At 39.2% G+C, this 142,767-nt stretch overlaps 8 protein-coding genes and 2 long non-coding RNA genes across 16 annotated transcripts; 5 read left to right on the top strand and 5 right to left on the bottom strand.

Moving 5' to 3' along the window:
- Positions 1–36,813: 36,813 nt before the first annotated feature.
- Positions 36,814–56,168, bottom strand: trip10a (thyroid hormone receptor interactor 10a). 7 transcript variants are annotated; one of them, XM_026164613.1, is made up of 16 exons: positions 55,769–56,165; positions 49,999–50,114; positions 49,337–49,393; positions 48,763–48,910; positions 48,013–48,075; positions 46,040–46,144; positions 45,810–45,938; positions 45,327–45,473; positions 44,996–45,181; positions 42,591–42,752; positions 42,274–42,297; positions 41,444–41,553; positions 41,066–41,198; positions 40,784–40,872; positions 40,562–40,695; positions 36,814–38,290 (listed from the first exon to the last, which is right to left on the bottom strand). In XM_026164613.1, exons 1-16 carry the CDS (start codon positions 55,790–55,792, stop codon positions 38,139–38,141), a joined length of 1,779 nt encoding a protein of 592 aa, XP_026020398.1. In that variant the 5' UTR covers positions 55,793–56,165; the 3' UTR covers positions 36,814–38,138. The 7 variants fall into 7 exon arrangements, with proteins under 7 accessions (XP_026020398.1, XP_026020402.1, XP_026020403.1 ...); XM_026164612.1 differs by lacking the exon at positions 36,814–38,290 and adding an exon at positions 39,767–39,990 and having other exon boundaries at positions 55,769–56,168; XM_026164617.1 differs by lacking the exon at positions 42,274–42,297.
- Positions 56,169–56,295: 127 nt separating this feature from the next.
- On the top strand, positions 56,296–60,040 carry LOC113020556 (uncharacterized). The gene is made up of 3 exons (XR_003272208.1): positions 56,296–56,350; positions 56,447–56,542; positions 58,653–60,040. It is a non-coding gene; the product is annotated as an uncharacterized LOC113020556 (long non-coding RNA).
- A 4,953-nt stretch (positions 60,041–64,993) lies between these two features.
- On the bottom strand, positions 64,994–94,936 carry LOC113021526 (hemicentin-1-like). The gene is made up of 24 exons (XM_026166283.1): positions 94,653–94,936; positions 87,707–87,991; positions 87,293–87,613; positions 86,901–87,155; positions 86,529–86,783; positions 86,096–86,422; positions 85,759–85,998; positions 85,403–85,630; positions 85,004–85,267; positions 84,675–84,870; positions 82,976–83,160; positions 77,904–77,960; positions 76,486–76,743; positions 75,904–76,230; positions 75,567–75,806; positions 75,205–75,432; positions 74,813–75,076; positions 74,533–74,681; positions 70,670–70,739; positions 66,851–67,105; positions 66,487–66,741; positions 65,866–66,192; positions 65,426–65,689; positions 64,994–65,293 (listed from the first exon to the last, which is right to left on the bottom strand). The coding sequence occupies exons 1-24, from the start codon at positions 94,702–94,704 to the stop codon at positions 65,127–65,129; spliced, it is 5,469 nt and encodes a 1,822-aa protein (XP_026022068.1). The 5' UTR covers positions 94,705–94,936; the 3' UTR covers positions 64,994–65,126.
- On the top strand, positions 88,931–93,286 carry LOC113020555 (uncharacterized). Its single transcript, XR_003272207.1, has 3 exons — positions 88,931–89,145; positions 90,842–90,977; positions 92,261–93,286. It is a non-coding gene; the product is annotated as an uncharacterized LOC113020555 (long non-coding RNA).
- Positions 94,937–103,900: 8,964 nt separating the features above from the next.
- On the bottom strand, positions 103,901–109,958 carry LOC113020552 (hemicentin-1). The gene is made up of 11 exons (XM_026164610.1): positions 109,902–109,958; positions 108,188–108,463; positions 107,778–108,098; positions 107,386–107,640; positions 107,014–107,268; positions 106,313–106,672; positions 105,930–106,181; positions 105,524–105,778; positions 104,838–105,182; positions 104,444–104,695; positions 103,901–104,287 (listed from the first exon to the last, which is right to left on the bottom strand). Exons 1-11 carry the CDS (start codon positions 109,951–109,953, stop codon positions 104,115–104,117), a joined length of 2,796 nt encoding a protein of 931 aa, XP_026020395.1. The 5' UTR covers positions 109,954–109,958; the 3' UTR covers positions 103,901–104,114.
- Positions 109,959–110,450: 492 nt separating this feature from the next.
- angptl6 (angiopoietin-like 6) lies at positions 110,451–115,354 on the bottom strand. The gene is made up of 7 exons (XM_026164619.1): positions 115,129–115,354; positions 114,113–114,592; positions 113,893–114,030; positions 113,579–113,786; positions 112,042–112,235; positions 110,855–111,125; positions 110,451–110,762 (listed from the first exon to the last, which is right to left on the bottom strand). The coding sequence occupies exons 2-7, from the start codon at positions 114,575–114,577 to the stop codon at positions 110,578–110,580; spliced, it is 1,461 nt and encodes a 486-aa protein (XP_026020404.1). The 5' UTR covers positions 114,578–114,592; positions 115,129–115,354; the 3' UTR covers positions 110,451–110,577.
- A 3,269-nt stretch (positions 115,355–118,623) lies between these two features.
- On the top strand, positions 118,624–122,654 carry ppan (peter pan homolog). Its single transcript, XM_026164608.1, has 12 exons — positions 118,624–118,845; positions 119,140–119,310; positions 119,421–119,522; positions 119,796–119,846; positions 120,046–120,216; positions 120,435–120,511; positions 120,848–120,955; positions 121,074–121,197; positions 121,292–121,370; positions 121,576–121,705; positions 121,800–121,957; positions 122,034–122,654. The coding sequence occupies exons 1-12, from the start codon at positions 118,831–118,833 to the stop codon at positions 122,417–122,419; spliced, it is 1,572 nt and encodes a 523-aa protein (XP_026020393.1). The 5' UTR covers positions 118,624–118,830; the 3' UTR covers positions 122,420–122,654.
- A 949-nt stretch (positions 122,655–123,603) lies between these two features.
- Positions 123,604–125,010, top strand: p2ry11 (purinergic receptor P2Y11). Its single transcript, XM_026164609.1, has 2 exons — positions 123,604–123,683; positions 123,882–125,010. The coding sequence occupies exon 2, from the start codon at positions 123,926–123,928 to the stop codon at positions 124,841–124,843; it is 918 nt and encodes a 305-aa protein (XP_026020394.1). The 5' UTR covers positions 123,604–123,683; positions 123,882–123,925; the 3' UTR covers positions 124,844–125,010.
- A 1,334-nt stretch (positions 125,011–126,344) lies between these two features.
- Positions 126,345–130,471, top strand: eif3g (eukaryotic translation initiation factor 3, subunit G). The gene is made up of 10 exons (XM_026164607.1): positions 126,345–126,461; positions 126,544–126,590; positions 127,163–127,251; positions 128,377–128,436; positions 128,534–128,638; positions 128,757–128,952; positions 129,065–129,175; positions 129,733–129,869; positions 130,179–130,285; positions 130,371–130,471. Exons 1-10 carry the CDS (start codon positions 126,439–126,441, stop codon positions 130,384–130,386), a joined length of 891 nt encoding a protein of 296 aa, XP_026020392.1. The 5' UTR covers positions 126,345–126,438; the 3' UTR covers positions 130,387–130,471.
- Positions 130,472–130,514: 43 nt separating this feature from the next.
- On the bottom strand, positions 130,515–140,803 carry LOC113020548 (intercellular adhesion molecule 1-like). Its single transcript, XM_026164606.1, has 5 exons — positions 140,675–140,803; positions 132,226–132,501; positions 131,813–132,130; positions 131,449–131,709; positions 130,515–131,368 (listed from the first exon to the last, which is right to left on the bottom strand). Exons 1-5 carry the CDS (start codon positions 140,703–140,705, stop codon positions 131,271–131,273), a joined length of 984 nt encoding a protein of 327 aa, XP_026020391.1. The 5' UTR covers positions 140,706–140,803; the 3' UTR covers positions 130,515–131,270.
- Positions 140,804–142,767: the final 1,964 nt, after the last annotated feature.

The raw sequence follows: 142,767 nt of genomic DNA, 5'->3' as shown, positions 1-142,767 counted from the left end.
TCACGTTTCTGGAGGCACAACGTAGATAAGCCACCTTCACAGGACAAGACTCGGCTGCCATCTGCATCTAAAAGACAAAGGTCACTCTTTCGAGAATGCCAACGTTTGCATTTTGGACAGAGAAGATAGATGGTTTGAAAGAGGAGTGAAAGAAGCCATCAATGTCCACTGAGAATGACCTTTGAAAAGAGGCGGTGGTTTACGACACCAAGTGTCGGCCATCTACAGTATAACCCAGTTTTGAGATCCCTTCCCAGACACCATAACAGCCACTCACACCCTGGGCCATTTGACCTCAGTATATCACATGATAAGGTGGGGCTAGGTTTCACAATGGGTTCCCCCGAAACTTTGGCTGATTGTGACCCACACCCGTTTTCACACCTTGCCTTGTGTGATTAGGTAGGGGATCAATAGGAGGATCTTGGGGTCACTCCCATAGGGACTCTTCACCAATTGCTCATAGAACTGAAGAAGCTTCATGAGAATTGAAACATCTTCAAGGAAACTTGGGCTTGTTCTTGTTAGCATCCATGAGCTGGACATTCTTGGAGTAGCCAGTGATGTTCCACACTCCCCTCACACCTCTCTGCTGTTATTCTTCTACAGCTCACACTCCATTTTAGCCTGCATCAGACTCTCACTAAGTTCCTGTTGCATACACCTGAGGTTCTACTTGTCCCACTCCTTGAATGGTTGATATTTCTGTTTAAGCAGTTCCTTAATGTTACTGGTGACCAGGGTTTATTATTGGTCACTAGTAACACAGACTAACTCTACAGACTGGATCCAGAGAGTCTCTGTAGAGCTACAATAGTTTGTCACATCCAGGCTCAAAGGATTTGACAAGGAGGAGGGAGACCACACAGACACTTGGGAGGCTAGGAGATATTTTAATGGAATAAAGAAAAGAAACCCAAAAACAGATCGAGTGGTATGACTGCCATGGCTGAATGCACCATACCAGGACAAATGCTTGATCAGTCAAGCAGTAGGGGAGACCGGGGATAGTTGTAACATTTTTGACATTTCTGTCTGTAAATTGGAGCTCGTTTAAGGTAGTGGATTCAAAATGTAATGCAAAGTATTTACATGTCTCGGCTATTAAATAGTGCAGCTATTTTCTCTGCAGCACAATTACCCATTGCATGGTATGGCCCTAAACACAAAGAGTGAAATGTTACAATTAACCCCATAGTCTGGGTTAGGTGTAACATATCCTGGGGTGAAATGTAACACAATGAAATAAGGGTACTAACAAAATATTAACATGTAATCTTTGTTTATTCAACACATGAATGCACTTAGAGCCATTTATGTAGCTATGTGTGTGTGTGACAGAATGCAGAAATCTAGCTTTTGAACATATTCCAACCCCCCAAAAAAGACAAATTATGGAATTTTCTGCAACTGAATATTTCATTAATTTTGGTTGGTCTTCCTTGAGTTTGGCCTCATTGGCTCAGTGGGCATTATAACCTACAACTCTTGCACCAATTTTGAACATAACAACGAAGCTGAAATAATGTAGTTGTTCACCAGCATCGCAATTCCATTACTTTTTATCATGGCTTACCTTGGTGTGGTTTGCAAAGTGCTTCAGAAAGACGAGGAAATCTGTTTCTCACACCCATCCTGATTTATTTCCACTACCAGTACTTCCTACTGGTCCATCTCTGACACAGAGGTCTGCATAATTTATGTGTGGGAACACAAACAGTGGAGGAATTGTGTTGCCAATGGCATTAACCGCATATACAAAAGCGACCAGTGAACCTCTCTCTGCTGATGTCGTTGCCCCAACTTGTTTAATATAAGTTAAAGTAATAGTGTGGTAAGTTGTAACATCTGCATTATTGTTACAACTAACCCAGACTGTTGCTGTTACAACTGACCCAGACTCCTATAGCCATGAACTAGCTAACATTACAACCAACGGCTAAAACATTAGCACTAAAGACTTACACAGAATATATCCCCATAGACATACAAATAACACAATTTCAGTTTGATGAGTTTAACTGCAAAGCAGATAATGCTATTAAACATTGAAATAAAGTAGAAAAACTTACTTTTTGGCATACAAATTACTTTTTTTCGTGTTAAATTGTCTGTGTTTGACAAAATGTGCTGATTTTTCACATGTGATAGCAGAACTGACTTGAAACTTAGCCCTGATTGGAGAAATTGGAAGTGTTACAACTGACCCACGTTACAACTATCCCCGGTCTCCCCTATACACAAGAGTAAGGAGCAACTAAAGGAGCCAGCAGAGATTCATTCAGGCCTGGCCTGCTCAGGTGTGCTGCATCTGAAATTGGGTCAGCTCCACCTACTAGACACCTGAAACAGAGACAACAAAGTCAGCCCTATCATCACCCCCCCAAACTCATAGAACAGCGTTCTTACCCTGAGCCAAAGCGAAGTTAATTTAGTCCATGATAGTGTTCACCCAGCTATCAGTGTCGACATTTATGTTTTCATCCTGTGGCTCCAGCAGTCTGTGCACTTGAAACAGTCCCTGAGAGACTTGCTGGTCTCAGGAGATCATTTCCTGAATGAGCGGGTGATAACAGGAACCTCATTACACAGGGTTTATATGTGGGCTGGAAAAAAATCAGACTGTGATCTGATCTGCCAAGTGGTGGTAAAGCAGAGGCACAGTAAGCATCCTTCACATTAGCATAAAAAAACATCAAATGTCTTAATTTCTCTTGTGACATACTGTGCAAATACAGTCAGATGGCAGATGAGAGTGGTGTTATGGTGGTCTGGACTCTTGCAACGGTTTAATTTCACATTGAATTACATCATGTCCTATACTTTACTAGTCCCTAAGAACCCCAAAGCGCTTTACACATCCAGTCATCCACCCATTCACACACTGGTGATGGCAAGCTACATTGGAGCCACAGCCACCCTGGGGCGCACACCTTTTCACACCTTGCCTTGTATTATTAGGTAGGGGATCAATAGGAGGATCTTGGGGTCACTGACAGAGGCAAGGCTGCCAGACACTGGCGCCACCGGGCCCTCTGACCACCACCAGCAGACAACGGGTGAAGTGTCTTGCCCAAGGACACAACGACCAAAACTGTCCAAGGCGGGGCTCAAACCAGCAACCTTCTGATTACAAGGCAAACTCCCAACTCTTGAGCCACGATCGATCATATCCCACCACATATCTGGTCTTTTACTGAGACAGAAGATCATCCCATATGCACACTAAGCTTTGCACATCATAATACTTGAAAATTGCACTCCAAAGCTGCGCACTGTCTCAGGAGCTATTTGGACCTCTCAGTACAGCACAATCTAATTCTCACAGACGGGATTCTCAGCCTGCTTTGTTGGTTGGCTTTTCCCATGCTGTGTCACAAATCTTACACATTTTTCTTTCTGTCTTCTCCAGATTAATAATGTTTCTAATATTGAACAGGAGAAGTCACTTAAATTTTTATTATCCTATATTACATATAGCCTTTGCAGTAAACTTCTGTGGAAGTACCTGCATTTTTTATTTCATCCATATATTCTTTTGCCCCTGTTAATTTGTATAAATACTGTATATAGTGGGAATGTGTCACATCTACATCAAAGAGGAAATACAAGCAATCTGTGTGATGCTGACAGCTAAATGTGAATGGGGAGCTATCATGATGAGTGAGAGATTGAGGTCATCCTGCATCCTGCATCCTGATCTTTGTTGAGGTCTTTCCAAAGGCTGTCACTTCATAAAGTGAAACAAGCTATTTAATCACCACTCTCCCACGCACATTTAAAAAAGAGGTGACATTACTGGGACAGACATCATAGAAAACAAAAATGTTCTTGACTACTCCCATAAAGCACAATGAGGTGAAAAAAAACAATCTTGTATTTGACCTCTGAACATCATTTGTCGTTAAGAGAGAAGATTGTACACTCTATGCATTTACAATTTAAATCTGACTAGGCAAAGAAAATCTCATTCAGTATGACAGGACTACTGGGGATTTTTCATTTGCTTTTTGCAGTATTTTCCAGCTAAAAACAGCACTACACACTTCACATAACAATTCGCCACACTATACCAACAAAAACTTTATGAGTGTACCACTACTGTCTCAGATTTCCAATTATAGACTGTGCTTTTGATTAACACCAACACTTTAAATAGGTTTTGCCCTACTTTCTCTACATATAACAGTGTTGCTTACATATATATGCAAGAACACACTGATCCTGACAAAACAGCATCCCCACTAACAAGGGATAAAGGTATTCCGTGCTACTGCAGGTAATGTTTATATCCAATAAAACACAATCTTTGTCGAGAATCTGTATGACTTTGTTAAGATAATACTAATAAAAATTCTATTTCTTTGACACTTACCTAAAAAAAGAGTAGAAGAAAGAATAAGTGGCCAAAAGAGTTGAAGTCACATCATGACAAAATGGCTTTTTACAAATTATTTGGGCTTTACTTTTAAAAATCCACTTTTGTGTGGTATTGAATGCAGTTAAAGTGAATGAAAATAATGGAGAAAGTTAAAATAAGGAATTCTACACCTGTCAAGACAGGTTGCACCTAATCTTACATTTTCCACAAACCCTGCCCATGTACTGAGATATATAAAAAAGGTATACTATCTCTGCAAATGTAAAATAAGAGCTACAAAGAATATTCTTGGCAATGAAGCAGAACACAGACCACTTACCCAGCTTTCGGGGCATTTTGTTAAAAATTAAACTAGACATATATATCTATAATTGGGCTCTAGATCCCTTTTTGTTTGAAAGTACTATACTGCCAGACTCTCACTGAGTCAATTTGGGTGGGTATCAGCTGTGGTGTCAACAGGGAATAAAATGATAATGAAGCAAAAATACACCTGTTCAAACAAGAACCTCCAGGCAGCTAATATGGATATGTGATGTTAAGCTTCCATTTTATCTCATCTTAGCTTTTATAACGCCTGCTTCAACAGTGTCTACAAGATAATTTGGCAGACAAATATTGTTTGCTGTCGTTCCACGGAGGCTCATTTAAATTTCAATTTGGTGGCAACAGGAAGGAGGGAGAGAAGGATAAATGTAAGGTAGCAAGGGGCGAGGCAGCAAACGGTCCAATCACTCATAGATTACAGTCATTTGTCTCAGTCAGATGGGCATCGGTTCAATTGTTCTCTAACTGTTTCCTTTGACGCAGAGCAAGTATCGATTTATTTCTGTTTACACAATAAAAAAAGTTCTCCCACAAATGAATTCTATATATACATATATGTTCTGACTCTGTCAGAACTGATAAATGTGATGAACTGATAAATGTGATTCTTGAAGAGTTACAAAAACCGGCAAGCACAAAGACACAGATCTGGCCTCAAATAGTTCAAGATTGCAACGCTCACCCTGTCACACTGAAATGACAGCATTTGACAAGTGGTCATGTCAAAACGCACCGACCTCTTGGGTTTTACAGAAGCTGTCAAAGTCATTCAAAAAGAAAAAAAAAAAACCCAACAACAAAAACACAGCTTTTCCCATTTCAGTAGGTATTGTGGGAACAAATAAAAGGTAAACAAAGGATGAAAAAGCAACAAAAAGGATTTGGGCTCCCTGGAGCTGGCTAAGCGCTGCTGCTACAAGGATTGTCGTAGAGTAGGGCGAAGAGGGAGGCTGCTTTTTTTGTTTTGTTTTGGGGTTTTTTATTATGCATACTAACAAAAGAAAGAACAAGGAAAGCAGAGTTTATAAAAGAGTTGTGTAACTGCGTGCTGCAATTGTGCACAAAGTTTGTATTTGTTTGCGTGAAACATTGTGTGTACATGTGAGTATGCATTAGCATGAGGTGTGTATATATGCACCTAAATGGGTACGGGAATGAATGAGGAATCAGAGCAGAGGGAGAAAGCCAGGAGAAAAGAATTGCTGTAAATTAACTGTGAGAGCCAGCTAAATTGCTGACTCATATGGTGCCCAATTACACTGCAGGAAGGCTTGGTAACTGCCTTGGTCTGGGCTGCTGGTTAGGCTTTTCACAGAAATTTGTTATTTTGAGGATATTTGATGTCCTCTTCCCTAAAACAGCTACTGCAAATACAGAGCATGCTTATTGTGATACTGTGTAACAAAAACAAAACAAAACAAAACAAAAAAACTGATAACAGAAGTACAACAAATGGACTTAAGTAAAACAATATATTATATTTTTACCATATATAGTTATATATACTAGTGCTATAAACAAGCACATTTTTTGAGATTGGCAAGTCTGATACAAAACAGCCAACACTACAGAAACTAATTGAAAATAAACTGAATTAAAAAGCAAAAAAAGTTAAACAAAAGATTTTCTAACTCATTTTCTGACTAATTTCAAAAGTTTTGCTCATGCTTGCCTGCTATGTTTGTCTACAATCCTGTTTTGTTGTTTGGACTTGTCATATAGTATGAAAGTAAAAAAAAACAAAAACAAAAACAAAGCTATTAATGCAGCAATCTATACGGAAATGTTAAAGAATCCTTTTTTCATTGTAAAGAAAGGTCTGGCGTTCTCTCCAGAGACATCTGTACAGCTGAACAAATAGGTGTTCACACCTGTAGGGAAATGCAAGCATTTCTGGTTTTCTTCTATAATGATACTATAACTCCAGGGGAATCAGGAGGGGGTGTGCATACATATAAATATATAAATCACTGTTATGTTTGAAATTGTAAATAGCACTTCAAAATTCTCAATTAGTGCCAGCTCCAAGCAACATATAATTGGGTTTTGGAAGAGAACATAAAATACAAATATGGGGATTAGGTGTTATCAAAATAATAGATTGTATTGAAGCACAGAAATTCTATTTCAAGGTTTGGGGTTGACTGGATAAAAATATGGATATAATATGAACACACTATGGTCCAGGCAACAAAATAACATCGAGCGCAAAAGCTGAGTTGGAGTAAATTGCCATGGTAATAATGCTGCATTATAAGTCAAGCTGTAAAATTGGGCAACAGCCTCCACATATTGTCAGTGCAGTCAGATAACCGGGCTGTGTGCAGCCACCTAAGATGGAGACGAGTGTAATCTGTTGAATGAGACAAAGCTTTAAAATAAAACTCATTTCTTTCCCCTTGGCATTCTGCTTTGTCTGCAAAAATGAGGATTTGCAGTGACTTCTCCGACACTCAGGGCCACTGGTGAATGAAAAGAGTTATTATTCACATCAGAGAATAGTCTACACACACACACACACACACACACACACACACACACACACACACACACACACACACACACACACACACACACACACACACAGAGGCATACACAGGAAGACACATTCACCATCGTAGAGGGGTCCTTTTGCTGTTCTTGCTTATCCCTTTCTATTCTCCTTATTGGTCCTTTATGACTCCCTGGGCTGTGTGCTTGCAAGGGGTACAGCTCCACTTAACAGCCCCTGTATTTTCAGAAGACCCATAATGACAATTTTAAAAAGAAAACAAACCAAAACCAAAAAAGAAAAAAAAAAAGCAATAACTCCAGACATGACGGAAGCAGGAATGAAATGAACACAATGAATAACAAAATGAGGTCACAGTAATTCGAATTTAAAAGTAGGTTGGCCAAATAAACTGCTGCTTAGTGTCTGCTCACTCAGGTTATAAAAAATATTACCAAAGTGTAAAGACCAAGTGTTTTTCCAATAATTATGTCTAAAATTACTTTAGGATGTTCATTATTATACTCAGATTGTATCTGGGAAAGATGATTTCAGGACAATTTTATATATAAGTCATTTATAAAATGTACTGTGAACTTTTAAATTCATCAGTTACTTACTTATAAATTTCACTCAATTAAGATGAGAAATATAGTGAAAAGCTATGCGGTGCTTTCTTTTGAAATTCACAAGCCAAAGAGATTTACCAGCGCAATCCAATACATTTTCCAAAATAACAAGTGCACTTCATTTGTGCAGCATAATTACAGAGTGTAGAATCCATTAATATTCTATACAGATTATTCACTAATCACCAGTCACCAGTTACCTAAATCATCTAAAGCTATATGGGATTTAAACTAAATTAGAGAAGGCCTATTACATGTAATTAACTTGAAATATGCTCAGTTATTTCTAGACATTACCACATATTTTCCGACACTGAAAACAATTGTAATGACCTCTATAGGTTTTTTTTGTATTTAAGATGTGAAATTATGCTTTTTGCAGACATTTTCTCATTTTCTCATGTCTACCTCTGCCAGTACGTGTCTTCTTCAACTGAAGAGGATAAAAAGAAAATGCTTATAACCTCAAAAAATGAAAAGAATAAAAACATGTTCTCTGTTTCAAGAAAAAGCCGCTCGCATGCATGTGTGGGTGCGTGTCTGTTCACGCACGTGTATGTATCTGGGGGAAAAGATGAGAATAATAGAAGAAAATATGGACTTTGAACGAAGAGAGCATGAAAAAGAGGGAATTTTGATCACCAACTGATATGATCTGGCTTATGCATTATGAATGATGCAGAAGAGGGTGACTGGCTCTCCAAACCATCTGCAAAAGTAGCAACAGTTAAGAAACTGGGGGGATGAAGAGATGAATTTGCATATGGGTTTATGGATTAATTCAAGGGATAGGCAGCAGTTACTTTCAGTAGGGGGTTGTTTAATTAATGTCAAGAGGTTTTTCAGATGTGCTACAATGATTCACATAATTTCAGTTGGACCATTAAGACAGCAGTCCAAACTCTCCGGGGAGTCAGACCACCCCCTACTCCATATCATGGATATTTCTGAGTGAGAACAGGGAAAAGTAGCATCACCACGGAAACCACAGATAGCGCAGATGAAACATATTACCATGGGAACTGAAAACTATGTAATTATGCAAAAATGTAGCAGATTAAACATATGATCAGTTTAAGAAAGTAAAGTTTTAATATGGCACAATTTCTAGACATGTTTTAGGGTATCTTTCCCCCTCCTTGCATTACCATTGTTATCGCAATGCATCCTGTTTGACATCCATAAGGTGCAAATGCGGGAGATAAAATGATGTATGTGGTATGGAACGGCAAGCAACTGCAGCGAAGCAGAAACTAGAATGTGTGCGTGTGCGTGTGTGTGTGTGTTTGTGTGTCTGCAATAAAAGAGAGAGAGTGGAAGGAAAAGTATGGGAGAGAAAAATACTGCACCCTCTTTGTCATAACATGATGGACCTTGCTGGAAACACAAACTGACAGCAGTGTTTAATTTCCTTGCAATATCGGAAAATTGAATGCAGTAGATAAACACTGACACGGCTTTACATCAACACTAAATGCTTATGATTAACCATCAGATCCTGCAAAAATATTCAATCATAATTCAAGCAAAACTTTTTAAAAACTAGAACACGATGTATATTATTCTATATTTGAATGAATAGGAATAAATAATAAATAATGAATGAATGACAAAAAATGGTCTGCTAATGTTTGTTTCATTTCTTTGTTGCCATCCACATGGCAATAAAGAAATGACAATAATTAATAGATAAATAATAATCATACATGGATAGACTGTTCAATTAGTTGCCTCTGAACACTAAATTATAACATTAAGAAAGTGACTCCCTGAATGGAGACCTTCAAGCATTGGTCCTCCATCAATGCTAATTTTATTATACTAATTTCTCACCTTAAGGCAAACAGGTTTTGTTGCATTAATATCCTGCACAATCAACCAGCCGAAAAGCGGCCACAAACTAGTATACGCTTAATACCATTCCCAAGCTAATGGAGAGAGTTGTGTGAGGAAGAGTGTCCACCGTAAAATCATTGCCAAATAAAATATGCTGCTGATCAAGCATGTGATTCAGGACCTGGGTTAACAGCAACCCCCTACGGTGATGATGAGCATCATGTTGGGTGGAAGCTGTGCCGAAGCTGACTCAAGACAACGGTAGAGAAAAGGGTGTTTGGTTCAGGTCAGGACTGGGACAAAAAAAAATCAACCCTGGCACTTTTGGTCTCGATGGCCCAGATGAAAAAAAAAACAAAACAGAGATGGTTCATTCATATAAGTCCAGATATTTGTTTAATTCCTCAAAGTAATGGTAAGGTTAAATAAAAAATAAATTAAAATCATAAATGTATTATTCAGGAAGAGGTCCGAGGAGGCGTGGAGGAGGGGCGAGTAAGACAGTGGAGCTCAGGCGAAAGGGGGCATGGACAAAGTGGGAGAACATCTTACAGCGGAAAGTAAACTGGACAAACATCATTGAGGCAAATTTCCATCATGTCCATTTCCTTGCTCAGGTTGTATATGATGCCTTACCAAGCCCAGCCAACATCCATGTGTGGGGCAAGAGTGACACACCAGCATGTCCGTTATGCTCTGGAAGGGGATCCTTACAACACTTGCTGAGTAGCTGTCCAAAGTCCCTTGCAGAAGGTCGCTAATGCTGGCGCCATGACCAGGTGGTGAAGGAGGTTGCAGAAGGTATAGGTAACCTATATGTAACGCATGCTTTGCACACTCTTGGGTTTCTCTTGATGAGCTTCATGGGGTACTCACATGAAATGGTTTTCCAACAGTCTTGAAGGAGTTCCCAGAGATGCTGAGCACTTCTTGGCCCTTTTGCCTTCCTTCTGCGCTCCATCTCATCCTAAAACATCTCGACATCTCGATGGGATGGCATGTTGCTGCAGGATGCTGTGGTAGCTGGTTCAGTGGGCCTTCAATTTTGAAAAAATCCCCAACAGTGTCACCAGCAAAGCATCCCCACACCCCACATCACACCTCCTCCAAAGCTTTACAGTAGGAACCATGCTTTTAGAGACCATCCGTTCACCTTTTCTGCGCTGCACAAAGACATGGCGGTGGAACCAAAAGATCTCAAATTTGCACTCATCGGACCAAAGCACAGATTTCCATTGGTCTAATGACCATTCCTTGCATTTCTTGGCGCAAACAAATATCTTCTGCTTGTTGTTTTTCCTAAGTAGTGGTTTCTTAACAGATATTTGACCAAAAAGGCCTGATTTGCCCAGTTTCCTCTGAACAGTTGATGTAGACACGTGTCTGCTAATGGAACTCTGTGTGGCATTTATCTGGCTGTAATCTGAGGTGCTGTTAACTTGGGATTTCTGAGGCTGGTGAGTCAGATGAAGTTATCCTCAGCAGCAGAGGTGACTCTTGGTCTTCCTTTCCTGGGACGGTCCTCATGTGGCCCAGTTTCATTGTAGCACTTGATCATTTTTGAGACTGGACTTGGGGACACATCCCGAGTTTTAGCAATTTTTGACTGACTGACCTTCAGTTCTTAAAGTAATGATGGACTGTCATTTCTCTTTACTTAGTTGATTGGTTCTTGCCATAATATGAATTCTAAAAATTGTCACATAGGGCTGTCAGCTGTGTAACAACCAGACTTCTACACAATACAACTGACTGAAGTTATACTCTGTTGAACAGAGTGTAACTATAAGTACACTTTTGAAGGACTTACTCAGCACAATTCAAACTGGAACCGGAAAAATTGTATTCGGTGATGTACTCCTACACGGGACACCTTAAGCAGCTAATCAAGTTAGCCTGGATATGCTAGGGAGCTAAACGTAGTTTCTCATGGGAAGAAAGCAATAATGAGTTTGGACTGGCTGGTTGGCCGTGTTAGAATGAGGGGGCGGAGCCCTGAGCACAGCTCGACAGGTCTGCCATAGACAGACGTGGTGTCTTTGGAGCTTCCGTAGTTGGTCATGCCAAGGCGATTCCCATAGTAAAACACTGAGTGAAGTTAGAAAAAGAACTTTAATGCCAAAGTTGTCCAGAAACACAAAAAATACAGACGGTAAGAATGCAAACACTAAAATGAAGTGAGAAACCACAGAGTAAGGAAGCATGCAACCAAGAGGGAAAAGAGGGACTGTGGAAAACAAGGTGCACAGTAGCACACAGTACTGAGGACATTGCACAGGGTAAGAGAAGAACTGAGGTATAACTACACAAAAAGTAATGAGGGAAGCAGAACCAGGTGGGAGCACAGCTGGAAATTATAGACATAACTAGGCAAGGGAAGTAAACACAAAGAAAAAGCAGAAAACAACAGTGTGAATAATTCAGACCCTACACAGCGTTTGATAGTTAATAGATAATTTTATTTGCATTACACACAGATGCACTTTGCTTTAGCACCAGTGTCCCAGCACGGTCAGCTTTCAAGCTGTTTTCACACGCACGTCCTCCCTTCTGGTCTCCGATGTCACTATAAAGAAGGGAAGACCTTGTTAAATGAATCACCTCACCCTCCCTGGCACTGCCCCTTGAGCTCACTGCACCATGCCTCCCCTGCAGCTGAGCCAGGGACCACACGTCCACCACAAACAGTTAAAATAGGAAGACAGCAATTGAAGGAGGAATAAGGGTTAACTTGACTTGGGGAGAAAATAAGATCTAAACAGAAGCACATGGAAAGACAAAGGAAAACACCGATGAGACTCGAACTCTGAGGGCCACAACAAAAAGGGAACTAACTACGAGCAACCTGCATATCAACAGTAACCACAAAAATAGACACAATTTCTAAACACAGGGGATTAAACTAAAATAATCACTTGAGAATTAGCAAGTAAATACTAACTAGAACAAGTTAGTTGTGAGACATTATTGACAAGCTAAATATATACCACAAGATCACAAGGGAGGCAATACAGAATAACCAAAGCAAGCAATTTTATGAAAGAAGAAAAAACCCAAACATATGTCCTTCTCAAGATGCAGAAGAAACATTAACTCACAAAACTCAAACCCCAAAAAGAATAAATCAATGAAAAAACAGAAAGCTCTAGGTCAACGACCCTGGGACCATAACAGTCAGAGCATGTACCCCAAGATAAGAGATAAGATAAGATAAAACTTTATTAATCCCTCGGTTGGGTTCCTCTGGGAAATTTGGTTTCCAAAAGCACAGCACCGACAGAAGTTACAGAGCGTGAGCAGAATATTATATATATACACATATATAAATACAGAGACATATATAAATAAAATACCGGTATATGAAAGCGATAAATAGAATAAACAGGAATAAGAATACAAGGAAATTGCACATTTCAAGAATTGAAGTCTATTGCACCGTTGACTATTAACAAAAGGTATTGCACAAAAAGTATTGCACAGTGAAGTGAAGAGAAGAGGCAGTACAGCTTAGTTGTTCCCCCCTCCTTTGTCCTCCTGTTTCCCCTCCCTCTCCCAGTTTGATGGTGTGTGGGACAAAGGAGTTTTTAAGTCTGTTGGTTCTTGTCTTTGGGAGAAGCAACCTGTCACTGAACAGACTCCTCTGGTTGTTTATGGCCATGTGCAGAGGATGCCCAGCATTGTCCATAATGTCCAGCAATTTTTTTTAGTGTCTTTTTCTCTGCCACTGATACCAGAGTGTCCAGCTTCATGCCGACCACAGAGCCAGCCAGCATAGAAAGTACTCCTGCGACCACTGACTGGTAAAACATCCTCAGGAGCTTCCTGCAGATGTTAAAAGACCTCAGCCTCCTGAGGAAGTACAGTCGGCTTTGGGCTTTTTTATACAGGTGCTCTGTGTTGCATGACCAGTCCAGTTTGTTGTCCACCCACAGCCCGAGGTACTTGTACTTGTTGACCACCCCCACCTCCTCCCCCTCTATCTGAACCGGCAGTGGACCTTCCCTGGACCCCCGGAAGTCCACAACCAGTTCCTTGGTTTTTGAGGTGTTGAGTTGCAGGTGGTTTGTGTGACTCCATGTGACGAAGTTCCTCACCAGACTTCTCCTCTTCCTGATTATCCCAGATACACCCCATGATGGCTGGGTCATCTGCAAACTTCTGAATAAGGCATAATTCAGACAGCACAGTTCCCTGTCGTGCTCCTGTGCTGCTGACCACAGTGTCAGACATGATGTCCTTCAGCCTGACGTACTGTGGTCTGTCAGTGAGGTAGTCTGAGATCCAAGCGACCAGGAAAAACTGCATCCGAATTAAAGGCACTGGAAAAGTCAAGAAACATGATCCTGACCGTGCCTTTTCCCCCGTCCAGGTGTGAGTGGGCTGTATGTAGGAGGTACAGGTGGGATCCTCCACTCCGACATCCGCCTTGTATGTGAACTGTAGTGGGTCCTGGGCATGTTGTACCTGTGGTTGGAGGAGGTTGAGGAAGAGCCGCTCTAGAGTCTTCATGAGTTGCTGGGTGTCAGAAGAGAAAGCTAAGACCAAGAAGAGACCCAATTTCTCTTCTGAAGTTGGGTGTCAAACGAGAAAGATGAGTACGTTGGATGAAGTGCTAAAGAGTATCCCCAGGAGGGAGAGACAGAGGAAAGAGAGGAGGAAGAGGAAGAAGGGAAGAAAAAGTAGGATAGTCAGGGAGATTGAAGAAAAGACAGTAGTATTGGGAAGCTAGAAAAATAGCAAAGATAGAGGTGGCAAAGGAAAAGGCTTATAGTAAGTTGTATGCGAAGCTGGACACCAAGGGAGGAGGAATGGACTATCAACTGCCTGGGCAGAGAGATTGAACTGGAAAGGATATGCAACAGGTCATGATGGTTAAGGATAGGCATGGAAGTACACTTCCATAATTTTGAAGTCTGAGAGCCTGAGGAATCGAGGTGTACTGGTACCAGTTGTTAAGAACCAGCCTGATATGCAGGCTACACTAGCTACAGACAAAGTTGATGAGCCATATGATCTGATGTGGGCAAGAATTACTGAAGCTATTTTAAGAACGGAGATGACAGCATTGTCAGGGTTTATAGACTAATAGTACTTTTTATAGTACTAAATTATGATTAGTGCTAATGTCATAAAGAAAAAAATATCTGAAATAAAAAGTCTGTCATCATTACATTAATCAGTTGCCATCTGTTTAGCTGCTATAAATATTAAAATATATAAATAATCTCTTCAGAGTTGACTTTACTGTTAATGCTACGGTTTGTCACAACAGTGATCTACTTTCTAAAACTACAAATGCAGGGAATTGTTCCAGCTGTTGATCCAAAATACTGAGGAAAATGGGTCTTTATACAGAGGTGCATATGGAAACACTTCAGTGATGCAGCTGAATGCCAAAATTTTCTCAGCCCAAACAGCCTTTCAGTAAGTTCTCTGATAAAAACCCAAACACACCCGTTTCTTCTTTTGCTGTGTGGACATTGTGAGTCCTACTCACACATCAGAAGTAAAGAATCCACTCATATTCACTCTGCTTTGAAAACACTCAAAAGCCCAACCCTTCCATGACTGTGTGTGAGTAATAGAGAGTCCATGTGATGAGAGGAAATTCACAGCTTGCCATTTATCCTCAGACAAAAGCTCTGGGAAGAATAAAAGCAAAATTGGAGTGCCTACTGAAGCTGTTGAGAGGGCCCCTAGCCGAGACACAAATTGCTTTCCTCCTTTGCTCTACACAGCCCTAACATGGTCGAGGCCTCGTACATCAATTACCAGCCACCTCAATGGAACATCTCTGCCACTGTAGTACCTTTTCTGGTTTAATGCCAAATGAGTGCTGCGCCTGCTGCACATCACAGAAGTCAAGCAGCCAATACGGAAAAGGCAGGTGCATTATAAATCAGCTGCCCATCCAGAGGAACTAAGTAGCTGTTGACAGGTGCCGGTAGTAGTAACAGAGAAAGCTGACAGCGGTTTGCGAACTGGAGTGTGGTGCAGCTTGCTGATTTTACATAATGCCTTCGGGCACTAATGATTACGTTTTGAAGGATTTTCAGCACCCAGCTTGCCAAGCAGTTTGTGTTTTATGATTTCTCTCTGTGTTCATTAGAATGTGAAGCCTCACTGCCCCCCTGCTTTGAACAAGCGTTGTGGTCTTACTCCAAATCCCCCATTCCCAGAGACATCTTTGTCCTGGCCAGTAGTCCATCAGAGTCCAACACAAGTGAGAAGGAGTGAGGAAGAGAGAGACTAAACTGAGACGAGGGAGCACAGCCATTTTGTCCAGCTTGCTACATCCCAAGCTTTCATCTCTTGCCTGGTTTCCTGCCAGATAAACCAGCAATCCCAAGACACAAGCTGGTCTGTCCTCGGCAGCTATTAAAAAAAACCTGATATGTGCTTGCTCTCTGCACTGGCATTTTTTCCTACAGCCATTTACTGAGTCCAGGTTCGGCCAAAAAAAGAGAGGTTAAAGATATTAAAAATGTCTAATGTATAAGGCAGTTGGAAGTGCGTTGGGAGGTAATGATTGATGCCTCAGTGCTCTAACATTTATGCTAAGTCGGTTTCTATGTTTTTTGAAGAAAGCAGTAATGGTTCTTTGGGCCTCTGGGCAGCTACATCTCATGCCTGTATGTATCATAGATCCCTGCATGCCCACGTAAGAGCAAGATAATGGAAGGCCAGCCGGTCTGGTGGGATGACCAGAGGTGGGAGAACATACTGTAGCATAGACACTAACAGAGAAGCCAATTAGTAATTTCAGCATTTGCTTGTTTAACAAGCATGGTGCAGAGGTCTCTGTTAAATTAATATACAAATCTGAACTTGCCAAAAGCAGGTCGTTGTTGTTGTTATGAATCACATCACAGCCACTTTAAACATTCAGCCAGAAGACAAGGCACAAGGAAACATTTAAAAAGCTTAAAGGGACAGGAAGATGGAAGACTTCCTCAAGAGATACCTATAGTGCAAGCTTTAAAAAAAAAAAAAAAAAAAAAGCACAGTTTAGGGATTTACGTTGTGGGATTTGATTTTATTCCTACACTAGAGACTTTTGTTTAATTGCTGTTCACATAGGAAATCACTCAGCCGTTGGGCAAATCAACAGTGCTCTCAAAATTCTGCAGACACACATACAGACTTTTACTCTCACACTATTGAGTTATACGGCTCTCATTCAGCTTTCTGATTCGGCTGAAACATAGCCCAAGGGGAAATGAATTTCTAAAATCCAAACAGTGTTCAATCTAATTGCCCTTTATTTTCTGAAAGCCACTACTGCACTGTTGTTCCTGCTAGTGTAGGGACATGATGGAGATATAATGAGAAAGAGCAAGATTACTATGCTGGACATGTTGCAAGAAAGACATTTAGCTAAAGGCAACGATGTAGGCCAAGACCGGGCCTAGCAGGAGGGAAAACATGCTGCTGACTCTAGTGGTCTAAACTGTTATTCCCACGCTAAATGCTAAATGTCACTGATGTTATTACACTCTCTGGAGCAGCATATATCTTTGTGCTGAAATAGGCAAATTCTCAAGTGGGACTGTGTTTGTAAATTGCGAGTTTGGTACCATTTTAAAGACAGTGTGGCATCTATTTAAGGGCTCTCACAATCAGTCATATTTCCCAAATGATCTGTAGCCACTGAAAAAGCATGACATGGTGTAAAATTTCAGCTGTAGAGCTGGTCGGATAGAGCCAGTACCTTTTTGTATGGACCTTCATATCTGACTTCTGGTTCTGTCAGTCTCTCTTTAACTGTCTTCCCATGCAAAAAACATTGTGTTTTACTGATAATAGTGCCTGCACTCATTTGTCTGACCTGTTGTTATACGTTGTAAACTCTGGTTCGTTAATCTTAAGATTTAGGCGTTCAAATTGATTGCCTTTTAAAAAGGGTGTATGTGTTACATGTACTGGTGTGACTCAAGTGAATAAATTGCAGATTATTCTCTTTAAATACTCACACATATACAGTTAGATATAATAAATCAAGATAAACACACAGTTCAAAGTCTGTAATATGCACATTTTGTGTTTCCCCTTTCTAAAACAAGTAACACTGCTCATGTGAATCTTTACCACAGTAGCGGTATCACTAAGAGGACAGTATGTCAGTTAAGTGTGACATTTTTTGGTACCATCATTTGTGGATGAGGTTCAAATGACAGAAAACTGACTTTTTCTGCTGAGTTGGCATTGCTTCCATATAAAAACTGACAAATCATCATGGTATCGTAGTAGTTACATGTGATTACTGAAAACAATATATGCAGTGGTAGTCCAAGTATAAAGCATCAACACCAAAGTACTTCATGTTGGTTCTTGAGAACACCTATTAAAATATCTCTCTTAGAAACAAACATCAGTAGATTCTGGATCAAAATAGAGAGGATTTGGACAGATGGGTACAGCTTTATTGGGAACAGTCAGCATCCCTAGCAGACCCAAGGCATTATCAGTGTCAGAAGCCTGTTCAAGCAACAGATAATCAATTTTTAACTGACTGTTTAAAAAAATCAAAAATAAATGACTACGACTTACTTATTTTACAAAAATACAGATATTGCTCATGCATGCAGAAATGCACGAGGTAAAATATCACTGTATATGTTAGTTAATTAATTGACTCATTTACTTTATGAGGGTGAGTTTAATACTTTTTGGTAATCTTATTTTGAAAAGCCTTTAGTCCCCAGAAGCATCCATCTTCAGAGTAGCCTGTAGGGGAAGAGCTGGTTCTGTCCCTCTCATTAAATATACTGGCTTAGGAGTGGAACAGTGGCTGTGTTTTTTTCTAAATTAGTTAATGCCCTTCCCTATTCAGGGGTTCAACATTTCTGGAGGCATCACTGGGATGTATGCAACATGTATGCCAAGAGCTAACCAAATTGACAGTCATCCTCCAAAATTATCCCAAGTGTGGAGGAAGGAGAAAATTCACGGCAAATCTTGGGGAGGAGCTGGAGCATGGGCTGCCTGTACTCTGAGGTGAAGCTAACTTACCATTAGAGCTAAAGCTAATATTAAAAGCTACCAGCACACCTGCTGTGACCTACTTTTTTTCTCTGGTGACAAAACAGGAAAATGGAGTCATCTAAACAAGAGAATTTGCAGTTGGAGGTGACAGAGGCACTATGCATGTTGTCCAGGGAGTGCCTTTTGGATTTGTGTGACTTTAACCATAGCCGGTCCAGAGCTTGAGCTGGTGGTTGAGAAAAAATAGGACAGCACTCATATCAATGATAAGCAGCCACCTTGAGTGGGAGAATTTAAAGGAATTGGAGGACAAAGGTACGTCTGAACTTCTTTGTCTTCAGGATAAGATTAATGAGTATTGCAAAATGCCAGACCCACTGGTTGCTGAGATTGTGCTCCAAACTACTGACCGAGCTAAAGAATTACAAAATGGACCGGTGCAGCACGAGCCTGTTCTTCACTTCAATAGAGAAGTGAAGAACAGGCTAAACTTTGTAAGGAAACTGAAGCTTTGCAGTTAAACTTGCAACTGTGAGCTTAGATAAACATTGCTGAAAGATGGCCGGCAGCCACTTAAACCTCTTCTTTATGGCATAAAGATTAAAATATCTGGCCAAATAGGGGAGCAAGGGCAGAGGGATTGCCTTACATTCTCTAGTTTGGCACACGAATTTAAAAATGGCTTGGTCAAAAGCTTTCCAGAAGTGGATATTGTAGATGCTGTGATAAGAGCGATGGCCCCTGGCATCTAGTTCTGTAGCTATCTTGAGGCAAAAATCTTCCCACATTAAGAAGAATTTGATGTCACAATCAGGAGAAGAGTGATACAGATCTGTACAAACAGCTGAGCTCTGAGGTCCAAGTTGTGAAAGAGATGATTTAAAATATTTATCCAAGCCCTTAACTTGAGGCAAAAGAGCTCATTTGCTTTATAAGACTTAAGTACAATTCTGAGCTGGTCCAAAACATGTTTTTTTTTTCATGCTGTGTTGTCAGGCTTGCAAAATGACAATATAAAGCGTGATCTACAGCTATATCTTGAACTGACCAATGTCTCAGGTGTACTGTCACTGGAGAAATTTAATATTCCCTGTGCATGAAAGTGTGAGAAGCAGGACAAAAAGAAGATAATAATGCCAGCTCGTACTGCAGCCATCCATTCTGCACAGACCGACAGTACCACACCAAAGAATGAAAAATCCATTCAGCCAAATCACAGTAAGTATTGAGTGTTTAAGTAAGTATGTGTGGTAGCATTGAACACTGCTTGGCGGGCTGGTGTATGAGGGGAGGAAGACAAATGAGGCATAGCCCTTTAAATGAACAGGAGTCACTCCAGCAGGAAAGGGAGTCCCAATACAGTTCCTACTGTTGCATGGAAGGAGGTAAAGTAAAACTGTGCAAAAGTATGCTTTACTGCTCCAAATCATGTCAGGCAGAACACTAAACTCATCACAAAGATTATCATGCATAGGCGTTATGCAAGAAAACTCAAAACATCCCACCAAAACAAGAGAACTGTAAAGCCAAAGTAGAAGCCTAAACAGAACAATTATTGGCTCAAATGAGATCGGACTTATTGTTGAAACAATAAGTCCGACCTCTGTGCTGCACTAGATCAACAACAAGGATGAAAAATGCATGTCATAGCATACGCCTCCCACATGCTCACAGAGTCTTAGAAGAACTACCACCTACATTCCAGAAAACTGGAATTTCTGGGTTAAATGGGTTGTGACAGAGAGATTCAAGTATTATCCGATTGACTCATCTTGTACGGTCTACACCAACAATAATCCAGTCACTTATGTCTTATCATCAGCCAAGCTCAATGCAACATGCCACCTGGCTGAGTTGGTGGATTTTCACCTTACCATGAAATATTATCCAGGAAGATAAAATAGTAAAGCAGACAGATTGTCAAGAATGTCGGTTGATATTGGGACCATGATTAGGTAATGCATGGAGAAGAACGCACTAACATGATATGGTTCGTGCGTCTTGTAGCTCAATATGTACAAGTTGATGACCCAACACTTTTGACCATTTCAGCTGAAGGAATTTGTGCTGCCCAAAAAGAAGATCAATGCATTGGTAATGGTCCTTGACCTGCAGTCTGGCACAAAACCCAGAGGTCAGCAGCTGAGGTCTCTGACCAGGGAGACAAAATGACTGATACATGTATGGGATAGACTAAGACTGGACAGTGGTGGAGTTTTGAAATGCAAAACAGCAGTCAAAATTCAGCTGGTCCTGCCTGTGAAGTATAAAGAAACAGTATTGACAGCATCACATGATGAGATGGGACATCAGGGGATGGACCAGACATCCTCACTTATAGGAGACTGATTTTTCTGGCCACAGTGCAAAGGATATTGAGCATTCTTTCCCTGAGCTGCTCTTGCATAAAAAACAAAAAACCCAGGAAACAGACAGGAGCCTACTCACTAGCATAGTTACAACCCAACCCTTGGAACTAGTGTCTATTGATTTTGTACAGGTTGATAGATGCTTTGGGGGCTAAGAATACATATTGATTGTAATAGACCATTTCACACGGTTTGCTTGCCCTTATATAACAACATCTAAAACAGGCAACACAGTTGCTGACAAGCTTTTTAATGACTATGTTCTGAAGTCTGGCTTTCTACTGAGGATCCTGCATGATCCAGGAAGAGAATTTGAAAACTGGTTGTTTGCCCAGCTGTAAAAGAACTGTAGCATTGCAAGCTCCAGAACAGCACCATACAGTATCATGGTGAATGGAAATGGTCAGAGCATTTTAACAGGACACCCCTGCAGATGTTGAAAACATTCACTGAGAGGAAAGATTAAACTGGAAGGCGTAATTAAATAAGCTCATTTATGAATACAACAGCACAAGAAGTGACGTGACGGTTTTCACCCTTTTACTAGACCATGTTTTGATCAGAAATTTGACCCCTCATGGGGGAACAGGCAAGCTTCGTAGTCACTGGGATGACTGCATCTACAAAGTTGTGGTGAACAGAGATCTCCCAACTTAAGGGACAGCAGAATTTTGCACCGTAACCTTTTGCTTCTATGTAACCACTTACCTCTGGGGGTCCCACTCAAGGTGGTTTAGCCAAAAGAAAAGGACAGAAGAAAAGCTGGAAAAGATGCAGGTACTGTACTACAGTCTGAAAGCAGTAGCAACAACAAAGATGACTGGTACTGTTACATACCTTCACATGCTTCTCCAGCAGTACAGCCCCAGGAAAATGGAAACAGCAAGCAATCGTACATGTTCTGATGGCGTTCCACATCCTGAGCTGAAAAAAAAGTTTGAGAAGGATACAGATAAGGGTGAACCTGTGTTGATATTATGATCTAATGTTGGCAGTGTTTGCTTTATGTGTGACTCCTCCCACCAGAGGATGGCTGTGGTTTTTTTCCCTTTCTCTCTTAGGAGGTGGACACCTGGGCGTGCCTGCTGAGTAGCTGGGTGGAGTCTCTTCCTGTCCTGGGATTGGATATTGGTTGATCACCTCCAGTACTTAACTACCTGGGCCCTATTTCAGGAAGCCGGTTTAGTGCAAACTCTGAGTAAGTATACCCTGAGTTAACGAAAACTCTGGGTTTTCGGTTTCACAAAGCGAGTTTAGATTAATTCTGAGTGAGTTAGTATGACGACACACTCTGTGAAGCTAACCTGCCCCCTAGCAGGTTTACTTCAACTAACCCTGACCTTCTCCGCCTCTTTGTCAGAAACCTGACTGTAGGAAGTGTCAGACATGGCATGCCCCTTCCTTGAAGAGCCAGTAGATGTTGAAGCCCAAATTCTCCGCAGAGCTCTCCGCCGGGAGAGAGTGATTAGAGCGCGTTCGGACATTTTATCATTTCCTGATGATTTTCTGTGTGAACGTTACCGTTTTTCAGCACAATCTATAATTCATTTGAATAACATCCTCAGGCCTAATATTGCTTATGTGACACATCGCGGACATTCTCTCAGTTCTGTACATATTATTTGTATCGCACTTCGGTTTTTTGCAAACGGGAGCTTTCTGTATAATATTGGTGACGCTGAGCACGTTTCCAAGGCTACCGTCTGTCGGGCAGTCAGGAATGTTACAGTTGCACTGAAACGTCTCCTGTACTCATTTGTGGTGTTCCCCGGTCATAGACCCACAAGATTTATCAAAGAGGGATGCCACAAAATTGCAGGTATCAGGATGAACGAAACTTAATCCATGATGTGGTGATATTTGAACTACTACTTAAATTTTACATTTATTCTCACGGTTCCCAGGCGTGATTGGCTGTACAGATGGCACTCACATTCCAATCATTGCTCCTTCAGTAAATGAAGGAGACTATGTGAACAGGAAGTCTTTCCACAGCATTAATGTACAGATACATAGTTCCCTGTAGCATTTCAAACTAACAAATTATTTCATTATAGTAATGGATGCTAATTTGTGTTCTCTGCACTGTGAAGATCATATGTGATGCTGCCAACATTATCACAAATGTGGAAGCCAACTGCTCAGCCTCTGTGAGTGGTGGTGGTGGAGGACCCCCACCTGTTTTTCGGGCCTCCGCTTTTTTTTCTGTTGGCTATAATGGGTCACATTTGAGCATACAGAGTAAGCAAATATGTACTTGTAATGTGCTCAGATAATTTCAATAAGTGCTTACAGAGGGGAAATTAATGTAGCCTCTAACTGCAATTGAGTTACATCGGACAAACAGACCAAGCACTATGGCTCATAATACAATTACACCTTACCTGTTTGGACTATATTTTTATATTTCATTTTTACTTGCTGCCAGGAACGTTTGGGGCCTGTTGGGTTGCACCTGCGCTCACATCACGTCACAAAATAAAATGTATAAAATACAAAATAAAATAAAATATAATAAAATAACGTGTTAAATGGGTGGAAATCCCTAGATCAATGTTTAAATTAACACTCACGCATTGACTCTGTCGGCTATGTTTTGCCATGCATGCTCCCTTTCTTTTGCAGCTGAGGCTGTGTTACCTTTTTTCCGCGGAATTTGCATGTTATCGGCATATGCTGCCATCAGAATTTCGGCCTCAAGCGCTGTAAAATACATTGACCGCGCCTTCTTTCCCTCCGTCTCCATGGTGACTCGCTTAATCTGTGCTCCACTAATCAGGACTTTATGTATCCTCGTGCGCGCGCTTAACTTGGGGTTAAAGCAACTCCACGTTGACTGAACTAATTGTTATCAGCCTTTCTGAAACCGAATATTCCGAGTTCGACAGTTCGGGGTTACTCAACCCTGAGTATCGTTTTTCACTCTGAGTTTTCTAAACCGGCTTCTTGAAATAGGGCCCTGGCCTCCTCTCTCTTAACCTCCACCATCCAACAAAGAACCTGTGTTTTTGAGTCGTTGCTGTGTAGAGTGTCTTTGCCAAATTGATTTGCAAGTATAACCTTGTGTGTGTGTCTGGCGTTAGTACCTCAATTTTGTAAATAGCTGTAAATAGTTTTGTCAAGTAGCAATCGTGTATTTTGTTCACCTTGTATATATTGGATGCAAACTGCATTTCGTTGCTCTGTACCTGTGCATGTGCAATGACAATAAAGTTGAATTCTATTCTATTCTATTCTATTCTTATTCTATTCTATTCTATATTCTTCACTGCAGCAGCCTAGTAGGCGTGAGAAGCCATTTTTGTTGATTGAGTTTTCTCCTGTTTTTCATTTAGAAAGTTAGGTAAGTGAATTGTCTTTTGTTTGGTTTTCATTTGTGTAGTAAAGCATAGGGACCATTAGGGAGTTTTGTTTGTTATTTTTGGCACTGCTCACTGCTGAAGCAAATAAATGGCTGTTTAGCATTTTAAAAGATACTATTGTTTGTGTTCTTGCTTTGGTGGAGCGGGAGTGGGCCAATTTCTTGTTGCGTTCAATACACGCCTAGACAAAGAACGTAACAGTTGGATAGTAAGGAAGGTTACACTAAACCCAGTCACCTGCACCAAGAACACACATGTACCCAGGAGGACATCATATTACAGATTAAGGCAGTCTTGGAGTGAGGGATGCAATCACCTGACTAGTTGGGAATGAATCAAGTGGCACTAAACAACCCCTTAGTTATGCTGAAATCGGCTTAGACTGCTGGGGGCTGGACTGCTAGGTGCATTTCTTCTTCACTTTCCATATATATCACTATTGCATTTTAACAATAATAATTCATTTTAAACTCTGGCTCTCTCCTGTATGTGTCTTTTGTCCTATTTCACTCTGCTCCCTTATCGTTCTCCTCATCCCCAAACTGTCACTGCAGATTACTGCACCACCCTGAGCCTGATTCTGCCAGAGGTTTCCTCCTGTTCAAAGGGAGTTTTTCTTTTCCACCGTCTCCAAGTACTTGCTCATAGGGGATGTTTGATTATTGAGGTTTATCTCTAACATTGCAAGCTCTTTACCCTACTATATAGATCGCCTTGAGCCGACAGCTTTTTGGGATTTATTGTTTAAAAAAAAAAGAAATTTAATTAAACTGAACTGAATTAAAATTTAAAGTGGGCTATTGGTAGAATAATGTCATTTTTTGTTGTGTTTACTTAATGCTTTAGATTAACATTAAACACAAAATCAGGGAGTATACATTTATTTTCACAGCATAATTAACAGTAACTTATTAAAAATTAGTAAAATGTGTATATTATTCACCTCCTGACTGACTTCATTTAGTAAGTTAAGAAAGTTATTGGAATTTACAGTGTATGAAGAGATTCAGTGTAGCTTCAGTGAGTGTTATTACGCTTCAGTCTTGACATTTAATCCATGCCAATTTATCACTACAGCAGCCCACCCCAGCAGTAGTATCTGCTGGGGTCGGTGGGTGGTTTATTGCTTCATAGTGAACCTCTGGCACAGACACAGCAAGTGACAGGTTTTTCCTTTTATGCCTTTCCGTGTATGTACATGGAGGTGCATGTGTTGCCATGGGGTAAGGGGTGTATAAAAAATAAAGAATTGTCATAAAAGAAGCCATTGTCTAAACCATTTATAGCTGCCGGCCAAGTTTGCTGTTGTAAAGAGATACAGTAATGAATTTCTCCAGTGGTCTAGGGAACAAAAGAGCATTACAAAGATTCTTGAGAGGTTCATTAACATATTTGCTGCATTGAGGGACTAGTTGATGATCATATGTATAACCCCAATGTACACGTATTCATTACTTGCTTATAAAAGAAGCTTGCATCAAAAAGCCACACCTAGAAGCTGAATACATTCTGGGGTAAATCTGTCGTAAATAATATTTCCTCCGAATCATCGCCAGCTCTCAGGAGCATCTTCTGCATCTCCTTCGATAACAAAAAACAGATTATTTTATTTCATACCAGTTTTTCTCAAATGCCTGTGCATCACCGTGATTGATTTTCAGGTAATTCACTGAAGGAGGATGATCAAATGAGTGTCCCGTAACATGGTGCACCAACAGATTATAAAGGTGACAGTCTGTCTACAAACTTCCCTAGCTGTCACAAAAAGCATGCACTTCTTTAATAATGTGAATATTCCTAGAGAGAATTTAACTAATCCTTGCAAAGACAAATAACTGTGTCACTTCAGAGAAAGCTTTCCCTGAAAGACTGAAGTCAGATACGTAACTCTAGCATAAAAAAGAAAAACTTTTTTCCAATTGGTTTACAACTGAATGTAGAAGAAACCACACACTGTTAGAACTTCACAGTGATTTCCCTGCAGCTAATCTTGAGGATGGGAGTAAAAGTCAGTTATGTTGTATTTGAAGGCATTTTTTCCTTTACATATACTTTGTTTCAGCTTCCTTAGTCTTCCCTCGCTATTCTGTCTTCCTGCTCCCACACCCTGCTCTGGGCTCTCTGAGGCCCATGACCCATCACTTCTGCTAAGACCTCTAAGGGGCCATCCATCACTAGAGCAGCGTTGTAACCTGGGGATAGATTTCCTCTTCCCTTGCCCACTCATCAATCACAACAGGCTACTGTGCATACCCAAGCAGCTTGCGAAAGGTGGGAAAGGCCAAGCAATGTCATTCACTAAGCCAAAAAGGAACCTGCAATATAGAACAAAAAAGCATATATGCATCAAACCACTTTTTTTACATGTCAAAAATAAATAGACTAATCTTTCGATGAGGAAAAACTTGATCATACTTCTTAAGTATGCAAGTAAGCAACAGGCTATCTCTGTGTGTTTATGCATGATTAATTGTGAACATTAACTTCAATAAAAAGCTGAAGTTTAAACAGTAAATTCACCTAAAAGAGAGAATGTGCTGGAAAGTTTCTGGTCAGTAATCAGCAACTCTGTGTCAACCGGCTTAAACAAAATAGTATCTTCACAGGTGCATCACTTACAGTTCACAAGAAGGTCACTCAAACATACAAGCAGTTTTTGAATCATACATCACTTACCTGAAGATGTTATCATGGGGGAAAACGAGAAACCATTGATCAATTGTGAATGAAGGTACTGGAGGGGGGGGGGGGTCACAGTGATGCAAAACAATGCAAGGAACAATTAAAGACTCCCATGAGAGCTTAGACGAAAGGGGAGCACTGATGTCTCACAATACACAGGAAAGAAGTGGTGATGCAACAGAGTAGAAAGAGCAAAAAAAAAGGGGGGGGGAGGGAAATAGGAGAAAAGCAAAGTGCAGGCACCTACAAGAAGCCATGTTCCTTGTCACTGACACCTACACAAAGAGGATGCAGTGGTGGTTAAAGCTTTTGTAATGTCGATATAGCAAAGGCTGAGTACACTGGATGATGGGGTTGAGTCAGACAGTGCCAGGTGTCCTTTTGACATGGGCACCACTCCCCTAAATGAGTGGCTGAGAGAGCGAGTGCGGCTGTCACCAACACCCTTCCAATTAAAACCTCTAATTAATCAGAGCTATTTAAAGCAGCCCATTCATCCCCAATGGCGGGAAGCACACTGATGAGAGGAAAGACAAACCGCACATCTTTGCTCTGATTTACCTTTTTTCTAAGCTGCCCGTTGGCATTATTGCTTTCTTTCCACAGCTATGATATGCAGCTGCTATGCACAGTTACAAATGTAAGAATAACTGCATCTGGAGCAGGATATGTATTTTCTTTACCTTTTTCTTTTGAGGAATAATAGGTTGCTGTATTGTATGCTTGTACTGTTGACGATCATTAATATAAGTGAAGTAAATTATGTCTTTTCCCTGCAGTATACTGACAAACAAACAGGTGATGTGTGATTAAATGTCAGCATTGAGACATCATTAAAGATTTTTGATTAAAAATAAAAATCATAAAAACTGTTTTCATATTAGGATTATACATACTGATGTTCAGTGTTTGGTAAAGGTTGGAGCTTCTAAAAATTTACAGTGGAAGTTAAACTATAGGTTCAAGCTACTTAAGGGAAAAATATAGTTTGGACAAATAAAAATGCATCAAATTGTTAATCTACATATGTTTCAAATATAAAATTTTAAAAGTAACAAAAAATAGCACATCAGTGAGTTTACAATAAAGGTTTTCCACTTTTTCACATGCTGTTTATATAGTGCCCATGGTGATTCTTACTGAGACTGAGATCCTTATCCATGATGACGTCGCAGTGTGAGCGCTGAGCAATACCCCCCTTTGCACATACACTACACAAAGGTCAGATGTGTGGTTTAATGAATGCTTTGTCTTCATAATAGTTAGGGCGGAAGAAGAAGGTGATGGAGCAGGTGAAAGGGGGTTAAATTCAGTAGAAAATGATAAACATATATTTGTTTTCTGTTTATGACTCTAAAATGATCATAGTTCCTGTGGTTAATGACATGACAACGTAGCAAAAAGGTAAATTAACTACTTGAATCACAATTATACAATCAAATGGAAAATTCAGAAGATTCCCATGAAACACCCTTACTGCTTCTTTAGAAAATAAGAGGGTAAGAAGTAAGTGGTGCTAATCAAATGCACTTGATTAAAGCATCATCTGCATGTAGGACAGCCTCTATAAAAAGAGTTTTTGTGGGGGTTTTGGACTGGAACATTTGGGTGTGTTAACTTAATGTCACAGTCTTACCAAGAGTGGAGACCCACTCTGAAATTGGGTCATGCAAACAGGACAATGATGTCAAGCACAGGAGCAAATCTATAACAGAAAGGCTGAAAAAGGAAAAGATTTTGCAATGTCAAACTCCAAACCTCAAAGTCAAAGACCAGACCTCAACCTGATTGAAATGCTGTGGCGGGTCCTTAAGAGAGCTGCGCATAAATGAAAGCCTGTAAACCTCAATGAGCCAAAGCAATGTTGTAAAGAGTAGCGGGCCAAAATTCTTCCACAATGATGTGAGAGACTGATATAGTCATACAGAAAATGATTACGTAAAGTTGCTGTTGCTAAAGTTGGTTCTACAAGCTACTAAAATCTATGTTTTGCACATGACTGCAAATGTAGCTAAATTACCAGAAAGCTACTGCAAAGGTAATTCTCCACTACAGATAGTGAAAATACATCACATGAGCATTTGAGAAAATAGCCCACTATTGTTTAAAATGTTCAGTATTTTCTGGTAACTAATAAATACGTATGAGTGCAAGTGACTGACAAGAAGAAAGAAGCGTGAAGCGTGGTAATTGGTTGTATAAAAGTAAGATGTCATTATGGTCTGTATGGTAGAATTAGAGATGCTAGGTTTTTTTGGGGGGGGGGGGGGGGTTAAAGTTGGATTTCAATGTGGAACGAGGATGCTTTTTTCATTTCTAACCATTTGGGGGTTTTTTCTTATGCATAACACATTTTCCCACCAAATCAAAATTTCGAGCCTTATCAGTCAACATTTTAGTTCTCAGTATCATCTCAGCATCCATCTCAGTTATTCAATTTACAATAGATAAACTTGGAAAGCAAATTATTACAACGACAGTTCTCTAGTGGCATTAGGAAAGTGGAACTTAAGCCCATTTTTCACCATATGCTTGTAGCGCTGTGCCATAGTATCAAGTGTGATTGTGTACTTTGGTTTTTCGTTTTACATTTGATTCAATTAGTTTGTTTTACTACAGTTTTTAATTGTATGTACCTTCACATAGGTTGTATTTTCCTTAATGTTTAAGCTTTTCCCTATTTACATGCTTCTTTTTTTTTTGTAGCATTTCTAATTTTGCTTGTGCTTTCACGTACTACATGCGCTTTCCCCAAAGCGTCAGCCACAGCAAAGTCCTTCTGGAGGGTCAGATCCAGACTGCTTTGTGTCACGTTGGAGATAATGGACAAATTTTGCATTCAGTTGGCACTTCAAGTAAAGAGGTTGACAATAGTTAGTGCCAAGGTGAAGAAACAGCAGAAAATGATCATGAAACATGTGGATAGAAATGGCTGGAGTCACATATACACACATGAGATGCAGAATTTCCTCAAGCTGAAACAATCATTTAATCACACTCAAAACTTTCTAGAAAATAAAAGGAAGCAACATATTGACACCCTTTATTTTCTCCCTGAAAAGAGCTCATTAGCTTCTCGTGCCGTCAATTGAGCTTCCCAGACAGAACTTCCTCTCACATTGAATACAGATCTCATCTCCTTGTCTTAGATTGAGACACTCAAACCCTAACCATAGCCATAACCCTCAGAATGTCAAACAAATTTAACCAAAAATATCTCATAATTAGATGAATTTTTAGTGAGCACTGAATGACCTGCAGGCATGATGCCTACCTGAAGGGATCAGTTCAGGGTGGAAGCATTGTCTCTAAATGAAAAGATTTCTATTTCCTACACCTGTACTATTTACTTTTTTTTACTGTTTGCATATTTATTTTTGAAAAAAAAACATACATGTGTCAACTGCTTAGTCAAATGTCTCTCCAGACAAATTGCCTCCCTCAGTTAATCACCCCTATTTACATGTAAAATCTGAACTCTGCCTATTACCCATTAAGTACCTGTCAGTTTGACTGAGGAGCAATTAAACTGAATCACCCCATTACACAAATAAGTAGTAAGTAAGTGTTGGCCTCTGTTGTGTGTCCTCTAATTCAATTTAAAACAGTAATTCATACAACTTGGTATTAAGAACTCAAACACTTATTGAGTCTGGAAGCACATTAAATAATATGAAATGTAAATGGCTGAATCCTTTTCAGTCTGAAGATCTAAAATATATTCAGGGGAAGACAAAACTAGTGTGAGTAATTCAGGAGGTGAGGCAGAACTTGCATAACCATTTTATCATAAAAGAAGAAGAAGTGAGTTTTACTATTACCCCAAACCAAGTTTTCACTAATCTTGTGATTGATTTTGAAAACTAGAGATGGAAATAAGTAAGGCAGACCTGTTCCAGAGGAGTGGTTTTCAAATAAAACAGTGGGTAAGCACATGTTAGTGTTGACATAAATTAAGGTTCTCTGCTATTAGATATAGAGTCTTAATAAATTTGAGTAACACTCAGGTTACCCTACCGCTGCATGTCAGTGAAAAGTTCTATTAAAGTAAAAATGAAATGCTTAAGTGAGTCAGGGCGAGTGTAATGTCTGAAAAAAAAAACATGTAAATGTAATTGTAAAAGCAAATTGAACCTTTCAGTAAATAAATAATAAAATTAATCAGATCCTACTGTTGAGATTTTTTTCTGGTGAGATCAGCAGAGGTGACGGTCAACATGAAGGTGGAAGTTAGAAAAATAAAAATGAAAGTACACAAATCAAAAACGCACCATCCACGTTTTAATCAAACATAAAAACTTATTTTACGTTTTGGAATGGAAAAAAAACCGCAGGCCATCATCCTGTGATTATGAACAACAGTAGCTGGAGATGGCGGAAGGTAGGTAACACAAACTGTTACCTATTTTTTATCCAAGACCCACAGTCATACAACAGTGTGGAAACAAGGGTTTTTGTTACATGATTGACACTGGAACCCAGGAATGTGCAGAATTATTTTCACAAACACAGCCATATCCACACTCTACAGAGAAGTGAAGCTTACAGCTGAGCGTAGTTTGAATACAGTAAATAGAGTTGTATTGAAAAAAGGTCCATCCATTCATCCATCTTCTTCTGCTTGTCTGGGCCCGAGTCACGGAGGCAGCAGTTTAAACAGAGAAGCCCAGGTATCCCTCTCTCCGGCCACCACCTCCAGCTTGTCTGAAGGAGGCGTTCCAAGGCCAGCTGAGAGATATAATCTTTCCAGCATGTCCTGGGTCTGCCCTGGGACCTCCTCCTGGTGGGACATGCCCGGAACACCTCACCCAGGATGCACCTTTATCAGGTGCCCAAACCACCTCAAATGACTCCTTTCGATGTGGAGGAGCAGCGGCTCTACTCTGAGCCCCTCCCAGATGGCTGAATCCTCACCCTATCTCTAAGGGAGAGGCCAGCCACCCTTCGGAGAAAGCCCATTCCTCGAAAATGATTTATCACTGAGATTGATCACCTTGAAAAAAGGTGATAAATCACAATATACGTTACTGCAATACTTTGCCAACCTGAGAATTCAAAATCAATCTGATATCATAGTAAAGTATCTTAATGATATGGTACCCTGGGGTCTCGTGGTGATTCACACGTGTAATTTTGACCACAAATCAGATTCAGAAGGTTGCTAGGGTCATTGTTCATTCTTTGTTACTTTTCTTAAAAGTAATGCAATATGTTACTTAATTACTTGCTTAATTACCAGCACACATACAATCTTTCTTGCCTTTGTTTTGAAACAACTTTAATCTCCACTTTTCAACTTCTCAAAATAGTATTCCGAGTTTAATCTTGAATTTTCAACTTTATTCTCAAAATAAACAAGAATATTTTTTAATGCTGCCTTAATGCTTTGTAAAATACAAACAAAGAATCGCAGTGAACAAAACAAAAAAACATGTTTTGTTTTTTTTTAAAAAGTGTTATAACCTAAAATTGTGACAGCAACATTCAAACCAAACAGGTAACGGTGCAGAGGAACAATGATGATCTGACTGAGGGAGGACAACTTTTAGTACACAGGGGCTGTCTGGGAATGAGTCATACATGGATTCAAGGCACCGGTGTTAGAGTAACTTTTTTTTTTAAAGTTACACATTGCATTTGTAGCACACTACTCCATAAAGTACTTTTGCATTACTTCATTATATGGCCTGGTGATTCTCAATTATCTGGTAATGATAAAAACCTTGAGTCAGAGTCCCACACATGTTCCTGTCGTCTGAGGACAGAGGCAGACTGTTCTTTTAGTGTTTAGGCATCAACACAAAGCCAGTATTCAGGCTAGAAACCCAAACAGCACTTAACAGCTACTGCCACAGCAATTCTACAGTATAAACAAGCACCGGCAGAAATGACGTTAGAAGCAGCATCACTGCTTTGTTAACTGTTTAAAATCACACTCTGATTGTCCTGCTGGGGCCTGCATACTCTCAGCTAAATTCTCTCTAGCTTTTGTATGCATCCCATCAGCAGACACCTGAAAAAAGTCAATGTTGTGTTAGCAACAGTTCCTTCTAACCTCGGTGCAGTTTTCACTTTATGTTCTTGTTATTTCATGAAAAAAGGACTAATATTCATGTCTCCATCCCTCAAAAGACCTCCAGCATTCACATTCGGTTAGCCTTTGAAACTCAAGTGGAGATAATTGGAAGTGTAACATGATTAATGATTTGAGTACAGTAATGTGTTGCAGCAAACATTCAATATGATTACACAAAACACTGCAAGACACAAGTAGAAACAATTAAGGAAAGACAAACACTGTGGGGGAAGGAACAAAAGCATGAAGTAAAACCAACAATAAGATCCATGACAACTAACTTACAAAATAAAGTGAGAATGAAAAAACAGAGAGGGACGCCACAAACACGACAAAGACACCTAAAATAACAACCGTGATATGTCTCTTGTATTAAATTATTATAAAATGTCATCTGTTAAAGGGAACTGACAGCTTGTAAGGAACTCTATGACTCATCATGTTTGGGTTTTATATTTTTTCTTTGTTGTGAACAGACTGCAGGAAGAAAAATGGGACGAGTATCTTTTAAAAAGACTGTGGTATACAGTCTGTTGAGATTTCAGGGGCTTTAAAAAATATATATATATATATATATTTTTTTTTTTTTTCTTTCAACACTGTGGTGGGGAAGTCGTATTGGAAGTCAGCTGGCATTTTGTGTTTCTGTGAAAGTAGGTGGGTCTGCTTGAACTCCTCACAGTGTCCTCTGCATACAGAATGAGTAAATTAGTATGTTGGGCTTGAACCATCTTAGAGTGAAGTTGTTTTATTTTTTGTTGTATCTCCAAAATCTCCAAAATGAACCTTTAACCAGGTAACAGGTGCCATAGCCACCTTTGCCCTTGACCTAGACTCATTTCAGTAAATACATCCACTATCAGCCAAATTCCTTGGATATGAGTACATGTGTCAGAACCTGCGGCACTCTTTGTTTAAATCATGTTCTTTGTCTATTGAGAATAAAAATGAAAACACTGAAAAAGAAAATTCCTTTTGTTTTCCACAGAAAAAAAAAGTGAATGGCATTTTTACACCCTGACCAACCTGAGAAGCTGAGCAGCGTTGTGGTTGTGAAGGCCGGAGGCGCTTCTGTTTAAAATGAAACTTAAAAAGAAAGTTATTCACTTCTGTTGGGATTTTAAAAAAAATTGACGATGATATTAAAATTAGATTCGTTTTGGGGTCTTGTGGAGCCTCAGAGAGAATTACATGCCTCGGTATTACACTGATCAATATTTACTGGTTATACTCAAACAGGGTTTAGTCTAATGTTTAATAATTTATGTCTTAGTAATGAAGCTGACAACTTAGTCGAGGCAGTTTTGTGTTACTCCTAGCTCTGCTGGCTTGATGGTAGTGTTAAAATACTTTTGATTGGTGGAGCTTATTAAAAGCTCTTTGGGTCCACATATGCAGAAAAACAGTTACAGGGGGGACAAGCTTCAACAGAATGGCTGTGAGAAGACAGAAGTTGTAAGCAGACAGAAACTTGGCCTCAAGCTGTGCCGCAGGAATGAACATGAGGCAGTGATTAATCTGAGGGACATTTATTTATTTATCTACAGCAAAGCTACAATTACAAAGCAGTTGACTCTGACTCTGTTGTTTATTTGTGGATTTTTGTACATGTCACTTGAGTGAACCGGAAACGTTATTTACTTAGAGATTGTCCTGCTTATCTTGTAAATTGCCTTTTCAAATTTCTTAATGATGTAGTTTGATCATTCTCTCGTTGACCATGCGGAGCTGATGAAAAGCTTAAAGGTTATCCTGCATATTTGTCTTTATTTTCTCTAGTGACTCCTGAAAGATCTGTTTCTTAAATCTTTAATCACCTGTGGTGCAGAAGGGTAGAGAAATAATTGCTTATTTTGTAAACCACCGCAGTAAAATGGAACTGGTGTTTCACTTAGAGTGACACATAATGCAGTTACTGAATTCCTGCCAGGCAATGCTTGTTTGGAGCATTTATGCCAATAATCAGCCAAATAAAAGCATTGCTAATGGTGACCAGGTTGTTGTCGATTTGTTGATCACCACTAGAGCGTTAAAATGATGTCTGAGCGCTATTCATTTTCTACAATCTCTGATTCTGCAAGAACAAAAACAAATATTAGTTAAACACAGGCAATTCAAAAAACCATGGCACCACATAACTAGCGTTTGAAGTCCAACAGCTAGATTCATCTTTCCTGCTGGACATGTGTCAAAAGCAGCATTAATACACCAGGCACTGTTTATCAAGACAACATGTTTTTATGAGTCATTTTTTTCCCTCACATTTTTATAGTGAAATCCTTTGCAGTAGATTCTGATCTATTTTAATGTAAGGTTAAAGAAACATAGTTGATTTTAAAAAATGAAATGTGAGTATCCATATCCAATTGTGGGTATCGATAATGGATGCTCTTGGTCAGTCCCACATAGGAATAAAAGTGTTGTGTAAAAATGTTAAACTTGATGTGAAACGATTATAGACACATGAAATCAAAGATTACACTGAGTGAATATATTGAATAAGACTTGCCAGAGATCTCTTAGGAACTGCAATCTTGTACTGTGGTACATAACTTCCAGACAAAGTATCATCCTAGATTTTTTTTGGAATATGGATGTTCCAAAAACAGGAACAGCTTTGGTTATCAGGTTTCCCAACACATCAATAAATTATACAAAATTAGGTTGTGCCTGATATCTGCTTAAATAAATAAGTCTTTAAAGATTCAAATAAAATGAAACACATGAAAGCCACTGCCCAACTCTAACTCGGTTCATCCTTCAGGTAAGTTTGTTTTTCTGTCCAGAGAAACCGTTTAAATGTCTTCTCTTGTGTATCCTCCCCATTAACATCGCCACTGGGGTGAGACGAGAGGTACCAGGATGCAGTGTTGTCCCCACCGAGCTGTAGGTAGACGGAGAATGTTGGCTGGTTCCTGTTAGCCTTATTTAAAAGCTGACCTTTAATGCATCTTGAGAATAAAGGCTTTGCATACAAATAATGATCTTATTCCTCAGTCAGTCAGTCTCTCAGTTTGGCCACACCAAACTGATGCACTACCATTTCTGCCAGTGATTTTTTTTCCCCATTTCTATCAAAATATAATGTATTATTCATTTAAACCTTGTTTTTAACTAAATTCACATTCATTGCATTTCACTTCACTTGTGTGGTATTGTGGATGAGGTGATACGAAAGTGGGGCACATGCCAATTTTGGGTTATTTAATTAGTCATTATAAACATTATGGTTTTTGAAGCCAGTGCAATTTAATCAGGTATGCAAATGCATGGCCTATATTGAAAACATAATTATGCAGAAGAAAGTAGATGGCAGGTCTATGACACAAGTTGCATCACTTAAGAAATGATGCAACAATGCCACCTACTGAGAATGAGCTGCATGTAATCAGTTAAGAGTGTGAGACATATCAATGCATTCCGGGCCTTATTTCTTAAAGCAGGTATTGGGATTTTGTCTTTTGTAGTTTGTTGCAACACCATCTCAATTTTTATTCCTAAGAAAATGCAGCTAAATTCCTATAATTGTTACATTATATATAATTCAGATTTTTCTAGGTCATCCATGTAGATGGATTGCCTTGTTATTAGATAAAAAAGAAAAATATTATCTTATATGACCAGATATCATGTTTTATTTTTTTCTCCAACTTCAGAAATGACATAACCACTTCAAACTCTGAAATGTGCTTAACATTTATTAAATCTTGAAAAAAAGAGAGAGAGAGAAAATACTTTATATGCAAAAATGGTATATACACATTGCTTTTAACCAGAAAGGCACCAAAGACACATAAGCAGTTACTTGGATAAGTAATGCTGCTAGCTGGCTTCATGACAACATAAAAAAGACATTGTATGACAAATTAAAGTGTGAAAAAGCAACATTATCGGCCATAAAATTAGCTTTCAGTTTTCTCTCTAAAAAGTACGATTTTTTTATTTTTTTTTATTTGAATGGTTAAAATCGCTAATAAGACAATAGTGGTGTTGCAATAGCTAAAAATATATATTACTTATTACATAAATACAATAGTCTTAATGAAATACATTTTATTTACTCCCTTTTGTGGCTACAAACTGTCCACTATGTGTGCAAGCAAAAAAGAAGAACATGAAAACATCCTTAATACAAAGTACAACTTCTTTCAAACATGAACGTTTGCGCATCTGCAATAAATTATTTTTCTCTATAATTTCAGGATGTAACCATGAGAAAAGAATAGGTCCTGCATATCCTTATTACTGCTAAAGGTCTGAAATTAACTTAAGTGAGAATGATATGACTGTGATTGTCTGAACATTAAAGTGTTTGTATGGTTGTTTGAATCTGCTATGATGGGAGAGCCGTTCTCAACTTCTGGTGCTACACACAGCTAAAAACTAAAAGTAAGTATTCTCCCACAAATGAAATTCACCACCCGGTGACACTCAAGCACTATCGAGGGTAGAGAGTGACATGCTTGAAGCAAATAAAAACTCGCAGTGGAGCAGACTGCAATGAGCCATAGGAGGTCAGGTTTTTAACTGAAAAGGTAAACAGGAGAAGTAACTTCCTCCTAAATATTAATGGTGTTAACACCCAGTGTAAAGATGGCAGCAGCACTCCTCCTCCTTCCTCTCACACTCAGAAACTAATGCCTCACTAGTCTGTGGAATGAGACAAGCACTTGTACTATTAATGGTGCCTGAAAATGACTTTTAAAAAACAACAACAACAAAAATGACAACTGTATATTGTGATGCAAGACTAGAAAATAAAATGTCTTAGTGGTTCAGGTGGCTTAGGTAACTGGGATGGGGAAAAAATGTCATTGAAGCCATGATGAGCACACTGGTAGCACCATTCTTCTTCTTCTTCTTATATGGTGCACCTCTTTCAGTCAAAACACGTCATCTGCATATTTCTGGTAGTCTTGTCCATTAGTGCTGTCTTCTTTACGATCAGTCCAATAGGAAGAATTGCATACAGTTTTTTTTTTTTTTAAATGTTAAGTGTTTCACTTATTTAGAGTGATGGTAACATAAGATGTAGGTATGTAGCCTTCATCTCCATTGTTCCTACGGACACGGGTCCAACCATCCCCTTTGTCCTCCTCTACCACAGCCAGCACCTCCCCTTCCTGCATAGCGATGGTCCCTTCACTGGCACCTGAAAAAGAAAAACAGGCTAGAGATAATTTCATATACCGATGTGCTGACACAAACCTTGCTCAGTCAAATCAGAGGGGAAAAAAATGGATTCATAATTTTATGACTGACTTCTTATTTTGTGGTATAATTATGCTACAACCTACAGGTAGAATTTCAAAAGCCAAGCCAGCACTATAATTTTACTGTCATATAACATTCTGTAGCCATAATGAAAACTTAGAATAAAATTGTCATTGTACATGTACAACAAAATTGTGGGTGTGCCACACCAACTGTGCTGGAATGAAATATAAACAGTAGACAGCAGGAATAAATAGCAAACAGGAGAAATATATTCGAAAAAAATAAGAGAAATGCACACATTGGAAAACAAAATAGTTGCAAAGTGCTTGGAAGTAGTGCAAAGAAAAGACTAAAAGCCAGAGTGATGGGGGTTACTCTGACCATGGCTGAGATTGGTGAGGTGGGTGGGCAGGGGTGGGGGCAATATTGTTTATTGACAGTCTGAATGGCCCAGGGGAAGAAGCCGTTCGTGACTCTGGAGGTGTGGGACCTGATTGACCTGAGGCGCTGACCAGAGGGCAGTAGGGTGCAAAGGGTCACCTGTGATGACAAAGGTTTTTCTGAGATAGACGGATCTGGCGATGGCCTCCAGTGTTGGCAGAGGGCAGTCAATTATTTTTTTGGGCCAGTGTTAATTATCCTCGGTGCAGCCTTCCTGTTCTCAGTAGTGGCCCCTGCGTACCAAACACCCAGGCAGTAGGAGAGCATGCTCTCCACTGAGGAGCGGTAGAAGGCCAGTACCAGCTTCTGGTCCAGGTTATTCTTTCTCAGGACATGGAGGAAGTGCAACTACTGTCGGGCCTTCTTTACCAGGCCGTTGGTGTTGTGGGTCCAGGTGAGATCAGCGGAGATGTGGGTGACCAGAAACCTGAAGGTGGAGTCCAATTCCACCCGTTCTCTATTTATAAAGAGAGGGAAGTGGACCTGTCTGTGTCTCATTATAAGTTCTTTTGTATTGAGGACGTTCAGCTTCAGGTTATTTTCCAGTGTTGACTGACTATGGGTGGGTAGGGTGGGCAGATCAGCTGACAGCTCACCTGATACCCTTCACACATGCAGTTAGATTTACAAAAAAAAAAAAAAAAAAAAAAAAAAAAAAAAAAAGAAAGAACAAAAAACACTTTGCAAACCACATCCACCTCATATTCTTCTTTCATGTCGTTTCTGACTTAATCGGTGTCATGTCTGCTGTCATTAAGGCTCGCTTTCTTCACTAAGCGAGCCTTTCTGCTGTTCTTGTTGCCTCCAATTTTCCATATATGAACATGGAAGTCTGGAGACATCTCAGAACAGAGCACAAATATTACAACCAAATTCTAAAAATAAAAAAATAAAAACTTAGGATGCTGTGTTAAATGTAAAAACAAACAGAATGCAAGGTTTTGAAAATCTCACAGATCCATATTTTATTCACAAGACAGAGGGAGCAAAAAAGGGTGTAAAGTCATATTTAAAAAGAACATTTGGTAACTGATTAGGTTATTTGGCAAAAGGTCACTAACATGATTGAGTATTTAATAAAAAATAAATAAAAAAAAAGACATCCTTGCGAGATGATGCAAGACAATTTTAAAGGACATCTACTACAACGGCGTAACTTTGTAGTAGAAGAGTCTGGATGTTCAACTGTGATGCCTACAGTCGGAAAAATATGAGCAAGACAACCCGTGATTATTGAACAGCAGACAATAACAGGAGACAAAAGTCCAGCAACTACACTCTCGAGTTCCCCGATTCTTACAGACACTGTTGTTAAAAGAAGATGTGACGCTACACAGTGCTAAACTTAGCTCAGCTCCAACGTTTAGGTGCCATCAAATTCAAAATAACTTTTTAAAATGATAATTTTCTCAGTTTAAACATATTATATGCTTTCTCTATTCTGTTGTGAATAAAATATGGGTTTATGAGATTTGCAAACCACTGCATTTTGTTTTATTTGCGTTTTACAAAACATCCCAACATTTATTGAAAATGGGTTGTAAAGTACACCTCGCAGGAGAATAAAAATCTTAGACTGTAGTGGTTCTTACTAAACAGTGAGAAATAATATTTCCATAACTCAGCTTTTTAGGAATGCAACTCTTGTAATCACACATCCTAGCATACAGCATCGACTCACTATGCCTCATTTTGAACAACAACAACAAGTCAATGAGTCCATTAGTTAAAAAAAAAAAATAATAATAATGAGTGTATTACATACCAGGGAAGTTGTACATGGCTGTGCATTTCCCGATAGGAGCAGCTAGGTCTTCATCCTCAAAGTCATCATCAAACTCAGCATAAATGGCTTGGGAAGGATCAGGAGTGCTTTCATCGGAGTAAGCTCCATCAGGGCTGGAAAGAAAATAGACAGGCTTCCTGTACAGAGTAGACAACAAGCCTGTGTTTTAAAGTAATGTCTACAAGCAAAATGTAATCCTACCTGTGTACATCATTAGCTCCATTATTGTTAAATGAGTGGGCTTTATAGCGCAGCGTGTCTCCTCGACCTCCAGCTTCAGCAAGCCATGTCTACTCAAGAGAACGGTCCCCCCAAAAAAAGCAGAAATTTCCATCAATCCATTATTCTGCCATTTGTGTGACTACATGCTTTAAAAACTTTTAATTGGTTAGAAGAAAAGGCTGGAAACCTATTGACCTAATAGTTTATTAGAAATAACATATATGGGTCACATCATTTGACAGCAGCAGAGAGCTAGATTACCTCATATTTGCTCTGCTCTCCTCTGAGCCGCTCTATATTCTGGGATGTCTGGTTGATTTGGGATGCCAGGCTGGCGGGGTCTCCCATTTGAGGATTTTTCTCATAAACATCTTTCATCTTTCCCAGCGCTTCACTGAAAAGAGAGGAAAAAAAAGAGAGCGATAGACAGAGAGAGGGGAACAAAGGAAGAAGAGGGAAAGTGACTTTCAGTAGAAATCAGTTCCCTGCAGACCTCAGGAGTGGATAAACACACAGAGACACGGCACAGTTGTGTACTCTGCATGGATATTATATCCACTTTCCCAGTGGAGAAGTTCTAACAGAGATGGTTATTAATACACAGAAGGATCCGCACATGTCTGTCTAATAGACACACACCTCTGATCAACTTCCTTTTGCAACTCTTTGCAGATTTCATCCAGTTTCTGTTGTAACCTTTTTCTGCGCTGCTCCGGAGGGAGGTGGGCAAAGTCCTCTGTCACTGTAGGCTGCAAGAGGGTACAGGAAGGGGGGGGGGGTGTTAGCACTGAATGTCTTCTTACACTTTCATAATGACAGTTACCGTGGTGTGAGAACTGGACAACTGCAGAGGAAGCCTGTGGTTTGTGTTCAGCTCAGGAGACGTCAAACTAAAAACCATTTCAGCTCTTTGAGTTTCATGTTTGTTTGGTTTTGAACTGGCATAAAGCCAATGAAGTACAGAACATCAGTGAGCTGAACACAAAACCATCACCCATGGACCAATAACCGCATTCCAATAACTTCGTACAGTCCCATCTCTTATCATCTTCACATTAAAAAAAAATATAGTCTTGATTTACATGTGTGACACAGAAAAGTGCACGATTGGGGCTATTTGGAAAACAGGGTTACTGATTGCTCAGTGTTTCTATGTGTCACCAAGCATTCCTCCCTTCCTCCACCACCAGGTGGCCACCTCTTCAATACAGGCTTAAGAGGACAAGTCCTAGACCACATTACCTTATGCAGGATGCGGCATATTGAGGCCGTTTAGGGCAAAAACCAGCAGAAACTCATGAAGTTCCTGCTGGAAACTTCATAACTTTCTGCTGGTTGAGAAGGGAAACTACAGAGAATTTACAATGAATGTGAAGGGAAATTACAATGAAATGAGCCATTGTAAAGAAAAGGTGGCTACTTTTTACGAGTCAAACACCTCCACACCCCAGCTTTGTTTCCTGTATTACCATTATCCTCTCTGGAGTAAACTTCTGAGGGGGAAAAAAGAAAGAGCATGTGTACATAAAAATGGTGAAATAACCTTAAAGTGGGTTTCTTGCTTTTCACTTTTTACCTTGAAATGAATTTTAATTACATTTTTATATACATAAACATTAAAAATCAGACTAAGTTTAATACAGCATGTTCATGTCCTAAAAATATAAATCAAATTATTCATTACAGGAATTCAGTGACTCTTGCAGAGGCATGAACACAGGATGATGTGTAAGCCCTTATGAGTGAACGTCTCCTGGCACCCGAACCGTCTTCTGTGGTGACTCACCGATCTCCTGAGTGTCCGGAAGGAAGAGATTCTGGGTTTGACTGTCTTATTGATCTCCTTCAAACAGTACGACAGGGGGTCCCGGCCAAACTTGGGGGAAGGGGGTCCGTTAGGTGAAGGGGCAGGGGGAGTGGAGAAAGGAGCGAGCACTGGAGAGGACAGCTGGTGTGGGAAATGAGCAAAGTACCAGCACCCAAGATAAGATAAGGTATACAGACATAGATTGGTGTATTGGGGAAGGAGGAGGGAAGAATAATTGAAAAGAAGAAGGGGAAGACAAGAACAACAAGATGACAAGGGAAAGAAAAAGACACCGTCAACACCTTAAAGCACACCACAAAGCAAGGAAGACAACACTGAAGCCAACCCAGCACATGAGCCCAATAAGCATGAAAGCAAAAAACACTCTCATAAACACAAACATCAAGTAATAATTACAAAAAAATAAATAAATCCCAAAACACTAAGATTACACAGCAAAACAACCAACCACAGCTCCCACATTGGTGCCACAGCAACCCTGCAGCCAAGTTCAAGCCCAGCTGATGGGCAGCCTGAGCTCCAGTGAGGAACTGGCTGAAGAAAGCCTGCGAGGTTAAATTACTTTGCATTTTTTACAGCTTTAATTGTTTATTAGTAATAGCAGTAATATAATCATTCATAATAACAACATATTTACTACCCAGTTTCAATGCTAACAATAACAAGACCGAGGTTTCTAACTATGGACTGGATATGATCTCTCTCAATACACCCAATAGGCTATGGTTACTGGCTTGCTGAGTATCTATAGACAGTGGTCAATGTGTTTTTCCAATTTGGCTGTAATTCAGTTACACTGAAAATAGAATTTCGTCTCATCACAAAATAACTAAGAAAAATGTTTGATTCGCAACTAAATATGTTTAAAGTTTAACCAGCACTATTAGAAGTCTGACCTATATAGACAGAAAATATCAACTCACATACCAGAACAGTAGCTATAAATAGCCTGCTTAATTACCGCAGTGGGATTCTGCACATAGATTTTTTTTTTGGGGGGGGGGGGGGCGCCTAATGAGTGCCCTCTGTGACCTATTAGAAAGAGGTTAAACTGCAAACATGTCTGGGTGAACTAGACGCTGAGGTGTACATAAATGTAGTAAGGTGGGTGGGGGTCTATTAGCTAAATTACACAGGAGGCTGATGGCTTCTAGTCTCCAATAATGAACGTCTAAGAGAACCACACACAGTTTCTTGTGTAAATACGGTGAGCTAGAAGTACATTGTTATTATATGAACATCTACTGAGTAGGTGCCGCTTTTCTTCAGGGTTACGGGGGCCTAAATACAGGAGAGGAGTTAAGAACGGGAATGTTTAGGAGCTAGACATAAACCAAGAGCTCACTCAAGCCGATATATTCAGCCTCCTATTCACACGGCCGAGTCCTAATTGGGAGAGCATGACTGATGATACAGAGCACTGTGCCACACACATACACAGAGCGGGAAAAGTGCACAGCCAGTAAGACATGCAGAGAGTAGAGGGGTGCTGAACAAGCAAACACTGCAGGGAAGAAAGAAGGGATCATTTAGAGCTAGGACTGGAGGTGGGGGACCATTAGCTTGTTAGTGGTCAGCCACTCATATCGCCGGCTTAATTTTGGACCACAGCAAAAGTGCTCCATTGAGATAAGATTTACAATGTAGCGCAGCTCTCTTGCTCCAAACACAAAGTCATACGCAAGAACATAAATGTCAATGAAAACATTCAGGTCATAAACGTGCGACTGTAACTGGTCGGGGTTTTTTTTTAACCTACAAAATGTGGTATCATTCTGAAGTTGGCACAAAGATTTTATTGTGATGCAACACATAATGGCAGGTTCTGCACAGTATAATAGAAGCAGTGTGTTTGTGGATGCCTATAGAGAAAAATTCAATGTTGTTTGGGTCCCGTGCTGATGAAAGCACAAGCACAGCAGAATGCTGCCTGCTAGTTGACCTATTGGAAACCAGGGATAGGGAGGGTGTGCGTGGACGAGGTTTATACGCTGACAGCCAGTCATAGAGTCATGCAAAAGACCTTTTCCAGAAGTGTTGGGGTGTGTGAGAGTTCCCATATAACTCAGTGGCAGAGGGTCATGCAATATTATTCTGAGCATTAAAGGTAAGAAGGGTGTGTATGTGTGTGTTGCAAGTGTGTGCAGCTGCAACCACAGGTCCACCAGGGGTGCTCTCTGTAGGGGATTTCCTGGCTCTGCCATGCAAGGAGTCACACACTAATCTGCCTGATTGCCAACCTGAAGACTCACTGATTCATTGAAAAATTTCAAAAAGTACAATAAAGGACATCTGTGTGAGTGTGAGTCCATGTCATTAGGCTAAATTAGCCTAATGTTGCACTCTATAGTAAAATCTCCTACCTTACTTCGCTTGCTGAAAAGCCAAAAGTTATTGGTCTTCTTCTTCCATGGGTCAACGGAGACTTTAGGTGTACCGAGGCTACTGTCCGAAGAGGCTCGATTGATCCCCTGACTGTAGTCCTCAAACTCCAAATCTCCCGGACGCTCAAAGCCCGACTTATTCTGCTCTATTACAATCATGGAGTCCTGCATTAAATGCAATTATGGATAAGAGCAATTAAGAGCTATCGTCAAGCAGATTTAAGGCTAAAACGAATTAGCTGTACAAAGCCATGCTTCACATTAATATCCGTTCTTTTCTCCTTTTTTTTTTTTTCCGAGATCCACTCACATTCTTCTCATTAACATTAGTTCCGGCTTTAGTAATGCCTTCCAGGCACTTGCCAATGATGGGCATCACATGCTTCTCTGTGTCTGAGAACAAGACGTAGCCTTGTGCCAACTTCTGTATTCGCCTCTCATCCAAATCCTGCAATTTCTAGTGAATACAAATTAACAGTTATTTACAAACAATGCCATTATTAGAGATAAAACAAAGCACAATAGATAGCAGCTAAAAATGTGTATTTTAAAAAGGAAAGATCAGGTTTATACTAAAATATTGAAATCATATACATATTTATCTGAAACAAAATAAACAAGCTGTAGCTGTTTATGATTTTCAAATAGCTTTAAAGCATAACTTTGACATACATCATTTTTTAAATTTCTGATTCATTCATAATAACTAATACGCGTTACCAGTAGAATTTCTACTAAAACCGAAAATAATGATGGTGGTAGGTGGTCATTTTGCAATAGATAATTGACTTACATTGAAAATGAGAGGCATGTCACTAAAATAGAATTGGTTCTGTTCTTTGTTGTATTTCTGGAGCTGAGCAGCATAGTCGTTCTTACACTCGTCTGCTACGTGTGCTCTCATGTGAGCTTGCTGTTTGGCCTGAAATCATGCACAAATAAAAACAGGTTAACAAAGCGCATCTAGTATTACTTTGGACGATGTCAAATAGGATATGGATATTCAACATGTTTCCTGTTTACTTTTTCAACATCAGCTTTTGTGGCATTGATGTCTTGATCTGTCTTTTCTGCATACTGTGCTGCACGCTCTGCTTCTCTCCACTCTCTCTCAAAGCGCTTCTTACTCTGGTGTGGATGGAGGAAAGAAACAGAAAGAAAAGCAAGAACATTACATTCAGTTCATTTAGTAAAGAATTAACTCTTAAGAGGTTACACAACTTTAAGCAAAGGACATGGCAGGTTTGACGGAAAACAGGTCTTGTAGTGCGAGGCGGTATTACCAAAAAATTGTATCTCTGTAATACTTAAGATTCTGGCCCTCTGACCTACTTTAACACATTACTTCAATTTTATTTTGTATTACACAAGTGCGCCTTTATATTGGTTTACAGCTACAAGTAAAATGTAAATAAAGGTACACACATTTAACTGCTCTTTAACACAATTATCAGTTGGTCACATGGCAGCAATTCAGTGCATTCAGGCATGATCGTGATGGCCTGGTGAAGGTCAAAGCACAATGGGGAAGAGAGGTGATTTAAGTGACTTTGAACGTGGCGTGGTTGTTGGTGCCAAATAGACTGGTTTGAGTATTTCAGAAAATGCTGATCTACTGGGGTTTTCCCCTCACACAAGTATCTCTGGTGTTTACAAAGAAAGATCCAAAAAAAGAAAGAAAAAGAGAAAAATAGCCAGTGAGCAGTAGTTCCCTGGGCCAAAATGCCTTGTTGATGCCAGAGGTCAGAGTAGAATGGCCAGACTGCTTCGGGTTGATAGGCAGGCAAGTAACTGAAATGATCACCAAAGCACAGAGAAAAGCTTCCCGGAATGCACAGCATGTCAAAGCTTGGAGCTGACGGAGTACAGAAATAGAAAACCACACCGGTTATCACTCTTGTCAGCTACAAACAGGAAACTGAGACTGCTATTCAGCACCCTTAGTACCAACTGAGTACAATTAGCACTATGGCACCATTCAAACACCACAGCCTACCTGAGTATTGTAACTGACCACAGTGTGCCCATGTCGAGATGGCTGCTTCTAGTAGGGTGACTCGCTATCTCACAAAGCCTCAATTATCTCAATCACAGACACCAGGATGTCAATCCAACGGAGCATTTTGGGATGTGGTGAAATGGGAGATTTGTATTATGATTGCGCAGCTGACAAATCAACTATGTGATGCTATCATGTCAATAAGGACCATAATTTCTTAAGAATGTCTCCAGCTCCTTGTTTAATCTATTCCCAAAAGACTTCTGAGGGGAAGTCCGTTCCGAGGGGAAAGATTAATCCAAACTAGAAAAGGGGAACTAATAAAGTGGTCAGTGAGTGTATCACGAAAAAGAAATAAAACACAAAAAACCAAAAACAAAACAATGAATTCATCTGCAATAAAGATCTGTTTGGTACAGGAAGTCCTCAACAGGCTGCTTGGTAACCTTTCGCAATATGCCACTGCTAGGCCTCACATGCATTAATTCAAGTCACTGAACTGGACCTCGCTGCCCTGAATGTGCTGCTGGTAGTTTTGGACCATTCAGTGTTGGTTTACATGGGTTCCCTCTCAATGCCAGCACAGCTTGTCCAGTGACCAATGTAATAATAGTACACAGTTTCTTGAAATGCCACAGTAGCGTGTTTTTACTTTTCACCTTTATAGTGGTACTTGAAAAAAATAAGCTTTAATTTATGATGTCAGTGCTGCATACCAGTTTGTCCAGTATGCAGCACAGCAGTGGAGATTCAAAAGGAGGCTTGCTTTCCACTCTGTTCATCTGATTTTACTATAGACAAATGTAGTCACCTGACTGAGCACACAGAATCTAGAACCATTCACTTTATCTTTCATTTTTTGCACTCAAGTCAAACATTCCAGTTTTGGTTATAGAGAAATCTTTTTTTTTTGGTGGTACTTTAAATGTTAACATGCATTGTAGAAATGACTTGTGTGCTGTGTTCATCAACCTTTAAATTCTAAGAGTAAACTTACACTGTCAAGCTGCTTGTAGGTGCTCTCCAAACTCTGCTGGGCCTTCTTGGCATCCATCAGATACTGCAGACATCCATAAAAATAGAGTGAGAGGAGGGTCAGATGACAAAAAGAGAGACAGCCATGTGCAGGGGCAGACAAAATAAACAATGACTGCCTAAAGCCACACAGCACAACAGACAAGAAAACAAATACCAGTGTGTCTGTTTGAGACATCACGTCTTCAGTAGAACCCTGTACATGGCTGCTCTGTTCTATCAGGAAAAAGCCAAAGCATTCCTCAGAGAAATGGCACACCACCACTCAGACCATGCCTCCCTCAGGAGACTCTAAGTGAGGCTTCTTTCCTGCCACAGCAGTAAGATCTCTGCATCTCCACTCCTCCTTATCACTGTTTGTTGTATATTCTAAAGAAAAACCCCATTTGGCATGTTGTCAGAATGTTGACGACTATGGTGTAATAGGCACATACACAGTGAGTTCTAGGTGTTTTCATTTACATAACGGGGGCTTCCAGTGTCACACAGTATGACTCAAACCAGGAAGTAAACAACAAAACTGTTAAAACAGCATGGAAGTGAAACAAAAGTGGCCTAGTACAAGACAGTTAACCATCTGCAGGTAAAGAGTGGTATGAATGGGACTGTGGGAAACGAGACCAACTAAAATGAAAACATCACAGATTCTCTTTGTTGCCACAGATTAGAACTTTAAAGACTCTAACCCTCATCCATTTCATATCGAGCTCACCGTCTTTCGTTCCTGCTTAAAATCTTGCAGGTACTTGGTAAGATCGATGCAAATGTTCATCATCAAGTTCTCTGCAATTAGCTCTCTCTGCCCCGCATAATCGTTCATCTCTGTCAGGATGTCCAAAAATGCCTGGTAGCTGGACAACCTATTATTTAAAGAGGTGGAGAAAGGAAAGGGTGGAGAAAGAATGACACTGTGATGAGGCAGCTGATAAGATGACAAACAGACAGGTTAAAAGAGAAGTTTGCAGTGGACCACGGCACGATAAGAAGTTTATAGCTTCCTTATTCCTGCTTCCTTCTAAAGGCATTTAAATGGCAACGAAAACAGCAATGCACTACTGCGTGGATAACAACACCAACTAACTGCTTGGATAACAGGGGGAAATGAAGGGAAAACCTTTAGTTTCAGATAGCAAATGAACTTAGGGGCTGCACCAAAGTCCAGGATTATTTTTAACTATAGATAATGCAAAGATATCCTAGTAGATACCACAAATAAAAACATATAAATATAAATAAGGGAGCTCTTCTATAAGAACAATCCTGCAACATAACCAACAACAACTCACCTGCATTCAGGCTCATCTTTGCTGCTTCGTTTTTGGTTATACTTCTTTGAAAGGTTCCTGTGAACAGTGACAGATCATTAACAATCTGAAATGGGGAAAGGGCTGAAACGGCAGATGGCAATAGAAGACAACTCGCTGACTTAAAATGTTCTTATGTAACCATTTGATTTGTTTCCACACCATAGGATCAACAACAGCAGTCCACTATGAACATATTTAAATAGCTGTTCTTCCTCCTTTCACTCTCCTTCTGACCACTTCCTGTCTATCATGCGCCAGTCTGCTCCCGCTTCCTCTCCTTTCCAGCAAAGCTCAGCACTACAACAGATGGGGGCCTACAAACTGGGAAACAACCGGGAGAGGAAGGACTATGTAAGAAAGGCCACAGGAGAGAGAGAGAGGAGAAAGATACAGGGACAACAAGCTACAGCTGGAGAATCGAGCTAGTGTTTCACACACAAGTTAGATTCAGTCCCGCAGTGGTCATAAGACCAACAAGCATTTCATAAACAGCCTTTTAACAGGCACCCATGCAAACACAAAAGGACACATATGCTGCAAGCTGCTTTGAGCAACACACTTGTACACAATTCTTTGTGGCAGTTGGGCAACAACAACGTGAAAAACAGAGGAGGAGAGAGAAAAAACAAAAACAGGCCTACCTCAGTTGTTTGGCATAGTTTTGCTCAATCTCTGTCCTCTCCTTCGCAAATTTCACATACTTCTCTACCAGCTCCAGGCCAGACTGTGTGTGCTTTTCAATGATGTCATATTGGTCCTGGTGGAAGGAGCACAACACAAATAAGGAAAAGACAAAACACAGTGAAATACCAAACATGTGTTGAATTCTAGGTAATGACCGGGATGTTGCACTGGTGGACTTTGAGGTCACCAAATTACATCTTAAGCAGGGGGGAATAAACCAAAAACACATCAAGGTTTGTTCTCGCATGCTAGGTCCCAAGAATGCTCGCCACATGTGCACAAGATATTGGCAACCGTTTCTTAACTTCCGCTAGGCTTTAAATCATGGGGGACCTGCGTTTTTCTTACGAGGGGGAGAGAACTGTCAGAAGGACACAGAGGTCATGCTTCTCAGGCATTAAAGAAGGAGGTGCTTTTCTCTTCCTTATGTGGTCAGACTGTGTGGAGTGAATAGCAACGTGACGCCCGATTCCTTAGAAAAAATTTTTTTCATGCCAGTTCCATTTACAGCCGAATTTGCTGACTTCTCCTCATCATTATGCAGTATGACTGAGGCATATATGGTTTCTGTTCCTCTTTCACTGCTTTCTTTAAAACACCTTCAAGCTCTGACAAGCCTACTAAGAGTGAGAAACAATGCTGAAGACTTGAAGCGGAGGCATGTTGAAAGGGGATTCCTGACGTGTTGAGCCACGTTATTCTACACCCTTCCCGCTCTTCAGGTGAAACAAAAGAGTTAAAGTCCACATAAATGAGATGGCATTTAACCTAACTACAGTACACAGTTCAAAGTTAAGAGTAAGGCCTGCAATCCAGCGCTACAATAATGCCTAGCCAGTAGGCACTTTGGGGGGTTTTAATTAAGGGTCAATAATTGTGTAACTGTAGTAGAGAAAAGGAGTGAAGTAGGCAGGATTAGTGTATTGCTGAAAATGTTTCCCACTTAAAGGTAAGCGATGACAATTTCTGCATGATTTAAAATGAAAGATTATTGATGTGGAGTAGAGTGCAGTAATAATAATTCTTTTACTATATGAATACATTTGGATTTGCAGCATATTATGATTTACCACACAGTTTTTGGATAACAGTAAACTAGCCTCACATGATTCCTGGATCACAAAGTTAGCGCATGTGACAATTTCTCCTAAATTACTCGTACCAGCCACTTAAAACCAAATCGCCCTAAATGAGTGATTCCTCCATCAGGCCCCAGTTAGATTCATAACTGGAGATGTGTCAAAGTGCAAACCAAATACCAGGAATACACCAATTACAAAATTCAACTCATGTTTAAAATAGCATTTTTCTTTTTAGTTTTTGCTGACATTTCCTCCCCATTTTGGGAACTGAAGTAAAATAGACCTCATTACACCATCTCTGAACATTTACCAAGCACCAAGTTTTTATGACACAAGAGATAAAAGTCAGCCACTGCCACTTATAAATGTCACGCCCAAGACACTTATTTGGTAAATATATTAGCTCACGTCTATCAAAATCTGTTTACACGTGAAGTAACCAAGAAGCTAGAGGCAACAGGAATAATAACACAACTGAAAGCCATATTATTCAGTCGGGAACTTGTAGGAATAACTACATGTGTACGAACTAAAAAGCACAGTAAGTTATGAGCTTACAATACCTGTTAGCACCCATTCAACTTAGTCCTGAGGCCTGACCTAATGCTGTTTTCAAACTCATAAGCTTGATTTAGTCTTCTGCAGGAAGCATCCTAACTTACGATGTAACTGGAAACCCCTCTTATCCACAACATTCCACGCCACTTAAGTCACTGCAGGCTGTGTCAACCCGACGTGCAATGACATTTCTCAAGAGGTGCAAATCAGGTTACGGCATAGGGTTAAAAGGGGTTTCCAGTTACGATGTAGACTTCCCAATGAAGCATAAATCAGGCATTGGTAGCCCCCAAGAGAGATGATCAGAGGCTTTAAATAATGTCCAAGACTGGACAACAGCTGGTTAGTCAAAGTGCATTAATGCAGTCCCTTCGACTTGTAGGCAGGTTACTTCCGACATATTACAATTACAAATTAATCACTCTGATTGGTTTATTTTTTAGATTGTTAGTTTCACCACTAAGACAGATGTACTCATCATATTATGAAGACTTGGAAAGTTGTAGTCTGCCTCTGTAGTCTGGAACAGGTCATTTGAATAGATAAGCCCTTTATTTGCATATTCAGTTTGTGGACTGCCGACCAGCCTGTGGCACAGTGTGCAAAAAGCTTACTGCTTACTGTGGAGATTTAAGGGGAGGTTAGAAACTACAAGCTGTGCTAGGTGTAACCTCTTTGTGTGGGTTTGTCCTTAATCCAGTATTTATGGTCAAATTTCAAAATACTATACTTGAAGTATTCCTGTCAATACTGAGTACCATTCCAACATCCAGACACTTCCATTGAAAATACAACTGCAGATACTTATTAATGTTGGAAAATATTATCGATCCAGGAAATGTCACCATTTCTATATCAAGATAAAGCAATGCAGAGCAAAAGGTTTAAAGGTCTGACAATCCTTTAATGGTTATTTAATAGTTGAGGTATACCAGGTATATTTTAATAAGGTGAATGGATATTTATCTGGTAAAGCTGTATGATCTCAGTTATGTCATCTGGATGTTGGATGTTCAAGTGTGATGCTAAAAATAATTGTGATTAAGCCCTTTTTTTGGTCAACATTTTTCACACTGATGAAGAAAACCCTTTAGTGAACTGGCTGTTTTATAGATCCAACAGGAAAATTGAACTTATATCAGAAATCTGTTTCAATTAAAAAAAATAAAATAAATAAAAAAAAAGATGTTTGGTTTATTTGTTATCAATAAGAGTATACCGGTATTACCAGAAAGTCTTCACATACACACTACCCCATCTGTCCCGCAATATCACCCCTAAAAAAAAAGCATCTACATCAGTTTAAGCAATTATGAATAAATGACATGACCGAAGAAGAGTGGGAGGGGTTTCCACGCTAAAAAAATAAAAATAAAAAAAAAATAAAAAAATGGATGTGAGAAATCTCAGTGCCAACTCCATCAGGCACACTCTAAAACACAACGTTAGGAATAATTTCAAATAAATGATTGAAACCATTTCTGGGTAAATATTCAGTTTCTATAAGTTCCAAAAATTACATTCTGTTTTTTCTTTAACATTTTAAACCACTTTTTCTGGAAATGAGGTTGGATAACAGAGCTCATAGAGCTCATCTAAAGAGTTCTTCAAACTTTTCACCTGAGGAAAGTGAATTAGAAAACATTTTTTTACTTTTTAATGGGTGTTGGTAACATAAAATTCAAAAGTTCAGTGTTGAAATAATCCAAATGTTTCAACCTTTGCTCTGTGGTCTTTGGACTATTAACACAAAAATACAAATATTTAAATTGTGACCTCCTTTTAGTCAACATTCTACACAACAACCCATCTCCCCTGTGATGGACTGGTAACCTATCCAGTGTATACTCCATCTACTGCCTTGGGCTCCAGCACCTCCTGCAACCTTGAACCAGCAAGTGGCTAAGAAGATGGATGGACAGAGAGTATGCCAGATTTCTTGTAAGCAGTTTCGTAAAATACTGAAAAAGTCACATTTGGTTATCTATAAACCTCAAGATAACAACTTAAATCTGAACAAGAACGCCCCACTTAAAAAGCAAAACCATTAAAACTATCTTAAAATAAATCAAAACAACTTGAAAAGATATAATCAGTGTCTTCTCAAACACCATTCAAAGCCACAGTCAAAGTTATGTATACAAGTCCCCGCAGAGTTTGTACTGAACTGATTTTCATAAGACTAAAACAACTTTAAAATGAGCATGTTTTTGTTTTAAATAACAAATGTTATGTTGGTGGCTTGCACGACTGCTTTTTATTTGTTCTTTTAACTTGCCTTTACCTATAGTTATTTTTTTATGGAGTAATCGCTCCTTTCCTCAGGAATACTTAGAGCCATGACTAGAATCTTTATCCTCCTCTTATTTCATCGTTTTGAAGGATAGTCTAAATATTCTAGTTCTGCCCTGGTAATTATACAACTTCCAAATATAGAGAGCCATAACCTATTTTGTACTGCACAGATTTATGTATGTGGGGTGCGTTAAAAGTATGACAGTTTACTTTGTTCTTCAACTCCCAGGTCTCATCTAAACCTCTGTCCTCAAAATAATGTCAAAAGAGAACTGGCATCAAGTAAAAGCCACACAATTTCTAAAGGAGGCACCCTGAAAGTCACCAACCTACAATGCTTGGCTGGATATTTCAGCCTTGAGTCACCCTGTCATCTTCAAAATGAGGGGCCAGGCCTGGCCAGACCAGCCTTACTGCAGTTCTGAGGAGTGCCCTGGTAACACTCACTATCACAGTTAATGCCCAGACAATGATCTTGTACTCTGTAAACTAGTGCCTTAAAATAGCCATTGGATTAACGACAATCAGGGGACAGATGTCATAGAGCTGATTTGGCCCGAGGAACTAGCCAAACATTAAAAAAGCCAATTATGCCTGCAGGGCTTTGTCCAAGCAGGCAGGTGAAGACATAGCCTACAATGAGATTTTTTAATGAAATCTATATTGACTGAAAGCAGAACAGTTCGCTTTCCTGTGAGAGATTTCCTAAAAACTAGTGAAACAACTATATGCACTAAAACAGGAAAGCCTTACAAAGAGACAAAGCCTCTGATTAATCCTGGGGTACCACATTTCTCTGAGTCAATCAAAGTAGGGCAAAACTAATTAGGCTGTGTTGCACCAGCACATAGGATGGAAAAGGGACTGGGGAAGAGGCCTAGGGGGAGATTGTAATGAGGTCACAACCTCACTATGCTCATCTTTGCAGTGCTCCATTTTACATATTCAGGTTTGTTGAAAATGTGCATGAGCAACAACAGGCTTTGTCTGGATTCTGGATAATGTCATTGCCTTTACAGCTGCATCCAGGAAGTGGCTTACAGCTGGCTACCTAGCAGTCTGTAAAACACAATTCATACAAATCTAGTATTTTACCAAATCATCGCAGCACATGGGAATAAAAATCTCTCTCAATATGCACTCTTTGTTGAATAAAAAAAGAATCATGGCACTGAGATGGACACATTAAGGGATTTACTCATGAAACTTGTTCGCAAGGCAAATCACAGCATCTGATTTCATCTCTATGGAAGCAAGGTGTGCCAGACTGTACACAATGAACCATCCCACGGGGCACAACCCACCTCTGCACTGTTTAAAGGACTTTCTAGATGTGAAATAGTGTTTTTAGGCTGATATCAGACAACTTTTAAGAGTCATCTGGGTCATAAATAGTCACTTGATCCAATTAATTAATTAATACTTAGATTTGGAGGAAAGAGAGGGACTAAATGATAAAACAAAAGGTGTAAAAATATATATAATATGCAAAACGTGGATCCTTCATTTTCCAAAAGTGCTTGTATGGTTTTGTATGTAAACTTAATCCTTTTTTACGTACTAAAAGTTGAAGAAATGGCTGGAAACATGTTAGTATAATCCTGAATGCACAGCTGTGCACACAGGCGAGTTACTCCGCTTCTGGATACATGTAGGCTTCCTCGCCGGAGGTCGTGTAGCGTTTTTCACTTTCTCATCCCGCAATGCTTAAAAAACTGCACTGCAAACCTGACACCCAGACAACCTATTAAAATATCAAAGGAGACAGAAGCGAGGCAGATGATAGACTCACCCAAAGCTCTGTGCCCCAATCCATGTTCAGCTTGTTGGCCAAGCTGTCTGACTACCCCGAATACAAAGAACTTCTCCAAAGTTATCCCAACAGCTCGGAGGACGGCCCTGGCAAGTATAATCCCAACGTGATAGATCGGTCGTAAACACTACCTTCTCCGGCTTATTCTCTCTTCAGCACACACAATACATCAACATTATGATCCTGCAATTAATTAGGTGTGCCAGTCGTTAGTCTGATTCTTCTAAATATTTTACATAGCGAGGGAAACAGGGACAAACTAGCTTTCGTATCCGCGTCACTCCCAAATCCTAAGCCTTAAAGGGGCAGTAGCCTGAAGCACACACGCTACCAGCCAGGAGACTGTGCTGCATCCTGACAGTCCGCACTGGTTAAAATTACTTCTGTTCAAGACGTGTTCTTATCTAAGACGGTTATTGTAAAAAAAAAAGTCCTCTATAGGCTACAAGCTCCGGGAATTCTGTGCTTCCCTGATAGAGAGCGTCCCCCGGACTTTCCCACATGAATCATAGCATTATGTTCATCATCGATCAACAAGCAACAGGCTGACTGGTTCTGGCAGTGAGTGCTTCACCGTCTGATTCAAATCATTAATGACTCACAATTAAGTTTTCATGCAAGAAAATAGGCTACTCTGTTTAATTTGCTTATGTGCAGTGACGCCTAATAAGGTCTACAATGAACACATCCACTACTTCCAGACTGAAAAACAGCCAGACTGTAATGGGGGAACGAAAGACGGAAACTATAAATGTAAGAAGATTTAAATTCAATCTTTTGAGAGATATGAAGCTACGAATACTTCATACAAAGGGAAATTGAAAATGTTTTTTTTTTCATAGGAAAGAACAAATAATTAGGTTACCCGTGCAGTTAAGTTTTCACTTCAGTTTTCAGAATCCTGTAAAAACCCCTAGCACTTAACACTGGTTGATGACATAAGGACATCTATGTCATTTGGAATTTTGTATCTCTCTATCTTTTGTCTTCTGAGAGTTGTGAAAAGGGACCAGGAGGATGAGAAACGATGAAACAAGCAACACCCAACAGACTGGAAAGTGTGTGTGTGGGGGGTTACCTGTTTAGTTTTACCTGTGAGATAAGCAAAACAAAACATAACATTTCTTCTCACCTCTTGACCTTTTCTTTATTCATTTCCCATATCTGTTCTGCACAGTCAGCAACCATATCTTTTATCACAAGTGTGGCAAATCTTGTCTTTCTTCCAACTTTATTCTCTCCAACACAAATGTAAACACCAGCACTGGTAGACGTGGCTCTAGTGATAGTGACAGACTTCTGGCGCCTCTTAGTGGTCTCATTTCACAGCCGCTGTGAGCTGTGTAGATCAAGCTGATGTTTGGGGGAGGGAGGGTTACTAGAGCTTCAAAAAGAATCACAGCGACTGACGATGGATCTTCAAATCTCACAACAATTTCAGAAAGCGACAGTGATACAAGGCAATCTTCTACAAGTAGACTTATGAAGTTAGAGCTTTTCTTTTCTTCTCTTTTCTAAATTAAGGAATAAGTCAACAGTATCCACTCAACAGCTACCCTGAGGTACCCCTGAGCAAGGTGCTGTTCCCAGGCGCCCAATGGCTGCCCACTGCTTTACATAGTGAATGGATTAAATGCAAAGAGGAATTTCCCCACGGGGATCAATAAAATCTACATTATTATTATTATTAAAGGATGCATTAGCAAATTAACTGTAAGATAAACAGTGATTTAAATGACAAGGTGCAGGTTGTATTGCTGCAATAGAATGATCCTAAGATTGTTTGTGTTCTCCCCGTCGCATTTCCAGTTATAGACAAGAGGAGGGTTTCCCTTGGTTTCACAGCTCAGGGTAATATCAGTGCCCTTAAGTTGATAGATATCATTGTGTTTAGTTTAGCTCAGGAGCATCAAGAATGGCAAGCATAGTTTTTCACATTTAAACAATGGATAGCTAAACTGACTTGAATGGTTTTTGTTTTTTAAATCTAAGCTAAAAGTTGAAATAATGCTCTGTTTGTTTGGACACAGTGGGATGTTTACTCACAGTGTTCAGAAACACTGTGTGAATGAGGGGAAAAAACAGGAAGTTGTGGTGTCTCCCTTAGTTATGCTGCAGTTGACGTGGGCTGCTGGGGGGATTTTTATGATACGCTGGGCATTTATTAATCTCTTTATCTCTTTAAACATCTCTGTGTTTTTAGCCTTTTTGTATTTAATCATTCTTTGCTCTCACTCCAACCAGTCAACCAGTCACATTTCTTCCTGTTAAAAGGAAGTTATTCCTTTTTTCCTTCCCATTGTACAAGTGCTTGGTCATAGAGGGTTGTGTGAATGTTGAGGTTTCTCTTTGGTATTGTATAGTCTTTACTTTACAATTCGAAGCACCTTGAAGCAACTGTTTTTATGAAGTGGCACTATATAAATAAAACAGAATTAAATTGAACTACATTTTTTTTCTGCGAATGTTCACTCTCAAATTACAGGATTCATTATTCAGTGTTTTGGTGTGATTGTTAAATGATGTGTCACAATGCTTTCATTGTTTTTATACGTCAGTGAAGTACTGAACAGGAACAAAACTGATGACATCACACAGCAGCCAGTTCTGCTTTTTTCTTCTATTGAACAACTTTTGGATTCTCTGGCAAACAACATTAGATAAAAGTTAGTTACATATACATCATCATTTTTAATTTTCTTAGCATTACATTGTATTCATTTCAAATTAATTTTTTTGTATGCAATAGGTCTTTACTGCAATTAATGAGAATCATCTAGCTTTATTTTTGCACTCAAACTTTCAGTCTAACAGTATAAAATCTCTTTGTTTTTAAAGCCGGAGCTTTTATTTCTCATTTCAGTGTGCTGGTAAACTTTACAGAGAAAGGATTTCCTCCATAGTCTTCTACAATCTCAAGTGGATCCAGGATAAGAGAGTTGAGCTCTGTTATGATGTCAGGATCTTTGCCTCCCTCTTGTGGTTCAGGCCACTAATGCATTTGACTAAAGCTTGAGCTGTAGCTCCTATGCTCCTATGTGTAACGTTATAAACACAATCTTTTGATCTTTTAGCTTCAACAACTCTTTCCACAAGTTCATGCCTTCAATATTCCTCTTGAAAATCAGTATCAATACACTTTTCAGCTCCTTAGGCTTCCTCTCATTCTCCAGGATTTTGTTAAACAGTCTGGTTAGAGTTGACTGTCCTCTCTCTACCACCACAGGCATGTCATCTTGACCAACCACCTTTCCACTCATCACCCTCTTCATAGCTGCCCTCACTTGCTCCTTACTAATCGGCTGCACTTCCTGATTTTCAACTAGTCCTTGTCTCTCTCATTTTCTGAATTCAACAGCTTCTCAAGTACTTCTTTGAATGTTGTAAATAAATAAAGAATCACAGTGACAACAGATACAGATACATGACCTTCCACCCTTTGAGGAACTTTGAGGGGCTCAGAGTTCCCCTGAGCTGGTACTTCTCCAGAGTGAAAATAGCCAGTTGAGGTGGTTCAGGCAGGAAATGGCAAATCTTGTCTTTCTCACAACTTGCAACACACATGTAAATGACAGCATTGGTAGACGTGGCTCTTGTGACAGTGATAGTCATCTGGCGCCCCTCAGTGGTCTCTTTTGCATTCACAGCATCTATACAGATCCAGTTGATGTTAGAGGGAGGGTTGCCATCAGCATTGCAGCTTAGTGGAACATTCTCACACATTCTCAGGGTGTAAATAATCCCACTGGTTAACATTTAGTCACTTTGATCTCATAGGTTGACAGGTGAAAGAGAAAAGGACTGTCTGTGCAACCAGAGTTGTTTGAGCTCACAACACTTTAAGAATACATTAGTATTGGGTGGCAAGCTGATATCCAGAGTTCACTTAGTGGAAAATAAGGAGGAAATCTTACAAAGAACAACAGCAGTGTAAGGTGCTGAGGTTGCAGAAGGATGGACTGATAAGATCCGAAGCAGGTGCAGGAGGGATCTCTGGTGCTTTGGGTCCTAAGTGCAGCACAGCCTCACATCTGAAAACTAATCCAGGGTAATCTCTCTTGGGAATGAATCTTAAAACAGACGACACATTGACCGGATTTCCACAAGGGTCATTAATATTTTGTGTGTGCACAGTTTCATTGCCTCTTTACCACTTCACTGTGAGCTCCTTCATGGGAGCAACATTGGTGACATTGCATTTCAAATCATACTCTGTGCTCTCCGTCATTGGACTATGATCCATTGCAGAAATTGACGCAGTCTGAAGTTTTTGTAAATAAATTAAAGTAAAAATAAATGATGTCAATGAAGACACATTTTTAGTAATTTTGTCTTGATGTCTTTCCATCACCGCAGATGATTATAAATTCAACAGTCAACATGTGATTAAAATGTAACTTTAGTACAAGCCGTTTAACCTTGTGGTACCTGTTTAGAAATCACCACAATATTTATACATATTTCCCCGTTTTCAGATGCTCAAAAATAGTTGGACAAATCAATATCATTTTAAATATAAGAAATGTTATTTAATACCTGGATCCTATACAATCCTTTACAGTATCGCAAGTCAAGACATCATGGACATTAACAAATGTTATTTCTACCTTGAGTTTCTCTGCCAGGATGTTGAATAAGCTAATTCAGTTGCTGCTTGTTTGTGGCTCTCTGTGCATTCAGTTTTGTCTTCAGTAAATGAAAGTATGTTCTGTTGGATTGTACCAATGTAACTGGCTTGGCCAATGAAGAATATCCAATTTCTTTAGCTTGAGAGACTGCTTTTGGTTAATGATCCATTTGCATTGTAAAGTGGTGTTGGATCAGGTTTGCATTCAGCATTTTGTCTGAGTCTGAGCAGAGAGTATAGCCCTGTACACTTCAAAATTCATCCTGCTACTTCTATCAGCAGTCATCTCATCAATAAATACCAGTGGTCCGATTCCACTGGCAGCCATACATGCCTCCACCATGTTAAACAACATGCTTCGCATCATGAGTTGTTTTTCTCCTTCTCTACAGATTTATCTTCGTCCGTGTCAGAAGTTCACCTTGTTTATATCTGTCCAAGCTCTTTTAGATGCTTTCTGCCAAATCCAGTATTGCATATCAAATGCAAGTTGAACAGTTGAAATCAAGTCCAAATTGTTTATTTGCAAAATCCTAGGAGACAGGCATCACCTGACCATAAAACTACTTGTCATTCGATTGTCCTTTGAGCCTCAGAAAATGCTCTTAAACTGTCACGGTTCTGGGTCAGTTTGACCCAGTATTTTGAGTTATGTTTTGGTTTATTTTTCAATGATAGATTGTTCTTTATGTTTCTCTGGTGCTTTGTTGGGTTTTATGATGAATCTGCCTTTCAAGTTACTTTGGTGTGTTTGATTGTTTCCTTATTCTCTTAGTGCTTGTGATGATGATGATGATTATGATGATGTTCTATGTTCCAGCTTATTCTGGTTTATTCTTAGTTCTGCCCGTGTTAAGTCTATGTTTCTTAGTCTGCATCCTTGTGTCTTATTTCCTGTTTTATTGTGAAAGTCTATGTCCTATGTTAGTGTGTGCCGCTTTGCTCCCCCTGTCTCGTTAGTCCAATTTCTCCCAGCTGTGTCTCCCTCCTGTTGCCCATTCCCTGATTACCACCCTGTGTATATTAGCCCTGTGTTTTCCTGTGCTCAGTGTTGCGTCGTACCCTCAACTAGCTGTGTGTTCTGCTTCTATGTGCTGCAGTTTTGTATTTCTTTTCCAGTGTCTCAGTCCTTGGTTCCTCTGTTCAGACTTTTGTTTGTCTTTTGGTGAGTTTAGTTTGTTCGAGGCTTTTCCCAGCAATAAAGCTGCGCTTTAAGTCTCACTTCCGTGTCTGAGTTCTGCATTTTGGGTCCACCACTCCTGCTTGCCTGCCTGCCACACAGCGATTCATGACATAAACAACTAATGCAATAATTTTTTTTTTAAACCTCATGACTTAAAGTTTAAGCTTTAAGTCACGAGGTTTGGTGTTTTAAGCACTTCAATTGCATATTGATTATTTAATGTAAAATTGTGGTAAAATGATAGGATCATCAAAATGATGGCATAAAGAGACAAAGTCGCAATAACATTTATTTAATTATGTATGGAGTGACCTGTGTATATCGGACATTATGACATCAAAATGAGAAGAAGGCAGAGACAAATTAGTAGGCATACGTCAATGTGTAACTCTCCAAAACGTTATTGTTTTTTATTTCTACACAGTGGTACAAACACTTGAATGAGAGCAATTACAGGCTACTAATACCATCAAGAGTGAGCAATTAAAGTGACTATTCTAGCAATGAACATCATTCTACCAAAAATTGTATCAGTTCATTTGAGCAATGATGTAATCCATGTTTTCTGGAAATGTATACATAAAGATAAGCTGTGCAACACAATTGTACCTTTATCTTTGATAATATTACTCTGAAACCTTTGTTTTTCTTTTGGTTTCTGTACTTTATTTAAAAAAGACATCTTCATCCTCGTGGTTTCATGACTTTTAAATTCGTAGATCCTTCAAGTACATTTCTTACTGCAAAACGTACTTTATTTTCATTAAAATTAGAGGTTCTAGAGTTTTCTTTAATTTAAATGTTCTTCTAAATGAAGTGCCACAGGGCTGACCAAGAACAAAATAGGGGTGCACCACGGGAAATCTGAATATTTAATTTTTAATTAATTTGATTTTAGTTTTGATTTTTATTCTTGCTTCAGAGATTCTGGTTCTTGGTGTTGTTCAAACATACATCTGGTTTATTTATTTTTTTTCATTAGTAATCTGTTCTTCTTATGTTCTGGGTTCTTGTTATTCCTCTAATCTTCTAACTTCATTTATCTCACCTTATAAGTTTATGTGTTACATTTAAGTTATTTATTATGGCACCTTGTGAGAGGTCATTTTGGTTCCTACCTGGTAATGTTTATGGTGGAATTGTTTGTAGAGTGTAACATCCACTGTGTGCCATGCGTGTCAGGGAGTGAACAGAGTAAAGTTCACAGTTTTGGTATTAAGATAGAAGAGACTGTAGCCTCCAATGCAGCCACAGCCCAGAGCTACCACAATTTATCCCCTCAGTCTTCCCTTTGGGGATTTTGTGTTGTACTTTGTGGAATTTTACAACCACACTAATTAAAGGGGCCACTTTTTGTTAAATCCTGCTTGTCTCCTAATTTTACTTTTGGGGTTTTATCCTGCAAATTGTGACAGATTTGTATAATCTGTCACAATTTGTATAAAGTAAGTGTGCTATGTAGAATGTCTGTGAAGGTTCTCAGTCATCCAGGTCATCGTAGTCCTTTGACTGCTATGTAGAATGTTACTTTTCAGAATGATATCTAGTATTGTAGGTGTGTTTTTCATCACAATTAGTAATCCATCCAAGTGACATCAAAGGGGAGCAATCATATATCAGTGGAGGGGTTATTCCGCTCTAACGCATAATTAAAAAAAAAAAAAAAAGCTGAATTGGTGATTCAAAATGGCCTGAATCTAGAGACTGAGCCATCTGTGACAGTCATCAAGAAAGGGTTCAATGAGACTTCATAAAGTATTACAGGACTCAGAGGAAGGCATCTCTTCTTCTTCAGAAGACTTAGGGACTTCCATCTGCCACTGAGGGTGCTTAAGAACTTCTACTCCTGCACCATCGAGAGCATCCTGACAGGAAACATCTGCACCTGGTTTGGGAACAGCACCAAGAAGGACAGACTAGATCTGCAAAGAGTGGTGCGCTCAACCAAACGCATCATTCGATCACAGTTTCCTGACCTGCTGTCCATCTACACCAAGCGGTGCAAGAACAAAACCAGGAAGATTATGAAGGACCTCTCCCATCCCAACAATGGACTCTTTTCACTGTTGAGGTCTGGGAAGCGCTTCCGCTCCCCAAGGGCCAAAACAGAGAAAATGAGGGGGAGCTTCTTCCCCCAGGCTATTTGGGCCCTGAACCAAATGCAGGACTGGACTCTCATTCATCACGTCACTGTTTTTATTTGCACACTTCTTCCAATTTCTCTCTTAAATCATTATTTGCGCATTCTTTTTTTACTGTAAATTTCTAAGTTAAAATCTGTAAATTTTGTCATAATCTGTAAATCTGTAAATTCTTTACCGTCGTTTAATGGTCGGGCATTGCACAGAAACAAGCACTTCACCACTTGTCTGTGTATGGTTGTGTGTGTGGTAAATAAAATTTGAATTTGACTACAGGGTTCTTTTTTGTAACATTAGACACCAACTGGTGGCCCTTGAGTTTAAAAAAAAGCCATTTCTAAGTTGTTTTCAGTTTTTATATTATGACCGTTAATCTCATTCTTCCTCTTTTCTTCCTCTATTTAATATCATGCAAGCGAAGCAGATTATACTCTCACTGAAAGCTCTTTGCAAAAATCAATTTTCAGGCCAGTCAGATTATTCAGAAAGCAAAAAAAGCTTTTCCAAAGTTATCCCAGCAATTTGAAGGAAGGTCCTGTTGAATAGGATCCAAGCACAATATAACCACTGACTGCTCCAGCTTTGTCTTTCTTCAACACATATAGCTGATTAATTGTTTAATAACCATCACACTTAAGCAATTAATTATGCTTGCCAGCTTTTAGCCTGGTTTTTCCAAATATTTAACATGATGAAGGAAATCAGGTCAACGTAGCTTTCCTATCCACATCACTCTCAAAAATCGTAATAAGCCTTAAAGAGGAAGCGATCTGATCTCCACACAGGATGCCAGCCAGGAGGCTGTGCTGTAACCCGACAGCCTCCACTGGTTAAAATCATCCTATTGTTTAATCCGTGTTCTTCAATGAATTATGTTATAAAAAGTATTCTGTGGACTCTGGAAATCAGTGATTCCCTGGCAGAGAGTCCTGGACTAGCAGATAATCACCCTCTAATTCAGATCATTAATAATTCGCCTTTAAATTCTGGCATATGACATAGACTACTTTGTTTAAATGCAGTAATACCTGTTAGGGCTACACTTGATATTTCACAATTAAAATGAACTGTGGGTCAAAAAACATAAAAACAATAAAAAAAAATTAATTCAAACATAAGACATAATATTGCTAAATGTTAATTGTTTTTACAGCAGTTTCATGCACTGTTTAGCAGACATATACATAACATTATTAACTCTAAAGCATAACCTTCTTATTATTTTAGATATTTCTGCTATTTGTTTTCTGGTATATGAAGTTGTTTAATTCAAGGAATTAATTTATGGAAAAATTAAATGTACATTTATACAATATTATAGGACAAATCATAAATTACATATGCAATTAAAATTTTACTTCATTTTTCATAATGCAGGGAAATATCCTAAGCATTACTACTGACTGTCAGAGGGACATCTGTGGCATTTGATACTATGTCAAAAGAAGAATGCCAATTTTTTCTCTTTCTATAGTAAATAAAGACCAGGAGGATGATGAGGCCAATGGCAAATACAGCGAGCAACACTCCAATGACTAGCAAAGGGACCTTATCTGTAAGATAAGCAAAATAAAAACAACATTAAAATAAGATCAGTTCTCGATGTCATATATTGTTCATTTTAAACATCAGTTATCACTTTTCTTTATACATTTCCATAACTGTTCTCCAAAAAGTAATCATACCTTTTATCACCAGTGAGACAAATCGTGTATTTCTCCCAGCTTCATTCTCAGCAACACAAATGTAAATGCCTGCATTGGCAGACGTGATTCCTGTGATACTGATAGTCTTCTGTTGTCCCTCAGTGGTCACGTTTGAATTCACAGCAGCTGTGTAGATCCATCTGATGTTTGAGGGTGGGTTACTGTCAGCACTACAGCTTAAAGTAACATTCTCACCCTGGAGCACTTCCTTGCTTTCATTTCCATTCTTGAACTCAGGGGCATCTGTGGAAGAAATACATGAGAGATTTAATAAGATAAAAATAGTATGCTTCAAACTTTACTTTCATCTAAAATTATGTATATTCAATATTGACAAATCATTTAAAAAGATCGTGTGATTCTGTTGCAGAGCTCTGAGGTGGAAAAAAAAACATGAAATACGTGGGTGGAAATCTTACAGAGGACAACAGCAGTGTAAGGTGGTGAGGATGTATTAGGGAGGAACTTTGGTCCTTTAGGTCCGAGATGCAGCTCAGCCTCACATCTAAAAGTTAATCCATTGTAATCTCTCTGAGTGGAGATTCTCAGGGTAGAAGATGCGTTTACTGGAGTCATAGTGGAGTCATTAAACATCTGTGTGAGCACAGTTTCATTGCCTCTGTACCACGTCACTGTGAGATTTTGAACAGGAGCCACATTGATGACATCACACTTCAGATCATACTCTCTGCCCTCCACCATCGGAACATGACCCATGTCAGACACTGACACAAAGTCTGGAGTTTCTGTAAATAAAACAATTTTTATTTTTTGGTATTACTGATTTACAATGTAAAAACCAAATTTAATGTCTAACATTATTACATCAGTACAGGAAACATGCATTTCTAAAAGTGTTAGTTTGCAGGTGCCAGAGTCACATTTTGATTTCCACATAAGGAACATTTGAATTGGATCAATTAGAAGCTGCTTGATATTACCATGTCTAAGCATGTCTTTAATTATTGCTTTCTTGCATATGCATTTTTCAGTTCATGCAGGTCATAATACAGTAACACAGTCTGTGCACATGTACTTACTGTAAACAGCGATGAGTGGACTCACAGTACACTGGGATCCATCAACCAAAGTAGCATAGCAGGAAGGACTTGGAGTCCACTCTTCTAGTTTTTCAACCCTCCAAGTGACAACAGGAGGGCGTTCAAATCCTGTACCTCCAAATGGAGCCTCCCAGCCCATTCCTTCAACATCTGTGGCTGATGTGCTGCAGTTGATTAAAATTGGATCTCCAAATTTCACAACAATTTCAGAAGGTGTCAGTGTTAAAGGGCAACCTGCCATTAACAAGCACACATGTTAACATTTAAAACTGATTTTGGATATAAAAAGACATAAGTCCCTAAAAAAAAGGACAGTAGTTGTAAGGTAAACAGGGATGTGTACCTCTTGGTTCAGCATGAACATAGAATGTCTTAGTTATGTTTCCTAGAATACTGGGAGCTGTGCAGGTGCAGGTTGTGTTGCGGTTTACTAGGGTGATATTGAGACTGTTTGTGTTCTCCAACATATTTTCCCCATCACAAGTCCAGCCATAGACCGGAAGAGGGTTTCCCACAGCTTCACAGGTCAACATAATATTAGTGCCCTCACTTGAAGACATCACATGAGTTCTGTTTTTTGTCTTTGGTTCAAGAGCATCTGAAAAAAAGAAGAAAACAGAAGATTGTTATTTACACAGTTTTATATATATATATATATATATATATATATATATATAGATAGATAGATAGATAGATAGATAGATAGATAGATAGGGGTGCAACGATACACAAAATTCACGGTACGGTTCGATACTTTGGTGTCACGGGTCAATATTTTTTCGATACAAAAAAATGTTCATGCCTTTTTAATTTGTCATTTATTAAAATTATAAATATATATTTTAACTCAAAAGTACAGTTTTTAAATTTAATGTTGCTGAAACAAAAGTAATTAAAAAAATAAAATCTGATTGAGGAATCACTCATCTTTGAAAAGGAGAGTTTATTACAGAGAAATGGCTCTTTCCAAAATAAAAGCTATACTATACGCTTCTTCTGGGCTATATTCTCAGCAGCATATTGTAGCGGGTCAGGGCTGTTCGGGGTTCTGTTTGTACAGTTATGTTTTGTTTATGTTGCCATAGTGACGGGTGACGCCCTCTCGCTGCGACGGTGTGTCCTTCCGGGGTCAGAGGGCGCCCTGTGTGTTGTTGTTGTTGTTGCTGTGCGGTTGCCGCGCTGAGCAGTTAGCTAGCGGCAGTGTTCTTCTGCAGATGTCAATAAACGGCTGTGCTCCCTGGCTAGCTCACGGGAAGCAAGACCAAACGACACCTCCGTCTCCTCCTTGTCTGAGCTCGCCACATTGGTGTCAGAAGTGGGATGATGGTGGCACCCCATGTTCTGACCCGAGTGACTTTTCCCCCCGCCGGTCGTGACCGGCCGGTGCGCCAAAAGAAGGCACCTGGACGTTTGCAGGACTTTGTGTGGGGCAATGGGGTCGTCGGGGACGACTGACCCCTTAGGTGGGGGCTATGTAGCGGGTGAGGGCTGTTCGGGGTTCTGTTTGTACAGTTATGTTTTGTTTATGTTGCCATAGTGACGGGTGATGCCCTCTCGCTGCGACGGTGTATCCTTCCAGGGTCAGAGGGCGCCCTGTGTGTTGTTGTTGTTGTTGTTGCTGTGTGGTTGCCGCGCTGAGCAGTTAGCTAGCGGCAGTGTTCTTCTGCAGATGTCAATAAACGGCTGTGCTCCCTGGCTAGCTCACGGGAAGCAAGACTAAACAACACCTCCGTCTCCAACTTGTCTGAGCTCGCCACATTGGTGTCAGAAGTGGGATGATGGTGGCACCCCATGTTCTGACCCGAGTGACTTTTCCCCCGCCGGTCGTGACCGGCCGGTGCGCCAAAAGAAGGCACCTGGACATTTGCAAAGTGAAAGCAAAAAACAAGCGCAAATTCAAACGCAATTTTAATATGTCACATATTGACAGTGGCTCACCGATGCCAATGACATAATTATCCAGCTACATTTCCGAAAGAATGCAAAAACATTGACATATATTTTTCCTTCCTACAATAGCCCGACAGGCAGGGCAGAGATAGATTTTGGTAGCCCGACTGGAAAAATCGCTAGCCCCGGGACGTCGGGCTAGCGATTTTGCAAGCCTTGCATCTGATTGAGGAATCACTCATCTTTGAAAAAGAGAGTTTATTACAGAGAAATGTCTCTTTCCAAAATAAAAGCTATACTATACGCTTCTTCTGGGCTATATTCTCAGCAGCATATTGTAGCGGGTCAGGGCTGTTCGGGGTTCTGTTTGTACAGTTATGTTTTGTTTATGTTGCCATAGTGACGGGTGACGCCCTCTCGTTGCAATGGTGTGTCCTTCCGGGGTCAGAGGGCGCCCTGTGTGTTGTTGTTGCTGTGCGGTTGCCGCGCTGAGCAGTTAGCTAGCGGCAGTGTTCTTCTTCAGATGTCAATAAACGGCTGTGCTCCCTGGCTAGCTCACGGGAAGCAAGACCAAACGACACCTCCGTCTTCTCCTTGTCTGAGCTCGCCACAATATTAAACATATCAGGTCCCCATAAGGAGAATCATGTGCTAACGGCTGTCTAAATGACTTGGGTAAAGTTTGTAGCATGCATGCTTGTTGGTTTTGTCTGCTTCCACTTGTCTTTGCACTAGGATGATGTCGGCGTAAATGTGCAGTCATATGCGTTGTGTTCCCACTAGTGCTGTCAGCGTTAATCTCGTTGAAATGACGTTAACGCCACAACACGGCAAATCGCCGTTAACGAGCTACCCCTGATCGCCTGTGCGTGGGGCTAGATGGCCAACACGTTAACGAGCTAACTGCGCTAACACACTAGTTCCCACCCATGTAATTGAGCATTGCGTGGCACATCCAACATACTGTTTTACTTTAGTCCATGACGCGCTTACCTTCAGGGTCATACGTCACATGCAAACCAAAATAATTCCAAACGCCAGATCTGAATGAGGGTGGGGGAGGTTCAATTTGCCATGTTGCAAGGAGAGCTTAACTTCTGTCTCGCTAGCTTGCCCTGCGCTCTTCCTTCTGACGAGGCTGTCTGTGTTGAACGCTCAGTGGATCTGCGCTCGACAGTGCAGCCTAGGCGGAGTAGTCGAACGCAAATTCACTGAGCGCTCAACACAGACAGCATCGTCAGAAGGAAAGTTGATAAAATAAATTACAAATTTTGTATTGTTCGATACATATGCGTACCGAACCGAAAGCACTATATCGAACGGTTCAATATCGATACGAGCATCGTTGCACCCCTAATATATATATATATATATATATATATATATATATATATATATATATATATACACATATATATATATATATATATATATATATATATATATATATATATATATATATATATATACATATATATATATATATATAGATATATATAGATATAGATATATATAGATATATATAGATATATAGATATAGATCTATATCTATATCTATATATATAGATATAGATATATGGCACCCAACTACACTGGTTTTGACATTGTTTTACTGACTCAAAATTGGAAAATTAAGTGAATGTTGTATTTTCCTAGAAACATTAGGATATTTACTTACAGTGGTCTGAAACACTGTGTGTTTGAGAAATGGCATGAAGTTTTGGTCCATGCAGTCCAAAGTCCAGCTGAGCTTCACATCTGAACTCAACTACATTTTTCTCTCTGGTTATGTTGACTCTCAGGATACTGGACTTATTTGTTGTGTTTTGTTATTGAAGGGTTGTGTGATGATCCTCTCATTGTTTTCGCGCCAGTTGCAGGTAAGTAACGCTACTGTAGCTCCTACTGGTCATAAAGTTTCCAGCGAGCAAAGTTTCAACCGACAGACCCATGAATTGTTGACCACCACACTCACTTTATTGATTGAGATCAGAAGTTTGTTCCGCAATAACACATACCTGTAACTCTTCCATCAATAATAATTTGAATGTTTTTGTCTTTTGTTCAAATCTCAGTATTTACAAATCATTCTTTTTATTTTTGCTTTTTCCAGTTACCTTTACTTGTAACTCATGGAGGCCATTGAAATTAAATTTCCAACAATAAACTAAGCGTGAAGTTAAAAGGGAAAGTTAAAAGTTTTGTCTCTAACCATTATTAAATAAATTAATACACAGTATGTCAGATCCACAGAGATGTCTTCAGCACTCACCACACAGTGAAAAGATGAGCATGAGGAAGCCCAGCATTGTGGCAGACAGCATGCAGGATGATGGAGGTGGATGGAGGAGATGAGGTGTCATTCAGGAACATCCAGAAAAAGTTCAGTTTCAGGATTTGCATTAGATGTTGTGAGGCACAGGAGTCAAAATTATCATTGAAGGTCCTCAGCTGATAATCATTAAAATGGCAGTTACGAAGTTATGAATGCACAGTTTTGCATTCATAGACACAGTTGTATATATCCAACTACAATGAAACTAGTTGGATATATACAGGTCCAGTCTGACCTAGATCAGCCTCGGTGTACAAAGATTTGCAGCACCTGTAAAACAAGATCAAATTTGGAGCTTTCAGAAAAATGTAAGGCTTTCGTGTACAATTTGGGTCAGTTTAGAACATTTTGGGGAGTTTTATACTAGCAAATGTCAAAATGGGCCAAATTTCATTTGCTCTACCCATGATCTCTTGCAATGGTGTTGGACATTGCAAGATTAACAGTAACTCCAAAATGGGATGTTCAGGAATTATGGGAAGAGCGTCTTGAGTTTTCCTACTTTCTGACTCTCAGTATTAAAACTATTTATAAAATTAAGTTAATGTTCTGTTCAGCATGATAGGAAACCACTGGCCGAGCTAAAAACACTTTTTGTATTAAACAGAATGGAGGGATAAAGCACTTCTAAGTTTACTTGACATATTGTGAAAATTACACACTTTCTTTCACAGCTTGCACTGCTTTAAAAAATTGCATTTCTGATATACAGACAATTACTCACAAGCCAAGCAGCTGACAAACTCACCCAGTGATCTATGTCCAAATCAAATATTCAGCTTGTTGGTTAAACTGTCAGATTATTCCAAATACTTTTCCAAAGTTATCCCAAAAGGTCAAAATGTGAATACTTCTCTGCTCCACCTTTTCTTTTTGTGCATATATACTGAATCAGAATGCTCAAACTTTTAATTTGGGCTGTAATTCGTTAGTCTGGGTCTGGTTAATTAACATAAGGAAGGAAATATGGGATAAAAATAGGTTTCCTATCCACGCCACTCCCAGATCCTTATAAATCTTAAAGGAACATCACCCTAAACCACACAGAGACTAGCTAGGAGACTGTGCTTCATCCTGAATCCCTTAAATGGTTAAAGTGATACATTTATGCAAGAAGTGCATGTTCCACAGCCGACACACTCAGGGAATTCTGTGCTTCCCTAATTGACCATCTCACACTTCCCCACATGAATCCTGCCATGGAGTTTAAATTCCAACATTAAATAACTCTCTGACTGATGCTTGCAGACACTTACTGTGTGATTGAAACGATTAACCACTCAAAATTATTTTTTTACAGCTTCAAATAATCTACTTTATTTAACTTGTTTAGGTTGCAGTAATGCCATCCAACATACACATCCAACGTTTCAAGACTGAAAATCAGCTTTAAGGAAAAACAAGTAAACCATAAATGAAATGCAAGACAAATAGTTAGGTTACAAATGTCATTAAGCTGCAGTTCAGATGCAGCAAGTGTCCTAAGCATTTGCACTGATTGATGTCAAAGGGATCTCGTAACCAACTGGCCGTTTGTCAGGAGAAACAGTGTAATGGCCATGTTTTTTCTACCATTTGTAAAAAGGCACCTCAAGGAAGATGAAGCCAACGACCAACAGAGCAAGCAAAGCCCACATGACTGGAAAAAGTCTAGCAGTAGTCTTATATTTTAAAAAAAAGTAAAGAAGGTAAATAAAGAAATATATATCATCTTAACATAAAATATATAAAACATGCATTCGTTTACCAATGTTTTAGTATTAAAATAGGTATGGCTGATGTGCTGCAGCTGAAACTGGATCTCCAGATCTCACAACAATTTCAGAAGGTACTAATTTTAGAGAGCAACCTGTCATTCACAAGCAAATATATTCAGTCAAATCATCTAAATAACCCACAAGCACATTAGATGTAAGCTAAACAGGGAAGTGTACCTCTTGGTTCAACATAAACGTGGATTGTCTCGGTTATGTTTCTCAGACAATTGGCAGTCTTGCAATTTACTCACATGCTATTGAGACTATTCGTGTTCTTTAATCTATGCTAACAATTTTAATTAAATATCTCTCTTTCTGTATAGACGACCAGGATGTTTACTTGCAGTCTGCTGAAACTCTGTGTGTTTGAGAAAAAACGTGACATTTTGGTCTGTATGGGCCAAAGTCCAGCTGAGCTTCACATATCACATCCCATCTCAACTAAATTTTTCTCTTCTGAGGTTGACTCAATAGAGGACTCATTTACTGGTGTTTTTATTGTGTCATTGAAAGATTCTGTCTGCATTTTTTACATTGTTTTTGTACCAGCTAACAGTCAGGTATTTGTCGGAGCAACAAATAGTGTTAATGATGTCACACTGCAGCCAATTCTGTGTTTCTTCTCCCATCACATTCACATGCTGTACAGAATCATCAGCTTCTGGATTCTCTGGCAAACAACATTAGATGAAAAACTTAGTTACTTATTTTAATAATTATTAACTTTCTCTTTGCACTGTATATATTTAAAATGAAACTTACTAAATACAATAACTTGAAAGTCCTTGCTGACTTCGTGAAACTCATTTAACTTTATTTTGCACTTGGCCTTCTCATTCCAGTCTGACAGTGGCACTGAGTGGGAGATAAACATTCCTTCATCTTCGATCTGAAAGATTTCATTTCCAACTGTCTAGTACATCCACTCATGTTCATCCAATGTGATGGTGCAGTTTACAGTGAGAGGTTTTCCTTCATATTCTGCTATAATCTCAGGTGGATCCAGAATAAAAAGGTTGTCCTTTGTTATGCATGTGCTGTAAGCATCTGTAAACCGCCAAGATCGATATTTTTATTTGGATACAAAAAGTAAGCTTTGCTCCCCTTTTATGGTTTACACCAGTAATGCATGTTTCTGATGTTTGGATTGTAGCCCTTGTTCTCTGGTTTCAAGCAATAAACGTATAATGGACGTATCTGTTATTTGACACTCTATTGTGTCACTGTAAATAAATTAAAGAAATAACCCTACAATAATACATAAAGACAAAAAAAACAAAACATCTATCATATGACCCCCTATGACCTCCAGTGGAACACCAAGGCGTTCCCAGGCCACCCAAGAGATATAATCTCTCCAGCGTGTCCTGGGTCTGCCCCAGGGCCTCCCAGTGGGACATACCTGGAATACCTCACCCATGAGGCGCCCATGAGGCATCTTTCTCAGATCCCCGAACCACCTCAACTGTCTCACTCAGCTCTCTCTTCACCACAACAGACCGGTACAGCATCCGCATCACTGCAGCCAAAGCGCCAATCCGTCTGTCGATCTCCCGCTCCCTTCTCCCGTCACTCATGAACAAGACCCCGAGATACTTAAACTCTAATATTTAACGACTAAAAAGAAGCTGCCTTGTGAGGAAAGTGAAAAAGAAATAAAAAATAATACATGAAAACAGATTTTAATCCAAATAGAGGACACAACATGGGTTACTGTTAATAGTTTCCTGCTTCATAGCACTGGATAACACAGTATTTTTGCATCACAAGTGTAACCTTTTTATTGTTTTGCACATTTATACTGTTTTCAGGTCTATGAAGTTTAGAAATGGATCATAATCCATTTATGTGTAAATATGCTTTTCATTTTCTAGCTTTTAATGAATCAATGACTCATATATAAATATGTAACTTGAAATTCAATAATGTAATTAATCTGTAAAATACTAACAAATCTAAATTGTATTAATGAGTTTGACACGCAGAACAGAATGCAGCAAAGATCCTACGCATTGCCATTGGCTTGTGCAAAAGTCAAATGGCTATATTAGACATTTGGCACACCGGAACAAAATTGTATTGTCCACGTTTTTTCTGCCTGTTGTGAAAATAGACCACGAGGAGGGTAAGACCGATGATCAATAGAGTGAGAAAAGCCCAAATAGCTGGAAAGAGGACTTTACTGGTATTGCCTGTAAGACCAACAAAATAAAACAACATGTGACTTCTGTTTAATACATCATGCCATGCATTGTTGAAATTAAACATCAGTAATTTTTTCCTACATTTCCATAACTGTTCTGCACAGAGTCAGTAATCATACCTTTTATCATCAGTGTGACGAATCGTGTATTTCTCCCAACTTTATTCTCTGCAACACAAATGTAAAAACCAGCATTGGTAGACGTGGCTCTAGTGATAGTGATTATCTTCTGGTGCCCCTCATTGGTCACATTTGAATTCACAGCAGGTGTGTAAACCCATCTGATGTTTGAAGGTGGGTTACTGTCAGCACTACAACTTAAAGTAACATCTTCACCCTGGAGCACCTGCTTGCTTTCATTTCCATTCTTGAACTCAGGAGAATCTGGAAAAAATACAAAATTTTGAAAGTAAGTAATGTCCTTCAAAATATATTATCATCTCAAAAATTATATATTTTCACTGTGGAGTAATCATAAAAAGACAATATAATTCTGAAAATTTTAAACTTACACAAAATTTCAAGATACAGTGTGTGTTCAGCTGTTCCATGTGTGTTGTGTGCATTAAGCAAGTATTTTCCACTATCATTCTTTTTCCAGCGCTGTGGGGAAACCATCTGTTTGCCATCTTTAAACCAGGTGAGGGTGGGTGTAGGTAATCCTACTGGTTCACAGATACTTTGATGTTTATCATTCACTGTGATTTCATAGTGCTCTTTGCAGGTGAAAGAAGGACTGTCTGTAAAAATGGTATCAGATTCATTTAAATAAATAAGTAAATAACTGAAAACAAAATATTATCTTGTCAATACTTTAGTGTGTTTTATCATTATTCGGCTAAAATATAAAATGATCCAGGTCTGATGCACTCACATTCCACTGTGATATGAACTGAGGTGTTGCTTCTGCCACGACTGTTTTGAACTACAGCCGTGTACTTTCCTGAGTCAGTCCTGGTCAGTGACCTCGATGGATTGATGAGTTTCTCCTCATAGAACCACTGAACAGTGGGAAAAGGGTTCCCATCAGGCTGACAGGATAACATGTCAATGCTGAAGGCAGCACTTTCATTAACAGTGACGTAGTCTGGACAAGATTCCATGAATGGTTTATCTAGGAAGGAATATCAACATAGATTAATTTATATTTCATAGATCACAGAGCTGTGTCTTAGATTAAAAAATATGAAGTAAATTGGTGGGAATCTTACAAAGAACAACAGCAGTGTAAGGTGGTGAGGTTACATTAGGGGGGAACTTTGGCCCTTTGGGTCCGAGGTGCAGCTCAGCCTCACATCTAAAAGTTAATCCATTGTAATCTCTCTGAGTGGAGATTCTCAGGGTAGAAGATGCGTTTACTGGAGTCATAGTGGAGTCATTAAACATCTGTGTGAGCACAGTTTCATTGCCTCTGTACCACGTCACTGTGAGATTTTGAACAGGAGCCACATTGATGACATCACACTTCAGATCATACTCTCTGCCCTCCACCATTGGACCACGACCCATGTCAGACACTGACACAGAGTCTGGAGTTTCTGTAAACAAATCAAAGTGGGGAAAAAAACAATCAAATATAAGCATACAGAAAATATGCATTATTTCACACATGATGTTGCTGGTTGCAGATAGATTTTCATTTTGACTAAAACGTACTAACAATTGAATCAGAGTAATTAGAGGATAATAGATACCTGCTGAGCATTATAAGTGAAATCACTGTTGTATTATAATACAAATATCAGTTCATGTAGTTTATAACACAATAAAACAGTGTGTGCACATGTACTTACTATAAACAGTGATGAGTGGACTCACAGCACACTGGGATCCATCATTTAGAGTAACATAGCAAAAAGGATTTGGACTCCACTCTTCCACTTTGTCAACCCTCCAAGTGACAACAGGAGGACGCTCAAATCCTGTACCTCCAAATGGAGCCTCCCAGCCCATCCCTTCAACATCTGTGGCTGATGTGCTGCAGTTGATTAAAACTGGATCTCCAAATCTCACAACCATTTCAGAAGGTGTCAGTGTTAAAGGGCAACCTGCTATTCACAAAGAAATGTTTTCAGTCACAACAGTCAACAGTATGTGACTATGTCTAGCCTGTTTCAGTTTAAGCGTTGTTTTCATTAAGTTGCATGATCAAAAGAATGTTTTGTCTCACTCTCATTTCTTTTTGTTGCATGTTGAAGCTGTGGTTGGAGCCCTGTTAAGATTGAACCATGCAAAATATGATTTTTTGCCATTTTTCAAGTGGTCTTAAACTACATGAAACAGAACAAAAAACTAAATCAAAAAACAAGTTCAAACTACAGAACTCACTAAGTGCCCAAGACACTAGGGGAAGAAGATCAGGAAACAGAATAACACCCAGGAACTACTCTGATGAAGATCAAAGGGAGACTGAGACAATATAGACACAAGAGAGTTATTAGGGGAAGCGGAGACTAATAGGAAACACTCAGGAACTCAGGAATAGCGTGGCGAGTAAACTCATCACAACTCACAAGAGACAAGAGAGTATCACAATAAAACAGGAATTGAACAAACACAAAGACCTACTGATACAAACCTGATTCAGAAAAAGAGCAAACACAGAGACAAAATGCTGTTTAATCACAGAGACAAGACAAACAGCTTGTGGACAAGAGAGGAAACTTGCACTAATACAAAAGAGCTAAGAGCTAAGCTAATTCAGAAGCATTAAGGAAATGACATTAAATTAAATACCATAGAACTAGAACATAAATTATTAATTATTTACCCAAAAGTAAATCAAAAACCACCAAAACTCAAAACACATCACCCAAGATCCTAGCAACAAAGTTTTGTAAATGGTGCTAGATTCTGATGATTTACTGATGATGTTTCAACCATAAATAACACTTTTAACTTGAAAATGTTAAATGTTAAAAATTCAGATGTTATATCAGTGACAAGTTTCATCTTTTTTATTTTAATTTGAATCTCATTAAAAGGGAAGCATTTACAAAGCACCATTATTTTCAGTTTGTCGTTACCCTCGCTGCTGACATGTGGAGATTGTGGCCATTGAAACTAAATGCAAGCCATAAACTGAAAGTGAAGTTAAAAAAGAAAGTAAAATGTTTTGTTCTTAACTGCCAAATGAAATACTATCCAACCTATCCTTTCCCACCTGCATTACACAGCCAGTTTATGACACATAGAGCTCTTAAGCACTCACCACACACTGAAAAGATGAGCATGGGGAAGCCCAGCATCCAGACAAGCAGCATGTTTAGTCAGCATACAGGATGAAGCAGATGGATGGAGGAGGTGAAGACTGTTTCAGGATTGCCCAGCAGAAGTTCAGTTTCAGGATTTGCATTAGATATCCTGCAGTACAGGATTCAACGTTATCTTTACAGGTCCCCAAATAGCTCGTCTTAATTGATTATCCTACAATCACATTTTTACAACATTTGTCATTGTCTAAAAACTTAAATATCTGGCCAATTACAACTATGACAAGTACAGTAATCCATGTCATCAATAGTGGGCAAATATTTGTCCAACTTATCTTTTTAAATAATAGTAGATATAATACAATATGTTTTTTTAGTTGTTGTTTTTTAATTAGGTTGTTTACATCTATATGTAAGACACATGGAAGAGAAAATAATTGTAAAGCTCAAGATTCAGACAAAATCTAAACATTGAAAAATGTGCCCAGGATTAACTTTAAAAAGCTTCACTTTCCACAAAAGCAACATGTTAGTAATTTTAAAAAAAACACTCTTTGTTTCAACTACTAAATGTTAAAGAAAAAACTGGGAAAACACAGGGCGCTAACTGTGAACGCAAAGTTCTGCAAACACAAGAGAGTTTCTACGCATTCATTCCTTGCCAGAAGACCTCTGGTGTTAACACAGATTCTATAAAAGATTGATGCAGCCACCAAGCCTGTCATGAAGACTCGAGTTGATAACACTTTGCACACACTCCTGTGTTGCTTTTGTTGATATGGATGAATCACATGCTCCACATGAGAGACGTGCAGCTACTTTGACTGAGCTAATGCTTGAAGTTGATTGTGGTGGTGGATACTATGTACACTCTGTCAGGACAAGGGGTGAGAGAATTTGTTACTTTTTCACTTACAATACATGTAATAATTAATTAATGTAAATATAACTTTAAGCGTGCATTTTTTGCTTTCTGCCTGCTGCCAAGAAAAGTTTATCAGCACTTATGGTCCTACCAGTGGAAACTAACCACTGGTAACACAAATGACCTACTTTTGGAGGAGGAAAGAAAATGTACAGCACACACACCAGGTTAGTTCATTATGACATTTATAAAGAGAAACTTCACAATTATAATTTACAACTGAGGAATGCAAGGAGGTCCTACTTCTCTGACATCATCACTAAAAACAGCCATAATGCTCGGGTCTTATTTTCTACAGTTGACAGGCTAACAAACCCTCCTGTGTCAGTGGCAGCTGAACTTCATTCAACCATGGCCTGCAATGACTTTGCCAAATTCTTCACTGAAAAAATCCAAAAAATTAGACAAGCAATTGGTACATCAACAGCAGATCCAGGATATGTACTGTGTCCACTTTTCTTTATTATCAGGTGTGTTTCCAGAATCACTAAAAACTGCTGTAATCAAACCTATACTGAAAAAGGACAATCTTGACAAGACACAAATGAACAACTACAGGCCGATCTCAAATCTCCCGTTTTTAAGTAAGATCATTGAAAAAGCAGTTTCTCAACAGCTCAGTTACTTCTTAAAACAGAATAATTGCTACGATGCCTTCCAGTCAGGTTTTAGACAGAACCACAGCACTGAAACCGCTCTGACCAAAGTGTTTAATGACATATGTCTGAATACAGACAGTGGAAAAATGTCAGTCCTAGTTTTACTGGATCTCAGTGCAGCATTTGATACAGTTGACCACAACATATTACTCAAACGACTGGAGAACTGGACAGGTCTTTCAGGAACTGTACTAAACTGGTTCAAAACATACGTAGAAAACAGGAAATACTTTGTATCAATAGGTAACTTCACATCTGAGCAGACAAGTATCACATGTGGAGTTCCCCAAGGTTCCATCTTGGGACCCCTTCTGTTTAACATCTACATGCTCCCACTGGCACAGATTATAAACAACAACAAAATAAACTATCACAGCTATGCAGATGACACACAAATATATATCACAATGTCACCAGGAGACCGAGGCCCTGTACAGGCTCTTGGTAAATGCATTGAGGAAATCAATGACTGGTTGTGCCACAATTTTCTCCAGCTAAACAAAAACAAAACTGAGGTAATAGTCTTTGGCGCCAAAGAAAAACGATTACAGGTCACCAGAGAACTTCAATCTATACATCTAAAAACCACAAACCAGGCGAGAAATTTGGGTGTAGTGATGGATGCAGACCTAAACTTAGAAAAACACATTAAGACAATAACAAAGTCAGCTTACTATCACCTCAAGAATATTTCAAGGATAAAAGCTCTGATGTCTCAACAGGACCTGGAAAAACTAGTCCATGCATTCATCTTTAGTAGGCTTGATTACTGTAACAGCATCTTTACAGGTCTACCTAAAAAATCAGTCAGACAACTACAGCTCATTCAGAACTCTGCTGCTCGAGTCCTCACTAAGACCAAAAAAGTGGACCACATCAGTCCAGCTCTGAGGTCCTTACACTGGCTGCCTGTCCGTCAGAGGATAGACTTTAAAGTTCTGATGCTGGCCTATAAAGCTCTGAATGGTTTAGGACCAAAATACATCAATGACCTCCTGACCCAGTATGAACCATCCAGATCCCTCAGGTCATCTGGATCCGGTCTTTTATCAGTTCCCAGAGTCAGAACCAGACACGGAGAAGCTGCATTCAGCTTTTATGCTCCTTATATCTGGAACAAACTCCCAGAAAGCCTCACATCAGCTGAAACACTCAGTTTATTTAAATCCAGGTTGAAGACTCACCTGTTCTCAGCTGCATTTGAATAAAGCACCAAATCCACACTTTAAGCTTAAATTTCAAAACTTACATTTAACTACTGATTTTATCTACTGTTCTGATTTTATCTGTTTTGATTTGATATACTGTTGTTTGTTTGTTTGTTAATTAGTTAGTTAGTTTATTTGCTTGTTTTAATCAATTTTAAATCATGCTTTTTATTTGTTCTTGTTTCTAATGTCTCTGTAAAGCACTTTGAATCACCTTGTTGTTGAATTGTGCTATACAAATAAACTTGCCTTGCCTTGCCTTGCCTTAGTTATAGTTGACTGAAACTTCATCTGCTGCACCTCACATATTTCTATGAGATGGTGACTTTGAGCAACAGTGCTGCAAGGGCAAATTTAGAAACAATGTTTTAATTTAAGTATAGCTAATACCCACACATGCTCTTCTTGTGTGAGGAGTGACATGTTGAGATGCTGCAAAATTTTCACTTTCACTATGACACACAAAGATCCCCTAGTTTGAACATTGCTGGATTTTTATGTGAAACATAATAGGAAATTTTAGGATTCTGATTTCCTCTGTTTTAAGTTGATTTGGCTGAGTGGAAGGCTCTACATGTTTTATCTTATAGATATATTCATCTGTACAAGTTATCTTTGGAATGTTCTGACTGTAATCTGTGACCATGATGGGTAGATAATGTGTTTCTATGCTTCTACGCTTGTTGTCATTCTTTGTCAAAAGCCATGCAGACTGCTGTTGTACTCTGTACTGTTGTTTGACCCCTTTGCAAAGACAAATTAAAACCTCACAAAGACAAGCTGTTTGTGTAGATCAGTTTCTTTCAGATTTCCATAACACCACTGAACTTGACACCCTTGGACCTTTGGCTGTGCATAGCTCTGTCCATAAAAATTACAAATAGAATGGTTGATAAATGGCCGCCCTGGCAGAGTTAATTCATGTGTTTGGAATTATAGTTATAAAATTTAAACAAGATCTATATTATTAAAAGAATGAACAGACTGTTTTTGGGTTTTTTTGCTTTGTTTTTTGGTGCTGTTAGGCTCCGTCTTATTACAAATTTGTTATACAGGGCATTAACTGTGAACAGTTTTTGTCTTGAATAACTTTTGCAAAGTAGACAAAAAATTCGTTTGACTTTTTACTCAAGTTAGAACCTTACTGAACGACCTTTATGGTGCCAGAGATTGTCATGATCGTGTAATTTTAATAGTTTTTAAAATTTAGCAGTTGTGGTTCTGATTTCTATTCTTTTATCAGGTTTTCTGGTTCCTACTGTTGTTTACTGTGTAACTTTCATTCTTTTTCATTGGTATTCTGTTCCTCTTCTGTTCTATATTCTGTTAGTACTAGTTCTCTCAGTCTTCCCTCTGTGTGGTAAATGTCCTTTGAATTTAGCTTGATATTCAGTAATGTACAAAATACTAAGAAACTAAAACTTTAAACTAAATGTTAAAGAGTACAGAGTATAATGCCTGCATTCAAAATATATTAAAGTAAAAGCAGAAAGTAGCAATACAATACGTAAATGTTAGGCGATGTACTCATCTGCATTCGGAATGGTCCTGTCTCAGCTGTCCTCCAATGGTGTCAGGCATTAAACAGTACTAACAAAACTATATTACTACTTTAAGGCACTTCTAAGTTGGTTTCACTTTTCATATCGTGACTATTAGCTTCTCACTTCTTTCCTCACCTTGCAGAAAATGTATGTTAATGACACTGACAATATCATACATACAAACGAGGCAGATGATAGACTCACCCAAAGCCCTGTGTCCAAATCAACGGTCACTTATTTGGCCGAACTTTCAGATTATTTCTCTCACACAAAAAAAGAAAGAAAAAAACCTCTCCAAAGTTATCCCAACAGCTTGGAGGACGCCCCAAGGGAGTACAATCTCAGCATGATGTAAACCTGCTCCGGCGTTTCTTTCTTCAGTTCAAACTCGAAATCAACACCATGAACATTTAACTCGGGCAGTTCTTGTTCTTCCAAAAAAAATTTTACATTGCGACAAAAACAGGAACAAACTAGTTTTCGCATCCCCGTCAAGCGAAAATACTACTAGTCTGTGTCGCATCTTGATAAGCCTGCACTGGTCAAAGTTGTACTTCTGCATTGATAGTGTACTTCTTTAATCTGGTGTATAAAAAGGATTCCCCGAGATACAAGCTCCGGAAATTCTGATTCTGTGCTTTGCTTGGGTTTTATATTGCATCGGCTGTGATTTTAATCTGTGGCTGTATTCTTTCTTGATGCATGTTTTTGTTGTAAAAGTCGAGGTTTACTTACAGCTGAGCGAGTTCATGTCCTTGAAGGACACTGTCGTCAGCCAATCAGGACAGGGAGCCACCAGGAAGGGACCAATGAAGTGGTCTGGTGGGAGGGACAGAGACACGGTGCAGAGAGACCTTGCTGTGGGGCAGGAGGAGAGGTGGGGAGGTTCTCGTCCAGCCTTGTGAGGTGAACAACTGGAACTGCTAGAGACGGAGAAATACAGAAGTGCAAAACGAGCGGAACTACGAGAGAATCGGTTGCGGATAGAGTTAAGATCTGTGCTCAACTATTAATGTTCTTATAAGGAAATGAAATCCAAATTTGGTAATTCGGAGCAAATGACTGCCGGTTGTTCATCCTTTGCACAGGGGATCAGCGCCCAGCACGCTATAGATTGAAAAACACAGGTTAGTGCATTCCAACTCGGGAGGGATCTGATCCTCCAAATTTCTTGTGGACCTGATCAGTGAATTTTGATTGCACTTTAAGCTTTGTGTTAGGGAGCCTCTGAGTATAAAGACTTTTTGTTCAGTCAATTGCCTGAGACCCATAGCTTTGGGTTTTGCTTTTTCTTGTGATTTTTAATGCTTAATAAAGTTTTTCAAATGTTGTATTGTTGCAAATAAATTATTTTTAGATTTACTAATGAGAGTCTTTGTTATTCAAGGTACTCTTTCGTGATAATCAAAACCCAAGGCTCGGACTGAAGCAAACATTATGCTCCTTTAGCATAATGGATATTAACTAAAACATAGTTCTTTATCCTTCACTGTCTGAAAAACCTCTGAACTACTGGCATGTATTGGTCATTGTAAAATAGTGTGTTTGGTCACAATTCACCTGTAATGACTTGTTAAAGGCCTTTAAAAGGAAAAAGAAAACACATATCCTCATCTTGTTTATTTAAGTATTTATTTAATTAACTGAAAATAAAACCTAAGGAAACCATCACTTTACACTCTGACTAATACTGGGCGACACCCACCTTTTTGAATCAAATCATTAAAGATCCATAATTAAGTTCTGATGCATGAAAATAGGATATTTTGTTTAAATACAGTGACGGCTGAACAAGGTACACAACTCATATTTCAAGACTGAAAAGAAGCTGCCTTGTGAGGAGAAAGAAAAAGACAGCAAAATATAAAAATAAGATTTTATTCCAAATAGAGTACACAACAAGTGTTTCTGAATAAACATTTTAATGTACAGGTTTGGTTAATAGTCCTTAAAATGGCTTGTATGTAACAAAGCAGAAATAATAATAAGACTGTTGTGAAATATAACTCTGGAAAATGAGAAATGTGGAAGTACTGTTCTTAAAGTGAGATTGTCACTTCTATATCGTCATAGGCCAACAGACCTTTTGCTAGCAGGCAAAGTGTGCTTCAAGTGCATTAGCTATGCTAAAGAAACACAAATTGTATTTGTGACAATAAATTAATTGGACTTTAAATTTTAATGTGTTTTTGGCAATGTATTAACATCTGTCGTTCCATACCTTTCAAAGAGATGCTGGTCATCATAGAAAGAGATTGAGTTTGTCTCTCTTTGTTTAAGGAAGTAGAATAAATCCTGTGATTAAAGCTGTAAACAAGCTTATGATCCATTCTTCTGTATTTTAATAAACAGTTGCAGGATTTTGGATCACCTCCCTACCTGAAACCCACCAGGCCAGGGGGCAACATTTGATATACAGAACAGGATTCGTTAAAAATCCTTAGCTTTTCCATTGGCTTGTACACTAGTCAAAGGGATATTTGAGACATTTGACACTTTGACAGGAAAAAAACTGTAATGTCCACGTTTTTTTTGGCAAATGCGACAACAGACCACAAGAAGAATCAGAATGATGATCAATAGAGTGAGCGACACCCAAATGATTGGAAATGGGATTTGACTGCTTTTACCTGTAAGAGAAACAAAATTCAAAACATAAGATTCATTTAATTTCTCAATCCCATGCATTGTTGAAATTGAACATCAGTAATCTTTCACTTTCTACATTCCCATAGCTCTTCTGCACTGAGTCAATAATCATACCTGTTATCATCAGTGTGATGAATCGTGTATTTCTCCCAACTTTATTCTCTGCAACACAAATGTAATAACCAGCATTGGTAGACGTGGCTCTAGTGATAGTGACAGTCTTCTGGTGCCCCTCAGTGGTCATGTTTGAATTCACTGCAGCTGTGTAGATCCAGGTGATGTTTGAGGGTGGGTTACTGTCAGCACTACAGCTTAAAGTAACATTCTCACCCTGCAGTACCTCCTTGCTTTCATTTCCTTCTTTGAATTCAGGGGCATCTGGAAAAAATACCAAATTTTGAAACAGAAATAATATCCTTCAAAATATGTTATCATCTCAAATTACTTATTTTCACTGTTGAAAAATCATAAAAAGACTATATCATTCTGAAAAATTAAAAACTTAAAACTTACACAAAATTTCAAGATACAGTGTGTGTTCAGCTGTTCCATGCGTGTTGTGTGCCTTAAGCAAGTATTTTCCACTATCATTCTTTTTCCAGCGCTGTGGGGAAACCATCTGTTTGCCATCTTTAAGCCAGGTGAGGGTGGGTGTAGGTAATCCTACTGGTTCACAGATACTTTGATGTTTATCATTCACTGTGATCTCATAGTGCTCTTTGCAGGTGAAAGAAGGACTGTCTGTAAAAATTATACAAATTAATTTTCAGAGTAAATAATTGAAAACAAAATATTATCTTGTCAGTACTTTAGTGTGTTTTATCATTATTCGGCTAAAATATAAAATGACCCAGGTCTGATGCACTCACATTCCACTGTGATATGAACTGAGGTGTTGCTTCTGCCACGACTGTTTTCAACTATAGCCGTGTACTTTCCTGAGTCAGTCCTGGTCAGTGGCTTAAATGAATTAAGGATTTTCCCCTCATAGAACCACTGAACAGTGGGAGGAGGGTTCCCATCAGCTTGACAGGATAAAATGCTCTTGCTGAAGGCAGCATTTTCAACAACAGTGACGTGGTCTGGACAAGATTCCATGAATGGTTTATCTAGGAAGGAATATCAACATAGATTAATTTATATTTCATAGATCACAGAGCTGTGTCTTAGATTAAAAAATATGAAGTAAATTGGTGGGAATCTTACAAAGAACAACAGCAGTGTAAGGTGGTGAGGTTACATTAGGGGGGAACTTTGGCCCTTTGGGTCCGAGGTGCAGCTCAGCCTCACATCTAAAAGTTAATCCATTGTAATCTCTCTGAGTGGAGATTCTCAGGGTAGAAGATGCGTTTACTGGAGTCATAGTGGAGTCATTAAACATCTGTGTGAGCACAGTTTCATTGCCTCTGTACCACGTCACTGTGAGATTCTGCACAGGAGCCACATTAATGACATCACATTTCAGATCATACTCTCTGCCCTCCACCATTGAACCATGACCCATGTCAGACACTGACACAGAATCTGGAGTTTCTGTAAATAAATAAGCTAAATCATTGCTATATCATATTAAAAATTTCAATTCATATAGTTTATAACACAATAAAGCATTGTGGACATTGTGGTCACATGTACTTACTGTAAACAGTGATGACTGGACTCACAGTACGCTGTGATCCATTAACCAGAGTAACATAGCAAAAAGGACTTGGAGTCCACTCTTCTAGTTTTTCAACCCTCCAAGTGACAACAGGAGGACGCTCAAATCCTGTACCTCCAAATGGAGCCTCCCAGCCCATTCCTTCAACATCTGTGACTGATGTGCTGCAGTTGATTGAAACTGGATCTCCAAATTTCACAACAGTTTCAGAAGGTGTCAGTGTTAGTGGGCAACCTGCCATTCACAAGCAAATATATTCAGAGTTAGAGATGATTTGGTGTAAAATAAGACATAAGTCAGCAGTTTCATCTAAATCATCCACAATTTTAGATGTGAAGTAAGAATATATACCTCTTGGTTCAACATGAAGATGGATTGTCTTAGTTATGTTTCCCAGATAATTGGTAGCTGTGCATGCGCAGGTTTTATTGCCATGTACTCGAGGTAAACTGAGACTGGTTGTGTTCTCCAACATGTTTTTCCCATCACAAATCCAGTTATACACAGGAAGAGGGTTTCCAACAGCTTCACAGCTCAAGATGATATCAGTGCCCTCAAGTGCATAAGTGTCATCAGCACTATTTTGTGTCTTTAGCTCCGGAGCGTCTGAAATGATAAACAGTTTTTTATCAGTTCTCACATTTACACAATTGAAAGCTGAAAAGAAGAGAACTTGTGTTTAATCTTTTAAAAAAATAAAAATAAACTTCTGTTCATGTGTAAACAGCAGGATATTTACTCACAGTGGGCTGAAACTCTGTGTGTTTTAGAAATGGCAGGAAGTTTTGGTCTGTGTGGTCTAAAGTCCAGCTGAGCTTCACATCTGAACTTCACTACATTTTCTTCTCTGCTGATGTTGACTCTCAGAATAGAGGACTCATTTACTGGAGTTTTGGTTGTTGTGTCATTGAAAGATTCTGTCTGGATTTTTTCACTGTTTTTGTACCAGCTAACAGTGACATACTGAACAGGAGCAACATTGATGATGTCACACTGCAGTCTGTACTGTGTTTCTTCTCCTATCACATTCACAAGCTGTACAGAATGAACAACTTCTGGATTCTCTGCCAAACAAAGTTAGATAACAGTTAGTTACTCATGATCGTTGCTTTTAGTTTTCTTAGCATTGCTCTGTATTCATTTCAAATTAAACTTACTGAATGTAATAACTTGAAGGTCCTTGCTGCATTCATTAAACTCATTTAGTTTTACTTTGCACTTGATCGTCACATTCCAATCTGACAGTGACACTGACTGGGAGATAGACATTTGTTTTTCTATGATGCGAGAGGTTTCATTTCCAACTGTAAAGTACATCCCTTTATGTTCAGCCAGTGCTGTGGTGCAGTTTACAGTGACAGGATTTCCTCCATATTCTTCTATGATCTCAGGTGGACTCAGAGTAAGAGGGTTGTGCTCTGGTGGGCATATGCTGTCAGCATCTGTAAATAGACAAGATTGATGTGCTTATTAGGTTTTATTTGTCCTGCTTCACATTTTTTCACACTAAGTATTAATAATAAACAGTACAAAACAAAATCAAAAAGAATCAGTAATATATGGTAAAATGCAGGATATTAAAATGCAGCCACTCATTTGCCTCAACTGTTTTTAAGCATATCCCTCATGTTCAGAGGTTCAGAAATCCTTGAAACATTGACCAAGTGAGGGCCAGTGAGATCTCAGTGCAAGTAAAGAAGGCCAATATTACAATGACAAAGCAAAGTAAATCAGAGATATTAAAAATTTAGTTAAGTGTCCTAGTCATGTGTAATAATTCTTAAAAAGATAGAATACCAAAAGTCCTAAAAGACAGAAAACAACGTTTAACATTTCAAGGACCCTCTAGGATGTTGGCACATTATTAACGTCTACATCTAAGAGACACCTTCATCAGTCAAAACACAGAGCGTTCACAATAAGATGCAAAAATAAATATATATCTTTGGAAAGAAACTGTGCTAAATACTCATTAAAACTAATACAATTCATTTTGAAATTAAAGTGCATTTATATGTTGTCTGTTATTTAAACACTATAAATAAATATAGTACTAAATAAGTATACCCCCTACTGCTTTCACAAGTTTTAAGAGGGTTTATGAGGTTTGAAGAGGCATCCACATGCTGCTAATCAAATCCATGAGGATGTTTAACTGATCATCAAGCAAATTCAACCCAAAGTCAGACTGTACAATGCTCAGATAAAGTCCAATAAAAAAAGAGCTGCACGTCAGACTCTACAAAGCCTCACTCAGCATGTTAGATGTTTAAGATCAGTTTATATTGTGAACCAGACTGGAATTATAATTTGTTTTTAACAAATGTATTAAAGGTATTTTAATATTGGAAGAAATCTGCACTGTAAAAAAAAATCCGTAAAAATACAGTACAATCTACTGTATAAACGTGAAGGAATTTTCCGTATTAGTCATTTACAGGTATTTTTCTGTATTTCTCAACTACTGCAATGCATTGTGGGAAAAAGAACCTGAAAAGGAGGGAAAAGTAAGCGCAAGAGCAGCCATTAGGCTTCTTTCAGGCTTCATCTGGATTTTGGATTCTGAAGTTGGAGAAACTGCCTTCAAATTTCTGTGGTAAGTATTAAAACTCATGTTTCGTTTTATTAAAATAATGTTTTTCAAAAGACTCCGTGTTTTTATTTAGAAAGAATTGTTAATTTATTTGTTAACTGGTTTCGGCTGTCTCCAGACAAGTCAGGAATATTTTGCTGACTCATTTTTTAAAATAATTGTTATTTAGGTTTAACATGACTTAAGCTTTATTTTAGTTAATGTTAAAATAATTTTTACTGTGATACCACCAGTTTTGCCCTTCAGTGGCTGAACCAGTTTTCATAAATATTATAGTTAGCTGTCTGTGTCTCTCTGGGTGTTACACAGCTGTGACTGCTAACTAGCTAATTAGCGAAAGTCAGCGATGTGGATAACTGGGAAAGTGAGAACTTCATGGTTCTAGAAATTATTCTAGGACTCTAATAAGTACTGTATCAATACCTGTGTTTTACAGTTGGCTCTACTGTACACTTTAAAGGGTTTCAGGCAAAGTTACACTAACCCTAGTTTAAGCCTCAGACCTTCCTGGCTGACGCTAGCAAATGCTAATGTTAGCCTCTGATTTGGGCTGCTAAAGTAAAGACTTTTAGCTAGCTGACCAGCATAGATTATTTCGGTGGTTAACAGACTGTAGTGGTAAAATTATTGAAAGTATAGTTTCACCTCAGCACATTTACAATTACAGTATGTCTATTTTGTAGCACATAGAAATGTTTAGTTAATATTTACAGACAGACACATTTTCCCTGTAACTGTGTTTTTACTCCAACATTTGTTGAAAATGTAATTTATGAAATGCTGAGCAGCATTTCTTGTATGTGGAATATTTTTGTCACCCCACTGTGCTAATGTGATTAAATACTAAAAATTATTACTAAAAGAATTCAATAATAAATCAATAATAACTATTTCTTGATTGAACTATAATGTTTTTTTTTGTTGTTTTTTTTTTGTTGTTTTTTTTGCCTGTCCCATTTGGTTCTTTAGCCATCAGAATTGTTGTCTGAAGACCAACAAGGATACCCAATGGATTTACTTTGCCAAATGGATCATCGTGGCATTGCCGTATTGGTCCATTTGGTCGATCTTTGTTTTTATTATTTATTATATTTTATTTTCAGATGTTACAGACGGGACAGACATGAGTGAGGGATAGGAAAGGGAGAAAGAAAGAGGAAGGAAAGGAAAAACAGAAGGGGAGAGGGACAGTGAGAAAGGGGGAGAGAAAAAAAAATCTCCTGGATCACCTGTTGAGAGAAGAATAGAAAACAAGCAGAAAAAAAACAAAGCAACATACTAAACACAACACCATCGCATTAATCTAGCTAAGTGTAAACAGCAGTAAATACTAAATATTCAATGTTGTTGTGCAGCACGCAGGACAGATGTGCTTCGAAGTAGCAGCCAAGAAAGGTGTAATTTGGGTCTACGAGCAGTGAACACCCGTGTGCATACCTGTGTGGATCAGCGCGCTTGTATTCCAAAGGTTGAACTATAATGTAAGCGCAGTGCTGGTGTGCAGGGGCTCTATATGCCTTGTCTATATCAAGCTTTTAGCCAAATATAAGCAGAGATATTTGTATCTTTCTTAAAAATCCAGATCCTTACAGATTATTTGAGAAATGGATCAACAGCTATCACTACTTGAAGCACTTTAAGTCCTGCAGTGGAAAGATATCCCTTATTTCACCTTTGATCACACACTTTGGTTTTCCAGTGCAGAGCAATGGCCAAGAAAAGGAAAGACTTCCCCGAGTGGAAAAAAAAGATGAAGATACAAGCTGGTGATGATCCAGAGCAGCTGGTCTCAGGAAATGAAGAAAAACCCTGATCACCTTCTCTACAAACACAAGGTGAGTTTAATGTTGTGGTTGATTTAGTTTTTCAAGGTATGTATGTTACTTTAATTATAAACTGCTTTTGTTGCAACAGAATGGTGTTATGTGTATGCAACTCTACGTGAATTATAATCCTTTGTAGGGCTGCGTGATATGACCAAAGTCTCATATCCCAATATAAGACGTATCTCTCCTGATAACGATATATATCACAAAATAGTGCATTTTCTGTAAATTCTGTGATTCTCGGGCAACTCGACTTATGTGAAATGTTTTCAGTTGGGCGTCGTGTACCTGGAGTCGAGTGTTTTGACCGATGCATGAAACTATACATTTTTAGACATGAGTTTAAATGGCCGCCATTTTCTTTCTGAGTATTTATTACACGGCGTGCTGCAAGGAAAAGCCTGTTCTAACGTTTGAGTCTAAGGATTATTTTGAGCACCTGACGACTCTTTTTTGCTTTTCATTCGTAAACTCTCTCGAAACTCTTTCATGTGATTCTTGTGTAGGTGGTTAAAGAGGTTTGTCGTGTTCGAGTGGTGGTGGGGACCAGTTTGTGGCATAATTTGCATAGTACAGTTTTCTGGGGCGTGTCAGACTTTTCATAACCAAACCATGTCCATGCTACAGAGGTAGCCCCTCATTTAACAATAAGGTCCTTGATTTCTTTTGACTGGTCCTTCTGGTTCTGCCTCATCCTTGCTGGCCATGCTGGTATTCTCTGTGCCTTCATCTGCGTGGTGACTGTAAGCGCCATTTATAGTTACTTGATGTTTTTATTTGAGGTCATTTGTTTGATGCATATTCTGAAATTTTATGTTTGAGAATAATGTATATCATTTCAGTTTAGTTTGAAAAGTCTCAACAGAAACTTGAGCTTTATTGTGAAAGGTTTATGTGGAAAATAAACAAGCGGACGGCGGAGCCACACGATGGTTTTATCCTCATTGTTGGTAACGAAAGTACGCGTAAAAACAGTCACTTGTCCGTCCATAGTGTGGTTATTTTAAGTATAAGAGAAGGAGAGAACTTTAAGAAATAATATAGCAACTACAGTGACCATCAAAACCATGAAAAAAATATTGCCATAAACAGTTTATTTTGCAACACCACAAAACAAAGAATAGTGTATAATATGAAACGATAGACATTTTTATATCGTAATCTGATATATATCGTCATATCGCACAGCCCTAATCCTTTTTTTGTTTATGTTGTTTATGCTCTAGGTAAAAAAAAATTATAAAAATACAAACTTTTTAAAAATGTCTTGTTGTTTCTCTTTTTTTCCTCAGAATAAATTGCGACTAGTCTCAATGGCTGACACGGAGGAGCAACACAGCGACACGTTAACTCCGACTGCTGCAGTTCCTGTATGAACTGAGCAACTCTTAAAATCCAAGGAAAAGCTGAGTGTATTTTACTTAAAGCTCAGATGGACCTTGATGTACTAACATGCAGGCTGCATTCAGGACTTTGTCACACTGTTATATGAAGAGCGGTAACAAGACTTTGTAGTAATTTGTCTTACTATTGTCTTATTTGTTGTGATTTAGGGTCTGTGCGCACAAGCAGAGGTTTTTGTTTGTAACTGTAACCTCGTTTTCAGAGCCTTGTCTAACATTTAATGGTCATGAAATATGTCAGACTTTTTCCTCTACTTAACCAGCTTAGAGAATTTGAACACCGTGGAGAAAAAGGTGTGCATTAAGGATTTTGAACTATGATGTTTAAGTGTTGTCACTGCTGAGGATTCGTGGACACAGATCCTTATTCACTATGCTGCTGTTTACAGTTTAACTTTTCATCAGAACAAGCACTTCTAATTATACTTTGCTCCTCACTGACAAAACAAGTCCCGTAAATACACTTTTATCTTTAAGTTTGGGACAGTAATCTGTCTTAATTTATTATGTGTTGTAGTTATCATATGGGGAAAAGTCCTGTGGTTATCCATCAGTCCTGTTCGAATAAACCCAAAGTTCAGGAACATCTTCTTTAGATCTGTTCAGTTGTATTCATGTGGCACCACTTAAACAGTCAACAAATTTTGACTCAAGTATGTTATATTGTAAGGTAAAGAGCCCAAAGAGTTAATCTCAGACAAATGTTCACACAAATGTGAATTGCATTCACTTCATTAATGAAGTGAATGCAATTCAGTAATCAAAGGTGTTTGGCTATAACTGACTACATGTGTATACTGTATCATAAGTGGACAGAGATGGATGTAAACCACACCTTAACCATTTGGCTGAGGCAAAACTACCACAAGGCAGTGATTCTAACTCAAAGGTACTCTGGATATTATTAAATGTGAACATGTCGTTAAATATGACATTTTTTGTTTGTCAGGTGTCCTGTTTGAAGAAAACACTTGGTAGCCACTTGAATGAATGTAAATAAACACATTTACATGAGGGCAACCTGATTTCAAGGAAATAAAAATGCTCAAATTTGAAAGCTTGTGAGTTATTTTGTTCATGTATCAGCTGTTTAGTAGTTTTATGACAAGATGGATGCTGTCATTATATTTTAGTATAGTGTTTGAGTTAAGGAGAATAAAAGAATATTTAACATTAATTGTACCAATGTTGTTGTGTACGAAGCACAAATTAATTTAAGTTTTAATTTATGAATTTTTGAGTACATGGTGTACTAGGTTGTAATTGCATAGAAATGTACGTTTAAGGATATAAAGAACTATATTTAATGAGTTACAGTGAAAAGAAGTGCTTGGAAATAGTAATATAAACAGAAATTTCAATTTTTCTATTAACGGAAAATATCAGTTAATGATACAGAAAATATACTGTGAATAAACGGAATTTTCTGTTTTATAGCTGAAGGAAATGTCCGTAAATGGTACAGAGAGTATACTGTAAATCTACAGAATTTTCCGTTTTATCATTTACAGAAAGGTCCGTCAAACCTCCGTAAAAAAACAGAAAATGTACTGGCAGAAAATTACCAGGACATTTTCTGTTTTTCTACGGAATATTTTTTTACAGTGTGCTTTAGTAGTGCACTTTCAAACCAGTGTTTTGGTTAGGATGTTTGAAAACACTCTGTATATTTCCTAGGGGTGAAATTCCACTAGGTGGCGTGGTCGCAGCTTAATCATAACATCTCTGACCACCTACACACACACAAAAAAAAATTTCCCACAACTATGTGAGAAACTGATAACATTGTAAAGAAAGTGGTTACTGCAAGTCATTGCTGCTAAAGGTTTTTTAAAAGCTACTGAATGACGGGGTATAATTAGTCTTTCACAAGACTGCAAAGAGTCCTGTGAAAGCTTTATTTTTCATCAGACTGTAAAGTTCAATATGGCCCACGCTCTCTCAGTTTGATGAAAACGGAACTTTGTACCAGAAGTAACGTTCACCTCTCCCACTTAAAATGGGTTTTCATTTATTCTTTTAAAAGTCAGAGGTTACATTGATAGTCCTTCGAATTCCATTAGTACCTCATTAAAATGGGAGTATTTTATTTAAAAAGAAAACATATAGAAATTATTAGTTTTACCATTTACCACCAAGATACCGAAAGTTAGGCCAAAAAGAAACTCAAAGTTAACTAAAAGGTTTTACTCCTGTCAACTCAATAAAATAAACAACTTTTCAGATAGATACAGAGTTAAGGAAAATCCCTTTGTACTTAAAGAACATCTTTATTACTCACCACATAGTGAAAAGATGAGTATGAAGAAGCTTAGCATCCTCACAGATAGCATGCTTGAACAGCATGCAGGAGGAATAATGAGATGGAAGGAAGTGAGCAGTGTTTCAGGATCGTCCAGACGATGTCCAGCTTAAGGACCCAGGTTAGATGAATATCAGTTCGATGCAGGAGATATGATGTCCGCCTGACAGGCTGGCAGTATCACATGCAGAAAGAAAACATAGAGGAAATTCAATGCTCTTGTGTACAGGAAACACTGTGAAACCCAAAATACTAAACCACATCCAGAGCCAGCGCTTTGTGAAGTAACGGTAGCTTAGTGATGCCCCTCCCCCTATGTTTTGTGCCATTATTCACTGTTCTTTTACAAAGTGTCTAATTTCTACAAAGAAGAGAGAAATTGTGTGAGTTTATAGAGAAATACAAATTCTAGCACAAAAATGCACCACAGAAGGCAGATTTGTCAACCTAATCCATTTTAGTGATCACCCAGTTATTCACAGTCAATGTACATGTCATAGTTTTTATGTTTTTAATAAACACAGACACAGAAAGTTTGTTTCATTCTCTCTACACTTATGTGAGAATCATCCACATCATCTTTTTCTGTTTGCACATGTTCAGAATATAACCCTTTTTATGCTGGTTTGGTCATCATGGAAACTTGTTTGAGGGAGTAGGATCCTCCATTGAACGCCATCGTGGTAGTGGCTTTAATAGTGTCTAATAATAGTGTTTAATAGTGTATATGACAGAGTTATTTATTGTATTATTCATTTCTTTAGTTATTATTAGTTATTTTAATTAGTTATTATTATTTATTTAGTTATTTATTGTAAGTGTTAATTCCTGGCTTTCAAAGGGCAAAAGGTCACCTATACTGCTCCCATTTTCGACCCATCTTGTCTCCTCTAGATGACTTTCCACCCTCCCTGAGCTCGACTCTGCTCACACCAGACCCACATGCATCAGCTAGTACTCTGCGGTCAGTCCAGCTATGCCCTTGAGTGAAGGGAAAATATGCATTAAGGGAGGATGTACAAAAAGCAACATGCAAATACAGTTTTATAATATGTCAACATATAGCATTTTGAAATTCAGTAGTATTAAATAAAAACATGAAAGGCATTTTATAAAGTTCCCTTACCACTAGGAAAAGTCTCATAAACAACTTCTCAGTTTTGTTTAAATAAGCAATTGAAAATCTGAGTGTAAAACCACGGTGGTAAGATGGGCATAGGAATCTGAAAAAGTAAAAACGTATGCAAAGAGATCAGCCTTAATGGTCTGTCATGACAGGCATGCTCTCGCAACCACACCATGTGCTCTCTTTCTCTTTAGACATTTGAGGAAGTGGTGAAAAAAAGAAAAGAAGACACTGGAGGAAGTGGTGCAACACAGAAATTATCCACACTTTTGTGTTCTATTGTTCATATCCTGTTCTTAACTGCAAGCTCAAAAGGCAAGTATTATAAAAACATAAAGTCTTTTGTTCAGTGATAATGCTGCTAGCTGTTTTTCTCAGACAGATAGGATCAAAACCAGGGAGTCATTAATGCTACCAGCCTCTGCTGTTTATCTGAGCAGTTAAATAAATTTGACAGGAAATAGATACACTGCTCAAAAGATTAAAGAAACAGTTTGAAAACACATCATAACTCACCGGGAAGAAAATCACAATAGATAATATGTTGGAAATTAAAGGAGGCCACATCATTTAAGGGGAATGACAGTTATCAAGCTATCAAAGTGAAAGAAATGATGTGACAGGCTAGCACATTTTGCTGATACTTTTTTATCTGCAAACAGCAAAAAGATAGTATGTCTCAGTGTGCATGCTTTCTACCCTAATTGAGCACTCAAACCATGTTGTACAACAAGCTTCACTGACACACAAGTTCACCAATCTGTGGGCTCATTCACTATTTTATAAAAGGCTGCAAAGGTAAACACCTCAATTCTAAGAAGGTTTGTAATAGTACAGCATATAAAGTTCTTTTTTGTGTTAAAAAAAAAAACCCCAAAACAAATTCATGATTTGTTTTAGTCACAATACACAGCATTCGTGAGCATATGAGTATGGTTGTGTTTAGCAATTTGTAGCTCCAGGCAAGACATTTAGTGTTAAGAAGAGGAAAATGCTTGGCACCAGGGGTTTGTGTTGCTGTTTTCACTAGCCTAGCAAAAAGCCCTGCCTTGCATTCTCATATCTGCCTCCAATCCCCATGCCATCTACAACACAGATACTGGAAAACAATCCTGTGATTTTGCTTTGTGCAGATATACATCATGACACTACTAAAAACCACTTGTAATGTTGATTTGATAGGTTAGTGGAGCATTCTGCAACTAAGCATGAGTGTAGATGTGTGTAATCACATACACCACAGATGGTGGTGGTAAACATCTCATTCTCTTTATTCTAAAGCTTCTCAAGGACTCCTTGCTCTTTTTCAGTAGTGTTAGAATCTTAAAAAGAAGGCGACTGGAGTTCTTTAAACTCTAGGAAGTTTAATCATCATGTTCTTTAGCTCTAAAGACTATGACCCGGATTACTGAGAAACTACACAGATACAGTTTCAATTTCCCTATCATAAAATCACAATTATTTTTGTTAAACCCCTTTAATAAAGCTGAAAATCTGCACTTCAGTTACATTTTAATTGAGTTTAAATTTTTGATTGTCCAAAACTTTATAGACCCCAACCATATCAAGTTTCAGTTGCAGCTGTTATAACTGTATAGTTGCCATGTTATCAATAATCCATAACTTGTTGTCCAACTTGACTTCAGTGGCAGATATGATATAATTTGATTTTAAAAGCTAGGGTTGTTGGCTTTTATTGAGCAATGACCTGCAGTTTGCACTGGCGCAGTTTGCAGCCAAGTTTGAAGTGACTGGGATCTAAATTACCTCCAAGTCTGATGCCCTGGCTCTCAGCTGGAAACAAGTTGCTGCCACAAGTGGAGACGCTTAAGAGTCTCAAGATCTCAAGAGCAAACAGATTGGTACAGTATCTGTGTTGATGCTGATTTTGTACTACTCTGTTGTGTTGAACACAGAGCGTGGAGTGTGAAGGCAAAGATGTACTGGTCAGTACAAGTTCTAGGTAGTGACTCAGAAAATGAGACCATGGATCCAAGTGGCAAAGGTTAAATCCTCCAAAAGGGGGCTGGCCTCTCCCTTGGAGATCAATCAATCAATCAATCAATCAATCTTTATTTATAAAGCACTTTTCATACAGAAAAAATGTAGCACAAAGTGCTTTACATAGTTAAAAGCAGCCCACCCCACCCTCCAACTCACTCCCCACACTCTCAATACACATATATCCCCCCACCCCCACCCACACACACATACACACACGCGCACACTTAAAGAGTAAAAATTGGGCTGGGCTCGCATGAGCCAAGTGAGGAAACATTATAACAGAGAGCCGTCTGCACCGGGAGCCGGTCACAGACCGCAGCCTCCGGGCTGGGCACACAGCCGGAGGGAGGCAAAGGAGCCCCCCAACCAGGCTGAGAGGACCCCAGAGACCCAGCAGCCACGGTCAATAACAGCCCCGGTGCAGAGAGCGCCCTCCGAGGAAACACTGGAGATATGACGCAATACGATGTATACAGGGTAAAATGATAAAATAAATAAGAACAGGATACAATATAAATATAAATATAAATAGAGTAAGAAGATTAAAAAATGAATAAGAATAAAATCAAGAAATATTAGGTAAATCCTAAATTAATAATAGAATAACAGGATAGAATAAATAAGCATAAAAAATAAATAAACGCTAAGTAAAAGCTAAATTAAAAAGGTGGGTCTTGAGCCTGTTCTTAAAAACATGTACGTTCTGTCATGAATCGCTGTGTGGCAGGCAAGCAGGAGTGGTGGACCCAAAATGCAGAACTCAGACACGGTAGTGAAACTTAAGGCGCAGCTTTATTCTGGGAAAAACCTCGTACAAACTGAACTCACCAAAAGAAAACCAAAAGTCAGAACAGAGGAACCAAGGACTGAAACACTGGAAAGAAACACTAAACTGGAGCAGGAGACCAAACACTAGGAACATAGAAGCAGAACACACAGCTAGTTGAGGGTACAACGCGACACTGACACAGAGAAACACAGGGCTTAAATACACAGACGGCAGTAATCAAGGGATGAGAGACAGGAGGGGAACACACCTGGGAGAAATCACAGCTGACGAGACAGGGGAAACGTAAACTGAGCACACTCACATATGACACAAACCTTCACAATACAACAGGAAACTCAGACACATGGAACCAGACAAGACATTGAACTAAACAGACAGATTCACAAACAGATGGGGTGACACCATAGACAGAGACAGACTCAAAGGCAGACCAAATATAACACACAGAACTCAAACAATAATAATCATCATCATCATAAACTAGAAAATGATAACTAAAAGCGCTGGGTCACCGACCCAGGACCATGACACGTTCTCTGCGGCCCTGAGCTCCTCCGGCAGGCTGTTCCACAGACGAGGACCATACCACTGAAAAGCTGCCTCTCCGTGAGTATGTGTCCTGACTTTAGGGACAATCAAAAGGCCAGTACCAGAGGACCTCAGGGTCCGCGAGGGTTCGTATGGTAAAAGCAGATCTGAGAGATAAGAAGGCCCAAGACCATTAAGACATTTAAAAACCAATAAAAGAACTTTAAAATCGATCCTGAAACACACGGGGAGCCAGTGCAGCGATTCTAAAACCGGTGTAATGTGGGCCCGCCCTCTGGTCTTCGTCAGCACACGAGCTGCCGAGTTTTGCAAGAGTTGTAAAGTTGAAATATTCTTCTTAGGAAGACCAGAGAGCAGGGCATTACAGTAATCAATGCGACTGGTAATAAAAGCATGCATCAGCATCTCCGTGTTGGCCCGAGAGAGAATAGGGCGGACTCTGGCTATATTTTTTAGATGATAAAATCCAATTTTGGTTACATGTTTAACATGTGGGATAAAACCAAGCTCAGAGTCAAAAATAACACCCAGGTTTTTCACTTGTAGCGAAGGACATAGTGAAAATGACACAAGGAATTTGGGCATTTGGGCATTTGGTAGGGGCTCAGAATAGAGCTGCTACTTCTTCTCCAAATTGAAAGAGCCAGTTGGCGTGGTTCAGGCATTAAATCAGGATGCCTCCTGGCCCTTCTAGGCATGTCCTACCACAACCCAGTATCACAGCAAAATGTTTAATGACATCTCAGTCCACCGTGTCCATTTCACGCTTTGGAGATGCAAATCATGATTCATGTTTCATATTTAGACTATTTACATAAGTTGAAACTCCACTTAAGTACCTCAATAGTGTATGAGTTTGTTATGATCCTGTACATGATTTTCTTAGGTTTTGAAATTTAAGAAATGTGTTTATTGTTTGGGTTTTGATTTCTGTTCTTTTTTTTTTTTTTTTGGAGTTCTGGTACACAAACAGTTCACAGACTGGGTTAAGTTGAAAATAATGTTTTTATTAAACACACAGACACAGATTAAGTTTGTTTTATTCTCTCTACACATGTGAAAATCATCTACATCATGTCTTACCTTTGCATATGTCCATAATTTAACCTTGTTATGTGAGTTTGATCACCATGGAAACTCTCTTCAGGTTGGTTAAGTAGTGTCCACTCCGATACCACACATCATTCATATTGGATTGGGCACATATTTGATACTACCAGGCTCATTTATGATAATTTAAATAACCACATTAATGGGAAAAAGTCAACATACAGCAGACAGCAATCAGATGGGATCAGTGGAAGTGGAATCCAAACTGGTGAGACATTGTGCCAGGAGAGGGAGTCCCCTTGGATTGCTATGATATTAACCCGACTGTAGCTGTTACCAGTCACTGTCAGGTTCCACATAGAAGCTGTTATATTTAGTTCTAAAGTAAGCAATGTCTAATGAATAGATTATGTAGTAGAAGCAATATTGCCTTCCTCTACATAAATTATAGAGGTCAGTTAGCATTTATCTAAATAAATAAATGCATCAGTTGTTCACTTCTATTGCATGCAGTTTATTAAAGTTTGAGTTTCATTTCTTTATTAGTTCCATACCATCACTGCTCACTCTCTTACTATAAAGCTGTCATTTACTCCCAATTTTTACTTGGTGAACGGTGAACGTAAAGATGTGAAGTTCTTCTCTCTTTGGCCTGGTGTTGGAAATGGTGAGTGTGACGAAGGTGTGCTCCCTGGCTCAGCTGCAGGGAAGGGGTGGTGCAGTGAGTTCAAGGGGCAGTGCCAGAGAGGTTGGTGGGACAGGTGTGTGGTGTTTTAGTTAATGAGCTCTCTCGCTCTCTCTTTTCCTGTGTTATATTTAATGAAGCCGGAGGCTCCATCATTAGGTACGGGCTCAAAATCAAAATTGCTGGTGATATCCAAATCAACACAGTCTCCGTCTGTTTGGGAAGTGCTGCTTGTAAGCAGACTACATGCAAATGATAAATGAACATTCAGGCTCTCCGCAGGTCAAATGCAAAAACGTTCCTGGGTACAAACCATGCTGGTAATTCAAATGTCTAAATACCACTGAGTAACTTGTGTGGAGTATCTTACAAATGTAACAGATGAACTTTTCCAGTCAAAGTGCTGAATAGTGGATGTATTCAAACTGTACTGTAAAGAATTCTTGCTCTGATTTCCCTGATCCAAGGATTCTCCTTCACACTGCCAACATCAATGCCATACATCGTGGTCTGGATGAAAGTGTAGAAGACACAGGAGGAAGGGCTGAGCGGGGCCGGTTTCCTTGAGAAAAACCTCCACGCTTCCTCCCACCTTCATGAATTTCATCAGGTGGTCAGCAGCATTAGATGTGCTAATCTTTGAAGACTTTCTTCCCTTAGATATTGGAGGTAACAAGTTAAGCAGCAGAAGGACGGCAGACACTTCACAGTCCCATACACCCTCGTCAGGATCATGCTGTGCAGAAACAAGCACCTCATCCAATTCTGCACTCTGAGGCAGATTGCAATCTTTGATGATCCTTGGCTTGAAGAGTGTTGGCCACTTGGCGAGTAATTTTGAGCTAGAAGAAGGGAGTAATACAAGAACTTTGTCTCCGGGTGAAAATTGCCTGAGTGTGGCCTCTCTGTTATACAGGCAATGCTGACATTGCTAAGCCTGGAGCAAATTCTCCCAAATCAACCTCCCCAGTGTGTGGATTTTTACTCTCAGGTCCAGCACGGATTGAATTTCATTCTTTGAGGGGCTTGGACCTTCCTCGCAGCTTTCCTTAATCAGGTCGAGCACCCCACGCAGCTTCCTGCTGAACAGCAGTTCAAAGGGAATAAATTCAGCCACTCCAACAACCCAGTCAATAAGTTCAAAGAGGACCTACATTAATGGTAGGGGGCACAAAGGTGCTTTTGGTATGGTTGGCTGGTTAATAAGTTGGCATTCCAGAAAGGATGTGCACCAGCAGCGCACATCCTCTCGGATGCCTGGCCAAAAAAATTGGGTCATAATTCGCTCTTGTCAAACCCCCTATGCCCTGCCCTGCCATGGGGTTATAGTGAGCCACCAACAAGTGGGTGTGTGTCTCCTCCGTGCAAGTGTCACAACTCACTCGATACAGCCTATCTTTTAAAAATACAAAACACAGGTAGGTCCGCATGGCTTCAGGGCACACCACGTAAGCATCAATTTCAATCACTTGGTCAAAGGCTGAGCATAGGATGTCATCACGAGACTGCTCCAGTGGAAAATCTCCCATGATGGGAATTACATTACATGCTACTAATGGTTGTGATCGCATCCCCGCATAGGGTGAGAAGCTTAGCAATCCGGGAGGGGCTCATTATGGACATACTTAAGAGTCCATTCTTTCCCATCGAATGGAGCCAGTTGAGGTGTTTTTTTGCATCTGACAAGGATGCCTCCTGGGCGCCTCCTGGGTGAGGTGTTCCAGCATTGTCCTACTGGGAGGGGGCCCTGGGGCAGACCCAGGACACGCTGGAGAAATTACATCTCTCGGCTGGCCTGGGAACACCTTGGTGTTCCCTGGACAAGCTGGAGGAGGTGGCTGGGGAGAGAGAGGTCTGGGCTTCTCTGCTTGGGCTGCTGGCCCCGGCCCCAGATAAGTGGAAGAGGACGGACGGATGGACTCTTAAGTATGTCCATAATGACCACTCCCAATAAAAAACTTAACACCCTCAACTCTGCTACATCCAGATCCACTTCCTGTCTTTTTGTTAGTGCCACCATCTTCAAACATCACACATGAGACACAGGTCTCACTATCATCTTGCAAACCTTCAACTTTCACCGTTGCTGCTATTCTTCTGGCACAAGGAACCCCTGACTGCACTCTCTTATTAATCTTACTTGTACAATGTCCATTGCTTTGGGTGATTGACCCCACATTACCAGGTATTTAAACACATCTACCTTCACTATCTTTACTCCTTGCAGCTTCATTGTTACACATGTGTCCTTCTCATTTACACACACGTATTGTGCTGACTTTACAGATAACAGATACAGATTGTGAGTATCATAGATTATGAAGAATCCTGCATAAAATACTAATCACCATCACATGCCTCTGACACTTAACTTCCTCACGCAGTACAGTAGTTCCCCTCTTGGGAACTGGCCAGATGAGATATATAATCTCTCCACGGGGGTCTGGGTCTCTCCCAGGGTCTGCCATGGTTGCCAGTTAGGCTGAGAATACCTCTTCTCATCCTATCTCTAAGACTGACCCCAGCCTGTGTACAGAGGAAGCTCATTTTGTCTGTCTGCAGTCCTGACCTCAATCTCAATGAACATTTGGAGATCAGCTTGGACATCCTGTTTGTGCCAGAGTGAGCAGCACAACCACTGACTGGCAGTGTGTGAAAAGCTGGTGACCAGGATAAGGAAGCTGTGCCGGGCTCTTGTCTCTATGTATGTTTTTTTCCAACTGTATAAGATTTATTCCAAAAAAAACCATTGTTATAACAAAAAAAATATTAAACTCAAATTTCCTTACATGATGTGTTAAGTTTCTAAGTTTTATTATCTGCTGCCTGAGAAATCTCTGAACCCTTACATGCGATTTCAGATTTAACAGCTATTGGTCAATGTGAAACTGCCTCTGTAGTCAGACTTTGCTTGTGATATTTATTATTTTTTTTATTTATCTTTTGATTACTTGTTTTTTAAGAAAGGAAAACACATGACATAATTTTTTTTTTAAATATTTATTTAATTAATAGAAAAGTAATAGAAATAATAGAAAATAAAACTTTTTTTAAAAGCCCATCAGCATGGATCCATTGTTGAAGTGGGTGGGCCCACATTTCCAGGAATGTGAAGCTTGGAGTTTTTTATACAAGGGTATGAAATGGGTGTAGAACTTCTTTTTTAATGAAAGAAAAATAATTAGGTAGCACATTAAATTAAGTTTTTGCTTCGATTTACAGAAAGCAGCAGATATCTTATTTGTTTCCATTAGTTTGTGTCAAAGGGATATCTTTGTCAGAAACAAAACTATAATGTCCATGTTTTTTCCACTGATTGCGACAGTAGAACACAATGAAGATGGAGATGATGATGGCTGCTACAAATGGCAAAGCCCAAATGACTGCAAAAGTGATTTTATTGGTTTTACCTGTAAGATAAAAAAAAATAAAACCAAAGTTTACTTCTCAAAACTTCCTAAAATACATTGATCAATTTAAACATCAGCTAACACTTCTCTTTAGTCATCAGTGTCCTCTAAATGTCCCACAGCAATATTAGGCTTGAAATAAACAAAGACGTGTACCTCTTGGTTCAACATGAACATTGATCGTCTTGGTTACGCTTCCCAGATAATTGGCAGCTGTGCAGGTGCAGGTTTTAGTGCGATTTACTCGAGTTATATTGAGACTGTTTGTGTTCGCCAACATATTCTCCCCATCACAAGTCCAGTTATAGACAGAAGGAGGGTTTCCTTCAGCTTCACAACTCAAGGTGATATTAGAACCTTCAAGTAGATAGTCATGATTACTATCTTTTGTGTTTACCTCTGGAGCATCTGAAGAGACAAAAAGATGTTTGTTATTCGTTTAAATAATTACATGTTGTATGCCTCATTTTCACATTGTTAAATTCAGTTTAGAAATGAAAAAATCCAAGAAATATTCTGTTTTTGTGTAAACAGCAGGATGTTTACTCACAGTGGGCTGAAACATTGTGTGTTTGAGAAATAGCGGGAAGTTTTGGTCCACGTGGTCCAAAGTCCAGCTTGGCCTCACATCTGAGCTCAACGACTTTTTCTTCTTTGCTGATGTTGACTCTCAGAATAGAGGACTCATTTACTGGTGTTTTGGTTGTGCCACTGAAAGATTCTGTCTTGATGATTTTATTGTTTTTATACCAAGTAATAGTGAGATACTGAACAGGAGCAACATTGATGATGTCACACTGCAGTTTGTATTGTGTCTTGGTGTACTGCTTGTCCTCTTTGTGCTTCAACATCAGACCATGATTCATTTCAGAGATTGACACGGTCTCTGGGGTTTCTGCAAATGAAGCAAAGTAAAAAATACATTTAGAACATATGACAAATGGATGCGCTTGTTAGCATCAATATGAGAACAATGAATGCATAAATGCATTGATATTAAAAGGTTGGGTTTTTCTTGCCACTAACAGAGTCTTCTTCACAGTTCTACATGAAAGTACAACATTTGGATCAGAGTTACAGCAGGTTACTCGACAACATCGTCTTCAAAGTTGCAGTGTCAGCAAACTGAAATTTTGCCTTTGTTATACAAAAATAAATAAATAAAAGTATTTTACATCATAGCCTGTTTCATCTTAATTTCTAGTACAATAATGCAGTTTTGACAGATGTACTTACTATAAACAATGATGACTGGGCTCACAGAACACTGAAAATTGTCATTTAGAGTGATGCTGCAGAAAGGACTTGGAGTCCACCATTTCAGGTTTTTAACCATCCAAGTGACATCAGAACCAGGTTTAAATTCTTTGTCTCCAGCAGGAGTCACCCAGGCCATTTCAGCAACATCTGTGGCTGATGTGCTGCATTTGATTGAAACTGGATCTCCAAATCTCACAACCATTTCAGACGGTGCCAGAGTTAGAGGACAACCTGCCATTCACAATACCTTCAGTTAGACATGATTTGTTATCAAATCAAAAATAAGACCCACAACAAAAGAATAACACCCACAACATTAGAGATCAAATAAAAATAAATTTAAGAAATAAATAACAACTAAATAATAATAAAAGATGTGTACCTCTTGGTGTGATATGAACATTGATTGTCTTAGTTATGTTTCCCAGATAATTGGTAGCTGTGCAGGTGCAGGTTTTGTTGCGATCGACTCGAGTAATATTGAGACTGTTTGTGTTCTCCAACATATTCTCCCCATCACAAGTCCAGTTATACACAGGAGGAGGGTTTCCAACAGCTTCACAGCTCAATGTGATGTTAGTGCCCTCAAGTGGTGAGATGTCAACAGTACAACTTGTGTTGATCTCAGGAGCATCTGAAGAGACAGTTTTTCTTATCATTTTCACATTTACATAATAGAAAGAATAGAACTTTTGTTTAATCTAGCCTAAAAAATACAATTAAATAATCTTCTGTTTGTGTGTTAACCTCAACATTTTTACTCACAGTGGGCTGAAACTCTGTGTGTTTGAGAAATGGCAGGAAGTTTTAGTCCATGTGGTCCAAAGTCCAGCTCAGCTTCACATCTGAACTCAGTGGCTTTTTCTTCTCTGCTGATGTCGATTCTCAGAATCGAGGACTCATTTACCAGTGTTTTAGTTGTTGTGTCATTGAAAGACTCTGTCTGGATGGTTTTATTATTTTTGTACCATCTCACAGTCAGATGTTGAACAGGAGCAACATTTATGATGTCACACCGTAACCAATATTGTGTTCTTGTTTCTTTATTGTAAGGCACTATGTGTACTTGTTCCTCCATCATTTGACTTTGATTCAGTGGATATATTGACACAATGTTTGGTGTTTCTGTGAACATAGCAAAGAAAAATCAATTTTAAAAATCCATTCATCCATCCATCCATTTTCTTCTCCTTTTCAATTGAGAGTCTTCTATGGGGATAAACCAAGGGCAGCTGTCATTAGGGAAGCGCTAGAGTCCACACTGGGCTGGTCACCAATATGTCACATAGAAAGAGATAATCTTTCACTCCTATGGACAACTTAGAATCACTTCCATGCAGCCTCCACCATCATATCTGAGCATTTACAGTGGCACTTTCAGGAAGAGAAATCATTGCTTTATTATATAAAAACTGTCAGTTCATGCTGTTTATAATACACTAACAAAGTTGTACACATGTACTTACTGTAAACAGTGATGACTGGACTCACAGCACACTGTGATCCATCAACCAAAGTAGCATAGCAGGAAGGACTTGGAGTCCACTCTTCTAGTTTTTCAACCCTCCAAGTGACAACAGGAGGACGCTCAAATCCTGTACCTCCAAATGGAGCCTCCCAGCCCATTCCTTCAACATATCTGGCAGATGTGCTGCAGTTGATTGCAACTGGATCTCCAAATTTCACAACAGTTTCAGAAGGTGTCAGTGTTAGTGAGCAACCTGCCATTCACAAGCAAATATATTCAGAGTTAGAGATGATTTGGTGTAAAATAAGACATAAGTCAGCAGTTTCATCTAAATCATCCACAATTTTAGATGTGAAGTAAGAATATATACCTCTTGGTTCAACATGAAGATGGATTGTCTTAGTTATGTTTCCCAGATAATTGGTAGCTGTGCATGCGCAGGTTTTATTGCCATGTACTCGAGGTAAACTGAGACTGGTTGTGTTCTCCAACATGTTTTTCCCATCACAAATCCAGTTATACACAAGAAGAGGGTTTCCAACAGCTTCACAGCTCAATGTGATGTTAGTGCCCTCAAGTGCATAAGTGTCATCAGCACTATTTTGTGTCTTTAGCTCCGGAGCGTCTGAAACGATAAACAGTTTTTTATCAGTTCTCACATTTACACAATTGAAAGCTGAAAAGAAGGGAACTTGTGTTTAATCTTTAAAAAAAATAAAAATAAACTTCTGTTCATGTGTAAACAGCAGGATATTTACTCACAGTGGGCTGAAACTCTGTGTGTTTGAGAAATGGCAGGAAGTTTTGGTCTGTGTGGTCCAAAGTCCAGCTGAGCTTCACATCTGAACTCCACTACATTTTCTTCTCTGCTGATGTTGACTCTCAGAATAGAGGACTCATTTACTGGAGTTTTGGTTGTTGTGTCATTGAAAGATTCTGTCTGGATTTTTTCACTGTTTTTGTACCAGCTAACAGTGACATACTGAACAGGAGCAACATTGATTATATCGCACTGCAGTCTGTACTGTGTTTCTTCTCCTATCACATTCACAAGCTGTACAGAATGAAAAACTTCTGGATTATCTGGCAAACAAAATTAAGCAAAGTTAGTTAATGTCAACATTTATTTATTTTCTTAGCATTGTACTGTATTCAATTCAAATTAAACTTACTGAATAAAATAACTTTGAGTTCCTTGCTGCATTCATAAGACTCATTAAACTTCATTTTGCACTCGGCCGTCACATTCCAGTCTGACACTGGCACTAAGTGGGAGATAAACATTTCTTCATCTTCAGTGTCAGAGCTTTCATTCCCGACTCTCCAGTATAGTCCGTAATGATCGCCCAGTCTGGTGGTACAGTTTACAATTACAGGAATTCCTCCATATTCTGCAATAATCTCAGGTGGATCTGTCTTCAACTCTGTTGTGCATATGCTGTCAGCATCTATGAATAGACAAGAATAATGTTTTTATTGGACTTTTATTAGCTCTATAGCCCTATAGACTGTATACCCCCTTGAACTGAAGCTGAAAGTCTGCATTTTTGTCATATCTTGACTGTTCAGAGGCAAAACTATGTCTTTGTTCAACAAATTATGGGCCCAACTGCACATTCAAGAAAAAGACACACCCAAAAAGAGAGCAACATGGGGAACCAAATGAGCCTACCAGTTGCTGTGTAGTTGTTATTAAGGCAGAACAGGTGCTAACTGATTAAAGCTGCTAAAAAGCTGATTTGTATTTATTTATAAATGTATTCAAATGCTGTCTGTTATTTAAAAACAGTTATTCTAATAAACTCAAACATTATAAATAAATGCAATCCTGTGAAAATGAAAATTCCCACAGGATTCTGCGCATTAATGTTGAAAAACAAAGTGCATCCTCACTGCTCCTATAGGGTTTCAGAGGGTATGTAGCAGCCAGGCTGTACTAATGAAATGCACTATTAATTGATCATCCTTTCAGGCGTGGACGTCCACACATGACTCTGGATTTTCTACTTAAACATTTTAGTTTAACATTTAGTTTTGTTTATTATATTATTACCATATATTTTCTGATTAGTTTGGTCTCTATTCTTCTCATTTAGATTATTCTATTCTAGTTTTAGTTCATTTGCAGTGGTTATTTCCCTACATTCCTTTGTTCTCTTTGTCAAGTCAGCTTTTCTGTTCCCACGATGTTCCCGTATTTGCTTACTTCCTGTTTTATTTTGTTAGTCCCTCATCTGGCATTCACTGTGTTTTGTTTTACTTCCCTTGTCTTGTCTCCTGTGATTAGCTAGCTTGTCTTTCCCTAGTGTTTCCCATTGTTCCAATGACCTTATATGTATTTATAGCCTTTGTCTCCCCTCAGTTATTCATCCTGTTCTACTGTTTATCCGCCTGTGTGGTTTGTTGGAGTCTGTTTTCTGTCAGTCTTGTGAATTTACTGCCTCGGGTCGAAATAAAAGTTAGTTTTCAGTTTGTTTAAACCTTCTCAAAATCTGCACCTGGGTCCAAATTCTATGTAAATCCTGACCGTCAGACCGTACAATGGTCGAAACAACACACAACAAAACGATAGTTTAAAATAATTACTACAAGTCACTACTGCTAAGGTTTGTTTTGAAAGCTACTGAACCATGTAACCAAAAAGAAATATGTTTTTCACAAGTCCACATAGAGTCATGAAAACTTAAAAGGGGAGTATTTCATGAAACATGATCTTATTATTAGTTTTAGCTTTTGCAGTTACCATCACTAATAACATTCCAGTATCAAAACTGATCACACCATCAAGACACTAAAAGTTAAAAACCTAATTTTTATTCCTAACAATTCAATGAAATAGTTTTTCCCATACACACAGAGTTCTTGCAGAGCATCATTATTACTCACTGCACAGTGAAAAGAGGAGGATGAGAATGCTCAGCATCCTGACAGGCAGCATGCTTGGACAGCATGCAGAAGGAATGAGGTGAATGGAGCAGTGTTTCAGGAGCATCCAGAGACTATCCAGCTTCAGGACCTGGGTTAAATGAACGTCAGCTCGATGCAGATTCTACTTATGATGACCGACTAAAAGTTTCACAGGCAGAAAAAAAAACTAGAGAGGAAATTTAACGCCCTTGTGTACAGGAAACTCTGTGAAGCCCAAAATACAAAACCACATCTGCAGCCAGCCCTTTGTGGAGTAACGGTTGCTTATAGGTTGTCCTCCTCCCATATTTTATGTAATTTTTTAATGTAGTCTTTCACAAAGTGTTTTTTGTTTCTCTCCCCTGTTTTTTTGTCCAAATGGGAGTGAAAAATTATGCAATTTAAAAAAAAAAATGTTGAGGAATACAAATTCTTTTAGGAAGTTGCACGACCGACAGCAGATTTCTCAAGTTAGTCAATATTAGTCATCATCCGGTTATTCATTTCATGCACATGTCACAGACTAGGTTAATTTTAAAATATCCTTTTTATTAAACGTAGAGTTACAAATAGAGTTTGTTTTATTCTTTCTGCACATATGTGAAGATCATCCACATCATGTCTTTCCTTTGCACATGTCCATAAGATAACCTTGTTATTTGGGTTTGATCATCATGCAAACCCGTTTAAGGGAGTACGATCCTCCATGGAACTCTGCCCAGTAAACGCCATCCTGGTACCGGCTTCGATAGTGTCCACCACGATACCACACACCATTCAGATTGGAGTGGGCACACATGTGATACCACCAGCCTCCCTTCTGATAATGAGCACAGTTACCTGATGACACAACAGAAGAAAATGAAGATGTTAAAAGGGAAATGTCACTATACAGCAGATAGCAATCAGGTAGGACCAGGGGAAGAGCAGACCGCCATAGCTGTCTTTGTCTCGATCCAAAGTGGTAAAGGCCTTGTTGCTGTGCCAGGAGAGGGAGTCCCCTGCATTGCCGTGATACAGTCCCAACCGCAGTCGATACCAGTCGCTCTCTGGTTCCACATAGAAGCTGTCATACTCAGCAAACACCTGCCGGCCACGCCAGTCTTCCAGGGCCACCCGCAACTTATACTGAGCCTGTTTGGTCAACCAGTACAGGTTTTCCAGACCAAGCCAGTACTCTCCATCTAGGTTCCCAAAGCCTTGCTGTAAAACATGATTAACCAGGTTTAATCACTCTAAGTTGCACAAATTCATCATGGCAACACTTAGCAGATCTCCAGAGTAAGCGATGTCTAGTAGATTTATTAGCTCTTAAGAGCATACGTGCACACCTCCAGGATCTGTTTTAATCAAGTTTGTGGTATGTTTTCACTTATTACTTTTTATCTATTGATAATATCAAGCCCTTTCTCCTTATTAATACTAATTAGCGTTGCACTGTTGCCTCATGATCAAGACGGGCCTGGGTTCAATCTGGGGCCTTTCTATGTGGAGTTTGCATGTTCTCTGGGAACTCCAGCTTCCACCCAGAGTCCAAAGACATGCAGTCAGTGAGGTTAGGTTAACTGATTTAAAATTGCCCATAGATGTGAATGTGTGTGAATGGTTGTATGTCTCTCATCCTATGACATCTGAGATAGGCTCCAGCTCCCCCGCAACCCTGAATTGGATAAGTGCAAGAAGATGGATGGATAAGTAAAATGAGTGTAGCCTTTGCCATGTTTCATTTCTGTTGCATCCAGTTCGGAAGAGTTTGAGTTTCATTTGTTTAGTTAAGATCACTGCTCACTCACTTATTATAAAGCTGGTATTTACTCACTAATTTTATTAGACGAATGTAAAGATGCAAAGTTCTTCTCTTTTAAGCCTGAGAGACAGTGAGACTTCATTTATTTCAAAATGATCCCAGACATTTTATCTAGAGTTTTTCATTTTGGCTTTAAAGTTTTGCAGCTGTTACTGATTTTAATTTGATGATATTCTTTATGTGCATTTTTTTTAAAACAACATAGGTTTTAAGTGATTTTTAAGTGGAAGTAAATTTGTATTTGTAACACTCTTAGGTTCACAATGAAATACTTGATTGTGTTTAATTAAATTGCTAGTTTCAGACTTATACCTTATACTGTTCCCAGTCTCTAAAGAAGTTGATTGACCCATCTTGTCTCCTCTGGATGACCGTCCACCCTCCCTGAGCTTGACTCTGTTCACACCAGGCCTGCAGGAGTCGGTTGGAACTCTGCGGCCGGAGCAAATAGATCCCACTGGTAGTTTCACCTGATTCCAACACATGCTGACAGTCCCGCCATGGCCCTGAGTGAAGGGAAAATACAAGCAAGGTGACTAATAAAAGCAACATGCAATTATAGTGATGTAATATTACAACATATAACATTTTTTAGTATTAAGTACGAACATGGAAGATATCTTTAGAGGTCTTTTATGGCTTTAAAAAAAATATAGGACACTGGAAAACCCAACAGGAAGCTTCTAACAGAGGGTTTTGAAATTCAGTTTGGACATCAGGAAAATCACAGATCTTATTATTTCTCTTCCAGCACATATTCAGTGTCTCATGCCACACTGGTAAGATAGACACAGGAATGTGCACAAACAACAATGTATACAAAGAAGAGAGACTCCCACACCAAGTGATAAGCCCTAATGGTCTGTCATGACTTGAACTCTCTCTCTCTTTCTCATTACACACTGGAGGAAGTGTTGAGTTACACAGATGTTTCATCCTTTTGGGTTCTGCAGCTCATATTCTCTGGTTTGTAATTGCAAGTTCAAAAGGGAAGTGTTATAAAAAGTTCAAAAACTGTTCTGTGCATGTCTTCATTAGAAAGTGTTTTGTGCTGTGACAAGAGCTGCTGTTTTCAGAAGCTGAGGTTCCCAGGGTGGACAGATAATAGCAGGTCACTGACTCCAACAGCCACTAGTGCTTATCTAAGCAGTTAAATAAATCTGACAGGACATAGACATATATATAAACACCAAATAACTCTAATCAGGTGCTACTATAAACCATGTTTTCAACTCCATCTTTGAAGAAGCCGAGATGTTGTTCAAAATGTAAATAAAACGATAGAAAGATTTGTCAAGATGCATAAAGTAAGTGCTTTCTACGATGACAGAGCGCTCAACCATCAAGCTTCATTGATACAGTCACACACACACACATTCACTACTACATTACACGCAGGAAGGTTCACTTCCTTTCTGGGCCAAGATTATTTCAGTGAAAACAGAAATTGTGTTTGATATGGGTGTTGTACCCTCGACACAGAAGTAGAGAGGAACCATCTGGTTTGTTATCAGTGCATGGTTAAAAGACCACTATCTGTCATAGCATGGGTGACTTGCATATCTGTGGAGGCACAATTAATGCTGGGAAAACCTTTTTTAGACCTACAGCAGTTGGTCTCATCAATTCCCAAATATGGCGTTGTTAACTCAAGGAGAGATGTAATGTGGGGTAAACATGACCCTGTGCCAACATAAACATTTTTCCCACATTTGATGTGTTTTCTTTGAACTATATTCAGTAGAATTCATGTTTAATATTGTGTTGAAGTGAAGAATTACTCCGAGTTTTATTTACATCTAACACAGCATTCAAACTTTTTTGGAAACAAGCTTGCATATTGACCTACCTGGAGTTTTTGTGACAGGAAAGCTAAAGAAGGAAGGGTCTGTAGGACTGCTGGTGGCAGTGGGGGGATGGAAAGGAACTCCCCCTGTTTGAGCTTGCTCTAATGGGAGAGCACTTTGGTCCCGTTGAACATCATTGGTCATTTGGTTGGTTTCAGAACTGTAATTCAGATGCACATTTGACTGGCTTTTGGGTGGTTCAGTAACGACCTGTTCAGACAAAAAAGAAAAAAAAACAATCCAAAAAATATTCTGAGTCCTTTTTTATAAATCTTGTATAAATAGGCAGATGTAAGATTTGTTTTTTTGCCCCTACTTGAGGGGACTGGGCAGAGTCCCTGCACTGGCACTTCTTCTCCAAACGGGCAATAAACTGGTTGTGTGAACTCATCATAGAGGTGAGGGCTCCATATTTCTTCTCCAGCTCCCTGTAATCCCTGGACACCTGCAGTGCCTGAGATGTCCAACCATTCACAGCATAAGGATACATTTGACAATGATGAGTATAACATCTAGTTCCGCTGCTCTAGACTCACCTGTGCTGTCGCATTTAGCAGAAGGTTCTCCACCTTTTGCTGCTCCAAGGCCTGATCTTTCTTGTTTATAACTTCATGTAGCAGCTGAGCATAGAGCTGGCTGATGCGAGAATTCATACTGCTGCTCTCTTTGCGCAAGGCCCTTACTTCAATGGCAAGGGCCCCTTCCTGCTCCAGTTGGCTTCTTAGCTTCTCTAGTAGTTCCTGCTGTCGTTTGAGCTCTGCCCATAAGGCTGACACTTCTGAATGGTTGGTAGGAGCAGGCTGCGTGTTCAGACACAGCGCCCCAGTCAATTTCTGCTGAGGCACTATGAAGGTGTAAGAGCACCGGCCTGTTTTTGTTTCTGAAGAACGTGATGAACCTTTGTTGTCATCCTGGGATCCCTCCTTCTGTCCGCCAACTTCTGGCACGTTCACACAAAGTGTAAGAAAAAGAGGCAGAACTACTGTCAGTGCCTTCTCCATGAATCTGTAACAATCCTGAGGACACACAAAAAGCAATAGTTTCTCATCAGGTAATTAGCACTTTAATACACAGACATACACTTTGCATGTTAGTAAATAAGTATCTGGTGAATCTTGACTTTTCACCAGATGTTTCCTTACAAAGACAGAGTATGCGCATTTTCTTGAGTTTAGCAGGTCAACACAGAAGGGACAAAGGTCAACACAAACCAGTCAGAATCAACACTTCTCCATCTCAGGGTCAACAGTACAGTAAGCTCCACACCCAGATACAACAGCCATGGTCAACACCGTAACCAAGGCAAACAGACCAACACAGATGTACAGCTCTTCCACAAAACAACAACATGAGACCCATCGCATTGTGTTATGTAGCTTTCTCAGTTGCTGTGGGTAAGAATGAGACAATTTCTTCTGTCAGAGATGATAAAAAAAACATGCACCATAATGATTTAACTATGTGAAGATTAATGTAGCTATAAACAGTGCAAGTGTATTCAAGTCTACCTGAAAGTAGATATAATTAAACATTGTGATCATGCATAACTTACTGTGCCAGCTGGTTAGACAGTTTTTGGTGTTTTTGTTGCAGCTCCCAGGACAAAATCGCAGAAAAGTAGACATCAAATGTTAAGACATAAACAGTGATATCAAAAAAAAAAATCTTCCTCTAAATCAAAAGCTGTTAATGAACTAAAATGTTGAACTAAAACTGATGGCAGAAAACAAAAAGACTGATAACTACACAACTGCTGCTTTGTCTCTAGAGTTTCTATCTCAGGCAGACAACTAATTACAAACTCCTGCCTCCCAGAACTGGTTGTTTAGCTGGGTGCAGGAATCTAGGGTGTCTCCTCCCTCTGTCATTAACCCACAACCCTGCTGTCAACTCTATCCTGCTGTAGCACCTTATCAGTGTGGCATGATTATTTTTGAAATACATTGCCTCTTTTTTCTGATGCACATTTGGCTTGTTTTCTGTGGCCTAATTTTATGAAAGCATAAAAAAGACCACTGCAGCATTAGGGCCTTATATTGGGACTCATATTCTCTAGTGTGACTTCAACAAACAGACAGTGCTGGGAATGTAGTGAAGTGATAGTAATGATACCAGTCTAGGAAAAGACTGTTGCCTCTTTATGCCACAAAGACTAGAATAAAGGCTGCACCTGTACTTCAGCCTTCTTTGTGACTGCAGTGGCGCTTCAAAAATGGTTGTATCCTGTATGTAAAGGTTTCGTCCTGTATGTAACCATGCTTATTCAGTGAGTCTGTTTTGTTGCCAAGACGGTGACTCTCAAATTAAAAGTGGATTGGTCTGCTGCTCTAAATGCCATTACAGCTCTTTATACTGCTGCAGGTGCTTGTTCGGGAAATTCTGGGTCCCATCACATTCTGTGAAAAGTAAAGCTTCACACTCATCAGCTTTTTATGATTTTCATAAATTAACCCACTAGACTGAGTGATGCTGGAGGACCAATATATATGTATATATGTATGTATGTATGTATGTATATATATATATATATATATATATATATATATATATATATATATACATACATACATACATACATACATACATACATACATACATACATACATACATACATACATATATACATATATATTGGTCCTCCAGCATCACTCAGTCTAGTGGGTTAATTGCAGCAGATTATGCACTTTGTTATAATAATAATAAGTTGTGATGGTCTGAGTTGCCTTTTACATGACAGCAGTGGCTCTGAGATAGTTCTTTGCTACTGCATCATCTTTATGGGAAAATCAGCAATACTGAAAAACAGTAAAGATAGTCACAGTCACACAGTGCTGAGGTCAAAGTGTGAACAGAAACCACACCTAAAACGCTGTCTCTATTTCTACTTTCAGATCAGCTTACAGTATTGCACTGGGTCACACCCAAGCTCTGATCACACATTTCTTTTTTCATTATGGTTTTCTCTATACTGCCAAAACAAATAAACACTTTTTTTCTTATGTCAGAGAGACAAAGACTTTACGCTCTCATTAACGTCATGATGCTACATTTAGAGTATTGGTTTTCTATCAAAAATTGTATAATTAAACTGTTGAACTTCAAATAAGCCAATGTTTGCCCATAGAATGAATATAATGAATATAGCCGTTTTCTTTGTGTGTGTGTGTGTGTGTGTGTGTGTGTGTGTGTGTGTGTGTGTGTGTGTGTGTGTGTGTGTGTGTGTGTGTGTGTGTGTGTGTGTGTGTGTGTGAGTTTGAGGCCTTGCAAATTGCAGAAAGAAATGAGGAGTGGCTCAAGACTTTTCCATAATACTGTGTTCTTGTTTATTGAGTGTATATTGAATTTCGTCTTGATGCATTCTCAATCATCCAGGAAAGTAAATCTCCAAAAGTTGATTCTGTTCATCTGGACGTAGCGTTTTGTGTTTCATCACTCATCCAAATTCAAATTCAAATTCAAATTCAAATTTTATTTGTCACGTACACAGTCATACACAGTACGATATGTAGTGAAATGCTTGGATAACTGCTTGTGACCTAAAGAAAACAAAAAAGGAAAAGGCTATGAATAAGATAGGAAATAAATATGAAAAATTAAAAAGGGTAAATTTAACTAAGAAGGAATAAAATATAAATTAAGGTTAAAAATGAAATAACTGTACAACACAAATTAGAATGAAGGGTAAATTTAACTGGGAAGGAATAAGATAAAATATATAAATTAAAGTTGAAAATAAAATAACTGTACAACAAAATACACAATATAGAACTATATAAGAATGTATGAAGAAATCTAAATATAAATAAATATATACACAATAACAGCAGCTGTACAAGTATTAACCGGAAATGAAGAATATAGTGACCAGTGTTGTGCAAAAAAACAATGTTTTTGCACACATTGTTTTTTTGCACAACACTGGTCACTATAATGTCCAGAAAGTCCAGTGTGTGTGTAAGAACCATATGTGTGGGTCAGTACTGTGTGGTGGTGTGATTGAGAGACCGTATCGCCTGCGGGAAGAAGCTCCTCCTCAGTCTCTCTGTGTTGGTCTTCAGGGAGCGGAATCGCTTTCCTGACCTCAGCAGAGAGAACAGTCTGTTGTTGGGATGGCTGAGGTCCTTCACGATCTTCCTGGCCTTGGTCCAGCACCGCCTGCTGTAGATTGAGTGCAGGTCAGGGAGCTCGGAGCGGATGGTGCGCTCAGCTGACCGCACAACCCTCTGTAGAGCTCGTCTGTCCTGCATGGTGCTGTTCCCGAACCAGGTTAAGATGTTTCCCGCCAGGATGCTCTCTATGGTGCACGAGTAAAAGTTCCTGAGCACCTTGGAGGGCAGTTGGAAGTCTCTCAAGCGTCTGAGGTGGTAGAGACGCTGACGGGCCTTTTTCACCACGGTGTTGATGTGACAGGACCATGACAGGTCCTGCGTGATGTGAACTCCGAGGTATTTGAAGCTGTCCACTCTCTCCACTGGGCACTCGTTGATGACGGGGGTCTGGTAGTTCCTCTCCTGCTTAGTGCTGAAGTCCACTATCAGCTCCTTTGTCTTACTGACGTTTAGAAGGAGGTTGTTCCTCTGGCACCAGTTCTCCGGATTATTAATCTCCTTCAGGTAGGCCGTCTCGTGACATCTTCAGTCTCAGCTGACTGCAGGTTTCCCCAAATCTTATAAACAGTATATTTGCATAATGACTGAAACCAGCCCACTTCAGTGGTTTGGGGAAACCTGCAGTCAGCTGAGACTGAAGATGTCACTTGGATGAGCGATGAAACACAAAACGCTACGTCCAGATGAACAGAATCAACTTTTTGAGATGTATATTGAATTAAATAGATAGAATTAGAATATGTTACTTGTGTTACTTTATTTTTCTTTTATTATTATTCCAAAATTCATAGAAAGGGAGGGGGTCGATTACCATCTTTCAAAGAGATGCAGCCGTCTCAGCTGTCTACGGCCATCCAGCGGTTACTATGATGAACTGCAATTGGAAAAAACAAAGTAGCGTACACCGGCTAGGAACTATCGAAGACACGAGAAATACGGACTTATTAGCCTGTGACACACACTAGAAAAGCAGAGTAGAGCCATGTGGGTGGCGTCACGTTAACTTCAGTTTGGACTAATTGTTGGTTAATATCGTCAAAAAATGAGCTTGATCGTTCTTGGTAGCTTAAGTATAGTATAGCGATAGTTTTTGTGAGTGTGTTTTTGTTCCCATTACATTCTTGCGCTCTGTTTCGAGCTGAATTATGGGGAAATCAAAGGTAAGTACCGGCCTGTGCTAAAAAATTAGCCGATGTGGATTGAAATGCTGCTATTAAAGAGGCTATTTAATCATTGTTAGTTTGCGAAAAACCAAACTGTTACTTTTATTAAATGGAAACCCTGTTGGGTTGTAGTTAGCGATGAGTATGAAAATGTGTGTGGTTTGTAAAGCTAGTTGTGTCGTGAGACCCTTTCACGTTAGCCTTCTTTTCACTAAACTTAAAGCTAAACGTGAGACCAGCAACAGTCAGTAATTGACCCCTTTACTAATATGTGTTTATCGCCCTCAACAGACCCGGAATCAGAAGAAAGACCGATTACAGGCCAACCATGAGGCCGAGGAGACTTACTCGGCTGTGCCCCACACTTTGGTGTTTCACCGGGGCCAGGTTGGGAAAAACGTGGGTCAGCTCATTATCGATATCCGAAAAGTCATGGAGCCCTACACCGCAGTCTCTCTCAAGGTCCCTTCTTTGAGTTCTTTAGGCAACTATTGTATTGATTTATTCATATTTTATTTCTGCAGACTGTGCGTGAAATCGTTTTACTTTTTTACCAAAAAAAAAAAAAACAGGTTAGGAAGAAGAATGTGCTCAAAGACTTTGTTGCGATAGCAGGACCACTGGGAGTGACGCACTTCAACATCTTCAGCAAAACGCCCACCAGTATCAACATGGTAAGATGACCTTAGAGTATTGATTGACTGAGGCCTATAATTTACCTCTAAATGTGCTTGGTGTCAGAGCTAAAGTAGTTAAGTCATTTGAAAATAGCGAAATATTAGACCTTTTTTAATTTTTACATTTTATATTGTTTAATATTAGCAAGCACCTGGCTTCCTGTCACATCAAGTTGAGAATCCTTATATTAGACTGTAAACAAATGCATTTGCAACTGTATGTCAAATCTGTGGCTCTGTTATAAATCTAATCAAACATTCTTCTTGCAGAGAGTTGCTCGTCTTCCCAAAGGTCCCATGCTTCATTTCCAGGTCACCAAGGTAAATAATTTAAACTGTGCATGCAAAATAAAACTAAATCAAATGAGTCATGGGTTCATGACATTTTAAAATGTGATTAATAAATGTTTTTCAAAGTAAACGCACTGATGTGCCCAAACTACCAAAGTTGCGATTTCTTTCTTGATCGTTCTATTCCTTACTTTTACAAAGTTGTTTTTTTGTTTTCCTTTTTTTCCAGTACTGTCTTATCAAAGATGTCGTTTCATCTCTGAAGAAGCACAGGATGCACGAGGAGCAGTTCAAGTATCATCCGCTGCTCATCCTTAATAACTTTGGACAAGATGGCATGCATATCAAACTTATGGCCACCATGTTCCAAAACATGTTTCCTTCCATAAATGTGCACAAGGTGGGTTTTACCACTAAAGCTACTGCAATATTTTTTCCTTGGGTGACTCGAGGTTTAAAACCTCATTGATATGATGAAAGTATAGTCTTCTGAGTTTATGTGAAGATTTATCAAAAGTAAACGCTTTCTGATCTCTCTGTTGATCCATTCAGCTTTGTGATTGCCTAACCCTGACTTCCACTCAAGAGGAATGTTTCGTTCTGTTTCTTATGTTTTAGATAAGCCTCAACACCATCAAGAGGTGTGTCCTGTTAAGCTACAATTCCGAATCAGAGGAAATTGAATTCCGGCATTAGTAAGTAAAAATTGTCTATTCTTTATCATTTTAAGTTGCTTATAAACATCAGGTCACAACGCTTTTGAATCTATACATCTGCGCACACATCACAGATGATGCGCTGTTAAGGAACGTACACGAAACTAGTTCCAGTTACTTAAACCTACATTCAACAACAATCCTGTGAAATTCGGGCTCAGATGATGACAGACCTTGACTTGACTGTTCAGTGATCTATGTCCAAAGTAAACGCACTGATGAGCCCCCACAGGATAAAAACATTTGTTTGTTTGTTTTTACTCTGTTTACTGATTACACATTGAAATTGACCAATATGTTGTTCCCACCCTGCAGCAGCCTCAAGGTTGTCCCTGTGGGAGTGAGCCGTGGAGTCAAGAAGCTGATGCAGGAGAGGTTCCCTGATATGAACAAGTTTGAGGATATCAGTGAGCTGCTGATGAAGTAAGGTTCTTTTTCAGGTACAATTGCTGTAGCCTCGAGGATTAAAAGGGGCTCGGATTTGTAGCCGTTGGTGAGCTGGAGTTTTGTCTAATGAAATGTTCTTTGTAACCATTCTCAGGGGGGCAAACCTCTCAGAAAGTGAAGCTGAGCAAGATGAGGAGCACAACGTTACCGAACTTCCACAGGTCTACTCTGGAAGAGGCAACATGGCGTCCCAGCAGAGTGCCGTCCGCTTGACCGAAGTGCGTACGCGCACAAAGTTGATTTATTTTTTTTATTTTTTTTTCCCTAAATAGTGTTTGAGTGGTGCTGAAAATTTCATTGTGCTGTTCTCAGATTGGTCCTCGCATGACTCTGCGGTTAATGAAGATTCAAGAAGGGATGGGCGAGGGGAACGTCATATATCACTCCATGAGTAAGCGCATACTTTTCCTAATTTTTTCTTTAGCATACGCAGGGGTGTACATGATGAAAAAAACTGTATGAATTCTATGATTTCTCTCTAAAAAAAAAAAAAGTAAACGCTTACTGATACACCCTGAACTTGCAGAATTTTATTTATCGTTTGGAAGCTGGCAAAAACTGTTCTTAACCAGGAATTATTTGTACAATCCTTGTAGTCTCCAAGACGGAGGAAGAAATCCAGGAGATCCTGAAGAGGAAGGAGGCAAAGATAAAAGAAAAGGAGGAACGCCGGAAAAAGCAGGAGCAGAACATCGCTCAGAAGACAGAGAAAAAAGAAGAGCACAGGTAATTTGGCTTTCAAATGTTTTGACTTTCCTTTTTTTGTATCCATTTTTTGATGCGGTTTATGACAAACTGTGTCGCTATTTCTTTCTCACAGGAAAAAGAGCCTGGAAGGCATTAAGAAGAAACGTGCCGAAGCTGAAGAGGACAGTGAGGTGGAGGATCCAGGGGCTCAGGACGGTCAGGGAGCTGATGCTGAGTCTGATGACGAGGCAGAGTACTACAGACAGGCCGTAGGAGAGGAGCCAGAAGAAGGTGACTGTAGCTCATTTACTTAACACTTTTAGTTCACTGGGGTCTTTTTAAGTATTAACAGATGTTTTCCATGTAGGCATGTTTCCGAGTGGAAAGAAGAAGAGGAGGAGTTCAGAAAAATCTCATGGACCTGCCAAGAAGAGGAAGTTGTCCCCTGGTCAATCTTTAAAAGACAGAGGTTCCAAATCACCAGGAGGACAGCATAGAAACCAAACAGGGAAAAAACAACAGAAAGAAGGATGGAAGAAATCCAGGGATGGGGAAAAATCATTTGGGAAGAAAATGAAGCCTACAGGAAAGGCTTTTGGAGCAAAGAGAGCTGGAGAGCAGGATAGATTTGGTGGGAAAAGGAGAAATGGGGACAGACCATTCAAGTCTAAAAGTCAGAAAGGCAAAATGGGCTTTAATAAGAGTGCAGGAGGAAGAAAGCAAGGCTTCAAACAGAGGAAGGGAAAAGGCTGACCTTCAGTACTTCCTTTTAAACTGGACTTGGAGAAATTTTCTGTTTCCAATAGGAAACGTGGAAAAGTTATTTAACTGGTGAATGCTTTATCTGCAAGTGACGCCTGTGAGAGTTTCCTGTTAGCATTTATATTTGTCACCAGAAAACCGACCTCTTTCTGTTATGCAAAGATCTTTGAATTTCAAACTGTATTTGTTCTGTAAATAAATTGACTCCCAGTTTGTCTCTTTTTAATCGATCTTTTGTTTTACTAAACTTTAAGTAACTGCAAAGAGATACAAAGTTGGAAGAAAGCAGCCAGCAACTATTAGTATCTCTTCCTGAGTTGCTGTCCAAGCATGATGTCATGGAAACACTGTTACAGATGAGGGAAAGCTAAATGAAAAATAACCGCATTACATGAGCACCTTTTGATACCAGTTTAAAATGAAATGAAATATTAAGACTTTTAATGAAAAGTTCATGTCACCTATTGTTTTTGACACATTATTGAAAGCAAAATATGTTGATCTTTCTGAAAATAAAGTATCTGAGAGAAAGATGTTTAAGTATGATAAATGAAGATTCAAGTGTTTAAGGATCATAAAAATGAACTTGACCTTTAATAGTCCTTTTTACTATATTTAATAACTGCTATGACACATTTTCTAAGCTTTCATGTACAGTTCTGAACATTTGACACCTACAAATATTGATGTGAAATCCAGAGTTGCATTGAGGATAAGAAAAAGGGAAGTAGTATATTGCCAATCATAGCCAAACAAGTAATAATAAGCAAAGCAGCTCCCTCAGTGCATGTTGGCCCAGCACCACAAAAGGACGATGTTGGCTAGTTTTTTAAAATTCCTGGTCAGCAATTGACTTTTTGTTTTTACTCTATGTGATATGGAATAGATTACATTTGTTATAATGTGAATATATATATGTATAAATGATCCTCCCAAATTTAGACTAATGGCAGATGAAGGGAAAGATTAAAAAACAAAACAAATGTGGATGGAAGCTTTGCTACAACATACCTAATCTGTCCTGTGACTATTACAGATGCTTGACGTTGGCGTCGTGCTTTTCCTTCTTCTAGTTGTGAAATAAAGACAAAGGGTATGAGGAAGTTGCTTCTATGCTCATGCGTGCGTTCCGCTTCTCGCTCACTTCTATCACTGACAGAGATAAGAATGGTACTTGAGAAGTGTTTCATATTTTTCCTATCTATCACGCAGGACTTAACTTTCAAGTTATAACGCACTATTCGTCACCCTTTCGGTAAGAGAAAAAAAGAATTCATTACTAAATATAATCTCTGTTTTAGCTGTAACACTTTTAAACTTTTAGATAGTGAAAAGCGGTTTCTATAAATAGCTTCAATAACTTCCTTTTCTACAAAAATATAAATTTGTGCCAGAATAATTGTTGTTTTATTAGATAATGAAATTTAATGCATTAATATACTTTGATTTGCAGGGCTTGGACAGTTCTAACAGTGTACCTAAAAGCAAATTAAAAGCATGCTGTCTAACTTCTCTAAATGTGAGAAGTTTCAAACAGGCGCCCTGCCTGTGGTGTATGGAGTTGAGTTTGTCGTGGCTCTGGCTGGAAATCTGTTCGCCCTGTGGCTGCTGGTCGTCAAAGAGAGAAGAAACTGGCACACCGGTGTTGTTCTGTCATGCAACTTAGCCATCAGCGACCTGCTGTACGTCCTCACCCTGCCGTTGTTAATCGTCTACTACTCAAAGGACAAGCACTGGATGTTCGGCGACGCTGTGTGCAAGCTGGAAAAGTTTCTTTTCACATGCAACTTATATGTGAGCATCTTCTTCATCATGGCGATAAGCGTGAATCGATGCGTGGCCCTCGCTTTTCCATTTTTCACCCGCTCCTATATAACGCCTGGCCACGCCAAGGTCACCAGTATAGTCATATGGGTCATCGTTGGAGTCATTTCCAGTCCGGTGTTGAAATTTGCATCTGTTTGCTCAGATGGGTCTAATAACAAAATTCAGTGCGTGTCCTTCTGCAACAAGACTGAACACCCTCACTATGTTTACAAATTTTTCCTCTCTATGTTTGGGTGTCTGTTTCCCTTCCTGGTTACTTTCACTTCTTACTGTGTGGTGATTTGGGTAGTTTGGAAGAATGTTAACATAACCCCTCTTGAGAAACGCAAAGTCGCCCTGTTAGTCGCATCAGTGCTTGTGCTGTATGCCATTTCTTTCGTGCCTTATCATTTCTTTCAGATTTATCACTTGCATCTAAGATTATTGCATCCGGACAACACTGTCTGTTGGATCTATGATATGTACCAAGTGTCAAAGGGACTGGCAACTGTGAACATGTGTATCCATCCGGTCCTTTACATGGCTGTGTTTGACAGTATGAGAGTAGCATGTTGTGGAAAAAGCTCAGAAGACAACATCGGGGGGTGATGAGCTGTTGCTCTTGTTGTGGTTTTTGTGTACAGTCTAACACATGCAATGCAATGCATATATAGCACTTGCTTGACTTTCTTGTAGCTATCTTATTTCAAAGTGTTACTAGTCTCTATTATGACTTTTCTAAAACACTTTCATTGTGTTTATTTTGGTTAATTTCCTGTTGGCCTAGTTCAGCAATAAAAATTATACTGAATCAGTTATTTCTTTTCATTTTGTTTGCAAGGAGCCAGCCTTTCTTATATTTTTAAGTGCTCCTGAGCAATAGTTCTCTATGGTTTCACAAATTTTCAGTCCAGTCCTTGCATCTGATCACATCACCTGAAAAACGTTTTGTTTTTGTGTTTGTTTGTTTGTTTAACCATTTTATACTGACATATGAATCATTCAAGCATTAACAAAGTCCTCTATGGCAAAGGATGAACCCGAGTTGTGTCTACAAATAACAGACAACATAGCAAAGAACCAATTTTTAAATGTATCTTTTAATTTTTTGTTGCTAGCAGCTTGTCAGAAAAATATTTTAACTTATTCAAAGTACTTTAGTTGAATCTATGAAAATTCCCAAAGATAAATAAAATATTTTTTGCATCAACAACATGATTCCCAACGGGATATTAGTCAAGTGCAGTGTGTCCTTCAAAAAATCTAAGGAAACTGAACAAGTGCAGAACAAAAGAAGAAGTGATGGGTCTGAAAAAATCAAGCTGTGTATGGCAAATGATCAGTCCTGACACCTCGCCTGAGATATGCATCTGGCCCTTGAGCAGATCTAACATTTCTTTGACCTATGCATCTCAGAATTTTCGGTTGTCTGCAGGAGAGACTGCACCCAATTGGACAAGAAACCAACTTCTTTTAAAATGCTTTACTACAATTGACAACATGTTAAATCAAGTCAACATGCCAGCTTCTAAAGTTGACCGACCATCATCTACAGACATCTACCACTTGAGTGAGACAGGCTGCAGTGGTGCAACCTCTGTCCAAAGGATTTGTAAAGGTGCAATCTCCAGAAATACCTTATGTTCCTTGACTTGAATGCAGACCAACAGTGCTTTGAAGAATACTGCTAGAAATAAAGGTTTTCTAATGCCCCAAAATTTGCTCTTGAATGTGCTTCTTTTCCACTATCAAACATGTGAGGAAGGTTTGAAAGAATCCAGAATATTATTTAATTTTCACTAATCTAGTTTTGTGTAGTAGAAGTCCCTTTAAAAATGTAGTTGGTCGAATTGAAAAATAAAAATCGTTGTTATTGTTGCTCTTAAAAAAACTTTTTAAATTAAATTTCATGTTCATGTAAATTGCATGTTCGTGTCTTTGTTTGTTTGTTTTTAAACCCCTAAGATCTCAGATATTGCTTTCTGTTAAAAACTTAATTTTACATTTGCGTAGAATTTTCCAGATTATTATCAACCCCGATGTTTAATTTGGTTTGGTTTTAGACAATGAGTTCTGCGCTCTTATTTTGAAGCAAAAAAAAGGGATTACACTATACTTTTATTGTGAAGTGGTAGGAAGTGCGTACAGTAGCGACGCCGCTCGACTCATACTGCTCCGGTCCTAAAGTGAAGCTAGCAGTGAGGATGCCGTCGAGTGAATACGACGAGTAAGTTCTGTTTGTTTCATTTCATACTGTGAAGTCTTTATTGAGCTCAAAATAACGTGGCATTTTCGCATCTGTCTTTCAGCTCCAAGCCCAGCTGGGCTGATCAAGTTGAGGAGGAAGGAGATGAAGGTAAAGAGCCTATTATCAGCTTTAGCTAATGCTAACACATCTGCTGTAGTCCAGTGACTCAAGACGGAGGCCGGCTAGGCGGTTTCCACTTCCACGTGGTTGTTAGGCGTAAACGTAGAGCTAAAAATGTGTTTACCTGAGACATTTGGGTTGTCTAATTATGCAAAAGCTGGAGTGATATATTCGTGTGACTGACATGGATGGACGATTTATTGATGAAAAGAGTTACCGATATATGCTGAGGCCTGTAACAGTGACGTAAGCAGGGTCTCTCAGTACTAACATGAGTGCAGCTATCAGCTAGCAGGCTACGCTAGCAACACAGCTGTGTTAGAAGTAGGGTTTCAGCGCCACGGGTAATCAAAAGTCAATAAGTCTCTTATTGCAAATAAGAACACCCGAGTGTGAAATCCAATTCAGAACTGGATATTTGATCAAAAGATGAGCCTTGATGGTGCTTTCATTGAGAGTTTGATTGAATACGTGGGAAGCGAAGCTCTTCAGAAACGGGGCGTGAAAAACAATCGTTTTTCTAGCAGTTTCAAGGACTAAACTGAATGTTTTCTTCACAGGCACACTGCCATCCCCCAAGGAGACCATCAAAGGAAATATTAAAACTGTCACGGAATATAAAATAGATGATGATGGAAAGAAGTACAAGGTAATAAAACGTTTATTATGTCGTTTTTACAAGACTCATTATACAAAGTCTTATCTTCATTATATTTAAATGGTTAAAAATGCATCTATCATTGCATTTGTAGACCAATAGAGTTATAAGAATGGATGCAGTGATTGCATTACTTTTGTTAAGGAGATATAGATACTGTCTGTAGTGCTGTAGGACAAGTAGTTTTTTCTCCCACTCATTGATCCTTTGCTAAGCATGGGTGTCGCCCATGTAGTAATTGCAGTCTAAAACAGGGCTCTGGAGGAGCATGAAAAAAATGGCTGCACAAAAAAGTGCAGGAAAAACGGTTGTTACTGATATAACTGCAGTTCTGTAACGGAGTGTGATAAGGTTTATCATCGATTGTGTATGGTTATCAGGCTTTAGTCTGTGGTGTCCATGGTCAACCCTGGGCTGCACCTCTGAAACCCTGTGGCACATGATGGGTTGTACAATTTATTTTGAGCATTAGAACTTCATAAGCTATGAGTAATATATGTTAAAAAGCAATTACAGGCACATTTAAAACATAGATACAGAGTAAAACCCATTCTTGTTTTCCATCTACTAGATTCTAAATTTACAAACTTCTCAATTGACATGTTATACAGCAAAGTTACAGATGTAGTCATTAAATGGTTTTTAATATTTCTTTTATTGATACCAGATGCCCTCTAGAGGTCATAGTTTCATCTGAAAGCTTCGAGTAAGACTGCATTTTTCAAGATTTGTATAGATTTTATTAGAGGCGCATTAGTTCAGGGTGGCTGCGGTAAAGCAGGTCATCTACTAACTGGAAGGTTGGTTGTTCGGTTCCTTGCTGCTCCAGTCTGCATGCCAAACTATACTTGGGCGAGACACTGAACCTGATGCTTTCATTGAAGTGTTAATGTTAGATAGAAAGCAAGGTAGAAAAAATGCTTTTGTTAATTGGTGAATGAGACATGTTGCATAAAGCCTGAATAGAGTAGATGACTGCTAAATGAGAACCAGTCCTTTTAACATAACCTTCTTAAATATTTGCACTTGCTGTATACAAAGAAACTTGTTTGTAATATTATTAATTAATATTAATATTGATTTATATGTTGTTGATTTTGTTTCTTTGTCCTCTAGATTGTGCGAACCTTTAAGATTGAGACAAGGAAAGCCTCAAAAGCTGTTGCCAGAAGAAAGGTCTGTCTTTAAATTAAATAAAAGTAAACCTTTTTCCACTTTATCCATGAGCAAAATAGTAAACTCTGTGTCAAACATTATCCCGCACTCATTTCAGAACTGGAAGAAATTTGGTAACTCTGAGTATGATGCACCAGGTCCTAATGTTGCCACCACTACTGTCAGTGATGATGTCTTCATGACTTTCATCTCCAGCAAAGAGGTGAGAGTCTTGCTTTTTTGTGTTGCTGCTTTTGTTTACTGTTCTAATAAAAAAAAAAAAAAAGTTAACTATGGTGTAGCTTTGCCTTTTTACTTGATGTATCTTTTTCATTTTGTAGGACTTAAATGCCCAAGACCAGGATGAAGATCCGATGAACAAACTGAAAGGACAGAAGATCGTGTCTTGTCGTATTTGCAAAGGTGATCACTGGACTACACGCTGTCCGTACAAGGACACCCTGGGCCCAATGCAGAAGGAGCTGGCTGAACAGCTCGGGCTTTCTACTGGAGACAAGGATAAGCCTGCTGGTTCAGGTATCATGAACATACCATTCATATAGTCAAATTTTTGCTGTCAGATGTTCTGTTGCGGTTTGGTGTTCCTAAAGTTATCATGACTAATGTTGCATGCTTTTCCTTTCACCAGCGGAGCCAGAGCCTGCACAGCCTGCACAGAGCAAGACCGGGAAGTATGTTCCTCCGAGCCTGAGGGATGGAGGCACCAGAAGAGGGGAGTCCATGCAGCCTAACCGCAGAGGTGGGTGCACATTGTCTGCTTATACTATTCACACCCGTTATTCTTTGAGAAATTGCCATAGGCATTATAAAACATGGATGTAACTTCCAGGTCAGAAAAATGAAGCCAGTGCAGCAATGCAGCCATCTGGTGGCTTTCTATTGTGTTGCCACCAGATGGCGATAGAAATGCAGGGTTTCAAAAAGACTTCCAGTCCTATAGAAGTTTAGAGGGAAAGGCTTTCTTAGTTTATGGGCTCTCACTTATTTTTTTTCACTTTTTTGGAAGTCTTAGTAATGCTATGTTTCAAAAGGGAAGATGAAATTGCATGCTCAATGGCTAATGAGTTGTCAGTCAAAAGACATTACACTGAGCTTGCAGTGTTACAGTCACACCCAGCCTCCCAAATTGCGTCCAGTTTTTGCAACCGAGATGGCAACAGTGGAAATGCTAAACTTCAGGGCTTCAAAACAGATCTTTAGAAACCAGTGGATGGTGTTATAGTAGTGGTATTATGGTTGATAATGCCTGTACAGCCTCAAGTATTGTTCAATAGAAACACTGTTTGTTTTTGACAGCTGATGACAATGCTACCATTCGTGTCACCAACCTGTCTGAGGACACCCGTGAGACAGACCTGCAGGAGCTCTTCAGACCATTTGGCTCAATCTCAAGGATCTATTTGGCCAAGGACAAGAACACGGGACAGTCGAAGGTCAGTTATAAAGCGAACATTTGATTTAAGAAAGTGTCAGCAACAATTTCTTAACAAGACGGTGTAGCTGGTAAATTGACTACAGTGTTTAGTTTTCTGTTCGTAAGAAAATACAAAAACATGTTGTCCGTCAAGTGTTCCAGTGAAAGTGAAAATTGAGTGCTTGTCTTTATTGTTGTCGTTTTTGTATATATTTTTTTTAAGTATCAGCTGCTGAGTGTGGGTGTGTTTTCTTTTCCTTTTTTTAAAAACTGTTGACATTGAACTGAAACTGAGCATGGTTCAGTAATCTCATCCTGTTTCCAACAGGGATTTGCCTTTATCAGTTTCCACCGTCGGGAGGATGCAGCAAGAGCCATCGCAGGAGTGTCAGGATTTGGATATGATCATCTTATTCTCAATGTTGAATGGGCCAAGTAAGTTCAGTCTGTCAGTTTTGTCAATGTACTTGTCATAATGTTGTATAATCTTGTCGCTGACTAAATTTCACTCTCTTTGCAGACCGTCAAACAACTGAGGAATTCAGTGTAAATCCCAGGAAGATTCCATATTTTGTCATGGTAAAATATGGCTGTTACCGTAATAAAGAGAGTAGTTGTAAATGTCTTTGTCATTATTTCTTTTCTTTAATGCATTTTCTGTCTAGGCTTTTATCCTGAATTAAACCTTTACGTCTTCGACATTAGACAAACACTACATTGATTTTCTTGATTTGGAGACGTAAACAGAAAAGAGGAATGGAGCTCATCACAAAATCATAATTGGCAAAAATGTTAGCTGGCTTTACAAGACCTAAACAATTAGACAGAGATGATGACCATCGTGACACTTATTATCAACTTTATTTTTGATTTAATGTGTGCACACTTGTAAAACTGGATTTCAGATCAAAAATAAATTGACAAAAGACAACATGTGGCAAGTGAGCAATGCTGCAAAAAGTTACTAATCTTGTTTTCAGGAGATTATACCTAAAAACTGTAGCGTGCATTAGTGAGGACATACTAATACTGACAGGGATTTTAAACGGTCAAATACTTGAAAGGTTCATGTTGATGCAATTTTTGTCCCAACTTTTCTTTATATTAGCACTGCACAGTGAATCACAGTGAGCTTGACAAATGAAGCCTGCATTTGAAAAGATAGGCCTTATTAACTAATTATGGTGTCAAAAAAGTAAAACACTAAAACATCGAAAGAAGAAAAAAATACAGACGTTACAGTCGATAAGTACAATCATGTTTCCATAAAAAAAAATGTATGGATACAAATTGCTAAAACAAAACATGCTATTTGAGCTTTACCAGTCCTCGTGTTTTAATACATTTAAGAATGTAGCTAAAAAACTGAGGATTCAAACATGGCACAGACCAAATTTTTTGGCTTTGAAAATACATTCTCTTATCTTTTGCATTTGCGATGAATCACTCCCAAAGTACAGATAATAGCAAAAACAATTGCAGCAATTGCAATCGCAGCAATGGCCCCGGGACCAATACCTAAAGGAGAATAAAAAAAATCATAGATGATAAAATATAACAAGATGGGAAATGTACTGAATTAACTGATGAGAACTTACCTGGAGGTTTGTTGACTGTGAAGTATTTAGTCACAGTACCCTGGGAGTTTGAGGCGGTGCAAGTATAGACCCCTGGAAACTCAAATGGTCCAGTCAAAATAGGATAATTCACATCCTGATCCTTGTACGTCTCTTGTGCTGCTTGTGGGAATTGCCAGTGGTATGATGGCAAAGGGTTTCCTGTTGCATTGCAACTTAAAATGTTTTTACCAGCTGGCAAGTCCAGAGTCTCATTTGAAGCGCTGATAAAGGTTGGTTGGTCTGAGGACATATGTGAAATCAAATTGCACACAGAAAAACTTGAAAATGAAAATACAAAGAGAAATATTTTTTTGATTACATTAAGATCATTTTAAAAACTCACAGAGTACAGTCAGAATATGCGCCTCTGAACGCACTGGAAGAGGACGTTGTTCCTCTGGCCACAGGTTTAGTTTTGCTTCACACCAGATCTCAGCTCCATCATCATCTCTATGAGCAGTCAGAGTGAGGACAGATGACTTACTGACGGGAGACGGACTGGACTCATCAAATGTCTGAGAAGACAAGATCTTATTTCCTTTGTGCCAAAGCACAGAGAGATTTCTTGCTGGTGCAACATTAACAATGTCACACTGTATGGCAAACTGTCGGCCTTCCACCACTGCACTTAAATTCTTCAGAGACACACTGTCTGGCATTTCTGAAATAAAAAAAAATCAAATGAATTAATTTTACCCAGTTATTAAGTACTAATGACATACTTGAAAAGTGTGAGACAAAGTTAAGGCTACTCACTATAAACAGTGACTGGTAACACTTTTGTACACTGATCACCATCACGGAAATTCACATAACACATTGGCTCTATCTCCCACACTGGCACAGAGTCAATTCTTAAGAGAAGAGAAGTGACACCCTTGGTAAGGTCCACTCCTCCATATGGAGACTCCCATCCCATTCCATCGGTCTGGTTAGATAGTGAGGTGCAGTTAGCTGAAAAGGAGCCTTGATACCTTACCACAACACTAGGAGGGCTTATTTCTAACGGACAGGAAGTGCTCACAGGCTTTCCTAAAACGATACAGGAAAGCTTAAGTTAGGCGTATCATCAAATAGTAAAGAAAAATACTATCAAATGTGCATATGCTGGTAATGTTTCACTGTGAACCGTGGCTAACAGACCTGGAGCAGCAAAATTTACAGTTGGAAAAGCCTTGAGGAGGATACTCAATGTCCAAAGTGATGAATAAAGCCACACTAAATTATATAACTAACATTATCTGGGATCACTGTTGCAGACTCTTCAAGATTTGTTTCAGTTTGAGATCTCCCACCCACCCACTAAACTTGGTGAGGTTACTGCTAATAATTGAATGATTGAATTTACTTCAGTTTCAATGGGCACTCTCTATAGAAAATCTCTGACAAATACTAACAAGAGTAGTAGCTTTACAAGTCTTATTCAGGTTGTAGTGGGTTCACTAGATGTTCTTTGGGCTTTGGGAAGGCCACTCTAGAAGCTTAATGAGACATTTTCAAACAATTGCCGATTCCAAGATCACCAGTTCAAGAAATTGTACATAAATACAAGTTATTCAGATGTGTCACCATAAGAATGAAATTTCTGACCACAACTTTGTGTCACCTTAACATCCTCTATTGCAAATGCTGTCAGAATATAATTCCGTTTAACTGAGTAGATAATTTAACAGCGTATTTCCGTTTGCTTTGTTGCTACACCTGCTGTCACAAGAGTCAGTTCCGGCTATACAGAGCTGTCTGAGTTGAAAAGAAATCTTTGAGCGCACAGTGTCTTCCAGAGATGGACTGGTGAACTGGCATACCGGGCATTTTCCTGTTGGGCGACGCACTTTTGCGCCGATGGGCCAACTGTATTGCCCAATTCAAATCTCCTAGACATACCCAGAGCTAGCCCTCCAATACTTTTGCTTTGCACTTGCGCAACGTGTGGAGCAGTGTTTAGTGCGGAAACAGTGGCGAAAATGTGGAGCTGAAAAGATGAGCGAGAGAAAAAAAAATAGATGCAGGAAAATCTGACACATGTAGTGAACAGTACCAGCAACACCTAGTAACAAGCCCTTGTAGTGACAGGACGGCTACCTTCGCAAGTGAGGGCTCACTTGACCGCATGAGATACAGAAAGGTGTAATTAACGTGGTAAGGAAATAAGTTGATTTAAGGATTAAAATCAGGATCCAAGTAAAATGAACGGATACTTTAACCATAGTCACTCCAAATACCTAAACTGTGATTTTTAATTGCCACGTGCTGCTAGCCCAATAACAACTGCGCCAACCTGATCAAAAAGAAAAAAAAGCTTCAATATTAATAATTTAAAAAGTGAATATATTCATAATATATCTGTACATGATATTTTCTGTCTATTTGTGTAGTGCCGACCAGGGGCGGAGCGTGGGGGTGGCTTACTGGGCTTAAGCCCGGGTTGTTTTGTCAGAAGCCCGGGGTATTTTGGAGTGCAATTTTTTCATAGTTAGATGCCTGGCTGACAACTGTATAAAACAAAAAGTACACACAATATTCGAAGCACATAGTGCACACTGTGGGAATTTACGACTGTGCGTGAATCCCCCCCTGATATTGGTATGATCCAAGCTCAGGCACTAAGCGACTGAGCGAGGGGGCGGGGCAGCTGCTGCCCGTCAGTGCGCTGTTGGAGAGACGGAGCCAGCCATACTAAGGAGAGCTTAAGTTTTATGGAACGCCAGGACTGCCATAATGAATTAATTAAATACACCATTAAATAATTAATTAAATGTGGCAATAATTAATTAAAATTGGAATTAATTAATTAAATAAATAGTTATGATATATGTAATTAATTAATTATTGACACATTTAATTAATTATTTATGTATTTCACATTTTAATTAATTATTGACACATTTAATTAATTAATTATTGACATATTTAATTAATTATTTATGTATTTCACATTTTAATTAATTATTGACACATTTAATTAATTATTGACACATTTAATTAATTATTGACACATTTAATTAATTATTTAATGATATATTTATTTATTTCATTTTGGCAGTCCTGACGCCTGGCTCTCATCATGAAATAATTTTATCTGTCAGCCTCACCCATCAAACTCAGGGGGCGGGGTTAACGCTGATCGAGTCAAAACCATTGCTTTGGCCTGGTGGCCATTGTTTCTAGCACACAACAACCGGCATGTGGAAGCTAACAGAACTGAGCTTTGAAAAACCCTGTTTGTGTGTTACCAAATACCGTTTTAATATTTTTTTAGCCGAGAATGTAGTGGTTTAATCTTCATGTGTCTGGTCGGTTTGTCAAGATACAGCCTCTTTGCAAAAGTGTTTCGATGATTTCGGAGATGTCGTCCCAGTCTCACGGCAAAGCGTGGGATAGACCCGCTCGCCTCGCAAGCAATCCCACCGACAAAGCGCAGGCCCCGGTACACAGCTGTAGTAACCCCCGCTGACTTCTTTTACTGAGGTTATATTTATCGGTGTTTTATTTCCTGATGTTCTTATGTGTCCTACGTGTTTCAGTCGCCAATTCTGAATTATAACTAACATTAAAAACATGTTGTGGTGGGGCGTGGTCTGCGGGGCCGTGCGGACGCACCTGCACGGCATCCGCAATCACGCCCGCCGTGTTAAAACACGGGGACTCAGGGGTTGGTGGTGGTGTGGTGTGATGTGAATCAAATAAAGTTGGCTCTGAACGTCGCTCTGTGGTCCCGCCGTGCCTTATTCATGCCACATTGGTGCCGAAACCCAGGAGGCGGCATGGCGGGTACCTACCAGAGCCAGGAAAGGAAAGAGCTGGCCGAGATGGTGGCCGAAATAGCGGCCACCCAGCGGAAGCAGGCGGCGGAGGTGCGTCGCCAACAGGAGGAGCTGCGGCAGGAGAGCGAACGCCACCTGGGGAAGATGGCAGAGCTGGCAGCGCTGCTCTGGGCCTGGGCGCCACCCCCACAAGTGTGTCTCGAGGACAGTGGAGGAGCCGTGTGGGTCACCTCGGCAGCCGGAGGTGGTGGACGAGCCACGCGGGGGTCCGAGCCTGCCGGAGGAGGAGGAGCAGCAGCCGGGTGAAGGGCTGCTCCTGCCGGGAGCGGTGGAGGAGCCGCTCCAATCGGAGGCCGAGGACGAGGCGGGCGAGGGTCTACACCTGCCGGAGGCAGAGGAGTCGCTCCACCCGGAGGGGGGCGAGGGGCGGTGCCTGCTGGGGGCGGAGGCGCAGTGCGGGGAGCCGCTCCAAACGGGAGTGGCGGAGGCGGTGGCGGAGCAGCTGTGCGGGGAGACGGAGGTCCCTGCTCCAGGGCAGCCTGTGCAGCCGGAGTTGGAGGCAGAGGAGCGGGACAGCCCCGCTAGGCCGGGGATCGGCGGGCTGGCTAGTCCAGCCTCGCTGCCACCAGTCGATTCTGCGCGCCTGGCGTCTGCCCAGCCGCCTGTGTGCAGGAGCACACGGCCATGCCGGTGGGGCCGTGTCCGCTTGCTACGCGGCCGACCTCCGGACCAGCTTCGCCGTTGCCGCTGGATGCGCGGGCGGCCACCAGAACGGACGCTTCCCCGTCGCTTGGTCGGGGGCTGGGGCGCCGATGTGTAGGGGCCGAGTCTCGCCCCAGGTCGCGGGGGGGAGTAGGTTTGGCCGGATCACTCCCCGGCCTCAATCGGGCGATGGGGGTATGTGGTGGGGCGTGGTCTGCGGGGCCGTGCGGACGCACCTGCACGGCATCCGCAATCACGCCCGCCGTGTTAAAACACGGGGACTCAGGGGTTGGTGGTGGTGTGGTGTGATGTGAATCAAATAAAGTTGGCTCTGAACGTCGCTCTGTGGTCCCGCCGTGCCTTATTCATGCCACAATGTTTAAGGAGGAGAGAGAGCAAATCTGTTTAACATCTGATCTTTGGGTTTTTGTTCAGTAATCAGCGTGACCTGTGTATAAACACATAAAAGAGATAACGTTGGTGTTTCCGTCATGTAGTAACTGCTGGCTTTAACTGTACAAAGGTTGTTCGACACTATGAAACACATACAGACTTCATGATGTTCGGCTAATATTTTTATTGTGAATATTAATCATGCTGACCTCGCTCTGTACACCACGCAGCGAGGTCAGCATATCCACGATATCCTCAGCTCCATGAGTTTCCCAGCTGACTATCTAACTGCCAACTATTCCAGAGACGTGAAAATATACAGCATAAAGAAAAGTGTAAGAGACTCAGCAGCAGATTAGAATTACAGTTATACATTTAATAAATCACCAAATGAATCCAAGAAACGAGCAAACCTGTTCCGACAATTTGAATTTGTATTCCCTCAGCTGCAGACTCGCTGCTGTTTAAATGTTTGAAAAGGAAGATTAGATATAAACAAACGTCAAACATAGACTCAGTCTGCCTTCACATTTGATATGAGGCCAGCACGTATAGTGGCCTCAGCAGGCTATTACTGAAATACACGTGCTATATCATAAACTATGATATAAACAGGGAGGTCCTATTAACATGTTTAGTTTTAAAGGACACCTTCCTGCCTTTAGTCTCATTCATGAGCAGTATTCGTTTTCTTCTAACATCCAGAAGTCTGCACAATGTGTTTCATAGTTTGTAACAAGCCTTTGACAGGTAAACATAACATGACCGAAAAAGCAAAAAAAAAAAGAGAGAGAGAGAGAGAGTGTTGATATAAGAAGAGAAAATTCTCTCAATTATGGAGACAGGCAAATGGTTCATTTATGTTTGATGTGTGTTTATTCCTCCCTAAATATCGTCGGTGAAGTTCGCCATGCACGTCAGATTTTCCTGCGCATTTTTATACCTCTGCCAACAGAGAGAGAAAAAAAATCACATTCTAACAGACAGCTGGTGCTTAGAATACAGTTGAATAACTATTAAAAAACAGATGATATTTAGATGATAGTTCAGTCTAACACATGTGCCAGTGGTTCATTAAACGTCTGTGAAACTATGCAGTTATGAAACGTAACTTTAACCTCAGCCAAACCGATTTGCTCAGTTGTAAATAAAACAGCGAAGTAAACGTGACCCGACAGACAGAACCTGAGTGAATGAAGTCCAGCGTTTAACCACTGAGAGCTAAAACTCAGCTGAGGTTTGAAAGCTGTGTGCTGGTGATTGGACATCAGCCGCTGATGAAGCTGTTCGCCTATAAAGTGCTCTGTAAGGAAACAAGCTCCAGCAGCTCTGCGCTCGGGGAAAACACTATATTTACTTATCTTGTGCAGAAAAATGCGCTGACATTGCTTTATATCGAGCACCGGCTGCCCAGTTAAACTGTGACTATCACCAGGTAACGTAGGCCTGTTTCTTGAATTAGCAGCAGGTGTTAAACAGCTGACAGATGAGGAGGAGGATGCATGCAGGTAAACTGAGGGTCTGCTGAGCTGATCGCTGGTTTCGTGAGAAAAATGTCAGCTCGTTCTTTATGTTACAGAAGCACAGAGACACAAGACCAGGCGGAAAGAGACGATCGTTCGGTGAAAATGAGAATCTGCGAATGCAACATGTGGAACACGGAGAGTGGAATATGTAAACAAACCGGTTAATGTACCCCCTCGGTGCGCTCTGCATGCTAACTGTTAGCAGAGCTAGTGAAATCTCTGAAAACATCTGAGCACTTTTGCAAGCATGTTCTATGTTGACAACCTGACCAGACATACGGCGCGACATTCGCGGCTAAAACACTGTTAAAAGTGTAGCTGGTGACAGAAAAACGGGGTATTTTAAAACTACACCACCACCATTGCTGCCTGTGATTTGATCTGCATTCTGGGATAACTGGCTGCCCCAAGTCTACACAAGCAATCGATTATCTAGGATCGACCTGTTTTGACTTACTTTGCACGGCAACCAATCAAATGTTAGAGAAGCTGCATGGGCAGCGTTAACCCCGCCCCCTGAGTTTGATGGGTGAGGCTGACAGATAAAATTATTTCATGACGAGAGCCAGGCGCCGGGACTGCCAAAATGAAATAAATAAATATATCATTAAATAATTAATTAAATGTGTCAATAATTAATTAAATGTGTCAATAATTAATTAAAATGTGAAATACATAAATAATTAATTAAATGTGTCAATAATTAATTAATTAAATGTGTCAATAATTAATTAAAATGTGAAATACATAAATAATTAATTAAATGTGTCAATAATTAATTAATTACATGTGTCATAACTATTTATTTAATTAATTAATTCCAATTTTAATTAATTATTGACACATTTAATTAATTATTTAATGGTGTATTTAATTAATTCATTATGGCAGTCCTGGCGTTCCATAAAGTTTGACCAGGTACCAAAGCAAATCATTCGTACCGTACAAATAATGTAAATATGACGGTGCATCACGAAAGATTGATATCAAACTGATCACTTGACCAATATTACGTTACTTGCTCTTCAAGTGAATCAACAAATGGCGAAATGAAAAGCCGAACAAATGCTATTTTTTTTTAGAGATTCTTAGCTTACGTGTGTTTATTTCATATTTTCAGTTCTTACCCTCCCCGACTAAATCGGTTTCAGTTATGTACTGAAATATAAGAATGGACATTAGAGGGTTCTTTCAAAGAAAAACTCAGGTAAATGTTATTTTATATATTATGCTTTGTATGTTGTTCAGTATATTTGTATGCAAAACAAGAGGAATTTCAGTACACAGCAGGATATTCACATTTGTAACCAGATATTTACACTTTAGGGAGAAAACATAAAACATTTTTACTGCACAACATCAATTTAGAGTAAACTTTTGTTTTAGATAAATATTGAAATATCTTTTGAATTAGTTAAATGTCACAATAAAGAGAGACAGAGCTTTCTGTTTTTTATCACTTTCATCAAATTTAGGAGTACATGTACACTAAGTTTATTGTTAATTAATAAGAAAACTCCAGACGATTCCATTCTGAGCTGAAGAAGCTTCTGATAGGTTAGTAGAGTCCATGTGAGTAAACAGGTGGCACAGCTGTGGATGCATATAAGGCAAAACACAGAGCCTGTTTCTGTGACATGGGAAAATCAAGAGATGTCAACAAAACACCAGGAAAAGAACTGTGGAGCTCCATAAGTGTGGCTCAATTTTGAATACAATTTGGTGCCATTTGCAATTAAGAAATACAGACGATTTCTCTCTTTACTCTTAAAGTTAACAAATATGTTTTTTATATTTATCAATCTAAAAAAATAAACATTTAGTCTGATTTGATGTTACAATTAAAAAGTGTTTGTGTTTTTATCTGAAGAGTTTGTAAATATCTGTATATTTGATGATTGTCAGCACAAAGAGGGAGAGAGGAACAGAGAGGGAGATGGAGAATGAGGACAGAACAGAGATGAACAAGAGCAGGTGAGACACACATGTTAGTCAAATGGTTGTTTACCAAAAGTATCACCGTATCATAGGTACTCATGTATCTCATACCTAGTGTTTCTTTTTAGGTTTGTTATTTTTCAAATTCTATATTTATTAAGTTATGAAGGCTTGTTTGCACAACAAGGCTAAATAATTATATAAACTTTTCTCAATCTAAATATTGTACTTTGGTAAAATTAAAAAATAAATGTAGTGCAGGTCTATGATGATTTTTAGTGCTACTATCATCTAGTTCTGATTCTGGTTCTGTCTTGGTTAAGTCCCAAGTAGTGCTGATTTTGAACTGTTGTAGTCCTGTTTTAATTCTGGATCAGTTCTTGGTCTGGTTGAATTGGGGTTTAGTCCTCGTGTCTTGATACAGCCCTGATTTTGTTCTGCCTTGCTGCTTAATTAAAAAACTAGTTTAAGGTGTTCTGCACATGTGATATATATTTTTCCCTATATGAAGTCATTCTTGTTGGTTTAAAATGGAGCACTGTAACAAAAAATAATTTCCCCCAGGGATCAATAAAGTATTCTGATTCTGATTCTTTTTTGAACAAAACTCAAAACAGAGCCAATTAATCTTTCAGTCATTTCTGTGCGCAATGTAAATTTAAAAGTTTGTTGTTTGTGGGACTCGTCATGCATATATACCAAAAAAATGATAATAAACGGAACAATCCCAACGGGACCTTTGCACTTTGAGTGCTCAGACCCTAAAAACGGAGTTGATGTAAAAGAAACAGCGCGCTTCATCCGAAAGATGGGTTCCGTTCTGAAACTATAATTTGGTAACTTTAACAAAGTAAAGAGCGCAAAGAAAAAAAATACACTTACCTATCCACGCAATAAAGATGAAGAAAAACATAGTGTTTTTACCAAGCGTACAAAACCCTCAGAAGGAAACTAAAAACGAAGCAGATCCACCTGAACAGCTTTTTCTAAATGTGCGCACACTCGTGCGTTTCTTCCTTTCGTTTTCTTTCGTCAGGCGCAGAAAGACTACGCCCGTGGAGGAAAATGCAGAGTTATTTTGAAGAAGTTAACAGTTTCCTCACTTTCTGATTTGCACAAGCAAAATTCTAAGTATTGCACAGAAGGTTGTACTTCATACGTTATATTACACGCAATAAAAATGTCTTGCACTTGCTGTGATTTTGCGAAATAAATCCGCCCGAGCATCTAAACACATGAGTGACACCATACTTAGAATAAGAAAGTGTTTGAACAGCGAGTCAAGTTCATTGATTTCTCTTTGTGTTCGGTGAAAACTAAAGAAATAGTTGGGTTTAAGCAGTGTGTATGTGTTGGGGGGGCGTGGATTCTGTTATTTCGCATTTCATGTGCGTCCTGTAAGACCGTTAGACGCTCAGTCGAATAACCCTGTGTTACAATAAACCCTCCTCACTTCACATAGCGTCAATATTAAACATGATATATTTAAAACGCAGCATCAAAACATGTTGCCAACCAAACAAATGAATGAACAAATAAACAGGATGCTACAGTCTGATGTAATAACATCTTCAAAATGTCAAATCCTCTTTCGCAATCACTTCTGCAAAGATCCAGGTGATGAAATGGACAAGAGGCTGTTGGATTTTTGCAAAGATAGTTCAGACGAGGGAAAACGGGACTGTTTTGACAGCAGTATGTACCAGTGACGCAAAATGAGTCAGGACATATGACTGAAACAAAGTCTTCTGTGTAGAAGACGGGAAGAAGCTAAGATTAAATCTGATTAAGGGTTGCATTTGTAAATACATTTACACTCACAATGTTACTCCTAAACAACTACCGTACTGTAAATGCTTAAAGAAAGCTGATGAAATAATGCTTTTTTCTTTCTTTATTTTCAGTTTTGAAGCATGACTGGACTAACCATCCACTGAGCATGCATTCATGCAAATTTCCCCTTAGACTGGTACTCGTGAGGCAGGTTGTCCTTGGAGATGTGGAAAAATTCAGATCTTCCCCTAAATATTAGGAATCGTAAAGAAATCATTTAATCACGAGAAACAATTAAATTTTGGCATTCTCTAAAGAAAATAAGATCTCTGACAAATACCATCGTGACTAGTAAATAACAGTTCAGTTTGTTGGTTATTCACATCAAATAACGTGTAAACATCCATCCATCCATCCATCTTCATCCGCTTTGTCCGGGGCCGGGTCGCGGGGGCAGCAGCCTAAGCAACACGTGTAAACAGTTCATGTTAATTTCAAAAATTGCAATGTTCCTTCTTTTTTTTCCAGTTCTGCATCTGGTACAGTTGCTTATCTTGGGGCCACTGTTGTTCTTGGGGTTGAATTTGTTGCATTAAACTTCATATGTAAAAAAAACAAAAAAATAATTTTGTTTTCTTATGGAGACTCCGTGCACTTTATATAAATCCAATGAATAGGCTTTGTTGTTCAAAAATAGAAAGGTTTTATGGTCAGAAGATTTTTCATGTTAATCATTTGTACCTCATTCAAAGCTGCAAGGTTAATGGAGCAACTCCATGTGGGCCTTTGCACTTTCAGTGTTAGGAATCTATTTAAAAGGAGCTTATGTAAAATGAATGCACTCTTTGGAAGATGAGTTCCACAACAGCATAGTAGAGATACTATAGAGATAACTTTAAGTAAAAAGCTCAAGAGAAAAAATACTTATGTATCACTGCAAAACAAAAGATGAAGAACTGCATCATGTTTTTACCAAGTTTCACAAGAAAATTAAATATAAAGCAGATCGACCTCAACAGATGTTTTGAAATTTGTGTAGCTGACCCCAAAAGCTGTTTCCTTTGGCTCTGAGTCACAGAAAAAACTGCCCCTATACAAAGAGCTGCAGCATGGTATACATGAAGTGAACATTGAAATGGGCGTTGACTCACTCTATCGTTTCCACAAGCAAACGTTCTAAGAAACTACATGCAGTGTGAACA

Source organism: Astatotilapia calliptera, chromosome 4 (assembly GCF_900246225.1).
Source record: "Astatotilapia calliptera chromosome 4, fAstCal1.2, whole genome shotgun sequence".
Taxonomy (NCBI): Eukaryota; Metazoa; Chordata; class Actinopteri; order Cichliformes; family Cichlidae; genus Astatotilapia; species Astatotilapia calliptera.
This window is presented reverse-complemented; position numbering and strand designations above follow the sequence as displayed.

What these genes read in the sequence shown, in the direction of transcription:
- trip10a (XM_026164612.1), bottom strand. Translation starts at nt 55,792, where the DNA reads ATGGATTGGGGCACAGAGCTTTGG. An exon ending in CAAAAGCTGATGTTGAAAAA is followed by an intron (nt 45,939 to 46,039) that starts GTAAACAGGAAA and finishes GCATGATTTCAG; the next exon opens with GCCAAACAGCAAGCTCACAT. An exon ending in AGCCATGTACAACTTCCCTG is followed by an intron (nt 39,991 to 40,561) that starts GTATGTAATACA and finishes TTCCGACTGTAG; the next exon opens with GCATCACAGTTGAACATCCA.
- LOC113021526 (XM_026166283.1), bottom strand. Translation starts at nt 94,704, where the DNA reads ATGCTATCTGTGAGGATGCTAAGCTTCTTCATACTCATCTTTTCACTA. An exon ending in TTACACTGCTGTTGTTCTTT is followed by an intron (nt 75,807 to 75,903) that starts GTAAGATTCCCA and finishes ATTCCTTCCTAG; the next exon opens with ATAAACCATTCATGGAATCT. An exon ending in TGTCTCACTGGTGATAAAAG is followed by an intron (nt 65,294 to 65,425) that starts GTATGATTACTT and finishes CTTATCTTACAG; the next exon opens with ATAAGGTCCCTTTGCTAGTC.
- LOC113020552 (XM_026164610.1), bottom strand. Translation starts at nt 109,953, where the DNA reads ATGCTGCCTGTCAGGATGCTGAGCATTCTCATCCTCCTCTTTTCACTG. An exon ending in ACACAGAGTTTCAGCCCACT is followed by an intron (nt 107,641 to 107,777) that starts GTGAGTAAATAT and finishes TTATCGTTTCAG; the next exon opens with ACGCTCCGGAGCTAAAGACA. An exon ending in CCCAGTCATCATTGTTTATA is followed by an intron (nt 105,183 to 105,523) that starts GTAAGTACATCT and finishes CTTCATTTGCAG; the next exon opens with AAACCCCAGAGACCGTGTCA.
- angptl6 (XM_026164619.1), bottom strand. Translation starts at nt 114,577, where the DNA reads ATGGAGAAGGCACTGACAGTAGTTCTGCCTCTTTTTCTTACACTTTGT. An exon ending in ACTCTGCCCAGTCCCCTCAA is followed by an intron (nt 113,787 to 113,892) that starts GTAGGGGCAAAA and finishes TTGTCTGAACAG; the next exon opens with GTCGTTACTGAACCACCCAA. An exon ending in GAGACTGGGAACAGTATAAG is followed by an intron (nt 111,126 to 112,041) that starts GTATAAGTCTGA and finishes CATGTTTTACAG; the next exon opens with CAAGGCTTTGGGAACCTAGA.
- ppan (XM_026164608.1), top strand. An exon ending in CGCCCACCAGTATCAACATG is followed by an intron (nt 119,523 to 119,795) that starts GTAAGATGACCT and finishes TTCTTCTTGCAG; the next exon opens with AGAGTTGCTCGTCTTCCCAA. An exon ending in ATCAGTGAGCTGCTGATGAA is followed by an intron (nt 120,956 to 121,073) that starts GTAAGGTTCTTT and finishes AACCATTCTCAG; the next exon opens with GGGGGCAAACCTCTCAGAAA.
- p2ry11 (XM_026164609.1), top strand. Translation starts at nt 123,926, where the DNA reads ATGCTGTCTAACTTCTCTAAATGTGAGAAGTTTCAAACAGGCGCCCTG.
- eif3g (XM_026164607.1), top strand. Translation starts at nt 126,439, where the DNA reads ATGCCGTCGAGTGAATACGACGA. An exon ending in ATGATGGAAAGAAGTACAAG is followed by an intron (nt 127,252 to 128,376) that starts GTAATAAAACGT and finishes TTTGTCCTCTAG; the next exon opens with ATTGTGCGAACCTTTAAGAT. An exon ending in AAGCTGTTGCCAGAAGAAAG is followed by an intron (nt 128,437 to 128,533) that starts GTCTGTCTTTAA and finishes CACTCATTTCAG; the next exon opens with AACTGGAAGAAATTTGGTAA.
- LOC113020548 (XM_026164606.1), bottom strand. Translation starts at nt 140,705, where the DNA reads ATGTTTTTCTTCATCTTTATTGCGTGGATAG. An exon ending in GTTACCAGTCACTGTTTATA is followed by an intron (nt 132,131 to 132,225) that starts GTGAGTAGCCTT and finishes TTTTTATTTCAG; the next exon opens with AAATGCCAGACAGTGTGTCT. An exon ending in GCATATTCTGACTGTACTCT is followed by an intron (nt 131,710 to 131,812) that starts GTGAGTTTTTAA and finishes ATATGTCCTCAG; the next exon opens with ACCAACCAACCTTTATCAGC.